At 35.9% G+C, this 144179-nt stretch overlaps 1 protein-coding gene and 1 pseudogene across 1 annotated transcript; one reads left to right on the forward strand and one right to left on the reverse strand.

The window, feature by feature from the left end:
- The first annotated feature begins 430 nt into the window (after nucleotides 1-430).
- On the forward strand, nucleotides 431-113218 carry LOC129252848 (neuroligin-4, X-linked). Its single transcript, XM_054890985.1, has 11 exons — nucleotides 431-515; nucleotides 25963-26193; nucleotides 38374-38571; nucleotides 38667-39053; nucleotides 39464-39500; nucleotides 63501-63713; nucleotides 80007-80145; nucleotides 106320-106471; nucleotides 106694-106809; nucleotides 111437-112208; nucleotides 112350-113218. The coding sequence occupies exons 1-11, from the start codon at nucleotides 431-433 to the stop codon at nucleotides 112714-112716; spliced, it is 2697 nt and encodes an 898-aa protein (XP_054746960.1). The 3' UTR covers nucleotides 112717-113218.
- A 2973-nt stretch (nucleotides 113219-116191) lies between these two features.
- LOC129252858 (uncharacterized) lies at nucleotides 116192-116634 on the reverse strand (annotated as a pseudogene).
- Between the last annotated feature and the right edge of the window lie 27545 nt (nucleotides 116635-144179).

The following is a 144179-nucleotide window of genomic DNA, read 5'->3' on the forward strand; positions in this document are numbered from 1 at the left end:
GTTTTGGCAGATCAAGCGTGGCTACTGTCAAACTAATATAAATAAACAATTTTTCTCAGTATTTATTCACATTTCATCATAGAAAGACTTACCTATGTCTCAACAACGTTTACAAATCGTAAAATTGTATTACGAAAATCGAATCTGTGAAAGTGTTCAACGCACGCTCAGGCCAACTTATAGTGTACATACATAACCGGCCTACGATTAGGCGGATTGGCTTAACGGTTACATCGATAAGCAAAATTGGCGTAGTTAAACTAAAGAGCAAGCCAAAACCCTTCAAGAACTGTCATTATATACACTGAAAACAACCCTTTTATGCGGCCTATGAACTGGAGAAATCATCAGCCCATATCTTCAAAGACAAGACTGATGCCAATGGAACAGTGAACGATGACCGCCGTGATACACGACTTTTTGATGCTAGATGCCGGAAATCGAAGCCCGTGATCTCCACAACATTTGGTTCCAACAAGACAGCACTGCTTATCATAGAGCCCGTCGTCGTTTCGGTGAGCAATTTATCTCTCATGTCGGACCAGTGGATTGACCACCAAGATCGTGTGATATCACAACTTTGGACTTGTATTAGTGGGAGCATATAAAGTCTAAATGTTTTGTAGATGAACTAGCTTCGATAGAGCCATTGGAAGCCAACATAACTGAAGTTATTCATGACATAGCGACGAAAATCCAGTCATTAAAAATTGGTGTTTACGGATGGTCAAATTTGGTGTTTACGGATAGTAAAATATTTGAAAGGGATTATCTCTAAAAAATAAATGTCATGAATGGTTTTACACATGAATAGTAAAGATTGCCCAATCAATTTGAAATTTCGTTGTTTCATTTCAATTTAAAATCCCATACCTGTCAATTGATCACCTCTTTTAACCAAAGTTCCTTGCCGTGTTTTAGTGACTTTACTTATGTGCGAACTCCAAAGGCTTCTTACTTTGTTTCACTACGCTTTATACTTTGGGTTCGCCCATCATATACAACCGTTCATTATTCGCTCAGTTCCATCACTAATCTGTATTCCGCTATACTCAGCGAGACTTTGGTTAATTGGTTGGTGCGTGACTACTATTCGGAAGACATTGATTCAAAACCCCGCGAAACACCAAAGCGAAAAGCTCCTCATAAAAAATATCATCCGTTCGGAGTCGGCTTGAAACTGTAGAGCCCTCCATTTGTAGAACAACATTTAGAAGCACGCCACAAATAGGAGGAGGACCTCGGTACACCGGAAAAGGGTGTACGCGCCATTATAATTATATTTATATAAATACATATATGGCTATGGCTACTTATCCCTATATGTTTTCCTAATTAAATAAATGCTTTTAAATACGTTTCTCGTAATTATTACAGGCAGATAAAGATTCCGAATACTTTATTCAGCCACTGTGCATGCATATGTAAATAAGTATACGGTAGGTTCACTGCTCTATAATTTGAGCTGCATATTGTTGTGCGGTGCTCAACGGAGCTTGTAGTATACCACACATACATACATACCCAACCACATATGTATGTGTGCATATGTGAATCGAAAATCGATATGAGATTTGGTTTTGTAAAGAAAAAGGTAACTATTACTGCCATAGAAAAATAGTAGTGCATTATTTAAAGAACTTTTTATTGTTCAGGTATTAAATGTGTAGGAACTTGTGCTTCTTAATTAGGACATTGTCGCCGATTTTTATGAAAATAGGATACATTTTGTGTTGGAGTAAAACAAGAAGGAACTGAAAAAATTTTGAAAACTTTTTTTATAATAACGGAAATATTTATTTTTTTTTTTTAATTTTTTAGAAAATACAAAATTTTACATTAACAATTTTTCAAACTCCTTGTTTTTTCATTTTTATCGAGAAATATGGAAAATGTCATATAGAAAAAGTACAAACATATTTTTTTTAGTTTTAAGATTTTTGTTTAACTTAAATCCTTCTTTTTATTTTAAGTTATTTTTTATTTGTGTTTAATTTTTTTTTTAGTTTTTTCAAAATATGCTCAAGTGGAAAGTGGAAAAAGTCCTTTTTTTAATTGTAAAATTTTCTGTTTTAATTTTTGCTTAACTTAGGACTTTTTTTAATTTTCTAGAAAAAAAAATTTAGCCAAAGAGTCAAACCACGTCAAGTGGGCCCCGAATTTTCCATCAAATTCCCGATTTTAAAATCAAATGCATTTTTGGATAGAGAATTCGTCACATAATAATTGCTGTGAATAGTTTTTTTTTATTTCGCTTTTTGTTTATGTTATTAACAATTGAATTTTTTTGCATGATATTCTTGTAAAATCAATATCTCAGAAACTACAATTGATATTATGATGAAATTTATTTCGGTTACCGAAAAATGTTTACTCTACCGATTTAACGTCCAAAGACTGTGTATTTGTTGAAACAATAATTTTTAACAATGATTTTTATGAAAAATCGCAATTATTTTTGCGTTCTTCACACTCTAAATGGACAATATTACAGTCAGATTAAGCGCACAATGCTCACCTTTAATAATCTGTAAAAAAAACTTTGTTCATCCAATCCGTTCTGAAGATATCGAATTTTTTGTCAGTCGAGACACTACGTACGAAAACGAACTTGCATGAACATGGCTTTGCAGAGTCGTACAGTCGCCGCAACTTTTAGTGTCAGTGTGCTGTGATTCCTAGTATGTTGTCTATGCTTTGAGGTTAGAAAAAAATTATTATGTATTGTTATGAAAATGGTTCGACCTGATGAGTGTTGCAGTACGTTGGGGGAAAAAGTCATAATTGCATACGTCATAATTTATTCCAAATAACCGCTCACTGGGATGTAAAATTCAAACAATATATTGGTAAATACGTTTGCAAATCATGTCGTATGAAGATACATAGAGATGGAAGTGTTACTGAAAGTGCAGCGTATATACGTCCAAGTCCACAGTGGGTATAATCTTCATATTTATATACATATATTGTGCATTGAATAGTTATTATTTAGGCAAATAAAGTCAATTAGTTCTCAAAATTAGTGACAGAAAATTTTGATTAATTTATTCTAGTCCTGACCAAGGAGCAGAAAACGATGAGTCTGAAGTTTCTTCTGATGCAGAAGAATGTTCGGATAGTGAAGCTAATTTGAAAACCAGAAATTCAGAATGACCTAAAATTGGAAAAGGTGAACAATATTTTACAGGAACTTGGTGAACCGCCAATAAAAAAAAGACGTTTTTCAAAATTAAGTGATATGAATGTCAAAGAGATAATAGCAGAAATCATCAACGAAAAAAAGGTGCGTTTAAATCGATAGATTTTGTTTTTTGTTTGCAAAAAGATCATGATGTACATGAAAAAAAAATTTCCAAACGCTTCAATGAGCAAACGCGGCAATTTCATCACTTCGAACCTGCAAGTAACAAAAAGATTCGAAGTAAAATCTTCTCCGAGGACACATCTTGTTTCGAGACTATTATTACTAATTAAATTTTGTATGTTTTCATGTAGATATGGATGTATGTAATAAAAATTCTAGTAATGAAACACCTCATTTTTGAATTCTTAATCCTTTTGTATGCCTTTTTTAAGTGCTACACGTTTTAGCGTATGATCCCATGGGACAATGCAAGGCCAACTGCGAAGCGCGTCGTGTCGCATCAAAACTTTACACAGACAAAAAATTCGATATCTTCAGAACGGATTGGATGAACAAAGTTTTTTTACAGATTATTAAAGGTGAGCATTGTGCGCTTAATTTGACTGTAATATTGTCCATTTAGAGCGTGAAGAACGCAAAAATAATTGCGATTTTTCATAAAAATTATTGTTAAAAATTATTGTTTCAATAAATACACAGTCTTTGGACGTTAAATCGGTAGAGTAAACATTTTTCGATAACCGAAATAAATTTCATTATAATACAGGGTAGGCCATTTAAAGCGGGCCCATCGGGCAACCCTATAACTTTTGACACGAACGTCAGATCGACTAATGACATAGCGCGTTGGAAGCGTCAGTCCAAGACAATTTTTACCATGGAGCAGTACACTCCAAAAGAACGCGCTGAAATAATTCAGCTTTACATCCAAAATAACTTCTCAATTGTGAAAACTCAACGTGCGTTTAAAAAAAAATAAAGTTAAAAGTGCGCCATCCAAAAGCACTTTACAGCGTTTATACGCAAAATTTATTAACCACGGTAGTCTCAGCAATACCAGCCACGCATCCAGACAACGTACACGACGTTCTGCTGAAAATATCGAGGCTGTACGAGCCAGTGTTGAGGAGGCTCCGCGAACATCGAGTTATCCCAATGTTTATGCCAATCATCGAAGAAAATGACATGGAAGGCTACTGGTTCCAACAGGACGGGGCTACATGCCACACTTCACGCGCTACAATCGATTTTTTGAAGCCATTGTTCCCTGGAAGGTTGATTTCGAAAAATGGTGATTTTCCGTGGCCACCGAGATCACCAGATTTGACGCCACCGGACTTTTATTTGTGGGGTTATCTGAAATCCAAGGTATACATCAACAAGCCAAGGACTCTAACTCAACTTAAAAACAATATCCGACGCGAAATCGCCGCCATACCGGCCGAAATATTGGCCAAAACGATGGAAAACGCCGAAAAAAGGACACATTTGGCCATCAAGGCCAGAGGCAAACATTTGAAGGATATCATTTTCAAAAACTAGCTGGAACAAATCTCCTTGAATCAAAATAAATGATTTTTCATATCAACACAAAAAAAAATGTTTTTTTCAATGTTTTTTTTCAGAAACAAATGGGCCCGCTTTAAATGGCCTACCCTGTATCAATTGTACTTTCTGAGATATTGATTTTACAAGAATATCATGCAAAAAAATTCAATTGTTAATAACATAAACAAAAAGCGAAATAAAAAAAAAACTATTCACAGCAATTATTATGTGACAAATTCTCTATCCAAAAATGCATTTGATTTTATCGGGAATTTGATGGAAAATTCGGGGCCCACTTGACGTGGTTTGACTCCAAAGCATTTTTAAAATTTTTTCTTGTCTCCTTGGTATTGAAAAAGATGGAAAAACTCCTAAAGAAAAAATTTGTTGGCTCACAATTAAAAAAATTAAATTTTGAGGCCCTGCATCTTGTCGACCACTCAATATTTCGCACAATTCCGGATTCTTTGTAGTAGACTATCTCCATCATCACCCTCATCAAAATCAAAGCACTGAAGCTTTTAGGTAGCTACGCTCAAAGTGTATGGGTATATGTATACAATATTTTATAATGAAGCTACTTTCGAACTTTTCGCATTACTTTGTAAGATAAATAAAATTAGTGAACTAATTTTACTTTTTCGACACTAAAGAAGAAAACTCTTCAATGAATACTATAATTCTCCCAAACCTTTATAAAACTTTTCAACAACTCAAATATACCATTAAAGGCCAGCAATTGGCATCGAAGCTGCCATTTAAATCGCAGAGTCATAGAAAATGAAATTGCAAAATGATAATAAATTCAAAGTACTGCGTATTATAAAACATATTTCATGCGCACGCACGTAACGCAATAAACAAACCACACAATGTTTCAAAAGGCGGGCCACCTCACCGCTAGTCTTACGTTACATAGAGACCGGGGAACACGCGTTCACAATAACTGTCTGCCTATGTACGAGTATTTTCAAGCACGAGTTCATAAGCTGAAATACCTCTGCGTCACTACATCGCGACAGAAAGTGTGCGGCAAGCATCTGCAGACATTTAAATGTCAATAAATCAGCGAAATTTGCTGTGACTGTTTACAGGCAGCCACAAAGCTCGTGAGTGCAATTTGAGCGCCCATTTGGCACAAGCAACTCCAAACTGCTAACCTATACGCCCTTCTTCATGCAAGCTTTGTTTTTTTTTACATCTGTGTGCGCAGGTATGCCTCTTTAAATGCTTCTCACTTATTCACGCTTTATAGACCACAGAAATGAGATTTTTATTGCTTTATGCGTATTACGAAGACCTGAATATCATGAAAGGAAAAGAATATGAAATATATGGGCAGATGTGCTAGTTGGAGCCAATTGTGTCTACCATGGCATGCACCACAAAAGCTTTACTTTCATTTGTAGATTGCCACATAAGTCATATACTGAATTGAGCGCTTTAAAATTTTAACGAGTTTTTGAGGTAGCTAAGAATCATTCAACGAATTCACCGATTATGGCTGGCTCATATACATGGAGTAATGGATGTATAGGAGTATATAATTTTATTTTATTTTTATCTTCATTAGAGCAATGCGATTCTCTTATTCAACTCACAAGGCTTTCTGTTTCATGATACTTTATTCTTTAAACTTATTGAAGAAGCATGCGCCAAATTAGGTAGGTTGTCACTTAATCAATACAGGGTTGGCCATATTAAACTGACCCATTGAGTAACCCTATAACTTTTTACTGTAATTTGAAATCTAAGGTTTACGTCAACAAGCCAAAGACACTAGGCGCACTTAAGGCCAATATCCGACGGGAAATAGCCGCCATATCGGCCGAGACGCTGGCCAAAACTATGGAAAACGCCGAAAAACGGGCACATTACGCTATACGAGCTAAGGGCGACCACTTGCGCGATATCATATTCAAAAAGTGATGTAAACGAATCTCCTTGAATTAAATTAAATGTTTTTCACAATGAAACACAAAAAAATGTTTCTTTTTCCATATTTTTTTAATAATCACATGAGTCAGTTTAATATGGCCAACCCTGTATTACTTGTTTCCGTGGAGAATCAATTAAGATGCGTGTTTTATAGGTCATCACGTAAATGCAAATAATGTGAAAAAATCGAGAGTTTGCTGAAGTTTTTAAACTTTGAAATAAAAAAAAATATTGGTCATCACATGGAAAGGCATTTTTGATCAGCAATTTGTTCCAAGTTAAGGGGACCCGGTGGTAAAGAGCGGGTCACCTATTTTCACGATTTTTTTTTTGCCATTAAAAAATAAAAAAACAACATATTTCAACTGTTTGTGTTATTAGTACATCTGATGAGCATAGAACAAAAAGTTTTTATTTTATTTTAAAAACAATATTTATTATTGTAAAAATGCCACTGAAGATATATATATATATATATATCCTTCTTTTTTTCTTTATTTTGGTATTTCACCGAGATTCGAACCTACGTTCTCTCTGAATTCCGAATGGTAGTCACCCACCAATCCATTGGGCTACGGCGGCTACTGAAGATGACCCTCTCGAAAAATTCGACCCGGACGGTGTAGGTGCTTTCGAGACTTCTACTCATCTGAAACACAAAACTCAAGAAGATTCTAAATCAGAACAAGTGCAGTTATGATCAGAACTAGAACAAGTCGAAAATACTAAAAAAATGACAGAAAAGAAAATTGAAAAAGAAAATTCGTAAAATCTGGTCTTTCTTCACAAGTTTTTTAGTGTAAAAAAAAGGAAATTATTTAAATAAAATTGTGATTCTAATTCCGATGAAATCCATACATATTGTGAATAACATATTCAAATTTTGAATGATTCAGTTGAATCTTTTATTCTTCCCCGCCGTGCCGAAAAAAGTTCTTTCGAGATAAATGAGTTTAAAGTTTTAGCAACATGAGCGCGCGGACTGCTAGTTAATGGGCTGTAGAAGCTATAATATTGGAAATTTTCGCATGAATTTTCACAGTATATTTTTAAGGTACTATACTTTTGAAATATCGAAAAAACAAAAATCAATTTTTTGAATTTTCTAGACCACCGGCTCCACTTAAGTGATCAATGGTAAGGGAAAATGGTGATTATTTTATTTTTTTTATTTGTTTTATTTATTCATGGGAACTCATCTTACGAAAATTAAGCCTTTTCTTTAATAACAAGGTTCCGGTAAAAATCTGAAATCGTTTTTAGGGTATATCAAAGTTCCACTTCGTGCACATATAGTAAAACAATATGTGGTCCTTATATTTTAGATATATGCCTTGAACAGTTCTATGAGAAAATAACGAGGAATATTTTAGTTGAACACTTTATCCCTCTAACAACTCATTGTACGGGCCTTTCTTTGCCATTTCCGGAAAAAAACCAAAAATACTCATAACAGAGTCATGTGACGGGTTAAAATGTAGTACATAAGTTTTGGCCATGAAATTCTGCTATAAATCTTTTAATACAACAAAGCTTAAAATTCAATTTAATTTAAAACTCAAAACTAAACTTAATTTTTTCAGTGCACACTAACGAAATTAAATTAGACTTCATTCATTTATTAAGTTGCCTTTTCGTTAACCACATTATTTGCCGAGCAAAGCGCTGCCCCTCTCAAATGGCTGATGAAGCGAAAAATGGTGAGCACACACTGATTTTCATACTACAGTCTTGCATATCATCAAGCTCCGCGACTAATTACAAACATTTCTCGAGTTATAAAATTTGTTGTACTGTATGAATTTGTATTCTATAACAAATATCTAGGACCATCGTGCCTACATAATGAAGACAATACCAAAATAAATTATTATGCAAGGCGTAGAGAGCGCATTAAGAATATATTTAAAAACTTATTCAGCATTTTTTCTGATTGAGCACTCTAATCTCGGAAATGCATGCACAAAGTGTGGCAGAACTGGCACTTATAAGTAGAGAAATTTCATGAGATGGTCAAAGGTTTCTTTTATCAAAAAAAATATTATTTACTAGATGCTGTTGGCGTCGAAATATTTCTAAAAATTATATTTATGGAACCATTCAATTCATATTCAACACAGATATTGGCAATGTGGAAATAAATAATTTTTAAATATTGATGCATTAGTTGGTGTACGGATCGAGATATTAAGATCGCATTTCTTGTTCGTTTTAGGTAAATTAAAATAAAGATAAAATATAAAATATTTGCCAAAAATGTATCCGCTAAGAAATCATCATCAAGTTCTAAGCTGGAACACAGGGGTAGGAAATGCTCGATTCAAAATATTTCCAAAAATAATTTAATATTAATATCACTGTTATAAGGGGATTTAGCACTGCGGCCTGAAAGATCTATTGTGTCACCTTCAGGAATTCGGAGTATTTCTCCGAGCCCAAAAAACTACACATTAGCTAAGTAAGATCAAATTCTCCTCCTAAAAACAAACTAAAACAGGCTTATTTCTTATGCCATACACGAATATCTTTGCTAAAAATTGGCTGCCTGCCTCCTCAAGTCGAAGTCGATTTCATTTAATTTCCAGCTTTCTGACCCCATAAATGTTTAATGTTTAAATATTTCTGCATTTATTATTTATGTAATTTACAAAGCATATAATTTACAAAAAATTTGATGAACTCATCAAGTGTTACGCTGATTGGAGGTGAACTAAATAGATGGCACACCCAAGGCCGCTCGAATATTTTGCGTCACTCATACGCCCCCGCGTCTCATAAATAATAAACACAATGTACGGGTAAAAAAATGAAAAGAATGACTATGAAATTTATGAACAGCTGCCGAAATGAATTATAATACGGAATGATTTGTAGCTTTTCAACTACATCTTAATGCATTTGAAGGTGTGCCTTTTCATTTAAAGCTGATACGAAGATTTTTTTGGTAAAATCATCGGGCAACGCAATGAAATTAATAGACTGCGAAAACAACCAAGTCCCAACGTGACTTTCGCAAAATTGTAAAAAAACCAAAAACACAAAAACATGGCTACATAATGCAGTGGTGTGGTCATAATGGCACGAAAGTAGCTGCGCATGCTGTTGAGTATATAAATCATTTGTTGCCTGCGGCAAATGAAATAATACCGCATTACTTAATTTTTCAACAGCTGAGCACAGCAAAGTAAAAATAATACTCCTACTTACATACTTAACTGTGTACATACATATGCTTCACACTAAGTACAAAAATTAGTATGTATTGCCGCAGTTTCTATTTCAACTTTGGCACTTGTTTCACGGAACTATCGAAGACTGCTGTTTCGGAAGAAAAATGACGAAAAGAAAGAAGTGAAAAAAATAAAATAGCAAATAAATTAAATGAAAATGGAATGAAAAATTGCGCTAGAAGATAAAAGAAATTTGAGTCATCGATGCTGGTGACCGCAGGCGACAACGTGCTGCTCTAAGCAATGCCACATTCTGCGAACGACCACTGTGTGGCATGCCACATTGCGCACGCCATAAAAAGTGCAATAAAAAATTGCACTTGCAAAAGTATATTTCAAACAACTTTCTTGCTCCACTTTCCGACATTTCATGCAAGCGCAATTTTTTCGCAGCATTTTTATTTTATTTATTTTCTTTTTTTTCGCTTAAGCAGCTTTCCTTCCTATCTTTTATAGTTCTACTCTGAGTAGCCACAGCGAAATAAAAAGCCACTAAAATATTGAATGCCAATATGTACTCAGCAACCGGCAAACCAACCAATCGTTCGACCTCTACCGAGCGACCTACACTCGAGCGAAATAAAAAATGTGCCCCAAAAAAGCAAAACAAAAAACTCGAAAGAAACTGAAATGAAAAGAAATCAAGTTGGTCATGAAAAGTAGAGTATTGTTAGCTGATAGCTAGTGCACTGATGTAGGTAGTCAAGAATAGAGTGGCACTGCACTTGAAGACAATGAGAAAAGTTTTGGCAACGCGCCGTTAAAAAGACATTAAGGCACAGCAAGCAAAGATATTCTCAAACAATAAAAGTAGAAGACTGCAGCTGCGCATGGCACGACATGGCATGCAATTGAAATGAAACTTAAAAATGCAAGAACAAAGTGAAAAAAAGCAACTAGCTATATAACTGTACATTGAATTGCATGCGACTAAGTAAAAGGGAACTCATTTTTGCGGGGCAATCAAATAAAAGAACGCATCAAATAAGATAATAGTTTTGAATAAAAGCCAAAAAACGAGCGCATTGTGCAAGAAATAAGCAAGTTTTAAGACGTAACGATTGTGGTGGACTCCATTAGAGAGTTTACAGTTAAAAAAAAAAAATTCACCATTGGAAGATGTGGCAAATGCTACCAGCGCTTATTATCAAACTACTAAAATGTGTGAAAAAGTGACGTATAAAAATCAATGAATTGACCATTGACAAGAGCTGGGCAATTTAGAATTTTTTGATTTGCGTGTACTAGAAACTTAAGTAGTGAACAGAAATCGATTTGCTTTTAAATTTGAAATTAAAAAAAAATTTACATAGGTACATGTTTTCCATCTAAAATTTTATGAAAAATTCAAAACATTATGAATCAGAAACCTCAAATAGTGAGTCCATAGTGGATCCATAGCAAAAACTTTTAGAATTTTACTAGAAAGGCGGTGATCTAGTACATTCCGGAATATGTATACTACTGTGGGCCAAAAGTAAGGTGAATTTGGTTGTAAAATGAAAAATCTTTATTTATTCTTGTAAATCAATTTCATCCCCTTCAAAATAATCCCCTCTCGATGAAATGCACTTATGCCAACGATTTTTCCAATCCCCGAAACATGCCAAATAGTCCATTTCCGGTATAGCCATCAGCACCTTCTTCGATTCAGCTTTTATCTCCTCAATCGACTCGAAACGCACTCCCCGGAGTGGTCTCTTGAGTTTTGGGAATAGACAGAAATCACACGGAGCAAAATCAGGTGAATGCGGTGGTTGGCGAAATGGTCACGAAGAACGAGTGCAGTGTGAGACGGTGCATTATCGTGATGCAAAAACCAAGATTTGTTGGCCCATAATTCTGGTCTTTTTAGAAGAATTGCTTCACGTAAATGGCGCATAACGCTCAAATAGTATTCCTTATTAACAGTTTGGCCAGGTGGAAGGAATTCATAGTGCACCACACCACGAAAATCGAAAAAACTGTCATCATGACCTTTATTTCTGAACGGCTTTGACGTGCTCTTTTCGTTCTGGCCTCGCCTTTAGCACGATATTCGCTTGATTGGTCGGTTGTTTCAGGATCGTAAGCATAAATCCAAGTCTCATCTCTCGTAATGATGAATTTGAGCTCGTCCTGATAGTCTGAAAGCATTATTTCACACACATCAACGCAACGACTTTTTTCCAAGAAATTGAGAGTTTTCGGTACCAAACGTGATTTGACTTTTCGTAGGCCCAAATGGTCTTTCAAAATGGTTTTTACAGATCCTTCTGATATTCCGATCATATCAGTAGGGTCTTTAACAGTCAGCCGACGATTTTTGAGCACTAACTCCTTCACTTTATTGACGTGTTGGTCATCTGTTGACGTCGATGGTCGTCCGGAGCGCTCCAAGTCATCAACACGTTCTCGACCCTCTTTGAAGTCTTTGTACCACTTATAAACATTTTTCTGCGACATGGTCGAATCACCAAATGCCTTCTGCAACATGCTAAACGTTTCCGCAGCCGAAATTTCTTTCCGCAAAAAAATTTGATGGCACTTCTCTGTTCAATCAAATCAGACATTGTAAAAATTGAAAAATCCACTCTTGGTCGTTTGGTAAACACAAGCGTTAATATATTACTAATAATGACATTCACATGAAAGTTGGCCCAGATGTTATTAACAGTGCTGCCAACTCATGAAAAAAATAACTAGAGCGAAATTTTAATCCCGCGAAGTGTGACAAATAAATTCACCTTACTTTTTGCCCACAGTAGTATGATATATTTTCCTCGCTACTATGAAATGGAATTTAAAGATGTGTATATTAGAAAAATGTGGTTTAATCCTTTAGTGCCATCTAAATTGGAATACGTTTTATCAATCAGAAATATGATCCACGCAAATTATTTACATCGAATTTAAAGCCTCCAGCAAGAGTTTATTCGCTCTCAAACCACTTAACTTCTTTGAATATTTGTCATGCTATTACGCTCAATGTATGCTTTCAGGGATAAAGTTACTTGAATCGATTGGGTCCATTCAATTGCTGTTGTTTGTTTGTGAGTGTCTGCTGGTTTGTGTGAGTGTCTGGATAAATTTCATTATTCCGCAATGTGCACTATGCACTAAATTTTATTCCAAGATGATTATTGCTAATTATCACTATTTTGACCCCATTGCAAGAGTATTTATTAAATTCATTGGAATATTTATTAGTCTAGATTTCAATTGAGCTCACCCGGCGACTCACTCTTGGACATGCATTCTCATAGTTAATCAAATTTTGTGAATTTAGTATTTAAGTTCTTATGTATTCATAGAATTAATAAACGAAGTAATAATAATAAAGCTCTAGCAATATTACTCTGTTACACAAATCTCCATAGTCGAAGCCGTAGTATTGAAGTGCGCCTTCACACATATTTCTTCATTGCTTTTAATTGCTTAGAAAATTGGGTTACATAGTTAAACGCCTTATATTTTGTTCACATTTCTTTGTGCTGAAACAACGAATGAAAAACAATGCTGACAATATCCCTTTCACTATTTATTCTATTTGATTTAAAAGCTGGACCTTTCTTAACAAGAAACCTTAGTAAAAACGGTATTGCGGATATTAAAGTTTTGGGTTCTATTTACTTTTAACTTGAACTGCATTTGAAAATCGAGTTACAACAAACACTTTTGTTACTAAATCATACAAAAGCGTAGGACTGGCTGTAATAGAAAACCGTGAAAAAGCTATTCTGCAGAAAGGTATGCAAACACTTTGACCGAAATGGAAAAAAAAATCCATACATATCTACACAGTTTTTCGTTTCCAAGCAAAATGCGATCGAATTACCTTCACCATTGATTAAGTGACTTACTTGTGCGCTGGCCTTTACTCACCACGAATAACTGGCATTTATTTATGTTACCCATTCGCAGTAAGCTTCCGCTAACCAACTGTAGTCCATTTGAAAAGTAAAGAGCATTTATTTGAACCTATTGTTTTGCACTGAACCAGCATTTGGCGCATCACCAATGGTTTATTTATTTTAGCACTAACGCGCACGTGTGTACATACAGAGGGATGTTAAACCCGGATTCGCGTAATCCCGAAATCCCGTTGTTCAGGGATACTCGAATCCTGATATTTTCTGGTCTGGAAATCTCGTGATTAATCTTGAGGTATTGAAAAATTATACTTAATTGATTATTTAATTATTACAACATTTTTTTTTTATTTTAAAATTTGTTTGCAATTAAAAGTTTTAAATTTCCAAAAAAACTTGGTTTGATTCATATACCTAATATACCCAAGTGCATTATAGCGTTACGTTAAATGCACAGAGAAATTAAGAGATAACAAATTTCTTTTAAGTATGATTTTATATTTGAAAATTATTAGAATAATTAAAAAGCCTCGAGCGACTAAGTCAGACGTTTTTTCTTTCTCACGAATTCTAGTAGCATTTATGTGAGCTAAAGTATGAATTTTATTAAATGCCATTCTTCTAAAACCACCGCCTGAATTTTTATGTAAAGCAGATTTTAATGAATGTACTTACTAATGTGAATGTGGGTCACTAATGTAAACGAAACAGAAATTTCTAAGAAAATTTTGAATAATTTATTTGCAATTTTCTTTAAACTGAAAACCTTACAATTTGTATGACGCAACGATAAAAGGCGTTGCAACATTTTCTAATGGTGGAGATAGTGTTGGTAGCTTATGATAACTTTTTGGCATTTCAGCCGATAATTGTTGAAGTCGAAAGATGTTTCGTATCAGCAAGCCTATGTAACGGATTCCACGTCAAAATCCGAAGAGTGCACTTTAAATGCTTGCTCTTTCTTTCGTTCTTACGTACCTGTATTGATTCTTACGTATACTTAAAAATTAGTTGTTTTTTAATGTGCTCAAATTCTAAACATTTTTTTGGGCAAAGGCTTTGATAGTTAACCCTACTTCATTGTGATCTAACTCAATGACGTCCGCCGTACTCAATGACGTCCGCCGCTACATTTCCACATAATATTCTCTCTAATATGAATCTCAGAAATTCCAAATTATTCGTTAACGAACCGGTAACGTAAATTTTTCATCTTTGTAACAAACACGCTGAGCTGATTAAATTCAATGACAGTCTTTTCATGTTGTTTAAAATTAAGTTGTTAAAAAGTATTTAATTAATCTATGTTCAAAAAATTCTGTTCTTATGTAGACTGAAATAAATAGATAAATATATATTAGCTTAGACAAAAAAAATCCATTATTTTTGCTTAAAATTTTAACGCAAATGGCTTGAAACTGTTTTATAGTTGATCTTTAGCTCCTATGCTATGACTACTAAACTTTGATCGATATTTTCGACATTACCGACATATTCTTTAACACAAAAACCAGTATCGGCACCATAAATATCATTCAGAATTTCGGTGCCTGGCTTGCATTTTCGCCTTTATTGAATGAATGTAAAATGTACCGAATTTTCTCATTTCTGACGTCCATGGTTAACGCCCTGTAGCTCACGACTGAATGGAACGAACAAAAACCAGCAAAAGAATTTTTTTAGTGTGAAATGTGACGAGCATAAACTGAAAACTGTTCTGTCGAAACCTTACGAGATATCGATCACTACAGCCATCTACTGAAAAAATAATTGATTTCTTTTTCCCCAAACTAATATATAGCTGCCATGCTCCTGATTATTTAGATTTTAGATAATATTTTTTTATGATCCGACATAAAAAAACTGAAATAGTATACTATTTTTTACTTGTTTTGAACATTTTATAAATATACAAAACAATGCTTAGAAACAGTCAAGATAATTTTTATATTCATCGACCTATATGAAAAATTTAAGCAAATTTCCAAGTATTGTTATCCCTGAAGTATTGCTAAAACTAAAGCCAATTAGCCGAAATGGAGTACGCCATTGAATTTAATAATATCCCAATTAAGTAAGATCAACTATCAAATCCATTGTCAGAGTTTTGAGTTTCCTTGGCGTTCTTAATTTTAAAAGTATTTACTTTGTAATTGCTTTGATTAACCCTGCTTTAATAACCCTATTGTTGCTAGAAAGATAACCAGATAACCATACGTCTTTGAGACGTATCATGAATTTTCTTTATGAGGCAGCATTTATTTATGTAAGGTAATTTTACCTTTATATAACCGCAAAAGAAAAACGCACGTTTAAACTGCTATGATTCTTACAATCATTGTTTGCTGTAATTCTTATAATCATGGGTTGCTATGATTCTTACAATTTAACTATGTTTCAGCTTTTTTGTACTTGCGTGTATTCTTTATAGATTTCTTTATTATTTAAAGGCACCTACTAGTAAACATTTTATTATTAAAAAACAAAAGGCCTTTCTTATAAAATAAACAAAAAATTCTAAAATTTCTCTAAAAGGATTTGTTTAAAAGCTAATAAAGAAATTTTTATTACTTTTCTTTTTTGTTTAAACATTAAAATTAAGATATATAATAGAGAATAAGAATATATAGATATATATATGTATATATATTGAGGGAGTTTTTGATAATGCCACATTTGGCTGAATATGTTCCTCTGCCGAACGACATGGAGATAATCCCACCATTGTAAAATGGATATATTCCATGCTCTCTGAGACGCTGTTAACCGCTGGTGAGAACACCGTCAGGGTCAAGCAAGGATGTCCCCAAGGGGGTGTTCTAACATCGGATAAATCCCTAAGAAGGCCATGCACGAAAGTACAGAAGATTCTGGACAAAATCGATGACTGGTGCATGAGACGAGGTCTTTCCGTTAATCCGAACAAAACAACCATAGTCTTGTTTACGAGAACCCGGAAATTGGATGGACTCAGTCTTCCAATACTGAAAGGTGTGACACTTGGTCTTTCCGATGAAGTTAAATATCTAGGAGTAATCGCGGATAAGAAGCTGACTTGGCAGACACACGTTCCACTGAAGGTGAATCGCGGATAAAGGATTTCAGCAAAGACGCAGAACCTTTGGTAAAACCTGGGGTCTGAAACCTGCTGTGGTTCTATGGATATGCACAGCACTTATCAGACTAATCATCACTTACGCCTCTGTTGTACAACAAGTACAACCTACTGCGGTGCTCTAAGCGCTATGCTTGATTTGCTCTCCTTGGATCTTAAGATACAACAGAAAGCAATAAAAGCAATGCGTAGACTCCATAAATAAGCTTTCTGGCACGAAGATGGAACTTCGGGACATAGAGAAATCTTAAAGATGCTATCTGAGCAATATCCACTGTTTTTGGCACTTGAAGACGACCTGATACCTATAGTTTCATTTGGAAGGAAGTTTAATGTCAAATTTCCATTGCGTGAGCAATGGAGCAATCCAGAATGCATGCAGAGAGGTTTGACGGATATTTTCTTTACTGATGGGTCCAGGAATGAAAAAGGATCTGGAGCCGGATGGTACTTAAACAATAGTAATAAGTATCACTAAGCTATGGGGTGAATCTCAACTGTTTTCTAAACGGAAATTTTTGCCATCCTGAAAGATAGGAGATGGAGCGGGAAACAGATTGGAGTTTTCAGTGAGGGTCAGGCTGTACTGAAGACCCTGGAAAGAGAGCAAAACATTCATAAAGCAGGAGTAGGTTATCAAAGCATCGTTAATTTTTAGAAACAAACATTCTGCCAGGATGGCTTGATAGTGCTCGCCAATCACCGTAACGGCAGCTCATTTTATATTGTATTTCGAAAAAAATAAGGATCGATAATCCCGCGAGTGGTCTATTAACTTCGCAAACAGATTTATTTATTTTTTTTTTTTTTTCAAACTAAGTTTCCGCAATTTGGAAGCTTTTTTCTGGCGTTAAATGATTCCTCACGACTTGGCAAACTTTACTGAAGTGAAATGTCAACACAGTTTGCCATTCTCAGTTATCAAACCATGGTTATCGTTATCGAAAATTCTCATGCAGCTAAAAAAACACATCCGATGCAAATTAAAAAATTTTCACTTTAAGATACAGTTTGTGTCAAAAGAAGAAAACCGGTCTTTTTCTTGTAACTTCACGATATACTTCGTTCTGCTTTTTGCTGCGTAATAGTGCCATTCAAGGGCCACGACGCAAGTGCTATCTCAGGTTAGTGTCGTTCGAAACTTTCCCGTAAACGCAACCAAACAAAATTGAGTGAGAAGTACGCGCAGTGTTTTGAGGCGGTATTTTTATGCACGAGTTCGAAAGGGTTGAAATTATCGTACACCGCGGCTGCAAAAGTAATTAAAAAATCAAAAAGTTGATTGTGACGTGGAATCTGTGGTATAAGGTGCACAACAACGCTTGAAGCGACTGACGACAAAAAAGCAGGATAAAGTGATCGTCCAACTTTTTAAGCGGGACCCTCCTTTGTGACTACGCTAAGCACGCACAATTCTTGCTAAAACGGGAATATATGTGAGTATCAACACCATCGAATGTCGACTGAAGGAGGCGAACATATTCTACCGTGCCACATCATCAAAACCACTGCTCTCAGAAAATACATTGAAAAACAACAAACCAAGAAAATGTCGTCACAGTGTTGGACTGGTCTTCCCAGTCCCCAGACGCCAACCCCATTGAAAATGTGTAGGGAACTATGAAAACGCATCTTGCCGGAGGGCCAGTCCATGATTTAAAGCAACTCGTGCGTCAAGTTCGCAAAATCTAGTCCTGTTTGTGGGGGAGCTGCGCAGAAAAGCTGGTTCAAAGCATGAAGAAGATGCCAGGCTATAGTCGACATCCATGGAGACTACATGACTTGATGACTAATTACCACTCGTAGTTTTGTACACACTTTCATGTAAAAAAATTTTAAATATATATATTTTACACTTCATGAATAGTCGCAATTCCTTTTTTCTGACACAGACTGTATATTTATATCAATAAACTTGCATGTGGTTTTCAGAACCAGTTTAATTTAAATTTTTGTTCGTAGTATGTTGAAACGATTTCCGTTACCTCACTTTTTTCAATAAGAAGTTTTCCAATAAGAGGTGTTATTCAACGGTTTCATTGCTTGTGTGTCACGTAGCGCCGTCTTGTTGAAAATAAACGTTGTCCAGATCAATACCATCCGATTCCGACCAAAAAAATCGTTAATCATCTCTTGATAGCGCAATCACACACAAGATAACACTTTATTTACTTCAAAAATATCCCGAAATCCCGGGATGAAAATTTTCAACTCATAATAACTAAGGATGTGCATATACACCAGCGGGTAAAGCAATACTAGTCAGCAATAAACTGTATGGCATCATCAATTTTACGCTCAGCGGTTTTTCCCATTTCAGCAAAATATTTTTTTCACGGAACCAATAAATTGTTGTATTGCCCATTGGTTTTAATTTTTGTTGCTGTTGTAGGTGCTTTGAGTATTGCTGGTGAGCATATCCCTGTGATTAATGTGTAACTAGTAATGACGCTAATTGTGCGGCACGTCAGTACGCGTACATACAGACATATGTACATGCTTAGAAGTATACATTAATTGGGTTATTTAATCACATTTAGTACCGTGCACATACTTTTATATTATAGACAGTTAGTATGTATAGGGTGGGCCAAAGAAGACCTACTAATGTTAAGCACAAATAACTTTTTTTATTTTTGTAGGTTATAATTGAATTGTTGGAAATTTATTATTTAACCCTACAGTACAACGCAATGTGTTAAAATGATCGAGTTTTTCTATTCTTGACAACGATCAATTGTTTTAACGTAGCGTAAATATTGGCGACATTTTAATTCCAGATCAGCTCCCACAGTCTTTATGATTAGGAGTTTGGTCAGTCGTTTTAAGGAACTAGGTTCAGTGTCCGATCGTCCTGGACGAGGTGCCCATCGAAATATTCGCACTGAAGACAACGTAAAAAATGTGCGGCAGAGTGATCCAGCTGCCTCAACTCGCCATCGTTCCAACCAATTGGGCATTTCCAGAACGACATTGCGCAGAATTTTATAGTTGGTTCTTAGATGTACCCATACAAGATTCAAATTGTGCAAGCACTGCTACCGCAAGACCACCAGCAACGACTACAATATACAAACTATGGACCTGCTGCGTGAAATTTTTGGCGAACGTCTGATTTCCAAAAATTCAGATTTCCCTTGGCCACCTCGTTCGCCAGATTTGACTGCGCCCGACTTCTTTTTGTGCGGACAAAGTGTATCTTAATAAACCAGAGACTATTAGAAAGTTGAAGCAAAATATGCGAGACGGAATACTGAGCCTTCAACCAGAAACATGATGTGGTGTAATGGAAAACGCGTTAAAAAGAGCCAATCTTAGTATCGAGAAAAATGGTGGACATTTGTCTGATTTAATATTTCATACATAAATTCTATAAAATATATTCAATGTATAAAAACAATTAAGCAAAATAAATCATTATTGCAAAATTAACTTGTGTTTAACATTAGTAGGTCTTATTTGGCCCACCCTGTACCTGTGTGAACACTGGCGCCAGTACACTGGTTTTCACTCACACACTCGTACTTCTGCTTAGTTACTCATACGACCCGTTGTACTTCAAATTTCAAGGGGCTACTCTGTGCATAACCCGATTGGAAAGCTATATGCGCGCCGACTATGGACTTTTACAATCTACTTTCATCATACCTTCTACATCACTTTCGAATCGAAAAGAGTGTTGCATTTACTTAGTTCCACTTTCGGTTATTTTCAATTGCAATTTGATGAGGCGCTTTGGAATTCACAGCAAAATAGCTCAAAAATGTATCCAATCGCATAGTTTTCCAAATAATGAAATAACCAGGGTGCAGCACTTAGCCTTCTAAGAAATGGAGTCATTTATGAAAAAATGTGTGTATTCATGATATAGTCACGAAAGCTGCACATATGCATGCGCCCATTGTATGAAGCATTAAGCACAATTTTATATGCGCTTATGCAATAGTTCCGTATAAAATCCGCATTTTTTCGCGGTTATACGCAATTTTTTTTTTAGCATTTTTTTAGTGTTTTTTCAGTTTTCTCAATTTAACCGCAGATATGTGCATATGCGCGTAAAAAGACAACTTACTTAGATTGGTTGTGAAATTTGCGACTATATAAAAAAGCTTTCAGCTTCATCTCATAAAAAAAATGTTACTAATAAAAATTTAGCGTTGGCAATAATAACGCATACATAAAACTTAGGAGCGACTTTAGTTCCTTGTATAAAGCTTTAATGTATCAAATTAGTCAATACAGATTTATTGTCTTGGCGCAACAAACTATCTCGAATTGCAGAGGCTACGCTGTGTAAAAAAGGCAATTGTATGTCCTAAGCACGCAAAGCGTTTTGAGTGGGCAAGGGTGCTAAGTGGGCTTCTATAAAATTGCTTTATTTGTATTGAGATACCAGAAATAATAGAATTTGCTAATTCATTTTCCCATTCAAATATTTTCAAAGATATATGGATGTGTATGCACAAAGTCGACCACTGCCTAGAATTGTTGCTGCTCTTCTGCGCATTTTTTTCCTATTTAAATACCAATAATACGTGAGCAAATACGTTTTTCGGACAATTTTGCTTTCAAGTTTAAATATAATTGAAGTATTAGTCACTTTGGTATAAACTTTTTCTTAAGAAATTCGCTCGACAATTTGCTCGTCGTAGCACAATGACTAGTGAGGGCATCAAATGAAACAAATTATCATGAATTATCAAGACATGAAGCACTAATTAAAGGTGATGTAAGATGTGTAATTTTTACCGCGTGTTACGGCTATCGTGAGCTACTTAATAAACCTGTTAGATTCTCTTCGAAACACCATTTTGTTTTTTAATTCAGAGCAAATTCTAAAGGAAAAGTACTCAAAAGCATAGAAATGAAAACTTTTGAAAGAAAAAGTGAACAGCCAACACAGTTTTCCCTGTGCCATAAAATACAAAAGAGGACAAAAGGTTTGTTCTGGCCCAAAAGACAAAATGAAAGGAAATATTGGGTAAAATCGTACGGACTTCATTGAAACCAGGCGAAAAAGTTCGGAAGATCGGAAGAGGATGTAGTAGACTTGTGATGCTCCTCCAATATCTATTGATTTTTTTTCATTACTGGACTGAGCCCGACATAGCCCAGCATTTGGTTGACGCTTCTATTCAAACAGACTAAACATTTTTTATTTAAAGAGAGTAGTTCTATTGAATTGAATTTTGATTTAGATCACAGATTGTCTTGTATTTCCCCTGAAAAAAGAATTGGCCCGCCGTAAGGAACGACTTGTGCAACTGGATAAATTCAAATTGAATGCCAGTCAATAATTTTCTGGGGGGCAGATTAAAAAGTTGGAAAATTGGAAGACGCAACAAAAATAATACATTGTTTTTAGGATGATATGGCGCAGGCAATATTTAAACTTTGTGCATAGATTAAGGTGTTTTGAAAATGTGAAAAATATTTTTTTTGTGCGAAGCTTGGGATTTTTAAAATATAGGATGTGAAAGCTTTTGTGAAAAGTAACGAAATTTGCAGAAATTGTTAAAATCCACTAATTAAGTTGAAAATACTAAATTAGGTTGAATTTTATTTCTACCTCATTTTGTCAAAATTGCTTGTCAAACTACGAGCAGTTGGATTTAGGGTAATTATCTATCTAAGACCTAAAAAAAATCATAGCAAAAAAAGTTTAGAAAATTAAAGCTTTACAAACACTAGTACCAAGAAGTATTCATAAAAAACTCGGTAGCTAAGAACAGAACATAAACATAATTACGAGTAAAAAAAAGCTGTCTTCTTTGTTAGGCCGGGGACTTATCTATCCATGTGTTACAGATGCCAGTCACATTAATTGTCAATATATTGAGTTGATCGTTTTTTTTTCTGTAGTGATCGATATCTTGAAAGTAAAGTATCGATCAAAGAATTTAAAATTTATGCTCGTTGTCCAGTTGACATTTCACACTAAAAAAATCTTTTGCTGTCTTTTGTTTGTTCCATTCAGTTGTGAGTTACAGGGAAATCAGCCACGAGAAAATTCGGCACATTTTATAAGTTTTTCTTTGATAAAGGCGAAAATGTAAGTCAGGCCGCTGGAGTTGTAAATGATGAGATTGTGTCGATTCCGTTCAGACATTTTCGATGTTAAAGTAAATCTGAATAAAATCACAGAAATAATCGAACTTAACCGGTGTGTTAATAGCCGTAGCATCGCCCAGAAGCTAAAGATCGACCATAAAGCACTTTTTCACCGTTTGGGCAAAAAGTATACTCAAAAATAATGGATTCCTTTAAGTTTTTTAAAGCTCTCACTTGGATTAGATCACACCCACCGGCCAAAGTTTTAATGCACTAGGAATTAAGAGTGTCTATTTGCTAAGCAATTAACGCAAATTTATATGTAATATCCCCTCTGTTTGTAATATTTTTGAGCAGAGTCCGGATCTAAAATCCAAACGAGAAGTATAAGCGTGCTTCTAAGACATGTCTTAATGGTTACCAAATACTAAACTGCTAAAGGTAGTGATTGTAATTGATGTTGCACTACCTGCTGAGTCTCTTTAATATAGTACCTTCTTAGAATACATTACCTGTTGGAACACACTTTATCCGCTCTTCTAAGTTACCGCTGTACTTAATGTCATCAGCGGTTCGCCATGCGCAAAATTGCAGCCGTTAGTATATGCAGGCCCGCACACAATTTCATACTCAAAAGGATCATCTCTACACACATCCATTCATGCATGGTACTTGCGCTGGCTGCGCAATTGCTGTCGTCATAATATAATAGACCGCTACACGAAGCGATGCTCTTCTTATCTTCGCTTATCACTCGTATATCGTTATAACTGCATGGTAGCAGAACTTGAAATGCCGAGGATTTTGTTTTCTCAATTGTATTAGATGGATGACTGGCCTAGTAGATATAAAATGGTCGAAATGTAATTAGAACGTGTAATCTTCAAGGCCAACGCACAGTGTGCATATCAAAGCAAATATGTTTATATATGTATGTAAGGGCACACTGAACTACACACATATGTAGGATACAGGTCACTAAGTACTTGCGCAGACCCATTAGGACTGCACCAGCAAAAAAATACAATTTAAATTTAGTGTTTTCTTCCAAGTATTTAGGATTGGTGGTAAAAGAAGGTGAATACGACCACTCTTCTTATTTAGTTCCTTCTTAGATAGCTGAAAAGACACACTAGTTCAAAATAATTTTTAGCGAAGTTTCAGTCACTTTTTTTTAATGACCTACTCCACGTCACTTGGTGAAAAATCGTAAATTCAAAATTTTATCATGCAACCATCTTAAGGGGGGAGCCTGGTTTATAAGGTCACAAAAATCAATTTTTTTTTTTCATTTTAAGCGATTCCTAATATATTTCAGAATATTCACACAAAGTTACAGAGCCTAGTTCTCAATATTTCCCTAGATACTGGTACAAAGCCAAAGGTAGGCGAGCGTTAGGTAGTAATTCAAATTAGAGTTAAAAGCGTGGGATGCATTTTGCTTCACTTTCATAACCCTCTGTACATAGATAGTTGCCAATAGAAAGATTGTAATATTTACTATATCAAGCATCCCACGCTTTTAACTCTAATTTGAATTACTCTATTTGTATCTTAATTTTTGTTATAATTCTGTTCTGACGTAGTTGACTATGACTGATCGTTCGATTTGCTATTACTTCATTATAGGTCCCTTTGTCATTAAAATTTATTTTCTACTTTTTAGTTCGTTTAGCAATAAAAGCGTGTTTTTTAGTTTTTTTAAACTATTTTTTTTATGATTTCTTTGAATTGGCGTAAATGAATGAAAAAAAACTAATGAACTTTTTGAAATGAATCATAGCTTGTTCCCTTCAGTATTAAATTCTCTTCTATTTGAACTAACGAAATAGATAAAAAAAAAATTTTCAAGATTTTTATACCAAGTTGAAGTGAATTTTTTTTTATAGAAAGGCATTTTTTTCTTTAAAACCTCCAAATTTGGAATTTATCTCAGTTTTCTTAGTTCATCTAGAATAAAAAATCATGATAATTAGAAATCCTTTGAATTTTTTGCTTTAGATAATAATTACGAGCTGTATCTTGTACGCCAGTTGGAAACTCCAGCGTTGCAGCGCTCTACTAAGTTCTATGTTAAACATTTTTTTCAACTTATTTTAACCAGTATACAATTTTTTTATACTTTTTAAATGTTCATTAAAAGATAGAAAAAACTTTGCAGTGCTAAATTAATTTTTTCCTTAAAAAAAATCGCAAAGAGATGCAATTTTTAGACCTCATAAACCAGACTCCCCCTTAAACTGCCTTGGTTGAAATTTTGTTAATGATTTTTATTAATTGACCTACCTGTTAACCAAAAACTGAAAAAAATTGGACTGTTGAACAAACATTTAACAAAAATTGGCCGAATAAAGAAGAAAGAAGATGTCGATAAAATCACAGAAGTTTTACGCAAAAAAAATGGATTTCTTTTTCTCTAAACTAATATATAATATGTGACAAATCCAAAGGAATAGTTAGGCTAAAATAATAAATAATTAAGTGCCATTCACAAAATTATGCTACGATTCACATTGACTTTTTTAAATTTTTTACTACCTTTTCAGAAAGGGAATAACCTTATGCCTATTTTTTGTTTACTTACAAATTACATTAATGGATTAACTGGCATCAGAAATCAGTTGTCAAACTTTGTACAACCTTTTATTATTGAATCATTGAATATTTACACAACAACTAAGATTTGTTTATAAGTTTATTTCCGCAAAGTGTGGACAATTTTCCTAATAAACCGTGTGCAAATTTTCTCTAAAAAAATCCAAACGTTTAAAGTTTTCGCTACGGCAAGCATCAGATTTCCTGTTTTTAATTGGCGCGATGACCGCTTACGCGAGTTTGGCAGACATCAAACGATTTAAGTAAAAAATATATTTCTCTTTTTCTAGTAATTGAAACAGGTTGAAAATATATATGAACGCATATTTTTAGCTAATGCGTACAAACTTTTCTTTCCTACATTAACTATTACAATTACAACCTTAACTCCATATGAGTATATAGTACAAATATTTGAATAACAAAACTGAAAACAAATTAAAATAAAATTAATTTTCAATTTCGTATTTTTTTATTTTTTTACAGTTGCATCTCGTGACTCCCCCGGTAGTGGCAGCAGCAGTAACAGCAACACCGGCGCCGGCAATAGCGCTGGCAGCAGCAGTGGGAGTGGTGGTCAAAGCAAATATCCGGTGATGGTATTTGTTCATGGGGAATCGTACGAATGGAATAGCGGTAATCCGTACGATGGTTCGGTGTTGGCAAGCTTCGGGCAAATACTTGTAGTTACAATAAACTATCGGCTGGGCATATTGGGTGCGTATGCGAACAAAAACCAATTTATTAACACATGCAAAAATATGCAATACTAACAGTTTCTGTATAGGCAGTTTTATGGATTTTGTAGTCATGAATAGAAGAAAATTTTGACTTTCGGAGCCACGGATGTTGATGATTTCAACACATTAACAATAAGTAGCATTATTTTGGAAAAATTATTTTTTATTAATTGGGAAAATTATTAAGTAAAAAGTGTAAAATATTTTCGCTTCAATAAGGCCGCTCAATATCAAAATGATAACAGATTACTAAAACTAATTGTTCGAATTTTTTCTCTATCCAAACATCTTCATTCTACCGATTCCTGCGAAAAACTAAAGCCGAATGCTTGGCATTTTTTTAACTAGAACATCCAATATTGTCAGCAAAAGCAAAAGTAATTTGTCAAAAACCAGCACGATTTTTGATCACTTCAGCTTGCTTTAATAGACCAAAATTCAATTGGCTATAAAACTGCGTACCCAAAATTCTTCTAAATATTCTAACAAAAATGTCTAAAATTTGTATGGAAATAAGTTGTTTTTTTTTTTTTGTAATTTTCATTAAGCTTGAAAAGTGGATTTATATAGTTTTGTTGGGAGAATGGATACTTATTGTATATTTTCATATTTATATTTTCATAAAAATGTATTGAATTATATAGTCAAAGTGGTCAGAGAGTTACTCTGTACTATAGTTATTTAATGTTCTGTATCTTGTAATATACCAGCATTGAATCCTTCAGCGAACAACGCTACATTAAGCTTTTATTTATACTTCTGTATCACTACAGAGGTTTCTAACCGAAGTAGCGCTAAGCGCAACTAAAGGTGAAGTTCGAAATTGTTCTGAAAATGTCCAACCTTCCTTTTGGTTGACTTTGTATACATCGGGGGTCGACTAGTCCCAAAGGGTAGCAATTCACGGAGGCATTACAGTTAAAAGTCTAGTTTCCCGAGCTGAGCAATCTTGAGATGCCTGCGGTGTGCCCTTCGGCGTGTGTGTCTGATCCACCTCAGCTCTCTGCAGTATTTTCATGCCTTTAATGCGAAGTTTTGCTGACAAGGAAAAGTTTAGTTTTTTCGTGTCTTATATTATTTGTATATTTTATTATTGACTCAAATTATTTTTATTGGGTTGGGGAATAAGTTCGTAGCGTTCTTATACTTTCTTTTATTTTACAACGACTTGTTTGCTATTTGGCAAAGGTTAAGTATTCATTCGATAGCACTCTTTCTGCTCTGCAAAACTATGTTATTGCATTTTTGAGTTATTCAACTTTTTATTATTTTCGAGGCTAAGAAAAGAAATACCCAGGAGGCTAAAATTGCATTTCTTTGCTTTTCATCGAGGGCAAAAAGCTGCCAAAGCAGACCGGGACATTCGCGACGTGTATAGAGAAGGTGTCGTAGGCGAGTGTATAGCATGGAAATGGTTTGCATGTTGAAAAATAACGGTCTATAACACGCACCGCCACCAAAAATCATCTGAATTCGATGAATAACGTCTCAAATCATTTTTGAAGAAAAACGGTCGCTAAACCAGTCGTGACTTGGCGGGTAAAATGAACTTCGATGTATATGAATCTATATCTAATTCTCAATCACTTTCATTCACTGGGATTTACCGAAAAATTCGGAGTCTGGGTGCCTCACGAGCTCAACGAAAAAACCAAGAAAGTTACCTTCAAATTGCTTCTCAGCATCTCGCCCGCCATCGAGCCACAGCGTCTTTTGTACCGAATAGTCACGGGAGTTGACAAATGGTGCCTATTCATCAATATGAGGCAAAGAAAAGAGTGGGTGGCTCCAGGAGATATGCCAAAGCCGAAGAGATCATCCAAAGAATATCATAATATGTGTTTGGTGTGACTGGGAGGGCATGGTGCACCGGAAAACGCTCAAAAAGAATGCCACGGTCAACAAGGAGCTCTGCATATTGTGCAACTACACCGCGTGAATAAGACTATTCGACTGAAGAGACCTAATCGACGTGGTCAAATCATACTTCCTCACGACAACGTTGAATGTTGCACAAATCGTCAAAGCCGCTCTCTAAAAGCTCAAATAGGAGGTCCTTTAGCATACAGGGTATTCTCCGGACCTTGCACCGAACGATTATCAATCTTTTCCGCTCCCTGTCAAACAATATGAAGGACGTTACCTTCGATAACAAAGAGGACCATAAAAACGGGGTTAATAACTTCTTTGACACCAGACCAAGCAATTTTCGGCGGAACGGCGTCAACAAATTGGTCGAGAGGTGGCAAGAGGCTGTAAACAGTAACGGCGAATATATAATTTACTAGCTTTAACCCGCGGCCCCGCTCGCGTAGGAGTAGTTTAGAGGGATTTAGGATATGTATAAGTTAAGGCATGATACCGAAGCCTACGAAAGCAACAGCATTTCGTTGCAAAACCTTGCACACCCTACCGCTCTTTCTATCACCCCAGTGCTGACATCTAAGCTCAGTCGATGCAGCCCAACACCAACAAGCATGATGATCACTACCTGCGCTCACCTTAGCAACAGCATGCCGGGACTCTCGCCTGGCTTCACAAAACAACCCGCTGCATAACAACAAACAGTGATCACTGCTTGCGCTTGGCTTGGCAACAGGATGTTAGGCAGGCAGACCAAAACACAACAGTTGTTGTCTGGCCCAACTAACCACCGACTGCATAGCAACACCACATGCGTGAGCCTAGCATGCAGAGCAACTGCATGACAACAGCTCGATCAATGCATTGCGCCTGCCCTAGCAGCGTCGCGTTGGGTAGGTTGCCCATAACACAACGGTGCTTGCCTGCTCTAGTAATCCAACGATTGCATAGCAACGTATGGTTGACATGCTTGGTAGGCAGGCCAGCGGTACCACTTGTCATGCGCATGCAACAACACAATTGTGTTGCTAGCGGTAGAGTCCAAGCGTCCTTTTTCGCGCAACAACACTTACAGGAGATCGCGAGGGTATAAAAGGCGGTATCATTGCCTGCCGAAGCCAGTCCAGTTCAGTTCAGTTCTTGATACGCGGTAGTTCTTGATACGCGGCAGTTCTTGTTACGCTGCAGAGTCAACTTAAGTAATAAAGTCAACTTAATAAATAAAGTTATGTATTTAATTAAAACAAAGTGTTGTTAAAGTTAAATAATAAAGTTAATAAATACTATTTAATTGAAACAAAATGTTGTTTTATTTTATAAGCAATATAACTTGCTTAACTTATATAAAAGAATTACAAACAAAAATTTCATAGAATTAGTGACGAATGAGAGCGGTGGCGCGGCCTGGGGGCTGCTGGAAGGGAGTTCCATCATAAAAATATGCTATTGGGTGAAAATATGAATGTATAAACATTTTTACGTCATTTGGTGTTGTCGTTTCGTAGTGATGCGCGGACAACGTACAGACATTCACCTTTATAGTATAGATTAACATATTGATAAATTATTTGTTTTTGTTTAAATAAAAGTATTCCATAAAAACGCTACGCACTTATTCCCCAACCTAATTCTTACTTTACACAAGTACAAATAAGACGTTAATTAAATAAATTATTTAGAAACAAGTTGAAACGGAACCTAAAACATAACATTCATAAATTTTCAATGCTCGCGCTACATTTGCACTTTTTCTCACATATTTCTAAATGTATATTTTAAGTACGCCTGCATTGGACTGCACTTAAAAATTTATGCAAATTTGTATATGTACACGTATATGTAATGCGCACTTTATTAAAAAGCACAATTAGCGCACAGATTGCAATGGCACAGTGGAGTGGTGCTAATGTAACTGCACAGTTATGCATAAATATACGCGCTCCAGCTTACTTGTACCGTGCAGTAAAAATTCAAACTACTTACTTCCAGTTCGTGAACTGATATAGGGTGGAAGAAGTTATACTAGTCCGAAAGTGACTAGTTTTGTACTAGTTGCAAAACGACCAGTTACAGGTTTATGCAAAATATTTCTCTATTAGAGTTTGTATGTGCAATTAATCGAAAGAAATACTATCATATAAAAGAGTGTCTAGACTCCTCAAACAAAAAAGGCAAAAGTATTTTGAATAGCTGCATTTAAATTTATATTTAATGAAATGTGTAAAAATTGTTTATAACCCAACCGACCACAACACTGCCTAGGTACAATTTCGCATATTTATAGGCTTACCATCAGCATTCTACCTATTTGTTTCTATTCGGTGAACCGTAACAATAACAGTACTCACATTTGTATGCTACTATTAAGTGTGATCGAATATTGACTCATTTGTGAGTTAGCTGGCAAATTAATTTTTAAAAAACTGCTGCAGTGTTGGCGGAAAATTTTTCCAGAATTCGGCAAGAAATTTTTTTTATATTATTATTATATAATTATAACAAAAAATTTAAAGTCGATAGCTTTCAGTAAGCGTTGCATATAAATATTATTATCCTTCTTCTTTGTCTTTTTTTGTAAGCTTCTGGCAATATAAATTACATTTGACTACTCGAGTAAAACTAAAATTCTTTAAAATCGCAAATCCAATATAATAAAATAAAAATAAAATATTATAAAAACGTAGATATCGAGCTCTTCTTCAATCGTTTCGGAAGTCTTCGCAGTGAACGTCTTGCCTTTGGTTTAGAATCTCTAACAATCCGTATATATGTATATGGTCCTTCCAAGCTCGTCTTCTAGTTCTTACAAGCTTAACAGTGTCAATAACTTTCGGCCTTTCTTCCCTTCCTTCTCCTTCAACCTGTATGGTATCAGAACTGACGAATTTTCAATATCTGTCCAATATTGCCCGTCGCATATTGCTTAATTTTTTGCGATGGATCGTAGAACTTGCATTTCTGTAGTGCGTAGCATATGCTTTGTTTTTGCATTTTCATCTCACACTTTTGCTCCATACGTCAGAAGGAGTCTTATTACAGATTTGTACATTGGAATTATACCTTCCGTTCTTAAGTACTTATTCTTCCATATTATGTCTCTAAGGCATTCTGATACCTTGCCTCCTTGAGCACGTCTCTCTAGCACTTTCTTAATAATGTTGCGGTCACTGGAGATTTCCAGCCGGAGGTATTTAAACTTCACCTCTTGTTCAGTAACAATGCTATCTATTTTCAGTTTGCATCTTATTGGATTTTTTGATATGACTAAGATGCCGTAGCCGAATGGTTTGGTGTGTGACTACCATTCGGAATTTATAGAGAGAACGTAGTTTCGAATCTCGGTGAAACTCCTAAATTAAGAAAACACATTTTTGTAATAGAGGTCGCCCCTCGGCAGTCAATGGCAAACCTCCGAGTGTATTTCTGCCATGAAAAGGCTCCTCATAAAAAACTATCTGCCATTCGGAGTCGGCTTAAAACTGTAGGTCCCTCCATTTGTGGAACAACATCAAGACGCACACCACTAATAAGGGTGTACGCGTCAATTATATATATATACATAGGTATATAAGCTGCTTGTCTTTTCAGTCGAAACTTCAATACTAAATATTTTTGCAGTGACTACAAGTTGGTGTACTATACTGGACACTATAGGTCATCTTCTGAGTTGGCTATTCGAACAGCGTCGTCCGCATAGCATAATATGGGGATACTTCAGTGTAGCCTCATTAATTTTATGCTCCATCACAACATTGAAAAGGACGGGGCTAAGTGAATCGCTCTGACGAATTGCAGACATGCATGGAAACACTGTTGCGATTTTGCTATTCTCGAAATGCGCTCAGAAGTAGTTGCTACAGCGCGCAACCAAATATATGTGGGGACTCGAAATCTTATGTAGACATGTCAAATATAGGATAATTATAACACGATTATAACTCAAAAAATTCAAGTCGAAGCAAGAAAAAATCGGATGCGAAAGGATTAAATAAAATCCAAAAAATGAAGACGAAAAAAGAATTTTATGTAGTTGCCATAATTCATACAAAAATGCTTATGAAACGCTTTTAAGCAAATTTTATTTATTTTTAAACTCATCCGAAACTGATGATTTTCAACCGAATCTCGACTAGAGTTCTTTGAGTCTATTATAAATTAGTTGACTAAGTAGTGTAATACTGATGCATTGAATGTGAACCACACCTAAACGTCAACGACACCGTTGAACTTCTTTCTTTGGGGTTATTTGAAAGAAAAGGTGTACGTCGATAAGCCAGCAACAACTCAAGAGCTAAAGGATGAGATAATTCGGCACATTAACGGCATAGAACCTCAATTATGCCTCAGCGTCATCGAAAATTTGGAGCATCGGATGAAGGTGTGCCGCCAAGGCTGCGGCGGCCATTTGGGCAATATTTTGTTCTATACGTAATTAAGCCATACCAGTATTATCATAATAAAGAAAAATGACAGTAATTAAAAAAAAAAATTGTATTTTATTTAAAATCAACACCGGCCCTTGAAACTTAACCACCCGTTAGTAACTCGTAGGGCAATATGAATTTTAAATAACAGAATTTTAATAATAGTTTCATGAAATGTGTATTTTGCATGCCAATAGAGCCAAGCTAAGGTAAAAAAAAATTAAAATAGAAAAGAGTTTCGTTTAATTTTTTTTTAATTCATAATAACAGCTTTGGGAACTTCAATTTAACAGTTTTCATTTATTTATTTTAACTAAGCCGAAACTGGTGATTTACGCCATAAACTAGACTCATTTTTTGTGTGTCTATTTTAAACTAGTTCACGAAGTAGTGTAATACTGATGCGTAGACTGGTAAGTTATTTATTGAGGAATGTGAATCTGAAAAACAGAATAATTATTTAATTTTTATAAAGTTTTTAATTTTCTTTTAAGGGGTTACTCGTGCTTGAACGAAGGATTTTGTTTTTTTTTTTTGTTTTTTCAATTACAACTATTTAAAAAAAGCAAAATGTCAAGCAAATTTGGCCGAAATTTTCATTTTTTTGCAAAAATGTCTGCCAAAATTCCAATTTTTACTTGTTTTTTCTTTCCTTCGTTCAAGCTCGAGTTTGTGGTCTTAACTAAAGCACTTATTTTTGTTTTTTCATTTTTGATGAGCCGGTCAGGAGTTATGCTGACAACGCGGACGCACCTTTTTTTCGAGGGGTCACCGAAGGAGTTTTAATTTTTTTTTTTTTGAAAATTTCAGAAATTATTCTTTAGATATGTATCTATAAGACAGAAAAAAGTTTGAATGAAATAAATAATTTTTTACATAGAAAAAAAAAATATTGAGAATAGGCCTTTTTTTACCAGACGAAACCCATGTAACCCCTTAGGAAACTGAGACTAAGAGAAGCAATAAATTAAAAGAGTTAATTTTTTGTACTTGTTTTAATTCATACTGAAGCCCTTTCGAGACTTTTATTTATTTTCCTTAACTAGTCGGAAACTGGTGATTTTCATCCCAAACTGGACTAGAGCTTTTGTGTCTAAAATAGTTCATTCACTCGTAAAATGCTGTTACAGTGGCTGACTAGATAGTTAAATATTATGACACTGGAGAATTAACTTACAGTTGACGTTTCGTGGGGCAACTTCGCATTGAAAATACCAGTTTTGGTGACATTTCTGCACTTCTGCTAAGAAAAATCTTTCTATAAAAACACCATTTTAGGTTCGCAGAGCAATTTAAAAAAATGAGACTAACTGATTCAAGCAAATCGACCAAACTAGCAGGTTAAACTGCAGGGTACATCCACTCATTAAATGAGAAAAAACCTTGACTATTATTTAGCTTCGTACGTAGCTCTACGTAATATTCATTTGTTTCCTAATTTGCATACGAAATACACTTCCCAGCAAAGCAATGCTATTGCTGCCTTTATCGTTGGCAAGTGCGTTTTTGTGTGTGTGTGTGTAAATTTGCTGGTTCTGGTGTTGAAGTTGGTTATGTTGCAATGCCACTATTGCGGCTGCCGTTAGTGTGTAGCTGCTGTTGAATTTATAAACGCAACTTTTGCTTTTATGAATTTTTCATGAGACACCCCACAATCAACCGACGAACCAACCAACCAACCAGTCAACCAACCAGCCAACCAAACTGCTCATTTGCACTGCTCAGCATAGCAATTCAAATTGTTTCCGCCCACTATGCGAACAAATGTGAATGTTGGCCATAAAAGTAAATGAAATTTTTCATTTAAAAATTTAAATGAATTTCGTTTTTAGAAGGTCGGAGCGGCGCGGTGCCGCCGTATTGCAAGGCAAACGCCTTGCATGCTAAAACGCACTATCAGTTAAGCGGCTGTGAGCGAGTTTGTCGCATCGAAAATTCAGACAGAATCCAAAGTAGTAACTACCAAATGCAACTACATGAACACGAGTCAACATATATCTACCAACCAACACAAACACGCACGCACTCATGTACACAACTACTGCGTTCAAACAAAGTGAGGGCGGAAAAAATCCTGTATATGTACATAAATTCATTCCTTTACACCTCTACGGTACAGATTTGCTAAAACAAAATTTGCACATTGCATGTGGCAAGTGGCAAGTGGTTGCGACAAAGCCAAATATGCACTTGTTTACCTGTTTTGCAGCATGCTTGCAGGTGCACTGATGACAAAAACAAAAAAATAAAAAAAAAACATCTACGCTAGCGTTTAAGTTCCTGGAGTCTGGCCCACACATTCCCACATGCATATGGATGCCCATAAGTTCGCTAAGCATTTGATAGAATCTGCAAGCCTCTGTCCAAACGCTAACGTGTTCCGCATATGTAAATGGTTTAAGCTTTAGCGCATTTAAGCGGCAGTCCAACACGGGATAAACATGAGTGAGCGCATCCGCACAGCATCAACACAATGTTGACCTAAATGCAAACACCTAAATACAGCTGTGTTCAAAATAATAGGAACGCGACAAATTATCAAGTTTCAACTTTTTATTTTGTATTTAATTTTATTTCATGGTTCTATAAAAGTATAGAGCATTGGGTAACAAAAACGACAGAGCCCAGCACTAGAAATGTAACCCATTAAAAGGACCATATTAGTAGTTAGGAAAATTACTTCCATTCAGTTCAAAGTAAACAATGTGTGAAAATAATACAAAATTAAGAATCAATTTACTTTTGCTCGATATGACCACCTTTAGCTTTAAGTATGGTCCTAAGATGGTCCATAAGCGAATCGCAAGCTGCCCGAATGTGTCTTGCAGGTACATATTTTGTCCCACGCGTGAACAATGGTTTTTTTCAACGACTCGAGACTGGTAAATCTTTTAGTTCGGATTTTGCTCTTCAAAGTAACCCAAAGGGAATAATCCATCGGATTCACGTCTGGTGAATTTCAGAGCCATTATGTTGACGTTATCAAGTTCGAAACGTTGTTTTTTAACCATTCTTGGTTCACTCAAGCTTTGTGATACTGTCCTGTTGAAACGTCCATGACCTGCCACTGAAATGTTTGACTGCCCACGGCTTCAAAGCAACCTCCAGAATACTCTTACGAATTGCTCAACTTGAAAAAATTTCTCGTCAGAAAATACAATGTTCGGAACACGAAAATTGACCGCTTTTGACCAAGCGAAGCAACTCCTTCGCTCTCTCCAGTCTGACTTTTTGCTGCTTTGGTGTGAGTCCATTCTCCTTTTGGATCTTGTAAGGTTTGACTTTGTAATCATTTTTCAGAATGCGGCGAATGCCATGGTCAGATATTTTCAGTTCTTTCGTCATTTGATTGTTTCTTCACTACTCAAATCGCTTCTTCACTTTTTGAACCATTTCACGTGACGTTGCAGTCTTTTGATGACCCCCTCCACGACGTTTCGCGATGCTACCAGTATCATTGTAACGTTTGAAATCTATTACTGATTTTCTTTTTTCGCGTTTACTCTCGGCCAATCGCTTCCGTGCGCTTGTAAACAATACTCTGGACTATAATTTAGCCAACTAACATACTGCTGATGTCCGTGCGAGCGGTCTGTAATAGGTTACACTTCGAGTGCCAGACCCTGTACTTTAGTAACGCAAAGAGCAAGTTCTCAAAAATTGCATGGAATTTTAAGAGCTTTTTTCTGCTGCGATATTGAGCATTTCATTTCATATAAAGTACTTCTGGATAAGTGCTTGAAATGGAAGAAAATTCTGAACAACGTATGAGATTGAGCATTTTCTCCATATAACGAATGCTCGAAGAAATCATCCAATACTTTCAGCAAAAAAATTTTAGGAATCAAGGCGATAAATGACCGTCCTGCAACTGACAAACTGGAAGTTTTCGAGAAAAGTTGTTTAAATTTTGATGACAATTTTTTAAATTTCTCAAATCTTTGAGAGTTTTATACAAATTTTGGGGGATTGAATTATGATAAAATGTCTTTAAACGCAAAATGAATAGAGTCTAAAAAAAGCAAAAATATTTAAAAGTTAGTTATTTTTCGCGCTCCTATTATTTTGACCACGTGTGTACATACATAAGTGCACACATATGTACTCTGAGTAAATTCTAAACATGCACTTTCCGCATGACAATTCAAATATTTTGTAGCCAGACAGCGTAAACTGTGAAAAAATATTTCACTTAAAGCAAAACTGTTATTCTAGTTTCGCATAAAACGGAGTTCATTTGGAAGGTTATTTGTGTAAGTTCTTTTGGAAATAGCGTGAGCTTATTCAAAATCTAAATTTAAAGAAAATATTGTTTTAGAATTATTTTTATTTCATATCCTATTCATATATGTTATGAAACTAAACAGAAGTGAGGTGAACAAAGTTCCAACATTGAAAAATCCATGGCCTCATGTTTCTTTTTAGTTTCTTTTCTCATGTAAAGGTCAAAAATGGTGATATTTTGAAATGATTGTATGGGAACCCCCCAGGGGAGTGGGGTGCATCAGCCGTCCAAAGTTAGTGGGGGTCGGTCATACATTTGGACTCTATTGGAGCACTCTAAATGGGTCAAAGTGGGATTTTTCGTTCGACCCAAATTGGGGGACATCAGAATTCGTTTTACGGGCATGGTTCCTTCGGCAAAGTTTCTTATTTTCATCCCTAGAATACGATTTTCACAGAGAAATGAGCGATTTTTAAATCGATCCGCCCTAATATGCATATAAAGGGTGTTTTTTTAGAGGTTAGGTTTTCAAGTTGGCACTACTTTTTTCGTAGATGGTCTTTTTGTCACTTGATTTATGCTCAGTTTGGTTTGCCATTTCATAATGAATAGACTTACACCTGAACAACGTTTGCAAATCGTGCAAATTTATTACGAAAATAATGGTTCGGTTCGCGCGACGCATCGAAGAAATTTTTTTTCAGCGATGAAGCTCACTTTTGGTTGAATGGGTATGTCAATAAGCAAAATTGTCGCATTTGGAGTGAACATAATCCACAAGCCATTGTTGAGACGCCGTTATATCCTCAAAAAGTCACTGTTTGGTGTGCTCTATGGGCAGAGGGAATCATTGGTCCATATTTCTTTAAAAATGAAGCCGGCCATAATGTTACAGGCAATGGAGAGCGCTATAGAGCCATAATTAATGACTTTTTCCTGCCTGAATTGGACGATGTTGATGTGGACGACCTTTGGTTCCAACAAGACGGCGCTACATGCCATACAGCCAACGCAACAATCGATTTATTGAAGGAAACTTTTGGTGAGCGCATTATCTCGCGCCGTGGACTATTTCTTGTGGGGCTATGTGAAGTCGCTTGTCTACGCAGATAAGCCCGAGACGATTGACGTCTTGGAAGAGAATATTCGGCGCCTTATTGCTGACATACGGCCCCAATTGCTGCAAAAAGTGGTCGAAAATTGGGCCTCTCGGCTGGAATTTATTCGAGCCAACCGCGGCGGCCACTTGCCCGAAATCATTTTTAAAACATAATGGCAAACCCTTATCTTTATAATAAAGCTAAATTCTTGGCCATAACATTAAATTATATACGTTTTATTTCATCTTGAAAACCTAACCTCTAAAAAAAACACTCTTTAATTGAAGCATGCATCCTATATGGCCGTCGTAGTGTTTGGTCTAGCTTCTCCTCCTATTTGTTGCGTGCGTCTGTTGTTCCACAAACTTGTAACTATCATTAGTAATAAATCTATTCATAACACTGATAGTGGCCACAAAAAGTCTACTAATAAACCCACCAAACTTTCGATTTTTCATCTTTGACAAATTATTCTAAGCATACTTTATTCTCACAAATCCCTGTCTTTAAGAAACTAATTTGGTTGAATATCTTTTTCACACAAGGCTTCCTAAACGCAAACACCGATCGCTACTCAAAACTGCCAGCCAACTATGGCCTAATGGATATTATTGCTGCGCTGCACTGGCTAAAGGAGAATATCGCTGCCTTCGGTGGTGATCCGCAAAGTATTACACTAGCCGGTCATGGCACGGGAGCAGCGTGTGTGCATTTTCTTATTTCATCGCTGGCCGTGCCGGAAGGTATGAAATACCAAACAAAAATATGGGATATTACAAAAATAAAAAAATAAAAACTACAAAAACCAACAGCAACTAATTACTTCCACTTCCTGCAGGCCTGCTCTTCAACCGCGCCATACTCATGTCCGGCTCCGGATTGGCGCCTTGGTCTCTAGTCAGCAATCCCGCCAAGTATGCAGCCATCGTTGCGCATCATGTGAATTGTGCGCCCGACTTGCCGCATGCACATCTCATGAAATGTCTGCGCGACAAGACGCTGGAGCAGCTGCTGGGTGTGCCCATACGTCAGCCAGATTTCGGTTTCGCCTTTGGGCCAAGCATTGATGGCGTAGTAATTGATGGTGGCGACTATGTGCCGCCAGCACCTGGCTCAGCAGCTGCACAAGCCCAAGCCTCTACAGCTGCGGTCGGTAGCCTGGGTGGCGGTGCAGGCATTGCAGCAGCGGGTGGCTGGGGTACACCAGGCCAATTGGAGAATATCGGTAAGTATGAACGGTGGTTGCAAAAGTACATTAAAAAAAAATGCAGTCAAAGTTTGCATGTACGAGTTGCGAAAATTTAATTTCTTTTTATGAAAATAATATTAAAGTGGAATTTTTATAATTAATTTGTGATTTATTTCATTTCCATATTCACTTTCAATTTACTACATGCACTTATTTAATTTACTATTTGGCAATGCTGCGTCTGGTTCGTCTCGTCGTGGCATTGAACGCACTCAACACTCACTGTTCATCGTCGGGATTACAACATATTATCGTCTTTGCTGCAACCGGCTTTGCTGATTGTTGTGGCTGCTTAACACGCGGATGCGCTTTTAATGCCATCTTCAACTCCACCGGTGGCGGCGACGTTGGTGGCCTCAACTTACTTGCGATCTCAATTAATTCAGTATTAATGAGGAAAACAGCCATTAACAAGTTGTCAAGGTATGTAACGCGCAATGGCTTCGTTTACAGTCATATGTAATACTACCAGTGATATAATCAGTGATATTAAATTCGAAAATATGTGCAAGTGTACTTTTATATGAATGCATGTCTCTTTGTAAGTGTGTGTGGTGTCTAAGAGTACTTATATGGTTCAGAAGATGGACTGTGTGCACGTGGGAGTAGGAGGCGGTGTATATGTAGATGTTTATAGGTATTCGAATTTACATTTGTGAGTGAGAATATGTTTACAGCGTTCATTTGTATGTCCCAGGGGCCTTTATTTGATTGAAAATCTGATCCAGCCCACGCCAGATACATAATTAATGATAGAAATATGTGGAAATGTTATACATGAAGAGTATACGTTTCGCTGAAGGAAGCTCTCATGCTATTAGTTAACGGTTAAATTGCTGTAGGCCGGAGTAGTGAGGAATAGTAATGCTTTAAGTTATAAAAGTGTAAAGGCCTATCGCCCTTCTTCTGCTAGTGAGGGGAACAACTTTTAAAGCATTTATTTTAGAACACGAATTTTCCATAAATTTCATCGCTGTATGTATGTACAAAGTCTTGCCATAAATTCTGTGACAAATTTTACAAGACATACAGCGAAAACATATTCTCAGAAAAAAGGTTAATTATTTTTCTTTTTGTTCGTACGCATTACACAGTGCGACATCAAAAATCAAACCGCACCGGACCTTTTTTTTCTGAAAATATACCTATTCAATAGCAAAACCCTCGCTCGGTTTTTAAAAGTTAGCTCGATTTTTTTTTTATTGCGTTTTGAAGTTTCCTATTTTCATGAGATTTTGGAGTTTTACCTGTACGCTAAATTTGACTTATAAATCGACCTTTGTTTGATTTAATCGATTTATTTTGTCATAGCTTGATGCAGAAATTTCGTACATGTACAAATAAACTTATTTTGAGAAGAACCTATTTCTCAATACGCAATTTTGAATACCAAAATTTCGAAAAATTGTATGTTTTTACCATTTTTTACTGTAATTATGAAAATAATTAAAATTTCTCACTATTTCTTCTAGCAAAAATGTTGCAAAATGTGCTAAAAAAGTCATTTATAAGATAAAAACATAAAACTGAACTTTAAGTTTGTTATTTTCTAAAAAAATAAATTTTTAACAAGATTTTTCTTCATAAAAATATTTTTTTTATACTCTGCTTTAAATTTTTTTTTAAATATCTAAAAACTCTGTAGGTAAAAATATTAAATAGATTAAGTAAAAAGAATATAGACTTGAATTCTTATAATTTTTTTTTTTTTATTAAAATAAAGAATTTTTACGTACTAAAACCTTAGAGATGAGCTCTTTTCGACAATGATTGAATTTCAACATCATCATTATCAGAGTAATCAGATTCATCAGTAAAGAATTCCATGTCTGTCTCTTCTTCTTCTACCTCATATTCTTTTTCCTCCTGGTTACTCCATTTTCCTTCATTTTCTTCTTAGAACAGGTAAAATCGTTGGGAACAAATTTTGGAATTTCTAAAACAAACATTTCCTGATAAGACAGACTACAATCTTCTTTATACTTTTTATTTTGGAATGTGTGCTAGCCACTTTTCTATGTACTTAACAGGCTAAAAGTCTTGTGAGACCAATCTTGCTTTTCACTACTCACGATCACATTTTGTTACATCCAATATTCATTGGAAAACCGTATCTGGAAAAAATACTAGCAAAAATAGAAAAATCTGAAAATGTGTATAACGGGTGGTTACGTATAAAATTATTTTCATAATTACAGTAAAAAATGGTAAAAATATACAATTTTTCGAAATTTTGGTATTCAAAATTGCGTATTGAGATATAGGTTCTTCTCAAAATAAGTTTATTTGTACATGTACGAAATTTCTGCATCAAGCTATGACAAAATAAATCGATTAAATCAAACAAAGGTCGATTTATAAGTCAAATTTAGCGTACAGGTAAAACTCCAAAATCTCATGAAAATAGAAAACTTCAAAACGCTATAAAAAAAAAAAATCGAGCTAATTTTTAAAAACACAGCGAGGGTTTTGCTATTGAATAGGTATATTTTCAGAAAAAAAAGGTCCGGTGTGGTTTGATTTTGATGACCCCAAAATTGTCGCACAGTGTTATCGAGTCATAAATTATAATCAGTTTCGTTGCAAATTTCGCTTTTTAATAATGGGATGGGGAGCTAAGGAAAATCGCATTACAGTGATTGCATTACAAAAATGTGGTAAAAATGCAAATGGGATTTACGAATTGCTGAAAAATCGTAATATTCGAGACCGCACGATGAATCGTTTTTCCCAAACGTCTGAAGTGCAAGACAGAACAAGAAATGGCCGTTCTCGCGTGGTTCCAACCAGTGCAGTAATAAAAGCCGTTCGAGAAAGAATTCGCAGAAATCCCCTCAGAAAGCAGAAAACAATGTTCAGAGAAGTGAATGTATCGATCCACAAAGCCTTCCGTCGCTCAACTGAACATCTTATGACAACTAGCGTGAAAAAAATTAGGCTCGATAGGTGCAAGCATCTTCTTCAGTAGCACGTAGCACGCACTCAACGCCATGAAAATATTCTTTTAAAAGATGAGAAAAGTGTCACTGTCGTAGAAGTTTTTAATAGAAAAGCAACAAAATCTATGCTGAAACTACTAAAGATGCAAAAAGTTGTGTTCCAATGATTCAGCGTGGTGACCATCCAACTTCCGTAATGGTTTGGTAGGGGGTGTCTCGTAAAGGCGTTACATCTTTTCATTTCTGCGAAAAAGAGGTTAAGACCGGGACAGAACTATGTTAGGTGGATGTCTCAGAAAGCGTGCTGAAGCAGTTGAGCAGTACTCTCTTCAAAGGAGAGCGTCGGATCTTCCAGTAAGATTCCCCTCCAGCCCATAAGCAAAAACCAATCAGCAGTGGCTAAAAAAAACATTTCTGGGTTCATAGCCGCAGAAGATTAGCCATCTGGAAGTGCTTATCTGAATCCATTGGACTACAGTTTGTGGTCACAATTGGAGAACATGGCCTGCCAAAGACTTCACAGAAATTTGGACAGTCTCAAAAAATCTTTGGTTCAAGCTGCAACGGCAATATCTATGGACACCTTGCGCAAAGCTGAATGGCCTAATTGGTTGAAGGCTAGTGTGAAAGCTAATAATGACTATTTAGAATGAAAACTAAACATTTTGTTTTAATATCTATATTTATTTTAAAATTCATAATAAACAGAAATAACTACATTAAAAAAGAGGTTGTCTGTAAAGTCGGTTTACTGAAGATAGTTTAACGTGACAACGTCATAAGAAAATACTGAAAGAATGGTTGTATTTTTCAAAAGAAAATTTTAATTTTATTTGTTTGATACATATTTTGTATATATATAGAGGAAGAGGTAAATGGAATCGCAATGTAATTGATCAAGTTACATTTACACAAACGTGAAAAATTACAAAACATTAATCAAATTCATGAAAGATATCTTCAATTTCGATTGTGCATCAGACGTTAATAAGTCAACAACACTAAGAGGTACCATCATCGATTTGCCTTTTTCAAGACACTTTACACTCGGGACACTCCCTTTCATTTCTTACTTTTTCTATCATCGTCCTATTCTCAACAGAGAAATGGTTCATTACCATGCACACAGGAAGAAGGCATATGCAAATACAAGTATGTGAATTTATATACATATGCGCATATACGTACATATATATGCTCACTCAAGTAGGACAGAGCCAGATGTCGAACGTTGCCGAACGAGGGAGCCGATTGTGCCTCTTTGTCGTTCGTTCCGCGCTCCCGCTTGCAATTCAAGCAAGGTAACGCCGCATGAGCAAGATAACGACGCATTTTTTGGTGCGTGCAGCCGGCTACATCGAATTATAAGACGTTATCACGTCAAAAAGTATTATAGTTTTATATCTATAACGGGCTTAACTTGTAACAGAACTTATGACAGGACTGAGTATGTGGATGATAAGCACATATGTACATATGTATGATGTATAATGAGTGGAACTCACATTTACATACTTTCAGGTAGTCACACGGTTTTGAAAGCCCTTCTATCAACTGTAGTCACCTCAAGAATGGTATGTGACTTGTCGAACCTTCATAATATGTTGAGGAACTTCAACCCAGTAGTATTAGGTTGGGTGACGGAAGATGAGGGATAGAACTGTATACAACTAGAAATATCACTTAAACAAAATTTGGCTCTCTGAGACCATCATGAATATTCAGAACACAGGTTTTGTAAATGTTCTGCTCTAGGCAGAAAACGCCTGCACCACCTGGGCGGTAGTGCCGTGCATCTATATAAATTATGGAACAATAAATCCTAGAATGCGCTTAAATTTTGAAAAAGCCTTCAAATATAACTCAGCAAGCTTTGTGCAATAGATATATCTTGGACGCAGTTCGCGGTAGCCCAATAATAATAATAATAATAATAATACGTACGTTTTTCTACAAAAGTAGGGAATATTTCCGATTGCCATTCACGTTGGAGATTCTTACCTTATTCCCGCTGGTTGTACTTTATGACGTACAGAAAAATGGGATGAGTTTTGAAAATTTTATTGAACAAACTACATAAATATTACCGACTTTTATTTAGTGAGCATTCAAAAGCTTAATGGTCTAGACTTTGTATTTTTCTTATAGCCACTGGATTTACATAATATTTTGACATTTATGCTGTGCCACTACAAAGCACAAATACGAAATTGGTCATCTTTAAGGGGACAAATACCTGTAAACGGCCATATTTTCCCTGATTTCCATTAAAATGATTTAAAATTAAGAAGTCAATATATTTTTTTCAAAGTTGACATCCAGTTTATTTATACATTAAAATAATATACATTTTTTTTTATTTTTAAACATTTAAAATGGCGGATGTACACTCAATTCATCTAGGAAGGTCGCAGCGGGACATCGGCGTCAGTGACCTGAATACGAAAAACCAAAAGTTTGTTTGTTTATTAATGTCATAATTTCTATATCAATTTAAAAAAAATGAAAAAAAATTCGCGGAATAAAATGCTTAAAAAAATGAATTTTGGGGCGAATTTTCCTACTATTTTTGCTTCGAAAAAATTATTATTTTAAAAAATTTTCGAAAAGTTGAAACACATAGAAAGTAATATCATAAAAAAAGATTGTGCAAAATTTCAGGGAGATCAGTCAATAACTTTTCGAGTTATCGTGTACGCCAATTCGAAAAATATAGTTTTGAGAAAAATGCGTCTTAAGTTAAAATACAACTTAAATGTAACTCTCCCAGCGCTCGAACGCACAGAATAGAGTCGTCACGGTTGGCGATCTATAATATAAGAAATACTTCAATTTACGTTCTAAATTTTTTTTGATATATTCTTCAAGGATTATATTAACATTTCATGAAAAATGAAAAAAAAAAATTCGAAATTTTGCAGGTACGAGTATCTGTGCCCTTAAGGTGGCGCGAGTTTGTAAAGTAGTGAAAAAAGTGTATCGCCACATTTTTATTTAAAAACGTGTGCCAGGGAATAATAGTAAATGTATTATAAGTGAGATTTTTTAGTAAATTGGAATATATGTTTTATTTAAAAAATTTTCTGTACTTTATAAAGTATCAAAATTAGTTTTCTTCTCCCAAATTTACAAATATTTGTAAAAAAAGAAAAGTGATTATCGTGGCAAAAATGATGTAAGAAGTTTCGAATAAACAGTTAAAACCCTATTGTGGGATAAAAGTAAAACTAATAATGTGGAAAATCCTAATTTGATCTTCTTTGCTCTAGAGCTAGACCTATCTAATTGACTCAGAAGAACTTAATGAGTACAATTTAGATGCTATGATTCATATAATAAAAACAGTGACTCTTGGAAAATGAGAAATTATCTTTTCAATGATGTCTTAAATACAAGAACATTCTAATAAATCAAATATTTGTATTAAAATATTATATTACATACATTAGCCTACAAAAGCCATATGAATTCAAATTTGAAATTTGGATAAAGTAACTAAACAAATTTTTATCACAATTCTAACTTTTTAGTAACAATTTTTAAGGGGGGCCTCTTATCAGTCGGCTTCAAAAAAAATCGATTTTTTTTTACTGCAATCGATAGATATATTATAGAAGAATATGCTCTCAAAATTGTATAACGGAATGCAAAGTGACTTCGGAGTTACAGGCCTGTATAAAGACCCTCGTGTGAGTATACTGTCTACCTTCTGAAAACTTTGAAACACGTTTTCTCAAAACCATGTTTTTGAAAATGGCGTGTAAGATTTAAAAAAACCGACGAAAGTTATCGTTTCAAAGTTAAAGATAATTAAAATGCGCAACTAATTAACTAACAAAATACAAAAAAAAATTCAGTTTCTAATGTTATTTAACACCTTTTTTGAAAAAAACGAAAAAAGCACTTTTTTTGAATAATTAATTGTGTGTTCATTTTTTCATATTTTTATACAAGAGTAGTCTATTATATGCGGGAAAGCCTCCTGAATAAGACAATATTTTCCTTTTGTGCCTCAGGTGAAAACTACGACCGCAATATTACACGCCGTTTTACTAGGGCGCAACGAGAAGCTGTGCGAGATTCCTTATATGTCCGCCATTTTGTCTTTTTATTTATGTTAAAAAATTGCTTATTGCTCTTCAATTATCCCTTAAATTAAATGCAAAAGATTATTTCTGTGTGTAGCTTTTTTCGTTTCGAAAAACAATTGAGAGAAAAACGCTTTTTTTCAAAAATTTCGATTTTTTTAAACAATTAATTGTCGGTTTTTTCTCAAAAATTTGAAAAATATTTCCTGAGACCGCCATATTGTTAATTTTGAAAGAAAAGCTTCGATCAGGCGCAATATTATCTATTAATAAAACTAATTTATCTCGTCCGATTGATTTTAGATGAATCTCCAAGGACTTGTGATGATCTCCGCAAGGGACTTCTGGAGAAAAGCGCTCCATTCAAACAGCGATAACTTTTACAATTATTATTTTTTTGTTGATATTTTGCTGAAGTCAAGTTGAAACATTAATCATTAATGCTATGTTTTTATTTTAGTAAAATAAAGCAATTGACTAGCAAAAAAATGATTGGAAATCGTCAGTTTTTCGGGCCTCTGACTACACCTAATCCCTTAATTTATTGTAATAAGGTATGAGTTTCAACTAGTTCAAAAATCGAGTTGATTTTTGACAATCCTTTTGCTAAGGGTAATGGATAATTTATTCGAGCGTTAATTATTTAGAAATAATGCACCAGATCGCCGGCAAAACAAAAAATGTCAATACCAAAAAGGTGGTGTACGCGCCAATTATATATAAATATATATTAGTTTCTAGTTTTTTAAATACTGTTTAAAAAATTTCCTAATTTTGATCAAAACTCAAATAAGTTTGTTTTAATTTGCAAAAAGTTTGTAACTTGGAGTTATATGGTTTTAATTAGAGAATGAACTTTTAATAAAACAGCAATTAAAATTATAAGAAACAAAAAAAATAACAAAACTTATTCTTAAGTCCAAGTGCTATAGTTATTTAAACCAGTATATACTTGTATGTACATATGTACCGTTAAGCGCGTAATATGTCACCTCTCATCTTTTCCTCCTTACACTGTTCTGGATTTATTTGCATAATCGCCTGCTTAGTGATAGGATTTGAAGTCTAATCAAATTAAACGCACCACCGCTTCCAATAAAGTGTGTGTATGTGTGTGCAAGTGTGATACTGTTTGCTCTTATCCACTACACACATACATCCATACCTGCATATGTGGTGCTCTAATATTTATGCACACGCGAACTTAAGTATGATCAGATGTACTAATTGGAAAATTACCAAGCAACCGGGTAAAGTGCAAGAAGTAAGGAATTAATTAAAAGTTTATTAAAAGCAGCTGTTTCGCTTACATGTCATGTACAAGTATGTATGTATATATGTATGTGTGTGTGGTGTTACCTAGGTGATGAAGTAGGTGACGAAAGAAAAATCTATTAAAAATTATAGTGAAAGATACATTTGCGCCCTTATAAGCAGATGATTTGGGTTTGTAATTGTGTGAAATTGTATTTAATGGCAAATGTGATAATATCTCACTAACGATGTATGTACGTACATATGTATGCGGGGAGCTAACAAGATGATGGCGGCTGCTGATTAGGGTGTGACGTTGGTGAGTACAAGTGTTTTACGTTTCCTTGGAGCTCATGTCGCCACTTCAAACTATTTAACACTAATTAATGGAAGATTTCGCTAATTATGCGCTAATATCAATGTAATTCCGACTATGCCACAGCTTATGCGCTCGCCTCAATGTGGATATTATACTTGAATATGCAAATGCATATGGGCAAATATTCAATAGGTAAATCACATATGCGTAATTACATACTTATATCCATACTTACATAAATACAAAGTTGCTTATAAATTCATGCGCCCGCATGGCTGAGGGTACTTTCTCATACATTGCCATGTAAAATATAGATATGTGGCTACATTGCTGCTTAATTGCTTGCATAATTCGAGGCCATATTAAATTTATGCAGGTGTGAAGCTGGAGCTTCTATGAAAGCCCTGGTAAGCGATAGTTTGGTAGATTATTTTACGCAATTGGGATAAATTTAAAAAACTTCGTACAAAGAGAAGAAAAAATATTTTCTTGAAGTTTAAATTGAAAAGCTTACTGTAACTATTCACTTATTTCTATACCAAGTGCCTGGTTTACAGTTTGCAAAAATTTTGCTCAGTGCTCCAAAACTTAATTTGAGCGCCAGCCAAGGGCTAGGTTCTCTTTTGATTGTTGGGAATACCGAAAGGCTGCCGTGATTTTTAAGCTGTATAGCCAAGCTCCACTTTATAAAATTTAAATTATTATTTTTTTTCTCTCTTTGTTTTAGACAAATGGAAAACTTTTAGATCGAACTTCAGAGTCCTATAAGAGCTACGATTTGGAGTGGGGCCCATCTTAGGGTGCATCGCAAGTGCGAATTCAACTTAATTTTTTTCCCGCAGTCTACATTTTTCACTTAAAAATTAATTAAATGAATTTAGTAAAAATTGGCAAAATTTTTTTAATAGTAGGTAGAGCTCTGATTATATCTCGACCGAAATGTTTTTCACCACAACACTGGCCATCATTTAGCAGTACAAACCTCTGTAGTATAAATAAGATTGGAAAGTTTCATTAAGCTTTTTCAGCGGCAAGCCAGCAAGCGCCATGAAACTACAAGATTTTTTTTAGGGATGAAAAAATTTGCACGGAGGAAAAAGCCTGTAAAAAGTAATAAATAAAGTGGCGTAGTCTATGCAAGAACTTTGCATGATGCGAAAAATGTTTTACCAAGAGTTCAGATTAATCATTTTCTTGGTGGGGAGTATCCCTTAAAGGCATGACTTCTTTGAATTTTTATTAAAAATATTTAAAAATTGGAGCACAGGTGTACCAGAAGATGGTGGTCTAAAAATTAAAAAAAATCAATTTTTTCGATATTTCGAAAGTATACTATCTTAACCCTCTGCGACTGACGTGACTTAATTTTCACAATTCCACTGACATGGTAGTATATCAAACACCTTTTCGACGACTTGCCTTTACCAAGTTACGGTTTGTAAAGGTGGTGAAACTATTTTAATTGTTTGTTTTTATTTATTAACATATTTATTGAATTTAAAATGGCAGTATATGTTAAACGGATTTTGTTATCATTTCACAAATTAAACCTTAAAACTTATATCTATAAAAAAAACAACGAAAAATATTCCATATATTATATTTTTTAGCAAATGTTTTACATTTAATTTTGCTTAAACTTAAACTCAACGATATATTAAGAAAAGAGATAAATTCCGTGGTTAAGTTAGAAATTATTTTATGTTCAACATTACTTAAAAATTCGTCCTCCAAAGGTTATGTGTTTAAGAAAAAACAATATTCCATTCATATTTCATTAAAAAACTTTTTTCATTCTATATTAAGCTTAAACTTATCAGTCTATTAAAAAGAGATCATATGAATCGTGTAATAAAAAGTTACAAATTTTGTTGGCACGTCTCACAAACTGGCTTAGAGCATTGGAGGCAAAGTGGCTTTAAGAAATTGCAGCAACAATATCTAGTTACTCTTTTTATTTTTGGCGGACAAATAGTGCAAAGTTTTCTTCCACTCGATGAGCTAGATCGAATGGTTGGTGGGAGAGGGGAAAGATCTTTACCGAGAACCCTGTTTATCGTCATTCTTAGTTCTCTTGGCAATCTTTCATTATAGACCCATATTATCTAACGCCAATTATCTTGCCAGATTGAGTAAAAAATGTTTCTTCTCATTTTATCATCACTCTCTCAACACATTTGATTCAAAACAAAGCTATTAATACCAATCATATCTATTAGTCTTTGGAAAACTGCCATAGGCCAACGACGAGTTTTACGGCTGCTTGAATATATCGAACATTTTTTGTCAACTTCGTCGACTCATCATAACTGGTTTTTTTGTGTCAGCAAATCAAAACTAAAAAAAGATATAATGATAATGAAACAATTTCACTGATACGTTGTTCAGGAGACACTACGAAAATATAACAAAAATACTGAGGTGATTGTTTCTCAGACACCTACGTCAATACTAATGTGGTTGACTTGTAGACACTTTTTCACTCACACCGACGCGTGTGCTCACTTCAACTGCCTTTTATATAGTCTACTAACGGACTCATGAGGATGTGCTACTGAGCTACTAAAATTTCGGGAGTATCTGCTTATAAAAGAAAGGAGCAAAATAGTGTTTTATAGTATTTGGTGTCTTTTGTATACACGTCAGTTGCAGAGGGTTAAGAATATACTTTGAAATTTTCATGAAATTCCCAATAGTATAGCTTCTACAGTCTGCGCGCTCTTGTACCTCAAACTTTTAACTCATTTATTTCAAAATAACATTTTTCGGCCTGGTGTTGTCAAAAAAAATCAAAAAAACACTATTCAATTGAATCGTCAGAAATGTTTAATATGTTGTTCACAACATCAGTAGCTATTGCCCGTACTATAATCATATTACTATTTCAATTCTTTCGTATTTCTGTGATTAAAAACCTGAAAAAACCTGATTTTTAGAGTGTGAAATTGAAAACCGCGCCATTTTGTCATTTTTTTTTATTCTAGTACGGGACATAGCTACAGTCATACTGATTCAAAATTTTTTTTGTTTTTGTGTTTTAGATAAATAGAAGCGACAAAATGGACAACACCGTCCAGGCCAAATTTTACGGAAGGTCTGCTTCAGCGCTATTTTCAAAATTATTAAAATAAAAATTTAAAAATGTTGGTTTTATTTACGTATGTAAAAGAAGTTAAATAAAAAGTCTAAAAAATTTAAATGTCATTTTTAATTTTTTTTATTGTGAAAGAAAAATTCCTGAAAATACCGTAATTTTCGAGCTCTAAACCTTCGGGGTCCCTTAATTGAGAACACTGGACCTTTCAGTATAACTGTTCACCGGCATATGTGGCAAACTAAAAACCTACCACCACTACCACTGCTACGGATCTGCAGATCTGCAGAACGAAATCAATCACTTTTCTCTTCAACAACCTTGGGAAATTTTGTAAACATATTTCCAAAGTTAGTATTGTTTAGCCCAAAACAGTGCATTTTTTGAAGCAGTTTAGGCCGAAACGAGGCACCCAGAGCGCAAGCTGCACACAAGTTTGAGCAGAAATGTCGTAAGGTGCACGCTGACGAGAATTTGGCCACAGAAGCCAAGAAAGTGCGACTCAGTCCTAGAACATCGTTTTGCCATCGACCCCAGCAACTCAAATTTCACGCAACAACCTGGTGCAAGTACTATATAGCGTTTTTCAATAGGTGCGCTTCAACTTTTTTCCGATAGGGAGGGCGAACGACGCAATATTTTTTATTTTACGCTTGTCATTTGTAAACTTCATTAGTATACATTTCATCATGGAACGCTACACACTTGAGCAACGATTGCAAATCGTGCAAATTTTTTATGAAAATAATCGTTCTGTTGCTGCTACTTTAAGAGCATTACGGCCATTTTACGGTCCATTTAACAAGCCATCACTTTTGGCTCAATGGCACACGTGATTCATGAGGCACCGTTGCATCCCGAAAAAATCACTGTTTGGTGCGGTTTACATGCCGGCGGCGTAATTGGCCCATATTTTTTCGTTGACGAGAACGATCGCCACGTTACTGTGAACGGAAATCGATACCGCGACATGATAAACGATTATTTTTGGCCGCAATTGAATGGTATAGACTTAGACGACATGTGGTTTCAACAGGACGGGGCCACAAGCCACACAGCACACGCTAAAATTGATTTGTTGAAGAGTAAGTTCGATGAGCGCATTATTTCCAGAAATGGACCGGTCGAATGGCCGCCGCGCTCGTGTGATTTGACGCCTCTAGACTATTTTCTTTGGGGTTATGTGAAGTCATTGGTCTACAGTAACAAGCCGGCGACGATTTGTGAGCTCAGAGCCAATATTGAACGCGAAATTGCTGGAATTTCGGCCGATTTATGCAAAAGAGTGGTCGAAAATTGGGTTCAACGATTGGACTTCGTAAAATGTGCACGCGGTGGTCATTCAAAAGAAATCGAATTTCATACTTAATACTTCAAACTCGATAATAATATAAAAAAAAATTAGTTAAAAAAGTCAAACCATTTGTGTTTTATTCAAAAAAGTTCAAAAGTTGAAGCGCTCTTACTGAAAAACGCTTTATTATATAAATGCATAAAAACGGCTATGAGACTGTGCCATAAATAATGGGATTATTTACTATTTCGAATTAATCAATAATGTAAAATATATACAATATATTTAAAATTTTTTTTTAATTTTTAAAAGAAACCACTTTATGGACCACAGTTTTCTTTCCGCTGAGAATCGGCCTTCGTCACCTCAGATTAAATCAGGGGCACAGCTCTTTTTGAATCATTAACAAATGCGGCTTTAACTTTCCAAATAACTTTTGCATAATAATTCTTCATATTAAATATGGAGTACTTCTTCAACTGAGATGTCAATGGCATCAACAATTTCACACTGAGTCACACTGAGATCTTCTCAAACAATATCATAAGCTTGATCAAGAGTTGCTAGTCTTGTTGGACTGTTTGAACGTCCACTACTGGGTTCATATGAGTTTTGCGAAAAATTTGAGGATGCAGTTTCACAGCCGAATATTCGTTTTAGGGAAAAATACACCCAGTATTATGCGAACATTTTTTTGTTTTAAATACATCGCCTTGCTTGAGCCGCTTTAAGCTTGCATTTTATTGTGTCAGAATTTATTGGAGTATGAAGCATACTTGAAATTTTTATCAAAATTATAATTAAACAGTCTAAAATATTAATGAATATTTTTAGGATTGTTAAAATTTTCACCCAGTTTAGAACTTCATTTATATGATTCTTGTGAGATAATGCACTTTTTTTACATAAAAATTTATTGCAATTAAATAAGAAACAAATAAATTGTCAAAACTTGTCAAGAGGTTCATGTGATATAGTTGTGAAACGCACTGTATGCATATATAAGGTGAGCAGAAGTCAAGGATGATAGATTACCAGGTTTGGCCACGGATATTCGATTTACCAAGTTCGGCCAAGCAACTTCAGCTGCATGGGGGCCTCACCAGCCGTTTCTGCACGATCATTTCACTAGTATTCACACACTCGTCCAATGAGTTGTTATTCTGATGGCAACCAATCAACATAAGAGAGTAACCCTCTTTTTTTTTCATACATCACCAACACAACAAACCGCTTCGTGATTTCAGTTACGTCAGCCAATCAGCTGATTCTTTCAAATTCGCTGAGAGCCAGTTAACAGTCAGATATTGGCCACACCTTCCGAATTCTTTTCACCATGAGGTTTGTCCTTCAGCTATGGTGAAAAATTAAATTGTGCGAGTAACTTCGGCTGCGCGTCATCGGAGACTCGGTAGCAGAATTTCACCCACTCGTTTCACACGTTTTCATATAATTGTCCAATCAGTAGTTGTTTAGACGGCAACGAAGCTATATGACCGGAGGTTGTGTTGATTTGTATGTGTCACTTTTTTCGTAAAGAAACCGCTGTCATGACCCCATTAACGTCAACCTATCAGCGGATTCGTTCAAATTCGCTGAGATCTACATCCCTAAAAATCTATTCACCATATGTAAAAGTGACTTGAGGGGATCTGAGCTGAGTTTTGACTTTTACGATTTGCAAAAAAAAAAAAAATTTCTATGTCCTTCTAACCTACATTATCCACATGCTTGATTCTAAGTCATATTTTTTAAATAAACCAGATTGGTCATCTAATTCCTTATTAACTGTACCCGGCGCGAGTTGCTACGCCAACAACTTAACTAAATTTAAGAAAAATAACTTTAAAGAAAAATCAGTACATAAATATTCAATTCATTCTTAACCGTTTTATTGATTTTATTTATTTCGAAAAAATCGGTTGAACAGGGCAGAAGTTCCTACTCTGCAGTACCACTTGGTGGCGAGTGGCAGAAATGAGCATATTGTACAAACCTTCTCCGTGGAAAAATACATATATACAATAATATTTTACAATAATCGGTCTAGCAGTTTTTGAGTTCATCGAGGACATACAGACAAACTTTCATTTTTATATGTAAAGACTAGTACTTAAGGCTTTGGTTGTGGTTTGTTAAAAGCAATTTTGAATCTTCTATCCAGCTTTCTTATTGCCTGATATATATTCGCCAAATGACATAATTTTTACTAAACAAGTTATTTAGATCTCTAATCCAGAAGACTTCTTTCTTTATAAGAATTTTGAACAGTAATGCCGATTGCAGCCTATTTTCTGAGTACATAAACAAAACTCTGTGCATATACTTAAAGAACAGTTTTAAAGTGAACAAATGATGCATTTGTAAAGTATTTTGTTAAGTGATTTCTGAAGCTACCATTCACTTAACAAAATACTTTTGCAGTATATCAACTTCTTCAAACCCCAAAACCCCACACCTGTGCTGTGATTGTATTGAACGACAAACTGCAAGGAGAAGTTGCCATTTAGCTTCAATAGAAGTTTCTTTATTTTCTTTAAAAGACAAGTCAAAGCATTAATGCCATTTTTTTTGTTGCAGCTGTTCCGTTTTCAAAATGTTTTTTTAAATTCATTTGAGATGTTATTTCCACTCCTAAGTAAATACAGGGTTTTCCAATAACAGGTGTTATTTCGAATAGCCCTCTATTTCGGTAAATATCACTAGAAGCTGTCATCTTTTGATATTTGACACGTAGAAACTACGCCATTAATAAACATGGAACGAAGCACGCTTAAACAACACATTGAAATTATTAAAACTCACTAAAAAAATGATGAAAATTTAGCACAGACGGTTCGTAAAACTCGAACATTTTTGCGTCATCGGGAAGCACCTTGTCGGACCGCAATACAGAAATTGGTGAAACAATTCGAGTTGTTGGGACAAGTTAATGATATGAAGAATAAAACGCGTGCACGTCGCTTAAGAACAGCCGAAAATATTGCTGTTGTAGCCGAAAGTGTTGAAGAAAATCCAGGTTTGTCCATTCCTCGTCGTTCTTTGGAATTAGGCATTCCAAAAACGTCATTACACCGTATTTTGCTTAAAGATTTGTGTCTTCAGGCTTATAAAGTCCAGTTAACACAAGAACTCAAGCCGGCCGATCATCAACAATGTCGTGTCTTTGCTGACTGGGTCGTTGAAATGCATGAAAATGATCCGGAATTTCATCGAAAAATCATCTTGAGTGTTGAGGCCCATTTCCACCTCGGTGGCTTCGTTAACAAGCAAAATTGTCGGATATGGGGCTCAGAAAATCCAAGAGTTATTGTTGAAAAGCCTCTCTATCCTCAATGTGTGACTGTTTGGTGCGGTTTATGGTCCGGCGGAGTCATTGGACCTTACTTTTTCCTAAATGAAGATGGAGCAACAGTTACGGTGAATGTATTGCGCCATCGAGAGATGATTAACGATTTTTTATGGCCAGAATTGGATATAATTGATATGGACAACGTTTGTTTTCAACGAGACGGCGCTTCGTGCCACACAAGCAACGAAACCATTGATATTTTATCAAAATAATACCCCTTATTGGAAAACCCTTTATATCGGGACACAATCTGTATTTTTTCCTTACTATAATACCACTTCTCCTCTTTACTAAGTTTCCCACCTTTTCTGAACACCATTATTTGTCACTTTGAGCGGTTTACTTCAAGGTTCCATAGGTTGCCGTAACTTTCAATGTTATTATTAAATAATCTCTTGTAGTTTGCCTAGGTGATCCGCTAACAAAATGATATCATCCGCATACATTAGAAGTCTAATATTTTTCCCTTCTATGCTTAAACCTCAATCTAGCTTTCATGTAAGTTGTTTGTGTAAAGAGCAAATTGTAGTGGCGACAATAAGCATCCCTGTTTGACGCCTGAGTTTGTTTTGAATGTATTTGAAATTTCTGAGCCATTCCATACAACCGACGAATAGTAAAGTTTTCGTAAAAAAAAATTTATAAAAAATTGTTTCGTTCACTATGTATTATTGATAAATAAATAAAGCTATTTCCATCGTGAAATATTTTTTTGTTTTTCAACGCTCTATGAATTCATGCAGTAAAGGATTAATTTGTAATGAACAAAAGCTGTTGCTTACTTCTGCAATAAATGCAAGTAGCCTCATGAATTTTAAGGAATAGAAACAATATTACATCCCGATAGAATTTAGATTTTTAAGCTTGCCTGAATGAGTGAAATGCTCTACCCATGAACTTCTGATTCATTGTGCTGTTTTGTTTTTGTTTTTTCATTTCTGCATATGCATTTTTATAGAAGTTCATTTGAATTTATGTCCATATATGCCTGCCGGCGATGGAAAATATTAGTTTTCTAAATCGAGGACATACTAGTTATGGAAGGGCATATAAAATGGCTAAAGAGTAAAGTTGCAAAACTAAATAGAAAAATGCCGAATGAAATAGTAAAAGTAGTGGCCAATGAAACAGAAACGTCATTGAGTGGCTAAGCCTAAAGGGCAATAAGGCAAGCCAAGGTTCTACGGCTTCAACCGAACGAGGAATCAAACAATCAACCGCTTCGTGACATTTGGACAATGGCCAGGGGAAATTTTATTTGCCTTCCTTTTTCTTTTATCTGAAACCAAAATGGAAATGTATAGAAAAAAGTTAACTAAATACAGCAAAAATTCAGAGAACGAACTTAAAGTGCATGACAACTTTTAAATAAGAGACCAAATAAATATTTGCACACTTTGTTCTTCGATTTTAATGCATTTTTTCACATTTAAAAGCATTTGTTTGAATCAATTTATTCACTACAATAAGAAATACAATAGAAAAAATGTCGAAATAAAATTATTGCTGCTTGAGCTTACATATCATACATACAGATATGCACAAATATATGCTTGTGCAAACTGCGAAACAGCAAGCGGAAGAGTGAAAATGCATTGCGCTCACAACTTTCTTTCTTTCAATCACATCTTTTGCTATTGAAAGCATGCACGTTATGAAGCTGCTCCTGCAACTGCAGCAGTTAAATGGCATTGCATCTGTAGATGCCTTGTGCTGAAGAAAACATTTTGCAAGGCGCAAAATTTCTTTGCATACCAAATAGCAAAAGTTTAGTGGATCCCGACTTTTTGGTGATAATATCGTAACAGTAATAATTTAATTTAATAAACAAAAAATAAAATTGTATGCAAGTTAAACCATCATTCCATATTAATTCCTTCTAACGATGTGGCTGCAACGGTGTGAAACTGACTGCAAGGAAATGAATATATGAGGAAAATATAATTTCAAGAATTTCATCTCATTTAATTTTAAGCATATTTTGAGTAGACCCCTTTTGCCCGAAACAGCAATAACTGACAATTGACAAAGTTGACAGACACAAAGTTGAAACTAATATTTAGTTGAATTTCCCAATTTTTGTATTACGGCCACCAATTGCGCACATCGCTGCGTCGGATTCTTCAGCCACATATCTTTAACAATTTCTTAAAGTAGTTGCTTGTTATTCGGTATAGCATTGGGTATAGCCCTTTTAAAGTTTCCTTTTTTCTATAAGATTAAAGTCGGGGAGCTCAGCTGTCCATTCCAATTTTATTTGTGCTTAGCCAATACTTGACCTTTCGATTCGTGTGTTTAGGATCGTTATCCTCCTTTCTAGCCCCCAATTTATTTACCTGTCTGTTTGCATTAAGCCAACATAATATTTTGCATTATTTCCACCTAAATATTGGTGCCCATTATGCCTTCGGTTTCGTGTTTGGGACCTGCGCCATAATATGAGAAACATCCCCATACCATTATTTTTCAGCCTCCATAATTAATGGTTTTTAGATTATTTTGGTGCTAATTTCCGGTGTCAGGTAGGTGTCTAAGATATTATCTTGAACTCGTCCCAACGTACAATACTATTTTAGACTCGTCAGTCCATAAAATATTACACTTCATGTCGTTTATCAAAACGTTTTACCTCAGGTTTTGGTGTTAGGATTGGCTTATTTCAGGAGCTGCTTATCCAAGTTCCTCTAGTCTTCTCTGTACAGTCTTAACACATTTAGGTTCACTTCCATTTTAATTCGAATGTCCGACTTCATGGGTTTCTCTTTGGAGCACCTTACAGCGATCATTTTGCAGAATTTTTCGTTTGCGTTCTCTTTTCCCAACTTTCGCATTTGAAATCATTTTTCCATCTACTCTCAACTTCAGAATCAGCCTTCGTTGTTCTGTGGATCAGTGTTTCGCTTGATCCACTATACTCAAAATATAAAAAATATGTGCATGACACCCACCAAAATTAAAAAAAAATATATATATTGTAAATAAAAATATGAAACCAAGTTATGAAATTTAAATACCTGGGGATAGAAATATCCAGTAACCGTGACATTATTAAGGAAGTCAGAGAGAGATGTATACAGGGCGCACGTATTGCAGGTTGCATTAGGGATGTTGTATGGTGGAACAAATATATGACCACTGAAAGCAAGACGCGTATATACACTGTAATACGACCAATCCTGACCTATGGAGCCGAAGCACGAGCTGAAAACGCAAAAACAAAAAAGATCCTGCGTACAGCTGAAATACAAGTTCTACGATCCGTCGTAGGAAAAACACGTCTTGACTGCATTAGAAACGAGGTCATTCGTGACGAAACTGGCTTTAAAGACGTAGTGAATAATCACGTTTTTAGAGCTAGTGAGGACAAAATTATCCATATGGAAAGCGCGGACCTGGAAGACCACCAAAGAGATGGCGCGAAAGCTGGATTTCGAGATCAGCGGAATGACATTTCGTCATTTTGAATTTTAATAATACTTTGTAATTTATAACTTTGTAAATGTGTGAAGAGAAAAAGGTGAAAACCTATAATTATAATAAAAGAATAAGAAGAAGAAAAAATGAAGCGTACCTCCGTGTTAATTTGTGTAAAATTTTATTAATATTCCTTGGATAATCTTAAAAAACTATGGGCACTGCTATTTCAATGTTGCACTCAAACACGTAACGATGCCAATAAAGAACCGTTACTTACGTAACTGCTAAATATATTCAGCTATTTCATATTAAAGTATTCACATAGCAATTTTTTTAAATATCTTCGGTTCACTCAATAACATTAAACAGCGACAAGAACTCATGAATCGTTTCGATCAGATCAAAAGTCGGTGTATGATTCTATGCAAAATATGGACTTATCTCTTAAAGGCTTGAGGGAAATGTTATAAGACGAAAGAGATAATAGTTCAGGCGAATCCCCTCTATTAACCATAACAACCCTTAAAAAAGTGCTACCATGAATTTTTCTTCTGTTTGAAAGGCTCAGTAACATCAAAATTTGATAACGGATATTATAAGCTGGCTTGAAATCAAAGCAAATATTCAGTAAAGCGCAAATTTTGTGAACTTTTTAAATATCCTCCAATCGATCAGAATGTACGATGAACCCAGGATCTCAAATAAAGCTCGAATACTCAATAATACAAGGTGAAGTCCAAAATAAACAATACTGAGCTAAAATCGAAATGACAGGAGCTTTGTTCTTATAACTTCGAGCTTACTTATTCAAAAAACAGTCACCTCTGGCCTCGATACACTGTTTTGTGCGATCTAAAAGCTTTTCGAAAGATGTTTCAGGATACACTCGCACTCAGACCTTTCGTAAGCCCAAAATAATAAATCAAAAGCCGATAAATCGATGTTTTGGAGATACTCAACTCCGGTTCCATGAATTTCAATGATGACTTCGGTTCATTTTTGATAAATTTACGAATAATTTCGGTGGAGTTTTCGGTGATTACTGATTTCGGGCGGCCCGTATGTTCATTGTCATTTTATCCTCACAACCATCTCTGAAACGTGTAAAGATCTCACTAACTCTGGCACGAAACAGATAATCATCGCCATGAACCGTTTTCATCAATTGAAATATTTCGGTAGATATTTTACCGATTTAAAACAAAATTTGATGTTAGCTCTTTATTCGAAACTAATTTTTGTACCGATTACACAAATACTACAATAGTTTCTCTCTCATAAGAAACTTGTACTCTAGAAGGCCTAGGTTTACCGTAGGGTCAGAAATGGAAAGTATAAATCTTTTCAACAAAATATAGGGCAAGAAAAGAGCTGACAAATACCAGGTTAAAGATAGAGTCTATGCGGAGCCAATCAAAGTGATTTTTGCTTTTAAAGCCAAAATTCGTAAAAAATTGAAAAAAGATAAACCTAACCGTATCTGCATAATACAATAATAATAATATTTCACAGCATATTCGATCAATGCCTTGAGCAACTGTACGTGTATATGTTTGTATAAAATGGGTTCTTTTGAAAGCGATGCGTGTGTGTATGTATGTACATAGATTTATGTATAAGTTTAACTATATGTACTCGTATGTCCTCTGCGAATGCAAAAAAAAATACAATTTTCCTGATTTCATTTGCTTTATAATTTCCTGATTTATTCAGATTTTTCATTCATTCAACGCCGCTTTCGTCTGTGAAAAAACTGAATAAAGGAGTGCAGCAGGGAGGGTTATTTTATGCGAAACTCAATTGCTATATACACCATTGCCACTTCCTTTTTTGCATACAATTTATGCATACATTCATATAAACAAAGAGTGTGGTACACATACAAGTATCGGGTCTTTCGTAAAGAGTGGAGTAAATATTTATATTTTATAGTTTATATACGAGTAAAACGCAGAATTATACAGAAATATTGGGCTGATATTGATGCGAAATATAGCACGCATATTCAATTTAAATATGAAATCCAATACTGATTATGTGATCATTGCTAGCACATTTGCAGTGATCGATTTCTTGAAATACATTTTTTCGCTCACATTGGGCTTGGAAGGCCGGCAGCTTCAGTTTATTGTTTTTATTGTTTATTATTATTATAATCATGCTATGGCACAAGCTATGATCTTTACGAAAAACAATCCACCCATCGGAGGTTTTTTTATTTGGAAAAAAATTGTTAATATCGTACGGAAAAAAGTATCAACAACGCGATTTTCGAGGTACTAAAAACTTGAGTTACTTGAAAAACCGCATCCCCAGAAGTTTTCTAATGGTTTGAAAAATTTTTTAAAATTAAAGAAAAATTACAAAAATTAAAAACAAAAAATTCAAAATTGAAAAATCGTTGAGAATTTTATACAAAGCTTGGAGTTATATATATATAATATATATATAAGTTTCTATATTTCTGGGAGGGCACCAAGGGAACAACAAGCTTCCTCCATGCGCTTTTGTTTGACCCCAGTCACTTGAGTTCGTTCCAACTTGTTTGTCCTTGCTATTTCTTTGGTTTCTCCAGGTTAGTGATGGTCTCCCTCTGCTTCGGCTACCTTGTGGGTTTCAATCAATCGCATTACGGGTGATGTCGGCCGGATCTCTTCTTAATATATGTACAAGCCACCTCCACTCTCTTTTGAGTATTTACATTCGCATCGTAGTTTGGTGCGTTATAGCCCATACGTTTTGGTTGGATATAGTGTTGGGCCAGAAGATGCCAAGTACTGTACGGAGGCAACGATTGACAAATACTTGTAAGCGTTGCAAGTCTATGGCTGAAAGATTCCAAGTTTCGTAGCCGTAAAATAGGGTGGACTTGACATTAGAGTTGAATATTTTAATTTTGTTGTTATCACAGGGGACTTCCAAGCATGTTTAAGAGAGCATAAAGTCTGTTTCGCTTTACTTATGCGAATGGTCATATCTTTCTTTGAACCTCCGGTTGAAGATATAGTGCAATTCAAGCAGCAAATGGTGCACAGACCGAGTTTAAACGCATTACCAAGGTTTTACCTATATTTATTTCGAGGCCAACTTTCGCTGATATTTCTTTTACTAGCGTTAGTCCGAAATATCAGTAAAACTGTGTGTCCTAAGGTATATGTCGTCGGCATAATCGAGACCTTCGTGACCGTCCATTCAGTCCCCATATTATGCCATTCGTTTCGTGCGTTGCTTTGCTCATAACAGAGCCCAGCACAATGCTAAACAGGTGTGGTGACAACACACAGTCCTGTCGAATGCCGGTCGCGATGTTTACTGGATCGCTCAGCTCTTTTTTATGCCGCACACGGCAACTTGGTTTGGTGTACAGTGCTTATATCAGCTTAATAAGCGTAGCTGAAGCCTCTTTTAAGGCCAATGTACTCCTGATTGCTTCGTGGTGGATCATATCGAATGCTTTTTGAAATTCGACGAAGAATTGATAGAGAGAAGTTCGTCACTCTACTGATTGCTCCACTGTAACACGAATACCACGACCTGGTGGACGCATGATCGGCCTCGTCGGAAACCCGCCTACTCAGCCCTGAGTTTTGATTGAAGAGCCGTCGATAAACGTATATTAATAATTTGTTCACCGTATTCAGCAATATAGTTCCGCCCCAGTTTTTGCACTCCGAAAGGTCGCCTTTTTTTGATAAGTTTGTTATAGCACCCTTTCATAACTCATTAGTAAGTTGGCCTATTGTCCAGAAGTCTTCGATTACTGGTATGATTATGCGTGCGCTGATTTGTGGTTTTTCAAGGTTTTTATTGTGTTTATAATTTCAAGCTCAATTTGACAGCTGTTTTTAAATGAACTAATTATGGTGTGCAATGAACAGTCTGAGGTTTCTTTGTTGTGGTTCACATATATATTATACATAATATATTTCTTTAAAGAATTAACAAAAAAATTTGTCATGAAAAGTACTGCGAATATTGCAAAAATGTAAGTATTGAGGTGAATTGAATATTGAAGTAATTATATGAGCAGATATGTATGTATACTAAGGTATAGTATACGCACGGTTTGAGCAACGCAGCTCACAATAATTATCAAATTTTTTAAGCTTAAAGCAACTCATTTCAATTTCCGGTGATATGACATTAACTGATGGTCTAGGTTACGAGCGAAAAAAACGCTCAGTGTCAAAATAGCATTTGATTCGAAAAGATGACTGTATTTGAATCACCCTATATTTATATATTTGCTTATTACCCGGCAATCCTTTCTTACGACGCTTTTTATATCCAACGACCATGAATGTCCCTTCACCTGAGTGAATGTATGTACATATATGCGTGTATGTTCGTTATTACTCATCTACCTATGGACTTGTATGTTTGCATGTATGTATGTTTGTATGTATATATGTATGTATGTATATACTACCCGTTATTCTGTGTCACCATTTTTCCTTTTACAGCTCTTCCTTTTATGTTCACTTAACACTTGAAAATGCATTTAAGGTGGATCTGAACTCATTTTTTATACAAACACATGTATGTTTGTATGAGTATGTTTATGTTTGTGATTGTATATTATTTTTCGAACTCATTCTTACCTCAATCAATTTTAATTCATTTTGTATGCTTTACTCTTCCATGTTTTTGCATTGCAAACACGCAGATATGACCTGTTGGCCGGTGTCACACGTGCCGAAGCATTTTTCTCCTTCAATTCCGGCGATGTACAGTATGGCATTGAGGCGGATCGTCGTTCGAAAATACTAAAAGCCTATGTACGAAATACATACACGTATCATCTCAACGAAATATTCGCGACGATTGTTAATGAGTACACGGATTGGGAGCGACCCGTACAGCATCCAATTAATATACGGTAAGCATTTTAAATAAATACAGAAAAACAGGCACAAAGACAATAATACGAAAATACGCTCATACGTACAATGACACGTAGACGAGCGCAGGTGAACAGATATGGCAGAGTTATTGTTGTGTAAGTTATAAAGCCGCGTTAAATTTCATTAATATTATGTAATATTTCATATACATATAACAAATAGGTGAGTATGTACACTTACAGACTGAGTAATAGAACCGCGTTATTTTTGCCTTTTTTGACTACTTCGCTTGATATTGAAATTTAAATTGGTCGAGCCAAGGAGCACCAAGAGATTTGGTGGCTCCTTAAACGCTCAGGCTAAAAAGCCCATTAAAGATCTGGAAAGAGCTACGTTGCTTTGTTTTTTATTTAATTTTCATACATTTTTATAAAAATATATCTATTCTAATAAGTAGAAGTTCCAGATTTTGTACAGGTTTCATAAAAATCCGCGAAGTTTTCAAACTTTTGAATAGGAATTAAAAAAAAGTAAGTACTCAGTTTTATAGCTCATTAAATTTTAATATAATAAAAAGCAAGTTTCAAGTGGCCAACATTTTCGTTGCTCTTTTAAGAATATTTTTCCCTGATGGGGTTGCGCATTTTCTATTTCTCATTTCGATATAACGAATGGACGAAATTTTTTACAAGTGTATATAAGCTAGATTAGATTATATTAGTTTAGATTTGCGGGGGTTGGAGAAGTAACAGCACTCAGTCAGAAAGACCATTGTGCTACACCCGAATAGATTACAGTGGAAGGAATAGAGAGGTAGGATGGAAACACTATGGATGGTAAGACTAAAAAATTAGTTTGAGGTTACTCTTCCGCGGCTGTTTTGGATGCTTTGATGAATCTTAAAAGATCCGGTATTTGACCTCAGAAGACAGTTGGATAGTAACAGGACTTCCATATTGTGTTTTCTAGAGAAAAGTACCAGGATACGTTTTATAGGATTAGCAGAAAGCCCATACAATTCGTCCCAATGCCCAATCTAGTTTAGAGCTAACTTCTCTTCCTCTTCTAGCGACCGTCCTGAGATTAGACGCACACATCATTCCCATGAGCTTAAATATGTCTAAATTCCAAATTCGGCCGCCGTAGCCGAATGGGTTGGTGCGTGACTACCATTCGGAATTCACAGAGAGAAAGTTGGTTCGAATCTCGGTGAAAGCAAAATTAATAAAAACATTTTTCTAATAGCGGTCGCCCCTCGGCAGGCAATGGCAAACCTCCGAGTGTATTTCTGCCATGAAAAAGCTCCTCATAAAAATGTTTTTTTTTTTCTTTTTTATGGAGGTGGCACAAGCCGAAGTGATGGACTTGCCTTCGAAAATGTAAGTGCTTGCCGAAAAGTGTAAGACTTGCCTTCGGCTCACTCACTAAAAACCCACCACACCTCTGTTTCCCTCCCGCGGGACAACCGTTAAATAGTACTTCACGGGAGGGAGAGTGGCCTATTGCCTCTTCATGAAGATCTGCGCTGTTGCTCAGCGCGACGTAGTTTGGAGATGACTATTTTTGCCATATTACATACAGCGAACCAATGTTCTTCTGACTCTGTCATAATATGCACTAGCCGTAATTGGCTTCCCGACCCTTTCGAACGCAAATCGCGGACAGACAAACAACACATGTTCAGCGTCTTTTGCAGTTGGTGCACAAGTACGCGTCGTCTTCGTGTTTAAACCAATATACATAAGTAGGATTTAAAACGCCCATGTATTGTCCGTATTTGGGTCATTATGGGAATCAAAACGGTACGACCAGCGCAAGTTTAGGGACGAACTATTTACATTTTTCCTACCATGAACGCAAGCTACGCCCTCTTGCTCCCTTGCGAATTGTCACCAGTCCTGATGTAGCTTTGTTTTTGTAAATTTTAGCATACTCTTTTGCCATTAAATTGATTGGGAGTAGTCCTGCTACAACCATACTGACGTCTTCTGATACCACTCTGTGGAACCGTCCATGATATGCCACCGAAATTTTTGTCTGCCCACGACTTCAAAGCAACGTCCAGGATACTTTTCCCATAATATTTCGCAGTTGCCTTGATGCCATACTCGATGAAAACGATTGAAGAGCGCCTATATGCGGTTACAGGGGCCAAAACCATTACCTGCGGCGGGTGCTGTCACCTGCTGGCCAATCGATTACTCAAATTCTCATATGAACGGTCGTTCAAATAAACCCCATCGTTTTGGGAATTTGCGAATTGCTAAATTTGAAAAATTTCCTCCTTAGAAAACAATGTTCGGAACACGCAAATTTACCGCTTTCGGCCAAGCGAAGCAACTTCTTTGCTTCCTCAAGTGTGACTTGGTGCGGCTTTGGTGTGAGATCTTGCGCCTTTTGGATCTGGAAAGGCTTGACTTTGAGATAATTTTTCAGTATGCGATGGATGCTACGGTCAGATATTTTCAGTTCTATCGCCATTTGATTGGCACTTCGTCGGGTTTTTCACTTTTTTAACCATTTCACGTGGCGTTGCATCCTTTTGATGACCACCTCCACGACGTTTCACGATGCTACCAGTATCATTTTAACGAGTAATGGTACGATAAAGAAAAATTTTATTTACTTAATGCTGCTCGAGCTCACGAACAATCGCTGGTTGTGATTATCCAACCAAATATAATGCAATTACACTATTGCGTTTGAAATCCATTACTCTTTTTCCATTTTCGCGTTTACTCTCGACAAAATGGTTCCGCGCGGAAGACAGCTGATGCCCATGCATGGCTAAAATGGTTATATCTGCTTAAGTATTCGGAATTTCGAAAAATCGTTTGGGAACGATATTTTTGAATATTTAATCTACATAAATGAGCGGGAGGGCCTTAATTATCTCCCCGAAGTCCGTGCACTGACTTTAGTAAAAACAAATTCTACAAATTCCGCATGCTTTTGACTAATACTGCATACCATAATTGCATTTAAGGACCAGATAAGTACTTACGCCAAATTTGGCAGCTGTAGCTATGCCATGAAGGCCGCTCTGCGCTGTCAAAATTCGAGCGCACCTATTAAAACCCTCTATAAATATGTACATAATTTTGTGAAAAGAAAGATGGTTTAAAGACTTTATAGCCATATATATAAAAAGAGCTGGAATTCTTGCTTGCATAAAACTGCGCTTTATATATGTAAAACGTAATTCGGAAAAATTCAGAAGGATGTATATCATTTATATGCTTTAATCTATTTTCTCGTATTTTTATGTACACATAACCATATTTTTTGAATATAAAATAGCAAAAAATTCCTACTAAGAGAAGCTTCACGGTTATTTTATTCGCTTGTGCATTTTTATTGAATCACTCAATCATAATTTGATGAGTTTTAAGCTACCTCCTTTGTGGGCCTTCAGGACTGAAAATGTGCAATATACTCGTAAATATTATACTATACATACAGTGGTGGCCAAGTCATATGCAGACAACTCATTTTGCAATTTCAATTTTCAGTCATCAAAGAAGACTCCAGCAGAAAGTGATATGTTGAAAATGTGTTTTAAAGGCGTAATCAAAGCAGAAGAACTTTTAATTAGAAGAAACGATATACCGTCAAAATCGGTATTAGGTGGATGGTTAAAGCTGATCAGTTAGATTTAATTTCCCAAAATTGATGGAAGGATCTAAAAATAGACAAAGTCAAAATCAGTATACCGTGAAATAAAATTCGAAGGAAACCATTTAGATAATTTAATTTTGCTTGTATTATCACTGAAAATATTTTGTAATTGGGCAAAATATATAAAATCATTAGATTTGGAGGTGTTTATTTAAGAATAATAACGCAGTTAATAAATTTTATAAAGCCCATAGACAAGTTAGGAATATAGCTCCGGAAAAGATCATTGGTGATTTGCCAGATAAAATCCAAAAAATAAAAACATTTTTACAAAATATAGTATGCAGTAATTAATAATTTCATTGAAGCAAAGGAACATGCAATCAACATTCTACAAAATTTAAATAAAAAAATATGTAGGTATCGCATTAGATTTAGCCACCACTGTATGTATACTCCCGAAAGCATTTCACGTTAAATGGAATATTTGCATCTATCATTTATTCGTTGGTTAAAGCATCAAACAGTTTCTTTAGACATTGAAAAACGTTGACTTCGCATTTTATTTTTACGTTCGGTAACAAAAATAAATCATTAGATGGGAAATCAAGGGCGTAAAGCAGAAAATCCACTCGAGTGCTCAAAAACTATCTTACATAAGTCGGTAGGTAAGAGCTCGCATTGTCTTGGTCAAGGTTCGTCTTCGTCGGTTAGTTGTCCTTGATTTTCCGAAAACTTTTGGCAAACAAATGTTTGTGTTTTTAAGTTTTTTAGTGGTACAATTGTGATACGACCAGATTTTCCGAAAAAACAGGTGACCATTGGCTTTGAGGTGCTACATCCGTGAACAACTTTTGTTAGCCCAGGATCATCTGGAAACACCCATACTACCAATTGCTGTTTTGCTTCCGCTCAAATGCGTAGATCCAAGCTATATTAGTTGTTAATATATTATATCATAGATGTGCTTTGAGCCACCGCAGCTAAATTTCTTCAACATTTTTCTTAAAATAATCCGCTTTTTTAGCAGTTATAGGTGTATTTTGGAGGTGTTGAATTTCGATGGCTGAAACAGAGCTTTAATGTCAAGAAATTTTTATTTTTATGCTTGATGTTGTTCCAAAAAATGGAAGAATCTGCCCAAGGGCAACCGCTCTTAGAAAAAACGTGTTCTACATTTAGTGTTTTATGCACGGAGATACGAACCTACGCACTTCCGAATGGGAGCCACGCACCAACCCATTCGACGGCCGAATAAAAAGTTAGTTCTAAAGACTAATACAGATGTTTTAGCAAAAAGATAAAATAATAATCTTCATGAATAAGAAGAAAATATAATGAAACATCACAAATCAATTATTTATAAGCTTAACTAAGAAGTTTAATCAGAGATTTTTTATAGGAAGCAAAGTCAACTTCAAAAGATTTGTAGACAGTATTGAATTTCATCAAAAGCTGTCATGATTGGTGAATTTCTTGCATACAGAGATGGAGGTAGATTCGCTTCAGAAAAGAGGGGCAATCCACAACCTCCTGAACGATACTCTAAAAATTTCAAATTGATAAGAAGGCATTTAGAATAGCATAAGAGTATGGTGTCATGGAAACAAAGGGAACGTAGGGAGTACCTACACCGATTCCAGCTGGCTGACAGCATTTTTTGTCCCAGTTTCTTGAATACAGTTGAGGGCGCAGAACACGTGACCTTTCACTGCAAACGTTTTAGTCAAGAACAAGCAGTGCTAGAGAAGGCATTCGAATATCCGCCGTCTCGCATAGTATTTGTCCTGGATATAGGCTCGGTCATCGCTAAAAGGGGGCGCCGTAAAAACGTTAGCAGCTACGGTTGTGATGAGGCTCGACCACATAACAGTGAGAGAGAAGGCCGAAAACTACAGCAGCAATTGAATCAGCTTGGCAGTAGAGATGAACTGTTTTAGGTAGACCGATCACATATACAGCTGCAAGGACTGGAAACTGGAAGTTGGACGTAAACGCGTCGCCACCTTGAAAAATTCTTGAATGTGGAATTGGAAAATGTTAGAGTGTTAATGAGAGCATGAGGCATGTGCATAACACTGCTGGTGTGATGGCACATTTGCTAATGCTTTTGACATTTTGCTTTCAACTTCTTTACACATAGAGAATAACCATTGAACACTTTTTGAATAAGTTCAACTCGAGTTATATGATAAGCATGATGAGGTCTCCAGATGAAAGATTCATAGTCCGTTTTAGAACGTTAATGTTTAATTTTTCAGAACGGCGAGATGTCGCTGTTGAAGGTTGTTTAGCAACATTTTGGAACACATCAGCAACATTGTCAACAGAACGTCCAGTTTTTGGTCTACCAGTTTATCTGCCATATTCTTCCCTAGACAGAACCAGTTTTTTGAAATTTTTCCACCCCCCCTTGAATTGTTAACCCATTTGGATGATTATTTCCAACAAAAAATTATGAATTTTTTGATATGCTGTCTTAAGGTCGACTATTTTCATTATAGGTTTCACTAATTTTAACGCGTTGTTCTATCGTGTAAAATTGCACATCTGTCTATTAGACAAATGTCAAAGATCACATAAAAAGAGGTATCGTCAAGTAATTGTTCATTACTAAGATCCAGCCGCTACTTGAAAAACTCTTTATTAGAGGCAGGTCTTAAAATTTGTTTTGCTCAGACAGTGGTCTGGTCCGGAAAATACGTATTAAAATTTAATTGAAACCCTTAAAAATTGTATTTAATTTAAAAACAGTAAAGCAACAACGCAAATAGTTTGAACTGAAAATTATTGGCTCTTTAATAATTTTCAATGATTTATGTGGAAAAAAAAATTTAACAAATTTGTTTCAATTATTTGCAACTCACGTTGCAAGGTTTTCCTTTTGTTATTGAAGTTTATAGACAATCTAACTTTCATTATTGATATCAGAAATTTATCCAATCACTTTATGCAAATAAAATAGTTCGCCAAAAAACTTGCATCAAAATTCAAATTGAAATACTCCTAACCAATTTGTCACTTTAAAGTCATTATTGAATGAAAAACATCAAATAACACTGGAATAAATTCGTTTAATTTAATGCAATTTTCCCAGCTCTGCTAAACGATTTTGATTTTGATTTGCTGTGCGATATGCAAAAATGTTTCACGTCGAGCAAACAAATAAGCAGAAATGTAATGGCATGCGTATAATAAATCCGTTTGATTAACGCATTAGATCAGTATAAAATAAATTTTTTGAAAACAGACTATTGTGCATGTCAAACAACAATTGAATTACGCATTGCACTTCAGTTTATTCAATAAAAATTTATTTACAAAATATCACACAAATATGCGCATATATGCATGCGATTGTATGTATGTATGTACGTGTGCATGCATAGCGAATTGCGGATATTATTTTTGTGGAGCTCATAAATTATATGTCCATAATTATAATGCGTAATGAGTGCATACATATGCAAATGTATGTGAGTATGTGATATGATGATTTTTGTGAAATCAAAGATTTATTTCGCTTATCCAATGCCATATATCAACTATTTTAAAAATAAAAATTTTACTAGTTTACTAAAACAAATAAATAAATAAAGATTATACTTGCAGACTTCACTCTTATAACTCATTTAAAAGGATTGAAATAATTTATGAATTCTGCTGTATTCAGGGCGAATGTACAGAGGTGAAGTGACTAATATTTCAGATTCATATAAAAAAAATAGAGGTTTTTACAAAAAGCATTTATATGGAAAAAGAAGGACTACTTTAAAAACACAAATAATGCAGACTGCAAAAAAAAATTTAGCACCTCAACAGTTTGGCAAGATTTGATTATTTATTTTTTTTTTTTATAAATCAAATAATTTTTTTTTATATAAATATTTTCAATTCTATTAGGTGCGCAATTTGATGAAAATACAACTTTATTCTGAAAAAATGGTTACAAGTGAATCATTGAAAATAATGCCCATAGCCGGCTATTACTTTTTCCCATCCTTCTGGTAGATCTCGTATACCGTCGCGGTAAACTTTTGAACCTATTCACGGATCAAGCCATTTTTTGATGTCTTCATATGAATGGAGCTACTGGTTAGCTAGAACATGTGCCATATGGCGGATGGGGTGGGATTTCCCATTTCAGTATTTCCAGGTAGGTTTGAACATGTTTGGCAACGTGAGGCCGAGCATTGTCAAGCTGTAGAATCACTTTTTCATGCCTCGCCGCGTATTGCAGCCGCTTATCGCACAGTGCTCAGCTCAATCCCATCAATACTCGATAGTCGATATCGATCGCTAGTGATAGTTTCGTTTGGTTTTAACAGTTCATAATAAATAACAATAACTTGGTCTCACCAAATACATAGCATAACCTTCGCAGTGTGAATATTCGGCCGAGGCGACGACATAGAAGCATGACCGGGCAGTCCCCATGACTTTGGATTGTTTTTCTTTGGATTGCTGTAATGAATCCATTTTTCATCACCCGTCACAATGCGCTGAAGAAAACCCTCACTTTTTTGCCGCTGAAGCAGTTGTTAACAGGTGAAAAAACGACGTTCCTCCTATCATGTGGTTTTAACTCATAAAGAACCCAAGTCCCCTGTTTCTGAATCATTCCCAAATCATGCAATCGCTTAGAAATGGATTGGCGGATAACTCCTAATACTGAAGCAAGCTCTTTTTGTGTTCGAGACAGATCCTCATTGAGCAATGCCTCCAATTCAGCGTCTTCGAAGGTTTCTGGCCTTCCTTCACGCGGACGGTCGTCAACATTAAAATCACCGTCTTTGAAGCGAGAGAACCAATCTCGGCACGTTGTTTCACTTAAAGCAGCATCTCTATAAACTTTTTGTAGCTCTCGATGCGCTTCAGCAGCCGTTTTTTTCGAATTAAAGAGGAAAATCAACACTTCCCGCAAATGACGATTATTCGGCACAAAATCAGACATTTTCACAAAACCAAAAGTATTTGATACCAAAACAGAATCACTAATGTGTCGAAACAGTTTGTTTACCATATGTCTAAGCTTGGTTTATGACATTTAAGTTATGTTAGAATCGACTAGCACACATTGCTGCACGGCAGCATCTATTGGCAAGCAGCGGGAACTTAGTTACGCACCCAATAAAAACAATATTAGGCCAAGTTTGAAATCTTTGTAGGTAAGGTTGGAGTGGAATGGTTTCCCAAAGAGAGGGCACACGTGGACGAAAATTAAAAATTTGCCATTTGTAATACGATTGTAAAGGAGATAAGAAGACCAAAATAATAAATATAGAAATTGGGTACGCATTCTTAAAGCCCAATAAATTAATTAATAATAAATAATATATTATTATATATAATATTATAAATAATTAATATAATTTTTTTATTATAACAAAAGGCAAGCTCGAAGTGGCTCAAAGTCCTCTTTGGCCTCCCTAAAATTTTGTTCATTTGTTATACAGTGTGTTTTTTTAGAGGTTAGGTTTTTAAGTTGGCACTACTTTTTTCGTAGATGGTCTTTTTGACAGCTGTCACTTGATTTATGCGCAGTTTGGTTTGCCATTTCATAATGAATAGACTTACACCTGAACAACGTTTGCAAATCGTGCAAATTTATTACGAAAATAATGGTTCGGTTCGCGCGACGCATCGCGCGCTGCGTCCAATATTCGGTCGACATAATCGTCCATCAGAGTCACCAATTCGATTAACCATGGATCGGTTTCGCACCACGTTTGCTCTAGTGGATAATACGCATCCTCAGAGACGTCGTACAGTGCACACCGAATACGCTATTGCTGCTTTGGAGCAGAGTATCGAAGAAGACCCGAATGAGTCCATCCGCCATCGTGCGCAGCAATTGGAGATGTGCCCATCCACTTTATGGAAGATTTTGCGGAAGGATCTTGGTTTGCGGGCTTACAAAATCCAACTCGTGCAAGAATTGAAGCCGAACGACCATCAAGCGCGTCGCACGTTCGGTGAATGGGCCCAAAACGAGATGGCCACCGATCCCGATTTTCACAAGAAAATTTTGTTCAGCGATGAAGCTCACTTTTGGTTGAATGAGTATGTCAATAAGCAAAATTGTTGCATTCAGAGTGAACATAATCCACAAGCCATTGCTGAGACGCCGTTACATCCTCAAAAAGTCACTGTTTGGTGTGCTCTATGGGCAGAGAGAATCATTGGTCCATATTTCTTTAAAAATGAAGCCGGCCATAATGTTACAGTCAATGGAGAGCGCTATAGAACCATGATTAATGACTTTTTCGTGCCTAAATTGGACGATGTTGATGTGGCCGACCTTTGGTTCCAACAAGACGGCGCATGCCATACATGCCATACAGCCAACGCAACAATCGATTTATTGAAGGAAACTTTTGGTGAGCGCATTATCTCGCGCCGTGGACCTATGGCGTGGCCTCCAAGATCGTGCGATATAATACCGCTGGACTATTTCTTGTGGGGCTATGTGAAGTCGCTTGTCTACGCAGATAAGCCCGAGACGATTGACGTCTTGGAAGAGAATATTCGGCGCGTTATTGCTGACATACGGCCCCAATTGCTGCAAAAAGTGGTCGAAAATTGGGCCTCTCGGCTGGAATTTATTCGAGCCAGCCGCGGCGGCCACTTGCCCGAAATCATTTTTAAAACATAATGGCAAACCCTTATCTTTATAATAAAGCTAAATTCTTGGCCATAACATTAAATTATATACGTTTTATTTCATCTTGAAAACCTAACCTCTATAAAGAACACCCTTTATGTACATATGTATAAAAATGCGCAACGCCATGAAAGAAAAAAATTATCACAAATCAACGAGATATTCTAGCATCTTCAAAAAAAAATTGTCAGAAATGCGATTTTTGGGCAACTTAAAACATAAACTTTATTATTTAAAATTTTTTTTTTTTCGTTTACTTTTTTGCCAGTTGCAATTCACGGCGCCGAGTTCCCTATCGATGGTTCTATGCCAAGTGTTGTCTGAAGCACCAGGTGGTATAAAACCTCGGGGACTCCAACTTATTGCTGGCCTTACGATATTACGATATGGTTCACGGGTTTGCGGAGTGTGTGACCAATCCAGCGTCACTTACGGCTAACGATCTCGATCTAAATCTTCGTTTCTTATTTTGCCCGTTCATCTTATATCGAGTATTTTTTACAAACATTAATAATAAATACAAGGTGAAGTCCAACATAAACAAGGCTGGCGTCATAAAAATGTTTTTGATGGCGCCATCTTTTTAGTGAGTTAGTGCGTTATATCCCTGGCTGACTTCCAAAAACTCCATCGAAATTGTTCCTAAATTTATCAAAAATGAACCGAAATCATGGTTGAATTTCATGGAATCGGATTTGAATATCATCAAATCATCGATTTATCGCATTTTAACTCATCATTTGGGCTTACGAAACGTCTGCGCGGTTCATTCAACAAATGAGTCAGAATTCAACATTCGAAAGACCTCATTAAAGAGGGAGAAAAGACGAGTGCTTCCTTTACAACTGGAAACATAGTGTTTCCAACACGAACCTGAAACTAAGCCTGAAAGTGCCGAATGGAAGGTGCCAGACGAGCCACCACCCAAAAAATTGGGTTTCGAAAAGTCAAAAACCAAGTCGATGCTCATTTATTTTTACGATTCCAAGGAATAGTCCACAAAGAGTTCAAACCTTCACTGCAGTTTTCTATCATTTCACTTTGAAGCGTTTGGTGCATCGCATTCGTCGAATTTGCCCTGAATACCGCGAAGGTGGCAACTGGCGCTTATTGCCTGGTATTGCAGCATCTCATCGATCCACTCTTGTGACTGATTTTTTTGACTAGAAATCGCATTTTATCCATTAATCACTCACCGTATTTGCCTGATATAGCTCCCTCTGACTTTTACCTATTCGGAAAATTGCATTCGGCTATAAAATGAAAACGATTTGCTTCCGTAAAGGCCATCCAAAAGACTTCTTCCGACATCCTGAAGGACATTCCGGTAAATGACCTGAAACACTCTTGCGAATAGCTTTTAGATCGCGCAAAACAGTATATCGGGGCCAGGGGAGAATATTTTGAATAAATAAACTCCAATTTATCAGAGCGAAAGTTCATGTCGCTTCTATTTTTTTTTAATTTTTTTTTTTTTAAAGGTTGATAATTTGATAATTTGTGATATGTTTAATTTTTCTGAATTTTGTATAAAATTTGTAACTATTATTTATAAGATTTTTATAACATTTACAATAACCGGTATTTTTAGAAAAAATTTACCAAAAAAATTTAGCACTAAAAATATTGCGTTTACCATATCGTGAAAAATTAAGGTGACTCAATTATGTGAGCACAAATCTATCTGCGTTATTTGCGTGAAGTCAGCAATTTTATAAAAATATTTATTTTATGTGAAATATTCTGCTGAAAACTCTTAATTTTCGTTGAAAATTTTAATAGGGGCATATCAAAAGCACAAATTCTGTTTTATAATAATTTTTTGCCCACATACTTACATCGAAATGTACATGAAAGCATATTCAATTAAATTTAATCGCTGACATGCATACTGCATATGTATGCATGTGGAAAAATATAATTATAAATTCACATAAAACGTATTAAATGTGAATGAATACATTGCGTAAAATCGATTTCGAAAAGTACAGTAAAGTACTTTTTTCCGGAGCGAAATTTGCATAATTTAATTTCACACGAATTTTCTACTATGCAAAGCTGAAAATCAAGTCAATTTATATGCAAATGTGTTTCTGTTTGGTTTATGTGTAACCTTGGATGTTTTTTTTCCTCCTAACTAAAGATTAGTTTCGGTCTTTGTTTTACCACTAGAAAAGCTGGGAAATGTACATACTTTAAAATACGAATAGGGCTCATTTGATCCAATTACTTGTTTATGGTTTTTGGTAACAAAAATGTGTTACTCATTTGAGCTTCAAAATGGAATTGAGCCTCTAGAACTATGTTATATTAGTTCTCGACTTTCAATAAGCATCAAAAAATGCTTCAAAGCCTTACAACATTTCTCTCTCTTTTCTGCAAAGTTTGGTTCAAATTAAGGATCTTGCCGTTATTTTTCGAGTAACTTTTCATTTAAAACATACAATTATTTATTTTTATTATGACATGCTCATAATTTACAGTAAAAAGATAACGGACTGTCTCCCAAGGCTCATATTGTGTACACTTGACAATTATCGTCGAACAACCGCGGTATTCACCGGATTTAGCCTCCTATGATTTTTCTTTTTCGCAAAACTTAAATTGTCACTCCGCGGACGCCGCTTTAAGCCAATAGAGGTCATTAAGGAGAATTGGCTGAAGGACCTGAAGAAGATCCCTTCAAACGCATTTAAAAAGTGCTTTGATGACTGGACTAATCGTTGATCTTGAACGGAGCCTATTTTGAAGGCAACGAAATAAATTTTAATGATTAAACAATTAATTTGCGCTTTATTGCACAAGTCCCGGTCCTTTTTTGACATAATGTACAAATATTGTATTCTTAGGTCAGCGACACCAGTCTGATGGCCTGCTATGGAAAATAAATACAGGGTCCGCCATATAACTTTACGGAATTAAAAATGCTATAAAAAAGAAACTACTCAATATTTTTCCAAACTGGTTTTTTATTTTGAAGTGCAATCCTTCCGGTTAATGATGGAACACAACTTCCAACCAATTGGACTTTGTACGGCGTCATACCAAAGTCTTTACGCAAAATTCGTCTCAATGATGACTCCGAAATGTCCAATTGTTGAGAACGACGGTGAACTGATGTTCCTGGTGATTCACGAACACTCTCGGCCACAGCAGCAATATTTTCGGGTGTACACACGGTTTTTGGTCGGTCACGCGTTGGTTTGTCAATAAGCAACCCAGTTTCTCTTACTTTTTTCGCAAAGTAACGCACATACGCTTCATTCGGTGTTTTTCTTCTTCCCAATGCCGTACGTAATTTTCGTACACATTCTGCAACATTACCATGATTTTCAAAGTAATGTCGCAATATTTCCCAGCGTTCTTTGAGCGTATACACAATCATTTTCATTCAGCGGAAGAATGAAACTAATTTTCTGTCAAATCAGATGACAGCTAAGTGTTACCATTCTTCAAATAATACCTAGTTAAAATCCGTAACGATAGATGGCGCGCCCTATACAACCAAACCAAGCTGAACAAGACACAAAGATCAGCGTATATCCTACCCACAGAAGCGCTGGTGCTACTGAAGCGCTTAATGTACATACTAACACTCCTATTATCATTAGACTTACACGTGAAAACAATCGCTAATCGTCATAAGAAGGTGGACAGCAAGGTCGTATGGTCACAGCAAGATCCTCCTATAGGGACCTTACTGACAAACCAAACTTTACAATCCCCGACGTTAACTTCAAAAAAGATTTTACTGTGGGAACTGGCCGCTATTCGGTGCCGCTCAAATTAAACAAACCAATTCGACTTCCTGACTATGCCAGCGTGTTCCAGGCAGAATTATTAGCAATCAGAGAAGCATGCAATTCATTAAAACATTACAAAGAAATTGGTGATATCTGTGTAGACAGTCAAGCAGCTGTCAAGACCTTAGATCCCAGCTCCATTTCATCCAAACTAGTCTTACAGTGTAAAGAGGAACTAGAATTGCTTAGACATTGGCTTGAAATTACTCTGATAGAGAACCCCGGTCATAGAAACATACTGGGTAATGAGATAGCGGATGAGCTGTCAAGAAAAGGTTAGACACGAGACTTAACAAAGGAGGTGGTAGTTTCCATTCGACACTATTGCTTCACAGTCTTATGCTTTAGCCGAAAGAAGGTGGAAGCAATTAACTACATGCATTACAACAAGAAAAAACATGGTAATTGCACAACTGAATAGGTTGATCTCGCCCAAACGTCTCAGGTATGGTATCTCCGCAACCATTACGGGTCACTAGAAGGTAGGGGATCACGCAGCCAGACTTAACCTTCCTTTCAATCTCATCTATAGAATCTGGCAGGAGGAGCGGATGAATGAAAGTCTTTTCACTACTTATGCGAATGTCCAGTTATAGAAATAACAGTAATTTGCTCTTACTTTTCTTACAGCAAATTGCAAAAATAACAGTTTTCTGTCATTTAAAGTTATTAACGCAAATAAATGTACTTTCTCCCCATTGTAGCTGATATTGTCAGTGTCGCACTACATTAACCTAATAATATCTTTCGGGCAACTTTATAGGAAATTTTTATCGGAAAAGTAGAGGAACGTGTACAGAATTACTTTACTCAGCACATTAAAAATATTACCTTGCACAATGGACCAATAGAGACGCTAGTCTGCTTTCTTCGATAAAGAAGTGATCTCCCACTCTTTTCTTTTAATAACAAAAGTAGTAATAAAAATTTGGTCACCGAATGGTTGGATACGTGACTACCATTCGGGAGTAGTAGGTTCGGATCTCCGTACATGAACATCAAATAATAGAAAAAGTTTTTTTTCTAATAGCGATCGGCATGCAATGGCAAACTTCCAAGTACATTTGTACCTTGAAAAAGAAACTCATAAAATAACCATTTGCTGTTCAGAGTCGGCTTAAAATCGTAGATCCCTTCATTTGTAGAGCAACATCAAAATGCACACCACAAATACGGGAGTAGCTCGGCCAAACACTTAACCGAAGTGTACGCGCTAATTATTTATTTTTTATTTGAATAATAATAATTACCTCACAGAAACCAACTTGACATCTTGATGAATAAAAATAGCACTCGTTATAAACGAGTTTTTTTATACTTTCAATATACAAATTTTTACTGATATATAAAATAAGCTTAATCAAAGAACAAAAAAGAAAAGAAAATAATGTGCTTAAGTGAAATCTCGCGAAAAGCTGGTTAATGCTTGGCAAGACCTGCTGGTAAGGTATTTTAAGTGCTGCTCAATAAAGCTGCAATTCCAATAAAAGAAATGCACTGCACCAACTCAAGTGCGAGTTGAGCACTTTTATTGCTTTTGCTGCTGCTATGGTACTGTAGAAAAGTGAAATTATTACGATGATGTAGCCGGCTTAATAGCAAATCTCACTTACTGCAAATTTTTATTCTATTTTATTTCGTGTTTTTTTTTTTTTCATTTCTATTATTTCAAGCTCGCATTTTTCCTATTACATGGCAGCATTTTTGCATTTTGGCCTTGGAGTTCAGTTGCGGTAATTGAAAAATTCAAATGCACTAGTTTTGCAGCATTGCTGGAAAATCATTTTGTGGTTTAAAGCTAAGCGCATTTCAAGCGCACTCAAATCCAGCAGCCGCATGATGTGGCAAGCAGCAGACATATCTGCGCGCGTTGTACTTCACTGCCCCGCTGGCGCTTAATGTAAATTGAAAATTTGCCACAGTTGCCCCACATTGCTTACATTATGACAAGCGTTCGTTTTTTTTTTTTTTTTTCTTATGCTCAAATACAACTCTGCATAGCATAATTTCATGCAAAACAGCTAGCATCTGTATTTCTAATTCACACACTAATACACTTGTAGGTTTATATTACATTTACACACACTATCACACTGGCACATCTTCATAATATTTGATAGTCATCATTACCACTATGAAACAACTGCATTTAACGTTAAGTCGTTGTGCGCTTAAGTATGTTTATCAGTGCTTGTGTTGGTTGTAAAAATTTTCATGCATTTCTTTTATTTACCTTTTTGCAGTGATGAAACCCTTGAGGCGCTTAGTGATGCTCAGGTCGTGGCACCGGCTGCTCAAACTGTCGACCTACACTCAGCGGATCATCGCAATTCATATTTGTACGTATTTGACTATCAGACAAGATATGGAGATTATCCGCAGGTAAGAATTATGTGAAATTGTTCTTTTGTTATTTTCTGCTTTATTACAAATTTATAAGTGCATATGCAAATTTGCTGCAAGGCTTTTATTATTGCGATATCATTTATAAGTAGTGCTGATGCGTTTGAGTAAAATGGTTTCTAACTTCTTAAGGACTTACGGGAAGTCAGAAAAAATGATAATTTTCAATAATTTTTCATTCCTAGTCAATTGCTTTATTTTACAAAAACAAAAACATGGCATTAATATATCATGTTTCGACTTGATTTTAGCAAAATTTCAAAAAAAATAAATAATTGTAAAGTTATCGCTGCTTGTGTGGAGCCCATTTCTCCAGAAGTCCCTTGTGGTGATCATCACAGGTCCTTGGAGACTCATCTCAAACCAATCGGACAAGAGAAATTAGTTTTACTAATAGATAATCTTGCGCCTGATCGAAGCTGTTTTTTTTTTCAAAATTATCAATTTGGTGGCCTCCCAAATATTTTTCAAATTTCATATAAACCAAATATACTTTTTCGGAAAGGGGATAAAAAATAAAAATGCACGTGTATCGGCGATTTTCATGTACACGTCACAATTTTTTTTTTTGTATTATATAACTTTAAACGAGCAATTCTTGTATGCATATCTGTATAGCCACACGATCTCAGGATTAGTTTAACGGATTTGAATGAAATTGGGCACACAGATAGTGTATCACATTTCTAGACTTTTCACCCAGGTGTTGCCACCTGTTCGGAATTAAAAAAAAAATTGCATGAGATATGCCGATGTGGGTATCAAAAGAAAGGTATTTCACTCCGCTTTACAATAGAGATATAAAACCCCGAATTTTTTTATTAATTTTATTATATTAAAATTAAAAATTGTTACATTAAAAATTTTAATACTTTTAAAGAAACTTAGGCCTTTTATTTTTGCGTTTGTAAGCATTTGTGTCAGTATCGCGACAAATAGACCAACAGTATTCGCCAACCATATGTGTAATGTCTTGTCCTTTAAAGCGCTTTTCAATAGCCGCAATGTCCTGATGGAACCTTTCGCCATGTTCATCGCTACAAGCCGCTGAACGTTCTTCTGGTGAGTACAGAACCGATTCTACATTAGCGTAGCGAATTTTGTTGTGGCGAAAGTATTGGTACCCTTTAGTCTGAGTAAAAGTTACGCAAAAGTAGCACAGTTCACTGCTGTGCTCCGTACATGGTAGCCAAATTGTTGGTACAGAGTACTTTATTGTTGACCTTCCATCAGTAAACTTGCATAAATTTCTATAGCAAAAGTCGCACATGACTTCCGGAGTATACCACAAGCAAGGAACATAAGCAGTCTTGAATATTTTCTGAAACGAATTAACCACTGTTTTCGTAATATTTTTAAAATTTTTACTTGGTGCGATTAAGCCACAAACGTAACAAAAGTTCTTTCGAGTCGGGCACTGCATTTTTCGTAAGATGAAATATACAGAAAGACGTTTTCGCGCAACAGAACTTAAAACAATTGTCAAAGTATACGTCTCCTAGTAGCGCAACTGCCAGATGATCGGAACTTCCGAAACTGGAACAAACACACAAACGGCACAGAGTGTGTTGTATGAAACAATAAATTAAAGGTTAATAAGTTGTTTAAAAATTTGGAGTCCCTTCAGGTTATGCCGAAAATTTAGAAAAAAAAATTCAAGAAAATCTGAGAATTGATAAAATTTTTTTTTTTTTAGTTTTGCATAATAAAAACATTTCCACGAGTCTGCCTGCAGAAATTCAGCGCGATTGGATCACGGAAAAAGGGTTAAAAATTGATCCAAAGCTTTTCACACAGGCGGATTACGAGTTCTATATTTTATACATAAAAAAAAATTCTGACGTGTACATGAAAATCGCCGATACACGTGTATTTTTATTTTTTCTGCCCTTTCCGAAAAAGTATATTTGGTTCATAGGACAGAAAAAAAGTTCCTTTTTGTAACGCAGTGTTATTGAATAACTCGAAAAGTTGAAACTTTCACACTATATTTTTAAGATTTTTAAGCTTTAACAATATGCAAAAATAAATATTTTTTTGAAAATTCTGACTACCCCTAACCCGTTAAAGTTCCAAAGGTATTTAAAAATTCTATAAATAATTGCCTTTCAATATTTCCAAATGGGTTTTGCTTAAAACGAAAGAGTAAACTTTTCCATTAATTGTCTAGTATGAGCGTCGTTTGAAAAGTCCGTGTAAAGTCAGAGATTTGGCACTACTGGCACGTATCGAGGTTATATTTTATTTAGTTAGTGGCAACCAAATTTCAGCCAGATTGATAATTTTCTTTGTGTTTTGAAATTGTTTAAATCGAGTAAGTCGAGTGATTTTCAAAATATGGAGAAAAACTTATTTCGTGTGTGGAATTTCACGCTTCAGCAGTTGTGATCGCAAAACTAATGGAAATAAGGACGCAACTCTTTTCACATCCCCCTATTCTCTAGACTTGCCTCCTTTGAACCTGTCGGTCTATTATTTGTTCCCCAATTCAAGGAAATGCCTAGCAGGAAAAAGATTTTATTTGAACGAGGAGGTGATTGTAGAAACGAATGGCTATTTTTCAGACTTGGGCAAATCCTACTATTCGGAAGAGATCAACAAACTATAGCAGCGTTAGACGAAGTGTATAAGCCCGAAAGGAAACTATGTCAAAAAATTAAAAAGGTTTACCCCAACTAACTAAGTAGTTGTTTTTTTTTTTTTGGGACAGACTTTTCAAACGATCCGCGTATATATGTAGGCATATATTTCTTTTATAATTGGCGCTTATATCCTCTGCTGGGTAATTGGTTGAGCTCTTCTTCCTATTTGTAGTGTTTGTCTTTAGTGTTTTTCCAGAAATGGAGCGACCTACGGCTTCCGAATGGCAAATGGGTTTTTTATGGGAAGCTATTTCATAGCAGAAATACCCTCCTTGGTTTGCGATTGCCTGACGAGGGCTGACCGCTATTAGAAAACAATTTTTCCTTCATTTTGAAACATCTGCCCGGCATCAAGTTGTATCTCCGTGCAGGCCAACTAATATCAACTAAACAGCTGATTGCAGTACCATCGACCAATTATTGGGCCTATGTAACATGTAAAGTCATCTTACAGAGACCAGAGTTCGTCTTATCCCATTATCATCATCATCATTTCGTTCAGCAGCTCTGCATTTGGCCCCCGGGTTTCTTCCAGTTGTCTTCCGTGAGTTTCTTCATGTCGTCTTCTAGTTCGTTCATCCATCTGGAACTTGGTCTACCGCTTGCATTCATTGAAAATGTTTTAAAATTAATTTATTTCTCGTTGAGATCTCGTGGAGTTTATTCTCATCGTATGGCCTAGGAATCTTAGTATTTGAGCTTTATCCCCCCTTTACAATTGGTCTTGCTCATGCTTCCATCTTGCCATAGGATATCTTTGACTGCACAGATTTGTCTCAGAATTTTCCTTTCATATATTTTGTGTTTTTTTTGGCTTTTTCACTTATTATTCACGACTCCGATCCGTAGCAAAGAACTGGTCGGACTTTAGATCTCTGCAGCGCAATTTCGCAACGTCTATTCACCGGCTTTGATTTAATGAGTAGACAAAACAAACCTCTGAGTGTATGAAAGAGCTCGTCATAAAAAACTATTTGCCGTTCCGTGTCGGTTTAAACTGGAGGTCCCTGCATTTTGTGGAACAACATCAAGAAGCTCGCCACAGATAGGAGAAGGAGCTTGGCCCAACCCTAACAGAAGTGTACGCGCCAATTATTTATATTCTTATTGTCATATTCCACTTTGCAATATACTAAAGCAAAACAAAAATGTATAGGATATTAGTGTTGACATCTCCGGTAATCCTATTATTGTTGTCATCTGCATGTTCATAGCAAAATGGGACAATGATGAGGGAGCTTTAAAAAAATATCAAATATTTCCAATATTCACGGGCTTCTCTAAGACTGCGCGAGAGGTTTTTCGAGCTCGAGATACAGCAATTTTAATTAACTTCGATTGAAACTGAGAAGTACTTACTTACATACAGGAGGTGTTTTATCCCCGCTCCTTTGGCTGTTAGTCATCGAAGAGCTTTTACAAACTCTCGATGATCTCGGATGCGAGGTTTAGAGCTTTGCTGACGATATAGTTATTATGGTTAGATGCAAGTTTGCATCTGCTACAGCCGATTGCATGCAACTAGCTCTCGACATTGCGCAAGACCGGTGTCAAGAGAAAGGTCTCTCAATAAATCCGAACAAAACATATGTGGTGCCCTTCACCTAAAGAAGGAAATTAAGTCTAGGGACCCTTAAGCTAGGGGACGCCGACTTAACTCTATCTGGGGACAATAAATATCTGGTAGTAATCCTTGATAAAACCTTAACCTGGAGAAATCACTTATCGTGAATCACAAATCAAGCTTTGAGAGCCATATATTTGAGCCATATATATATTCGTGGACTATGAACGGTGACTAATTTGCGGCTGTGTTAGCCGCTTTATGCTTCTGATGAAATTCATAAGATTTTTGATATCAAGGTCTGCTATGTCAGCAGATGCAGAAAAGAAGTGGGGACCAAAATGCTTAAATCTTAGATCCGCGAGAGCGGGTGCTGAGATTATTCCAGTTCAATACAGCTGACGCAAAACGGTCTCGAAGTAATTCCAAGTCTCACGGCACGTATATCCCGCGTGAGGATGCCTACAAACTTTGAGAGTTGATAATTTGTCATCCTCAGAATATTCCTCGAACGCCTTCGATTCACACGTGGCCCGAAGGATTTCGCGACCTTACTCGTTCGTGTACTTGTTTAGCGCACGCTGAGTTGGTGCAAAACCCATCCTTCCAGGAGTAAAGCGCAGGTTGTCAAGGGGATCCCGATCTTCTCCATTCGTGGGCACACTACCTTACATGCCTTTGTCTGGCCAGCTTGTTGGCATCGCAGTTTCCCGCAATGTCACTATGACCAGGACACTGGACCTCTTCCGCTCCACCTTGTAGCCAAATGGTCGGCAGTTAGTACAGCCCCTTAGGCTTTATCTTTAAGAAGGTAACCTTATAGGGCATGTAAAAATTCTGAGTTCAATCTTGAACTCTTCGTGCCTAACGGTCTGTGACGAGATGGAAAGAAAATTAGAACTCTCCAAGAATTTCAAGGTGGCCATCAGTGATCTCTCCCCATGAAGAAACAATGAAGTACCTTTAGGCAATTGCAATGGGGAAAAACGATTTCCATGGCGAATGTCCATACCTTAAAGCTATGTACCCGGGAATTTCTTCGTAGAGGCAATATCAAGATTCGCTCTGACAGTCAAGCTCAGTCAGCTCTAAAATCGTTAGATCTGGGAAGATTGGTCTGGTCTTGTTTCCAAATTCTCGAGACACATCAAAAAAGGTACATAAGAGCCTCAAAGGAAATGAAATTGTGGACACTTTAGCGAAAAAGGGTGTAAACACTCCCTTTATTGATCCTAAACCTTTCTGCGGGGTAAACAACAGCTTTAAAAATACTTTTTTACGTGAGCGGGAACAACGCGGTTTAATCGAGTACTGGAGAGCCCAAACGGGCATGCGGCAATCGAAAAGACCCATTGATCCGTACGAACGTATAAAGGTGGAGGCAACTCTTAACCTCAGCAGAAGAGGCATAAAAGTCTTTTCTGAACTACTAACAGGACATTGTAAACTCAATTATCATATTAAAAAATTGGTGTGGCAGAAAATTATTATTGTAGACTCTGCAAAAGGCATAAGAAACAACAAAACATGTTATATGCGACTGCCGACCAGTAGCACAACGCAGACTACATTACCTGGGAAGCTGAGTTATAGTTTGAGACGTCCTGGTAGAAATTAAGCCTACAGCAGTTTAAGGATTTATTAATAGCCCAAACGGCTTGAGTAGGCTACAATACTGCACAATACATCTTTTTAAGCGGCAGTGCATAAATAGCCATTTTATATTAAAAATGTATAATCCGTTCAAGATATTATTTAAGTATCGTACAAATTGCACTCGACGCATTATCAGACCTTAGCGGCAATCCTCGTGTATACGAGCAAAACAACAATTACTCACGATGAGAGAAATCCTATCTAAGTAGAAAATTGTGCAAAAGCAGTAAATTAGAATTTATCCGAACGCTATAAGTTCAGTAACTTGGCTTTTTTTGACGGCTATATTCATTCCTGCCTCTTGCCCCAAAGTTTTGATGCACTTTGCTCCACATTACATTTTTGTATTTAGGTATGAATTTCCAATAATACGTCTTGCTACCTTAGAATTTACACTTTCTTCACGTATCCAACCCCATCAGCGCTATGCGTAGTTGCTTTTTTGTGTTTTGTTTGTTAATAGGCATTTTGCTTGCCACAGAAATTCATAACTGCCGCATTGAAAAGATTTGTTTACATTCGACGGCTCGCAGGCAAACTACGTAACTTAGGGGTACACACGTATACATATACATGTATACACATACGGTTATTAAAATAGGTACGCCCTACGTTCATACGGATTATGCAAATTTGTTAAATAAATAATAACGAATATTCAATTTATGTGGTTTTCATTTCATAGATTAAATTAGATGCGCAACTAAGTTCCCGCTGTGTGTCAATAGATGCCGCCAGCAGTGTGTGCTAGTCGATTCTAACATATCCTAAATGTCATAAACCATGCTTAGACATATGGTAAACAAACTGCTTCGACACATTTGTGATTTTGTTTTGGTATCATATACTTTTGGTTTTGTGAAAATGTCCGATTTTATGCCGAATAATCGTCAGTTGCGGAAAGTGTTGATTTTCGTCTTTCATTCGAAAAAAATGGCGGCTCAAGCGCTTCGAGAGCTACAAAAAGTTTATAGAGATGCTGCTTTAAGTGAAACAACGTGTCGAGATTTGTTTCGTAGCTTCAAAGACGGTGATTTTAATGTTGACGACTGTCCGCGTGAAGGAAGGCCAAAAACCTTCGAACACGCTGAATTGGAGGCATTGTTCAATGAGTATCCGTGTCAAACGTAAGAAGAGATTGCTTAAGTATAAGGAATTACCCGCCAATCCTTTTCTAAGCGATTGCATACTTTGGAAATGATTCAGAAGCAGGGGACTTGGGATCCTTATGAGTTAAAATCAAGAGATGTTGAACGTCGTTTTTTCGCCTGTGAACAACTGCTTCAGCGGCAAAAAAGGAAGGGTTTTCTTCATCGCACCATGACGGGTGATGAAAAATGAATTCATTACAGCAATCCAAAGAAAATAAACTCATGAGGACTGTCCGGTCATGCATTCACGCTGCGAAGGTTATGCTATGGATTTGGTGGGACCAAGTTGGTGTTATTTATTATGAACTGTTAAAACCAAGCGAACTCAATTGATGCAATTGAGCCGAGCACTGCGCGAGAAGCGGCCGCAATACGCGGCGGGGCATAAAAATGGGATTCTACAGCATGACAACGCTCGGCCTCACGTAGCCAAACCCGTTAAAACCTACCTGGAATCACTGAAATGGGAAATTCTACCCTACCCGCCATATTCTCCAGATATTGCGCCGTCCGATTATTACCTGTTACGATCGTTGACACCTGGTCTAGCTGACCAGTAGTTCCATTCATATGAAGACATCAAAAAATGGCTTGATCCGTGGATAGCCTCAAAATATGAACAGTTTTACCGCGACGGTATACGAGATCAACCAGAAAGATGGGAAAAAGTAGTAGCCTGAGATGGGCAATACTTTCCGTGATTCACTTGTAACCATTTTTTCAGAATAAAGTTGTATTTTAATCAAAAAAGCAGCGACGAGATGGGTCAATGGCAGTTTTGAACCCAATAAACAAATGAAGTATGGTTCCGTTATTTTCTTGAGTTTTTTCAAGAATTTTTCTTAGAGTAAAAATTTGGTCTACAGTTGACCTTACTGATTTCAAACCAACCTGAAAACTTCCAACTACTTTATCAGCAAACGGACGCTGCCACTCGTACAATATGTCAGAGAATATTTCATAGCAAATATTAAGGACTAATTTCAGTCTATAATTTTATACTTGATTTTGTCTTCTTTTTTGTGGAGTGGGCAGGTTATTCCAACTTTGCATTGTTTTGGCAGACACTCGTCCTCAAGGATGTTTGGCATGTTTGCTACAAAATATCTGGAGGTAATTAATCTACCACTGGAGCTTTGTAATTCTTAAGGCGACTCTTTTAAATTCCTCAAAAATAACTCAGTGATTCTATTAAAATTGCTGTTAAAATTATCGAAGTTTAATCAATAGCCAGTGTGTCCACCATGATTGTCAATGATTTTTTGTATTGGATTTGGCATTTTTCTGTTAATTTAAAAATTCGAGCCAACAAACACAGAGAGATTGGCAATTTCTAAAACACTCAGCTACAAATTTCATTGTATTTAAAGCTCTGGAAAGGGCAAATAGTCAAGGAGGAAAGAAGAGAAGTAATAAGAGTCAAAAGATAGAATAGAATAAAGAAATAGAGGTAGTTAAACCTAGAATTTTCCAGATTGTTTGGTAAATCTGAAATTATCCTCCAATTCGAGTGAACGAATTTTACTCGTTCTCATAACATCTAAACCCAAAATTCGCAGCCTTGCTCTAACAAATGCAGAACACTTACAGAGAAAATGCCTAGTTATATCCTACTGTTCTAAGCAAGACAAGCTAATAGGGTCCTAAATTCATATGGTGGTCACATGTTGACCCCATGGATTGGGTCCCGTAATAATACCGACCATCAACCGATCGTTTTTTCTTCCAAGTTTTAGATGAAAGTCGAGTTTGCAGTTCTGCAGCATTCTAGCGTGAACCATAGCCCTTTATGTAAATTGCATATATAATCGGTGGTCCAGTTTTTGATTCCAGCGGAACTGATTCCGATTATTGGCTCTGGTCCCTGTGGGGGAACCGCTGATCCACAAGCTTATTCTGTCTTGCAACAGAATTGAGCCTATTCTTTGGCATAGAATTGTTAATCCTACGGTAGATTTCTGTGGACGAGAAATACAATAGTTCATTAATTTTTCACCCTGTTAATTATGAATTTTTTCTTCTCGACTCGCTACTTTAAATCTGCCAAAAGATTTTTAATGGGGTTTAGGTCGAGTGATAACTTTAACATTATTTTGTAAAAACCACTCACGGACTAACTTTTAGGTTTGTTTTTGGTAATTATATTGCATAAAAGTCACTGAGGTGGCATATTCTCTTCAGAAAATGATAGCATCACTTCTTGAAATATGTCCTTGTAAATAAATTTCTCAATTTTATGGGTTATGCGATGAATAAGTCATATTCCATAGCAAGAGAAGGCTCCCCAAATCATTATGTTGCCGCCACAATGCTTGACTGTTTTAGTGTTTCTTTTTTCTTCAGAAGTTCTGACTCTTGTCCTGTATAAGGTCTGTCATTTCTTCCAGCATCATTTTGAAATAAATTTATTTTGTTTCACCTCTCCAAAGTATGTTATATCAGTTTTTCATACCCTCTAGTCCACCATGACTTATGTTCTTGCGCAAAACTTTTCCTCTTCCTTTAATTTCCTTTTTTCAGCGGAGGACTTTTAAGAACTATTCTGTCGGGTATGCTCATGTAACGCTGATACTACATTGTTGATTTCAGTCGTCGCAACGGTGGTATGTAGGGCATGCTCCCTGGGACCGTGGTAATATTTTATCAAGGTGGAGCCACTTTTATGTCTACTAACACAAAGGTACCTGCGTCCAGATTGCCCTAACATAGGCGTGTGGAGGTCCTACGCTATCAACAGTATCCATTGTTTCCACGTCTTAAGGGGTTCTGCCGACATGTCGTGGTCTGATACCGTCGTGAGCACTTGGCTCAGACGTCTTTGATTTGTCGTCAGTTGGTAGGCAGTCCGCCTCCACTCGAAAGCTGCTGCTAATTTCTTCGCTGCATGTTATATTTCCACCCTGTGCTACATTCCAGCAAGTATTTGATGCTGTCATCTTGGTGATTAGATTTTCCAGGCACAGCTGTCCACCCAGAAATTCTTCAAGCGTTAGGCGCTCCTCCCTGAAACGATCGCAGTAGAAGAATAAGTGTACCGCACTTTCAACCATAGGCACTCGGTATTTGAGTGAGATAGTAGTCAACGTCTCCGTGTTTCCTGGTCACCCATTGGCTAATATTTGAAATAAACCTATAAGCTCAGCGTCCGTTAGTTGACGAATCCCATCTGATTTGCTATTGTTCTATCGAATGCAGTAGCTTTACAGCTACTTCTTCTAACAGTTAAACTCTACCTGCCATAGAGACGGCTCAATTTTTTTGCCTGAATGTCAGCTGGTAGTTCTGTATCGGCAAGCCCTCTAATTGCGCTTCGGTGAAGTACCTTTGCTATGTATTGTATGGTGGACGTTTTACCTCCGGCCCATATCGGGGCAGCAGAAAACACTACGAAGTCCACAACCGTAGATAAAAGCCGTCATCTGCTGCCTTGCGATCCGCCAGTATTAAGCGTGCCATTGATGACTTAAAAATGTCTATCTTGGCAAGAGCCACAACTTAGTTATTACAATAGTAGTGACAGTTGTTTTCCTTTTATCACCACGTTCGTCTGTGGATTTTTTTTCGGCTTAAGGGCATTTACAACAAAATTTTTGAACCGTTCAAGCGGCTCAGCAATAAATTTGTACGATTTTTTTTCGGTTTTGAGGATTGATAGTTAGCCTTCGCTCCTCAACTGTGCACTGCTGTGCACTACCCATCTTTTAAAGAGATTCATATTAAATATTAGTTTTAAATAAACTGTCCATTTCCCTACTTATTTTACATTAAATAAATCTTAACTCCACGCAAAATGACAATTTATGAAAATAACCGAATCTGCGCAACCAATAACGCAACTTAATATAACGGGTCTCTAAAATTCACAACTTAGCAGTGACACAATTTATTAAAAAAGCGAAACTTCAAAAAAAACTTTAAATTTTCCGAAGCGTCCCAAGGATATCAATGGATAAAGACTGCGTACCTATTTTAACGACCAACAGTGTATGTATGCATAGAAGTGCATGAAAGCTTATAGCTGTATTCATATCTACAAAGTTACTTATATGTAAACAGATGCAAACGATTTGAAGAGCATATTGGCCTATGTAGATATATATGTACACATACACATATATGATACTTGTATGTATGAGTACCGGGGTCTGTAAGCATATAGGCCAATGCAGTAAACATGCAAACAACTTATGTTGGCAATTATCCGCAATACTAGGCGCTTGGAAAAGGCTCAAGGCTAGACAAGTGAATTGCATGCACTATAAGCCGCCCTAGAGAGCCTAAGTCAAGTTAGCAGCAAAGTAAGGCAATGTAGGTTTTTGAAGCGTCCTATCAACTAAATGGTACAAAGTGATCCGATGCGTTGGCAAAGCGAGCTCATCATTGGCACTCACAGACAAGCAAATGCTGCAGGAAAAATGCATGCATACGTATAGCTATGAGTGAAGATGTGCGTGTGCAATGCAAATGTATGATATTTCAAATATTTAACCTTTCTTGGCAGTAGAGGTGCAATTTTGAATTTTATGTTCTCAAATTGAAATAACTTTGGGTCGAAAATTTTGTATGGCTTTGTGCGGGACACGCATTTAATTCTGATTTTAGAAACAGTTTTTTTTCTATATTAATAGCGGACGCCCCTCAGCTGGCAATGGCAAACCTCCGAGTGTATTCCTGTCATGAAAAAAGCTCCTCATAAAAACTATCTATCTTTCGGAGGCGGCATAAAACTTTAGGGCTTTCCATTTGTGGAAAAATATCAAGACACATACCACAAATAGGTGTAAGAGCTCTACCAAATATTTAGCAAAGCGTATATACGTCAATTACTTATTTATTTTTCATATTATTTATTCATTAACATCTAAAGAAATACAGAACAGCCATTTAAAATATTAATTCAAAGCTAAAATATCAAATTTAGAATATTTAAAATTATAAAGTGTAGTAAAAATTAATTTTTTAAAATTAATTATTTTAAATTTTAACAAAATTAATAATTATAAAATCAAAATAACAAATATTTACGAAGTTTTATTTTGATTTGTTAATAGAAAGTAACTTTTTTCTTGCAAGTTAAATACCTATTTGGTCCCAGAAAAGGCCAAATTCGAAAATGTTCAGAAATAATTAAAGTCAGACATCGTTTAAGGGGTTAGGTGGGTTTGAAAATTTCAAAAAATCGATTTTTTTTTTTGTCTTATTAAATAGTATAATATGTTTAAAATATTCTCCTAAAATTTCAAATTGATCCGAGTAAAATTCTACGAGATAGACCCTTCAGAAGTTCCGCCCATCAGGCCATGTCAGTGCAGCGTTTCGCAGGTATACGCGTTTATCTCAAAACTCGATTTTTTAAGTCGGTGGACACGATTTCTCGAAAAGTTATGAAGCGATTTTGTTCAAATTTTGCACACATCTTTGGAATAACATTATCAAGTTATTGAACGAAGGATTTTTTTTTATTTTTATTACAACTTTTTCGAGCTAACACATGACGAAAATTTGACCAAAAAATGTGTTTTTTTGTTCAAAGTCTGTCAAAAATTCAAATTAAATTTTATTTTTTTTTCCTTCGTCCAGTAACGAGATTTATCCATGTACTAACGAAATATTTTTGGTTTTTTGATTTTAAATGAGCCAATAATGAGTTATGCTGTCCACGGCAAGAGCATTTTTTTGTGAGACGTTAAGGGAGATGAGGTACCAACGGCTAAGTTTTCGGAATTTTTAAATAAAAATTTCACAAAATACTGTTTAAATATGTATCTTTGATATGCTGAATTGTTTAAATAAAATATATGATTGTATATATTAAAAAAAAAATAGTAAAAATACCCTTTTTTTGAACCTCTGTAACCCACCTAACCCCTTAACGAGTGGCAATGAGCATTAAACTGCATTCTTTCTAGAAGAACCGGACAGTAAACGAGATCAATAACCATTAATCAAAGATAAATGATATTGCCTGAATAGTACCTCTGTCACTTAGTGGCAAAACACTATTCAATCGACAGCGAGATTCGTAAGGTGGTTTCGGAATTGAGGGAATGTAGTGCGAAACGCACAAAAATTTTTGAACCCCATCTACTCGACTTATATGGACTCCACGATAAGGTATCCAAATAAAAGCAGCATAATCTAATATGGACCAAAAAAATGCAGAGTATAATATTTTAAGAGTGTATGGCTCAGTGAATTGGAAGCGGTATAATTTAAGAATGTGATAAGAGTGAGCTTAGAATCAAAGAAAACCCCTAAATTTTTAAATAGAAAATAGAAAATGTGATTTTATAAAATTTTCTAAATTAAGAAATTCAGCTTAGACAGTAGGACGGCTGAATCATTAGAATTTAGATCATCACCTTAGAGAAGAAAATTAGCAAAGAAAAAACATGAACAGATATCATTAATACACAAAGCAAATAATAAAGATACTAAGCTACTACCCTGAGGTACCCCAGAGGTGGCAAGAAGAAACCCCATCGATACCTACAGTGCTGCACCTCTTTATTAAATAGAATCGAATCCAAACAAGCAAAGTCGAAAGAAAACCGAGACATGTCAATTTAGTTACTAAAGTCGTGAGTTGTTATAGAAATCTCAATATATCGCATCAATTTGGTATCCGTTCTGGTAATCTGCAGAACACACCGAAAAGCAAAATCACGTAGATCTTGCAACTGCGAAACCATATTGTCTTCGACTAAGCTGACATTTCACGCTAATAATTTGTCTTTGACAACGCATTCAAAAAGTATAGATACAGCAGATAATTTGAAAATTTATCTTTAATTCGCAAAATCGCTCTTTTTGCCGCTTTTATAAATTGAAATGACTGAAGTCAGCTCTTATTCATCATTAAATATTCCTTCAGTTAAGGATTTATTAAAAAGAGGTTTTATTTAGGAGGTTGCACCATAGAACGACAATTTTTAAGCAATGTTACAGAAAGACCGTCAACATCATATTGAGAAGAGTTTTCAATGTTCAGCAATCCCTCAATGATATTATCATCTAAAAAAAAAACAAGTGAACCGATGTCAACTGTAGAACACAATTTCTTCGAGAAATTTTGGCAAATAACTGCCAAATGTTTTTCCTGAATATCTTCATCAGACACGAAGTTAGATGAAAAGAAATCGGCAAAAAAGTTTGCTGCATCACTGACAGAGGAAGCAGTAACGCCCTTGTAAAAAACAATATTTGCAATAAAAGAAGCCTTTTTAATTGACTTAATTATCGCCAAAAATTCTTCGGATTACACTGTACAACATAAATATTTGTCAAGGTTTTTAACGAACAAAAACAGACCAGAACAAAAAAAATATGCGTTCATCGGCGTTTTGAAAGTTTACGTCCGAATTTTATTTATATGAAACTATGTGATCCTCACTTTTTAGGTATATTTTACCATCAGCGGTTCTATAGACAAAGCAACGAGAAACATTTTTGTAGAACACCTTTACGTTCTTGCACCTCAATAACGATGTATGTGTCAATTGCACAAAGTACAAGCCATTTAAAGACGTTTCGATTCCTACTCACAATGAAAGTACCAGAGCCGAATAATAAAACTCATAAAGTATTTTGGTTTCCTTTAGAAGTTTTTTTTCCAAATATTTAATATTATTTTTAACTAGTTTTAATTTTTAATATAACTAATTTTAATTCTATATACCTGAGCGCTGAGAGAGCTGAGAAAAACGGTTAAAATACTTATCTGAGTAAAATGCTTAATCTCGACATTTAATGTGGAATTTCGGTAGAAATATTTTTGTAAAATAATTTAACCCTCGAGAAGGCGCGCCTTACACGAATTGGCGCACGTGAGCACTTTGCTCACACCACTTTCACATAAACATATTATGCTCCTAGGTTAGGTAGATTAGTAAGATAAAGTTTTTTTTTATAGGTTAATGGTTTATTTTTATTAAGATATATGCATTTTTGAGTTTTAAACTCTTAGAAACTATTTTTGATAACATAAAAAAGATAAAACGAAAATTCAATAAATTTTTTTTCACTAGCAACAAAAAAAAAATTTAAATTAGTAGCAATACATATTAATAAAAATTCAATATTGAGCCAGATCTTTGTTCAAGGAGCAATCGAAACAAGTTGAACATATAGTTCTTGCGTGCTCGGTGCAGAGTAATTTGTTGCACAAAAAACATCCTTTTTGGTTCGTCTATTTTTTCGCCTGGGAGACAATGCGCAAAATCCATTATTTTCAGAGGCTTCTAAATGTTCATTGTTTGGCACTATATGAGATATAATTTCTTTTAATGAGCTCGGAAGTGTTTTGATAGTCTGACGACGTACAATATTTGGCTTTATAAGCTCCAAAGCAATTTCTTTCAAAAATAACTTTCTCTGTGTCATGGTTTGGGAATTGCATTTATAAATAATCTGGGCGTTTATACCAGCAATATTAATAATTGTAAAAAATAGTTGCATGGGCCACCTGCGAGTAGTTCCGGATACCGAATACGTTTCCTTCATCTGGTCCACAGTATCTACTCCTCCCTTTGTGTGGTTATAAAATGTTATAATTTCGGGTTTGATTTTGTCACCCGTTTCATCATCTATTCCGTCGTCGGTATGAAAAGAAGATAACACAAGTACAATTTTCTTATCTTTATTTTTTGGAATATGCGAGACAATAGTTTTGTTTTCACCAAAACCAAATAGGTTATGAGTTATTGGTCTTCCTCTTGTCGAAATGAATTGACGAGGAATTTCCCTCTTATTTTTTCTTAGTGTAGCAACAGCTGTCGTCCTGTAGTTTTTGTAAAGATCATCAACCAGGGGTATGGACATAAAGTAATTGTAAAGTAAAGTTTTTATATTGGAGCAGCAATTCTTTTGACGATACTAGCAGGTGAATTATTTAACTGATAAAGTCCAGGTGGCTGTTTTCTGCAGTATATTTCCATTTTATAATTGTAAAACGTCCTTGAATCAACCAATGCGTTGATTTTTAATCCGTACTTAGCTGGCTTATTAGGCATATAAATTCGGAACTTACACCTTCCTCGAAAAGATTCCAGCATTTCGTCAATGGTGCAGTATTCTCCAGGAATAAAATGTTCGGAACAATAGCCATTAAATTCTTCAAATATTTCTCTGAACGCTGCAAGATTATCTAATTGTGATCTGGCTAAACGAGACAAAGTTTCATCGAAACGAATCACACGGACTATGGATAAAAAAAAGCTTGATCGACATTGTTGCTCTGAAAATATCTGGAGCAGTTCTATCATCTAGCCAAAGCTCCTTTAAATTCGAATGGTTCAATTTTTTTAATCCAGCCATATACAAAATTCCAATAAATGCTTTCATCTCCGCCAAATCTGTTTCCTTGCAATCCCTGTCTCTTTGGTACAAATCAGTCACTTTTTGAATGTACATATTTGTGTATGTTACAAATTCTTCAAGTAAAGTATCTTTCAAAAATAGTGCGAGGCATTGTGAAGGGGTTATAGGGTCTTTCGCTGTGCCCTTAACTCCTGGAAGATGTGTAACTATGTTACAGCGTCTAGTACGTATATTGCGAGTGGATACATCCGTAGCCCATTTTGTACACATATCTTTTCCCAAATAAAATTGTCGCCTTCCTCGCGGCATTTCGACGTTTTTATCTTGATCAAAACCTGCGTCGGTATCAGAAGATTGTTCTGTGTCACTTTGGTGATCAGTGTGTTCACTTTTACAATCACAATCGTCCTCGTCATCCAAAATTTCGTCCAACCAAGATGCAATTTGTGAGGTGTCATTTGCCAGACGACGACGTTTGCTATTAGTTTCCATTATTTTGTTAAAACATTTACCTAATAATTATAAAGAGAAATTATACGCGTTTATTGCAAAAAGAAATATATTAAAATACTTACGTAGTTAGGCGCGCAATGAGCAAAATGCCGCACATATAAAGTAAACCAATATCTTTGATCTCTATTCGCACACTACACACTTCGAATGCTTCTTATTGCAAAGACATATCATTTACTTAGAGGTACTGAACGCCGTTATTCTAGGACTAACGGTAAACATCTAAAATTTGGCAATTTTAAAATTGCGTGAGCAAATTGCTCATAGCGCGCCTTCTGAAGGGTTAATCCTATATCCCCCTTTGAGACCACTATATGAAAGAAATTTTAAAAATCATGCATTTGTAAGCACGCTAGAGTTTACAACTGTTTCAGAAAACTATTTGCCGTAAAGTTTGATAATCGGTCTTCTCAGCAAAAATTTTCATAAGCAGGATGCGTTATGTTGCGAACGCACAAAGCTGCTGCCTGAGTCGGTAATTAAATTTTTTGTTGGGTTCATTTTGTGTTTTGCACAACCGGCAAATTTTGTCAAGAATTGCACTCTCTACTAGAATCAGTTCAATAAAAAGTGACTCATAATATAAATAAGCTCATTTCATTTTCGAAAGACGCTCAAGTACATAGTTAAAAACTTTAATAGGATGTAAAAAACAGTTTGTTTGAATAAGAAAAGCTTTGGGAGTTGTGATATATGGTCAAGGTATTTGCCCTAATGTCATTTCTCCTATTCCAATATGAAAAAAATGCATATAGGTATAGTGGAATAACGATGACTCGCAAGGTTAATATGTAAAAAATCGCGATAATTCATATAGTTTATCCTTTCTTTCCTGTTTACTTGTACGCGGCGGACGCTTAGTGTTTGAATGAAATTAAGTCGTAGTTGACGAAATAGTAGGACGCCGCAAATCGATTTTAAGCATTACTTTTGCTTTTGGGGTTTAGAACTGCTTTATTACTCGTCATTTTAGTTGATAGTGTTCTATAGCTCGCAATTTCACTAATCCGTGATAACGCGTAATATTTTTGTGGTCCTTACATTATGAGTTATCGCAATTTCACTGTGGCTTCCTTTGTAGCGCCATCTAGCAATTCTTTAAATAAAAAGTAGATATCAAAAATACGTTCCTAATGGAAGTTGGTATTAAAAAAATAGTATTCATAAAAATTTAGTTAATATGAATTTTACATTGACTTAACATTCCTTCTTTTAAAAACTAGTGGCCTCAAAATAGTTTTTATAGCTATGCTCTATTGACCTATATAGAATCTGAAGATGCTAGTAACAATATCGAAAAAAATTGGCTGACCTTAATATACTTTACATATTTAAGGTATGTTTTCCTAGATCTACTGAGAATTCTCATTGAGAAAGTATGACTGTAGGTTATATTTATTTCACAAACAATATACCTATGCAGGCACTTCTTCAACCCAGACGAAGGTTAAGAACTACAAAATGCATATTCAAATTTAGTCATTTTCTTTATCTCTTCATTTCTTTTTTGTTTTATTTTTTTTATATTGTACTAAAAAAGTATGACAAAAATTTTTTTTTCACCAAATATTTGCAAATGGCGTCGTTCTTTATTTTTTCACATTTCGCACTTGGGAACAAGACAGCCACATTCGGTCCAAATAAAGATTTCCATCACTCAAAATCACTTCTTTTATTTATTAAAAAAGTCTTTCACAAAGTAAATTATATATAAATATATAATTGGCGCGTACACCCTTTTTGGCTGTTTGGCCAAGCTCCTCCTCTTATTTTTGCCGTGCGTCTTGATGTTGTTCCACAAATGGTGGGACCTACAGTTTTAAGCCGTTTCCGGATGGCAGATATTTTTTATGAGGAGTTTTTTCATGGCAGATATACACTCAGAGGTTTGCCATTGCCTGCCGAAGGGCGACTGCTATTAGGAAAAACTTTTTTCTTCATTTTGGTTTTTCACCAATATTCGAACCTCTTCTCTCTGTGAATTCCGAATGGTAGTCACGCACCAACCCATTCGGTTGCGGCGGCCGCCACAAAGTAAATTACTGGTGATTAATTTTGCGCCACGGCAAAAATTATAGAAATGGCAAAAATAAATTGAATGGGCAACAATTTCAAAACAAAAATGCCTTGATGCGAATCATTAAAATAGCTTGGCATCAAATTTCATGAGGCTCCTGCGAATCCATTCCTCAACGTAATTTATAAATAAGCTTTAAAACATAAATATAAAAAAAAGTATGTATTTATTATTATTTTTTCTTAGTTGGATGTGATATTAGTAAGGTTAGTTTTACTGCTGCGAAATATTTTGATGCAAGTTTATTTTCGAGCAAAGTACTGTCTTAACTTGAATTATCAGAAAACCTTCGCTTACTACATAGATCAAATAAGGTTGCTTTAGTAACCATTTTTTCCCCTAAAAATTATTACCTCTAGTCAAGTGAACCGGACTGTACATACATATGTAAGTATATACACATTTTTGCAGCACAGAAACATCACTTGAAGCCAGCTGTCAATATACCAGTGCTGGAAACGTAATTGGGCAAATAATTCCACTCACTCAGTCTGTCGTTGGGGCAATCAGAGCACTCAGTCTGCCAGTCCATTCATCTTTTACCCAATCAATCACTGAAAACGTCAATCTGCACTTACGTCGACTAGTTAATTTTAATTGTACACTGATTGATTTGGAGAATTACTTATTTGGTATTATTTAAATGTATTATTTGTTGAATGTCAAAGCTCACATTTTTGTACTGACGATGATATATTAATTGCCAATAAATGAAAGTGAAGTTACATGAAGCTTAGATTAAAGGAAATACAGAATCACTGAGTGAATATAAAAACCATAATAAATTATTAAAACAATCAAAACGCACCCTACAAGGTTATATTTAGTAGCAATCCTTGTAGGGTGTGAAAATAGCTCACAGACCCGCCAAGGCCAAATGTAGAGAATTTTGGCACAAAAAAGTGATAATACCAGTCACAAAAGAAAAACAAATATTTCCATTACTTTTCTTTACCAGGAATTTAACCCACCGTTGGACACCTTTTTTAAATCCTTCGGCTGGGCACCCAGGTCTGGCCTTTTTTTCGTCCTGTTCGATGTTCCTTTTTAAAAGTTTAAATCCAATAAATCGATAGAAAATTGGAAGATCAAGTCGTTAGCTCTAATCGCAATATTTTAAGTTCACGTCCAAAGTCGACAAATCCAGCCTGGCCAGACCCGAGTGACCAACGGAGGGTTAAAAATTGGGTATGAAAAGATTTTGGTACATTTGAAGAGGTGCTGCGATTCTAAGTGAAAGAAATAAAGGGAGTTACAAGGTGGGGCTAAAAAATATAGAAACTCATCTGCCTCTTAAGGAGGACTACCAATTTTTTAGTGGGAAATCTCTTCTTTCAAGTGCTTTCTGGCTTTTCTGTAAATAAATATACAGTCAGCGTCAAAATAAAGTGTATACCACATATTAACCCATCTTCGGCCGCTACAAGAATTCGACATATTCCATTTCCTTTTTAGTCAGTGCTTATAGGACCATAATCAAGAAAAATTAAAAAAAAAAAAAACATTCTGACCATCGGTGTTTTAGATATGGACTGGTCGAAAAATCGACCGCTGGCCAAAAACCGTCAAATATATTAAAAAAAATACAACATTTATGAAAAAAATTTAGCACACGAAGTCAATTTATTTCATTTTATTTCAAATACAAATATTTTTTTGTTGTTTTATTGATAGAAAAGTCAGCTAGCAAATTTTTATGATAATCATCAAAACATTTAGTATGTAAATTAATATTGCATTTTGCATTGCAAGTAAAAATAGTATGTTTCTTGCAAAATTTACACCGCCGAAATTTGTTTTCAATGCTTCTCATGACGGTGTGTACCCTTTCATTGATCCGAGGAAGGTTCGATGGACCTTCATCTCCATGTTCGTTTTCATACTCGTCCTCGTCCTTGTCGTAATTCAATAATTCTGTTGTGACTTTGGAACGAAAAGCAATTTGTGACAGTGGTTTTATCTTTTCAATTTTTGCCATCATACAATGAAGTTTCCATGCATTGACCATTGCGTTACCAAGAGCATTTGTCCATATTGGCAACCACCATTTTGTTCCTCTCATACATATTCTATAATTTGCCACCGCATTATCATGGAGATCCACACCACCCATACCATGATTATACTCTTGAATAACTTTTGGCTGCGGGATAGTGATAGTTTATTTTTTCTTCCGACAATATCTTTTAGTGCTAATAATTGGATTGACTGTGGAGTTATTAGTTATAACATTGACTACAGCATTATAATTCCACCGAACAGTAAATATTTCTTGCTGATGATCAAGTAGTTGGTCAAATGTTCCTCGTATTTCTTTTTTTAAATTTCTCAAAGGAGAATCGCCCATTCTGTTTTCGCGTATATTACGAGTAGCAAAAAATCGACGTTCGTTCAGAAGGCACTTTAGATGGTATGAAGAGAAAAAATTATCAAAGAAAATGATGTGGCACTCAGGGTCAGATACGTTGGCAAGCAAGTCTAAGACTGTTTGTGCGCCTAGACCAATAGTTTTATCGTGAGGGGTTGCTGCTCCCCCGTACAATGAACTAGAAAATAAGTACCCACTTTCAGAGCATAAGCACCATGTTTTAAACCCAAACCGGATTGGCTTTCCCTTGATAAACATTTTGCAGGAGTGGCTTCCAAAGTATGGAATCATCTGTTCGTCTATAGAGAGATTATGGCTAAAGAGTCAAAACTGCATAAACTTTTTGTTAAGAGCGTCAGTAATAGGACGAACCTTCGCAAAACGGTCTGCTGCGTTTAAATTCGTGCTGTCAGCGAGATGGAAAAACTGCTTAATTTTTTTAAACCGATATATATGAAAACACAAAATGTGCTTTTATACGACCGAGACTACGAAAAAGAATATGCGAAGCGCAGATAGAAAGCATATTCAAGCGAAAAACTCTAAAACTAAAAATCTTAGCGGAATGCCAACATTCCACCGCTGCATCCCTTTTAGGATAGTTCCGCCCTAGTTCGATATTAGACGAAGGAGAAATAGTTCGATTTGGAGGTATTTTCTAATAGTCCCGTACCATCCAATATAGGACAGGTTCGATTTTGGAGGTAAGGTACTAGTACTGAACTAGAATTTTTGTTCACTAGTAGTGATTTTCCCTGAAGGGGTAGTACCTTTCCTATACCACAAAGATACTCACTTCCATCTCTTTCAATAAGAAAAAAATATTGCTAGATTTTGTTCTATTCTACATGACAGTTCCTGGCCAGCGGTCGATTTCTCGACGTCCATGAAACAGTAAAAATTATTGCAATATCGATATGTTACTTTTTTGATTCTCTTAATTTCATCTTTTTTTCACAATAAATTAGTAACAATTATTTGTTTTTTTGTTTTTCATTATTTTTTCATCTGCACAAAAAACACGTAAAAATAGTGATAATTTCATTCTTTTACAAAAATCTGCCCTGAACCTTTTTTTCTTAAAAAATTATGCTCTGGAAATTAACTAAATTCCAAATTTAAAACTTGTGAAAACTGATCAATAAATTTACATTTAGTTTCTGAGATATTGGAGTCCGAAGTTGGTGGTCGAAAAATCGACCAGCTGCCGAAAATGGGTTAATCAGTTTTGACGACTTATTTATTTATTTTGCAATTTCAGTTATTTTTTTATAAAAATATAGTTTATGCAATAACAAAAAGGGAAAAAGCAAAGTTTCTTACTCTGTATAAAATTTGTAAAAAGTCGGTAAATTTTCATTAAAATTTCAAACTTTTTACTCAGAGATTTAGAAAAATTACGGGTAACCAGTTTTATAGAAAGTGTAGGTTTCAAGCAGATCAAAAGTTACACTGATTTTAAGAATTTTTTTCCGACGCGGTCTTGTACATTTTCTCCATTTAACGCTTACTCCACATTGTTTTATATGGGAAAAAACACCATCAGCAAAAATCAACGCAATTTTTGAACCACTTGAAACTTACACCTCTGTGGGAGCAGAGGAAGAGGAACGTCTCCTCTGCGTTGGAGAGATCAAGTGGAAAGACCAAGTGGTTTCACTTGGTGTGCCCAACTGGCGCCGGTTTGCACGAGAAAGAAATGACTAGCGCGCTTTATTAAACTCGGCCAAAATCGCGTAAGCGGTTATCGCACCAATTAAGAAGAAGAAGAAACTTACATCTTATTATACCAATGATTTATAAAACTGCATACATGAAATTTCTCTATAAATTATGGCTACTATTTTTTACAAATTTCACGCAAAGTACAAGGAGCTGGAAATAAATCCAAAGACCTGAAAACTCAGGGTCAATGCCCGGTTTCCATCACAACCGAGAGTTGAAACTTTGCTAACTTTAGGAGTTTTTCGAGTGATTGTAATGCTTTGAGAGTTCGCTTTGGTCGCTTTTGTAGTCATTGAAGTAGTCTTTAATAATATCAATACAAGCGTCGTAACGGGTGCCCTAGAGGATTTAGAAGTCGAATCTAATATTGCTACTCTGATCGAGACTATACTTGTCAGAAAAAAGGTAAATTCAAGATAAGACAACAGAATAATAAGCAGGCAGGTCTACAGAAGTACTCCCCAATGAGGAGCCTCTCCTCTCTCCTCTGGATTTCGGTAGTGAACGGCTTTCTACTGACCCTAAAGAAAAGGGCTTGCCACCGCACAGCTTACGCTGACGCTCAAGGAGATTCTGCGCTCTAACATGGCCACGCTTGGCAAGTGGTCAGAGAATATTTGACTCGGAACAAACCCCGATAGAACTGAATTAATTCTGTTTACAAGGAAACATAGTCTACCCACAGTGTCCCCGTTAATCTTCAAGGGTGCGGAGACTCCTTTGATAGATAATGTTAAATACTTATAACTCATATTAGTCAGGAAATTTACGTGGAAACCTAATATTGCGAATAAGGTTTCAAACGTCCAACTTTGCAGTGCATACATGCAACAAAGCGGCCGGAATCAAATGGGGATGTAAAGCTCGTGTGTGACACGAAGTGTTAGTGTCACACACCGGCTTGACACTTCGATAGTTGGAACTATTTTAATATACGGAATACTAGTGGCGTGATTATCAACTCAAAAGGCAAGTTATACAAAACTTTAAGGACCACCCCTAAAAAGCTAATCAACTTGCCTGCTCTAAGTCTGGTAGGAAAGCAAGGGCCGCCGCTTCAGCGCTTAGACTTAATAGAATGGCGCTATAGAAGCGGCTCTAAGTAGTTACAACCAAGAAATCGACTATTCTTTCCCTAATCTAGCAGACAGAAGTCTTAGCTATAAAGAAGGTAAATGTATGCCTTAACACAAATGCCGTAAAAAAAACTACGATAAATAACTTCTCGAATAGCCAGGGGGGAACCAAATCAATGAAAGCAGTTATACTAAGATAAAAGGTTGTTTAAGAATGCCTGGTAGATCTAAGTGATACTAGCACCATCTTCAAGGCCAGCTTTATATGGATTCCGGGACGAGTTATTGAAGGAAATTGTAAGGCCGATGAGATAGCCAGAAAGGGGACCACTGCAAATTCTCTTCTTCTTCTGGCACGATAACCGCTAACGCGATTTTGGCCGAGTTTAACAAAGCGCGCCAGTTATTTCTTTCTCGTGCAAACCGGCGCCAGTTGGACACACCAAGTGAAGCCAAGTCCTTCTTCACCTGATCTTTCCAACGCAGAGTAGGCCTTCCTCTTCCTCTGCTACCACCAGCTGGTTCCGCATCGAATACTTTCAGAGCCGTAGCGTTTGTATCCATTCGGACGACATGACACGTAGCCGCTGGATCTTTATTCGCTGCGCTATGTCTATGTCGTCGTAAAGCTTATACAGCTTATCGTTCCATCGTCTGCGTTATTCGCCGCTGCCAACGTGCAAAGGTCCAAAAATCTTACGCAGAATCTTTCTCTAAAACACTCCAAGCGTCGTTTCATCAGATGTTGTCATCGTCAAAGCTTCTGCGCCATACGTTAGGACGGGCATGAAATTAAGGACAAAAATAATATCTTCCAGGAGGTCAACCGGTCATGGAGAGATGAAAATACTTGTGTTACAACGAGGCTAATTTGGCCTTAAATAGATACGAAAAGGTCGGAAGAGCGGCTCAACCTCTCAAGAAAAAGCATCTCAAAGGTCGTAGCTTATGTCACCGCTCATTGGCAGTTAGGTAGGCACTCTTCTAGACTAGGAGTAATTTCTCATGAATACAGCAGAAGTTGTACAGACGAGAGAGAGGAAGAAGGATTGGAACACTTCCTCTGTAATTGTCCAACCTTAGCTAGGAGTAGAGCAAATTTGTTATGGAAATAACATTTTTACTCTCCGGTGTGGGGTTAAAACCTATGCCACGCTCGATAAAAGAGTCTAACTGATTCTATGAAAAATAAACAGTAAGGTTCCCGTATTACACAGTGGTACCACAATGGGCCTGTATGGTCTAAGTGAGTTGGCTCTTTTAATCCGACTCTCACAAAAACCTAAGCTAATCTGTAATGCTTGCATGGTCAAACTAACCTTGCGACCTTAGAAGTATGGGTTCTTGCCTCGCGTGCGCAGAGTTGGCACGTAACAAGCCTTTAAAGTTTCACGTTATTCAAATTTTATACTTTTTAAGCTATATCGGATTTTAACAACAATTGCTATTATCGTCAGATAGAGGATCCAAATGAAGGTATATAAATTCATTGTGATATTCAAAAGAACACAATACAATTTCATAGATATCTGGTCGGCTGTTTCAGAGAGGAAGTACACACAAACACACCCTGTTTTATAGCGTTTTCCAATGAGAGTGGGTCAGAATAGAAGAAAACCAGATGTGTGTGAGGTGTTGATAGATTTTATTTTTTATTTCAAAGGCACTTGATAAGCACTTCGTGTGGAAAATTTAAACAGATAAGCTGGAATACATTCAAATCGTTCAAAATAAAGTCTATAAATTAGAATCGTGTGACTTGGGATGGTGATTTTGGCTGCGGTGAATGAATAAAAAGCAATAGATTTCATTGAGGTTGCCAAAACAATATGTCCGCTAAAAGTCCACTTTCAAAAAGATTCTTATGTATATTTATTTTCGTGAAAACATATGCAATTACGTACTTTTAAATACATCTAAGACATCTCAAAAGCATAATAAATATATACTTACCTACATATATAGGTACATTCCGTAGCTAAACATCTAGGCAGAACCATATATAATGCACCCTTTAAGTATTTTTATTTTTTTGACTGCAAACTCTATCTAAATTTTTTCAGCGCCAAGGCTGTATACATGGCGAGGATCTACCTTACATCTTCGGTGCTCCACTGGTTGGTGGCTTTAGTCATTTTACACGCAATTATACAAAAACGGAGATTAATCTTTCGGAAATCGTCATGCTTTACTGGTCCAATTTCGTGCGTACTGGGTAAGTAATGAAATGAGAACAGTAAATTGTTGCATGCCAAAAAGGTTATACCTACTTGTATGTGGTAAAGCATTAGTGTACTCAAAAATATTGATAAGATAAATACAAATACTAGAGAGATACTTATTTTTTATATTATTAAGCTTTTTTGTGTTTCACAGAATTTAATCTAATATATCTAATTGTGCTTGTACTCGCTACGTCGCTCTTATTTTTTTCCAGTAATCCGAATGAGCAGATGGAAGGCGATCACCCTAATAGTCGACAAGAGCGCAGCCGCTACAAAACGATCGAGTGGACAGCTTATGAAAGTGTGCACAAAAAATATCTCAATTTTGGTGAGTTTCAAAAAAAAATAAACTATATTTTAAAGACCTCTCAAAGTGTTCAATATTCAAGTAATTACATTTTGTCATGTATCCATCATCCATACTACAATAATACTGTAAGAGCTTCGTGTCTGTATGTGAAAGTAATGTCAAAAAGATAATTGCGGTAGAAGAGGGAGTAACACAAAATATCAAAATACCATTTTAAATAGACTTTGTCTATCGGTTTGTCTATTTAAACGAGGTAATCATAAGGGTTGAACCACATTTGATTGGACTTTCAACAATAGTTGAATGAAATTGCTGAACAGGTTACACGCTACTCTTTGTCCTTCAGCCTTTTAGACTCTCTAGGCATCAAAAGAGAAATTAGAATTTCGACTCAGATGATGGGTCTTATACGTCGAATGACAATGTGGTCATGGTACTTTTTTCGAAGCTTAGTATCTACACGAATTCATGGCATGTATTTGTAATGGATGGCACTTCAAAAGACAATATCGAGACTTATTTATTCAGAAATTATATTGTTGGCATAATTATTTGTCAGAATGAAACAAATGCAATATAAAAATTTCTGGATTTAAATACTAAACGTGTGCTCGCTTCAAATTCTGTTAGTCAACTTAAGTGCCAATTTTTAGCTCTGCCATTTGCTGTTTGTTTCGTAGTATTACCAGCAGTACCATAGTTGACACATTTCTGCCTAGAACATACTTCAAAGCTTACTTATGGGCACGGAATCTTTTGTTCTAGAATCAGAGATCTATCTGCGTATAAAACGCGCGCATTTAAGTTTTATAGGGCGTATTCGGTAGTCTAGCGTAAGTGTACTAGCCTGCCAGCCCAGAGGTTTTCTATTCTAATCCAACGCAAAGCACGGTCCTCGTTCTTTTCGAAAATGTACCTACTTCCCTGTTTCTAAAAAAACAAATAAAAAAACCAAATCTCATTCCTCGCACCCAAAAACATATCCTTTCCATCCCTACTCCCGCACAATAGTTAACAAAAACAAACAGTTACACATTGCATCAGTGGCGCCAACAAGAGGAAGCTGGTAATCGCGATAATAGCGCAGGCACACGAAATTTAGCGAAATCCTCAACCATCTGTGTGATCCTTCTGCCAGAAATATATGAAACACAGATGGCGGTTCAAGTAGTAAAAAGGCGTTGTTCTTAAGCAACGACAGGTGGGCATTTCCACCACTTAGGACTGGTAGCGGCTAGCTAATCGCTGTTAGAAATCAAATAGATTAACGAAAGCAACGCAAGACTGAGTCTTGTTTAGGCCGTATGCTCCCGAGAGGAGTGAGCAAGGAAGAAAAAACAAAGACTCACCGGTACTTGGCTTACTCTAGAGAGACAAGTCACTTCTCCTTAGGTAAACGGAAGTTTCATAACCACACGAAAAAAAGTTGAAAAAAAGTGTCTCTGTATTTAAGGTTTATAATGAGAGCATTTCGGTATCATTCTAAATTTTTGTATCCTTCCGCAAACTGCCGAAATCCTTTTCAAAAACAATATGTCATTACTCTAGTTTTGAAACGTTTTTTATCTAAAGAGCTAATGCTCTTTTGAACTCCGAACTCGATCAGTTAGGTAGAATTGTATGCCCCAAGATACTCTTTTTGTGTCATCAAACTTAAATTCTGAAAATTAAATTTGAAACTGCTTTGCTAAATTCATGAACACAAAATTTATAACACTTCAAACGTTTACCAGCTCATAATGAACAATTCAACAATGTTCGGTAGATGGCGCTCGGATCGAAATATTTCGAAAGGGGTTATTTCTGACTAGTTTAAGGGGATGTCCTTAATATATGTCACCGACACACAGTTCAAACTTTTGCTGCTTCATCTCGTTACTTGTGATGTTAGTGATTTTTTAACTTGATTTATGTTCTTATTATTATCCATATTGTTAAAAACTAACAATTGTAACACCTATGTGCATGACAGGCAACACTAAAAAAGAGTACGCAAAGTTAAAGCCACAAAACTTGCTCTGTATGAATACGGTCTAATGAAACTTGCAAGCATTTGGCAGCATTGAAAACACTGAGTTATACCAGTTTTATGTGGTATAACCACACACGCTAGCGGCGAATCTTGCTCGATAACTTTGTTCTTGCTTTCGCTTGCAAATTTTTTGACAATTAATCGAGCTTAAAGGCGAAATGGCGAATATGAGAGACCTTATATTATGTTAGCGTGAAAGTAGAATAGAAGGAAAAATTCGAGTCTAAGGAAAAATTACTGTTGAAATAGTTTCAGCGGGAGTCGAGGCTTCTAAGAGAAATTGTAAATACCACTCAACAGAAACACTCCCAAGAAAAAGTGACAAAGTCGGGGCGCTACGCTGTTGCAGATTAATAATATGTGATAAGTTCAATATAGCTAACCCAAAAGAGGAAGAGTTGTAGTATAGATCCTTGGAGATATTTGACAAAATAACCTACCATCAAAATGGGTGGCATTCCAAAACCTTTTTGTGAATTGCGGATGACACAAGAGCATATTCGAAGAGTTCAAGCTTAAGCTTGGAGATAATTCTATAAGTGTTTTTATTTAGAAGGCAATTGTTACAAAATTGCTTGTTTACGGGAACGACTTTAAAATTTTGCGCAATTGAACTTCAAATAAAGAGAAAAATAAAAAGCCATGATAAACGAAAGGTTTCCAATTTCTAAGCAAAAATGTATGCCGCCAAGCCTAAGGGAAGGTATAATTGATTTTCTTTCAAAAAAGGGAATAACTTTGACTCTCCAAAAAAGAATCTCTGCCTTTCTGTTTATCCCTATTTATTCGACTAGTCCTCGAAGGAATGGACATTTTTGAAAAAGTTTTTTAAACTCAAACCTTCTGGTTCCCTGCGCTATACAGCTGTTCGACTATTAGAAGTTAGATGGAAAAAGGTAAAATCTATAGGAAATAATTTTCCTCTTCCTTTAGTAACGAATACCCGTTAAAATAAAGTGTGGAAAAGGTTTCGATCCTTTCTGGCGAATGGATATCTTAACTGGCTAAGTTTGAATAAAATTAGTTGATATCCAAGATCTTTTATTTTTCGATGTATAACATTATGAAGCCTTAAGATGGTTAGAGATAAACAGAATATCATCAACAGATATTCTAGCATTCTATCAGACAGCGAAGCTGCCCTACGGGCCCTGGATGCATTCGAAATAACATAAAGAAGTGTCTTACATTGTCGCCAATCTTTTAGTGAGATGGCCGAACAAGATCGTATCATCTTATGCTGGGTTCTAGGCCACAGATATATATCAGGCAACTATAGGGCTGACCAACTTACAAGGGAAAGTACCTGCATGCTTAATATAAGTAATTTTATGGGAATACCTCTCAGAACTTGTAAGCTTCTTATTAAGGACGTACTAATCTGTTCTGCAAATCAAAGATTGAATAACGTTAGCACCTGTGAAATTGCTAGGCAAACATGGCCAAAACTAAATCTAAGTCTGTCCAAGAATATTATATAATTTAGTAGACTTCAAATCAGGACCTTAGTAGGGGCCCTCACAGGACATTGTCTCACAGGAAATCATGCAAGGAGATTAGGCGTATACACGCATGATTTCTGTCATAGCAGCTCGAATGAAGAGGAGTTGGAAACAATTTAGTACCTTTTTTGCACATTGCCGGCACTAGACAGAAACAGGAACCGATACTTAAGATCCTACTTCTTGACGAATATAGATATTCTATACACTTTACGTATCAACAGCGCTTTGTCAAAAGCTCAGGATTGTTCAATATGGAATGGGAAATGTAGTCCAGCCCCTGCGGCTCACAACGGACCCATTTCGTGGTCTAAGCGGCGTCGCTAACCGCGAATTTTTTACATCTGATTTCATATTAATAATTCTTTTACTAAAATATAGTTTGTTCTCTTTCAAAAATCATGTAAATGTAAGTTTGTGCAAATTTTAAAAATAATTCAACAAATCTCAAATTTTATAGCTCTTTAAATTTTTATATAATAAAGTGCCAGATTGCCGTGCACGAATGAGTTGATAAAAAAAAATGTCTAATAGCATTTTTCCTTACTTAAAAGTTGATAATTTTGCCCTTTTTTGTTCCATTTAAGATTTTGAGCCGGTTCTATTTATAATGAAGTTGGCTTACACTTTCACGGTTGTTTTTAGTTAATTTCAAGTTAGGGTCAAGAAAGCGCTACGCTTGCAGTAATGTCTAAAGAAAATTTGTAATAAATATAAGTAATTTTCTAAGTTAAAAAAATATAAAAAGCCAAAATATTTGAGTTTTCTTGATTCTCAAAATTTACTAAAGAAAACCTTACATGTACGTATATATATATATAATCTTTGAAAGCATAAACCGTTCTTTTAATAAACCCGAGTTTTAACAATAAGTAAAGATTTTGTGGGCGTATGGAACATTTTGCGTAAGGTTTAGTGTTGGACTTTATTGCATCTGCAACAATGAATACAATGTCACCTTAAAAGTACTTGACATATTTTTTTTAAATTATAGAACAGCATCATTTTCTCTTTTTTCCAAATATTCCTCGTTCTCTTATAAGAAACAAAAACAAATTCAATGAACTTACACAGTTTTTAATCAACCTAATTCATTTCCTTTCACTTGCAGACACAAAACCGAAACTCAAGAATCACTATCGCGCTCACCGCTTATCCTTCTGGTTAAATCTCATCCCCGACCTGCACAAGCCAGGTGGCGATAACGTGCCCGCCGCCCATCATCAGCTACTCGACGATTCGGATGATGAAGTGGACAATAATATTGCCAGTGACGGAACCATTAAACCACTTAATCCACCCTATTCACCGCATGCAGGCAGCGCAGCGCTTGGTAATTTTACATTATTTACTAATCAAGTATTCTCGCTGCTCAATCTCTCGTCGCCCTCTTCAGCACGCAACGCCTCGCGTTATGGCGGAAAAATATACCCCGGCGATGAGGGTAGCGAAGCGCATGCCGCCGGCAGTGGAGCGCCACCTGACACGCAGGATGGCTTTGCCGCATACTCAACAGCATTGAGTGTCACAATAGCCATTGGCTGTTCACTGCTGATATTGAATGTACTCATATTCGCTGGTGTTTACTATCAACGCGACAAGACGCGACTCAGTGAACCGCGCGCGCAAACAAAACTCAAACGGCAGGAAAATGGGCAAATGCCAAATAATATTTGCGGTGATCTAGAGACGTTAACGATACACACGAAAAGTGATCCGGCGACGATACTCTCGCATCATCATGCACTACAACATCAACACCAGCTGCCGCCACCTGAATTTGCGGATATACCGCATCGCGCACCGCCACCACCGAAACATTTAAAGTCGATGCAAGAGGCGAGTGGCAGCTTGAATGTGGGTGGGGCGCTTAATGTGGCGGGCAGTGCAGTGGGTGGGGGAGGGATTATAGGAGCTGGCATGAGTGGTGGAAATGGTACGGGGAGCGGAAGTATGGGTGGTACAAGTGGCCAAGGAGGTAGCGGGACTGGTGGCAGTGGCAATGGTGGCGGTGCTGGTAATATGATGGGTCTCATGCCGCCTCCACATGCGCTTCAAGTGATGGGCAATCAATGTGGCACACTAACAAAAAAGAGTTGTATGAAACAAACGCAGCAACAACAACAACAGCAGCAGCATCAACAGCAACAGCAACAACTAGTCGTAACGCACCAACAGCATTTGCAGAATCATCATAATCAGAGTATGACGACGGCGTTAATGGGTGGTGGTAGTGGTGGTGGTGGTCCACCGCCCCCGTCAGTATCCAACGCACAGGCACATCAACATGCCCATGCCCAACAACAGCACCATCAACAGCAACAGCAACAACAACAAGTACAGCTGCAACAAACACAGCAACATCCGCTAATGGATGAATTGCGAGTGTGACATTAATTGACAGTGCGTTTCAAATGTGATCTCTAGCGGTGATGAAATGATTGTGATTGTGATGTGAAGTGAAGTGGAAACGGATTACACACAAATGGCACATGCTTGTCTGATATTCGACTACGTATGTAAGTGTGAATGTGTGTGTGACTGTTGCATGAATGTGTTTAATTGAATGTGAATAGTTTCCATTGTTTCGGCGCAAGCGACACGACGGCCTTGGTTTTTCATGGATGTTACGTATACGCCATGCAGAACCCGGCGCTTTATACAAATAAACTACTAAACTGTGCGTAGTCATTTCATTTTGTGAATGTGCGAAAGCAATGTGTGTTTGCACCAAACCACAGCGAGATTACATTACGTAGACGCATTATTGTTAATTATATAGGTACTCAAAGGAAGTAGATACTAAATTTGGAAAAACAAAAATTGAGTAATTATGTAGAAGGCAAAATAGATACGAGTATAAATAATATTTAATGGAAGAGTGCATAGCAACCAAAAACCATAAAAAGTATAATTAAATAAACTTACTGAAACAAAATTTCTAACTATAGCAGTATTTAGAACAAAATTAAATTTTAAACTAAAGCAATTATTTGTAATACAAAATTATTTTCAACAAAAAAGTTTATAAAAAAAATTGTGACGATGATTTGTTGAAGACTAAAATATAGAACATTATATACTAAGAATTGTAAAATATTACGACAACTGTTTTCAAATATATATATATATATACATATATATATATATATATATAAATAACTATGTAGGCCAGGTATTTCACGAGGAACTTCTTACGCTGTTTAAAAAAATCAATCTAATGAACTATAAAAATATTACGGAAGAAACTAGTGAGGAACGAAAGAATAATCTTAAGTTTCTTTTTACAAAAAAACATGGTAGAATCTATTGGTTTGATTGAAACTCTAATTTTGAAACCCAATTGAAAATATAGAGGGTTGCCGGGAATATAGCTACTTAAGGGGAGAGCCTGGTTTATAAGGTCAAAAAAATCAATTTTTTTTTCGTTTTAAGCGATTCCTAATATATTTCAGAATATTCACACAAAGTTACAGAGCCTAATTCTCAATATTTCCGTAGATACAAAGCCAAAGGCAGGCGAGCGTTAGGTAGTTACGCTGTGACCGGACAGCTATAGTACAAACTTTATCTTCTTTTCTCGACTTTTCCTTTTTATGATTTCTTTGAATTGGCGTAAATGAATGAAAAAAAATAATGAACCTTTTGAAATGAATCATAACTTGTTCCCTTCAGTATTAAATTCTCTTCTATTTGAACTAACAAAATAGATAAAAAAAAATGTTTCAAGATTTTTATACCAAGCTGAAGTGAATTTTTTTTTTATAGAAAGACATTTTTTTCTTTAAAACCTCCAAAAAGTTGAAATTTTGGAATTTCTCTCAGTTTTCTTAGTTCTTCTAGAATAAAAAATCATGATTATTAGAAATCCATTTGAATTTGTTGCTTTAGATAATAATTACGAGCTGTATCTTGTACGCCAGTTGGAAACTCCAGCGTTGCAGCGCTCTACTAATTTCTATGTCAAACATTTTTTTTCAACTTATTTTAACCAGTACAACAATTTTTTATACTTTTTAAATGTTCATTAAAAAATAGAAAAAACTTTGCAGTGCTAAATTAATTTTTGCCTTAAAAAAAAAAATTGCAAAGGGATGCAATTTTTAGACCTCATAAACCAGGCTCCCCCCTTAACACATTGTGTGTGGGGCACGTACTAGTACGTTTGCTGACGATTGATTCTAGAACGTGAGACTCATACTAGCACGGGTTCCTGTAACGACATAATATTACAAATTTCAATATTAAATACATAAAATTTGAGGCTGAAAAATTATGTAGTTTTCGATGCCTTGACATTTAACTGCGATTGCACAATTCCGCCGCAAAATGTACCTATCCACAATGTGTTAAAGGCATTATTGTACTTTTGCGCGGTTTTGGTTCTTTGGTTCTTTTTTTTATTACATTTTGTTTTTTTTTTTGTTTTTTTTTGGTTCTTTGGTTCTTTGGTTCTGTTTTTAATTAAATTTCACAAAATTACTTTTAAAGCGCAGAAAAGTGGTTGCTTTTTTGCTGCCAGTTACAATCTACCCGACAGCTTGAAGTATTTAAAGTGGTGAGTAAATTTAACACTAATTTATATCTTTGAGACTATGGATCATGTCCCCAACAATTATAATATTATTCATCGAGAATTTCTGATTAAATCCCCCATGATGTTCAAAACTTAATCATTTACGAGATTTTCAATAATAATTTTTCTTCAAAAAATTTTTTTTTACTAGCAACTTTTTTTAGATATCAATATTAGTTCAAGGCCCAGACTAAATTTTTTGTATACTCAGTTTTTCACTTCCTTATCAATTTAATTTTGTAAAAGACTTTAAGGTTTCAAAGAACTAAATTTTCAAAAAAACTAGCATTACCCAGTGAGCTTCGCACCACCATACATAAAATGGTTTTTTTATATCGCAAGAAATTTTTCATATTAAGTTTTCTTTATAGAACTCGTAAAATGTTTAAACAGTTGAATTAGTTGATTTTTTTCATTCAACATACTTTCTAAATATGTCACAATAGCCTTTTCTGTACTTTTTTAAAATTTGATAGTGGTGGTCACCTATATACAGGTAAGGTGAAAGAACCGATAAAAACTTGTAATTAAACTTTGATTCTTTAATTTCCATTTCAATTTTTTACGCTAAATAAATTATGCTAAAATAAAGTTAAACATGTTTTTCCAGTTCCTCCTGGAGCATTCAATTTTTTATTATATTTTCGTCCAAAATGACTTGCAATTCGATATTGCAATGCATCATAACAGCGATGGAGTTCTGAAATACGTTGTAATTGCTCATTTCTACAATACAAAACAAAATCTGGTGGCCGAAACTGTTCACCAACTACAACAATGGCTACTTCATCAATCGTTGGTACATTGAATCGTCTGGCGTGCTTCCCAATTGGTGTTTTATCGGCTTTTAATATGATTTTGTGGCCATCGGTGGGCATCAGATCGAGTGCCACTTTGAACAATTTCACCAATTCATTGTGTTGATGGAACATTGTTTGCAATTCATTCACGATTGATCTTCTCGTATTCGTCGAAATTGCACAGCGCTGATCTAATTCACGATTCTCATCACCAATAAAATATATTTGCAAAATCTGATGGTCACCATCTGGGAATGGTAGCAAAGACCCAGCTCTATGGTATATTTCACCTTGAATCTGTAAAGTTTGAGAAATATATGTAGATAACTGATCTGAATTTTTAAAAACATCGAACACAGGGACGGCACTTAAATTAAATATGATATTGTTTATTCCAAACGAAGTAATAACCTTAAACGTCGGCATAAATCCATCTCTTATAATATTTATAGCTCCAAAAGATGTCATTTGAAAGCATGAATTGTATTTTTTAATGTTTAAGAGAAAATTCTTCGACGTTTGTGAATTGCCAAAAACCAATGAATGCAAAGGTTCTGGCGCAAGTTGTAGCACCGGCAATTTGACTTTCCCACCAGCACAGCACATACCAGGCGTTTCGTTTCTGAATTTAATTGCTTTGCAATGTATACATTCTATATTCATTTGGCCAATGTAGGCATGCCTGCTGTAATCAATGGTGGCATCGTAATTGAAAGCCGCGCGTTCCATTTGACGTATATCATAAACGGACGTACGCCCACGACGGTTTCTTGGTGCTTCACTATTAACCGACTGATTTCTCCGTCTGTGTCGTTGTGTTTCCACTTCATTTCGTCGAGTACGATCTTTTTCACTATGTGATCTTCGATTTAACGCTGTAGCATTTGATTGACGTGAACGTCAGCCAATGTTTGCTCGTCTTGCACGTGGCATTCTTTTAGTACAGTATATTACTAATTGAATGTAAAAGCAAAACATTGAAAATTATCAAGTCATTTTGGACGAAAATATATAAAAATAAATTTAATTCAAAGTTCAATGTGTGTACGTGGTTAAAACAAACTCATGGTTAACACTCACCAAAAGTATGTCTGTTCGCAATGAGAGCACGATATAAAAGAACTCAAAGCACATAAGAGAACTGTCAACTGAATTCCAACGACAGCAAATTAATATTAACATAATACACTTACAACGACAACAGTACAACAGAAACGCTTATAAACGGCTGTGTATTTGTTGTTGTTTTTCCCATACAGGCATTTCGTATGAGAGGAAACCATTACTCACATAAAATGTCATTACTCAGGAACGACTGCACCGATTTCAATCAAACTTCACACAAACTACCTCCACAAAGATAAAAAAGAACTCTAAAATTTGTGTGTCAATCGGTTCGGCCGTTCTTGAGTTATAAGATTACCAAGGAAATGTAACTTCTTTTTATATATATAGATATTCTAAATATTTATACTCATCCGATTACATCAATATGGAAACCAAATGAGAGAGAATATATTTAACTATTAAAAAGCATTTTTGTTCACTTTCCACCAGTACAATTATAGCTCTTTGTGGCATCTACGCTTCATTTGAGAGAAGGAATGTTGAGCTACTTTTTTTTACGTTTTTATAAAACAGAAAGAAAAATGAAATTAAAAATTAAGCGAAAATCTGTTTCTAATAACTGGATATATTTTCTCTCGTTTGATATCCATGCTAATATCCTAGACTGAGTACAAATATTTAAATTAATTTGCTTTGAAGCTTTGATGTCCTTTAAAAAATTTAATTAATGAGAGAATAAAGTACGCTAAGTACGCAGTGTTACTATGTAAAATCTAAAATTTCATGTCAATATGAAGTTCTGCTTGGGTAACTTTTACTCGCACACGGTTTTAAATCTTTATTAACCTCTTCAGGGATGAATTTTTTAAAGTGAAAAAACGTTAATTTTATTTTTCATTTTATTGCAAGTTATTTAGCTAACAATTCAGTAAAATAAGAAAAAAATAGAAAATAGTCATTTTTAGAAGAAAAAAAATAATGTCCACATATGTGGCCATTTAGCGTATACGCTACGCGTAGAGTTCATCTATAAATGGAAAGTTTTCAAAAAACCTAAACGTACACATATGTGCCGATGTCTTTGAAGAGGTTAATGACTTTAGAAAATAAATTAAAATATTGTCGAAAAAATTTAAGGGTTCAGTTAAATAATAAAAAAGCAATGAATTTTATGTTCAAAATCTGTGACAGTTTATTAAGAAAATTCTCGTTTTAAAATTCCAGTCATTTGAGACCTATTTTTTAATTTTTTTTTTAATTTTGAGTTTTTTATTATCTTATTTTATGGCGCCAGCCATAGTCGAATGGGTTGGTGCGGGACTACCATTCGGAATTCACAGAGAGAAAGTCGGTTTGGATCTCGGTGAAAACACCTAAATTAAGAAAAACATTTTTCTAATAGCGGTCACCCCTCGGCAGGCAATGGCAAACCTCCGAGTGTATTTCTGCCGTGAAAAAGCTCCTCATAAAAATATCTGCCGTTCGGAGTCTGCTTAAAGCTGTAGGTCCCTCCATTTGTGGAACAACATCAAGACGCACACCACAAATACGAGGAGGAGCTCGGCCAAACCCCCCAAAAGGGTGTACGCCCCAATTATATATATTATATACTCGTATATATTATTTTATTTTTTATAATTTTTTTTTTTTTTTGTTATTATTTATGATTTTATTTTTTATTATCTGTTTATATTACAATATATAATTTTTTTTTATAAATAAAAATTTGTTCCTGTTGTTTGATGCTTAACCAATTTTAATTATTTAATTTTTTTTAATATAATATAATAAAATAATTTTTCATAAATTTTTTTTTTTATTATTTACTATTTTTTTTTTTTTATAAATTTTTTTTTTATTTTTTTATAACATTTTTTTTTCGCTGTTTATTCATTGTTAAACAATTTTATTTATTTAATTTTTTCAATAAATCCTGTAAAAACATACAAAACATATATTTACTGATTTCTTCCTCAACAATACTATAGTACATTGTAACAGTTTTGCTTCATTGTAAAAGTTATTCTTCCAAAGACTGAATTAAGTATAGTATAATAACTGATGTTTATATGTGTGTGTAATTACTGTACCTAGTGGGTACATATGTAGGTTTGTATGTACATATATATATAGTGGAAATTTTATTGTACATAGCGAGAAGTAGAATTGAAATTAAAAAAAGGATTCTTTTATTAGAAGTTTGTACAAAAATGCTAGCACCAGACTTTTAAAAATTTCTTTCAAAAGCGAAATTCTGATACTGAAATTTAAAATAATACTTTGCACTTTGCCAATTTCTCATTTCAGTAGGTGCGTGAAAAATGACTATGCCCACGTACGTAAAACAGTAGATTGAAAAAGTTTTTCAAATTGTTTGCAAAACCACTTGAGTACTCATTAAAATATCAAAATATTTTCAACTTAACATGCAAACTTTAATTTCTACTTAAAAAAATGTATAGTTGATGATTAAAAAACAAGTCAAGAACCATGCGAACACCCGAAAAGTTCAAAACTATGCGCAATGAACAACAACCACATGCACTACTAACTTATTTGAAAATATATTTGATTGAAAACTTTACATTTTCAATTCAAGCATTTTTTTTTGTTTTTTTTTTTTGCATGCAGCTGAAACTCACTTACACTTTCATGTACATACACAGGTGTACATAAATACTTTGAATAGAAAGAATTCAAATTGAAAACTGAAACAATAGCTTAAAGTTTTAGTAATAAATAGTTAATATGTTGTGGAAAATGTTGCAAAGTGTGCGTGAGCGGAGTAAACTAAACTATAAACTCTAGTAAGTAAGCTTAAGCTTTAAGTTAGTAAGTGTTAGTGTAATGATGTGTAAACTCCAAAAACTTTGCAAACCGCTAAATAAACTAATTATTTTAAATTGTGCAATATGAAAGGAAAATGACTTATATTCAAATAAATATATATGTATGTATATTAGGGTGCTCCTTATTTATGGACTTTAATAACATTGTTGGGCATCCCGCCATTGATTCTCTATCCTTAAAAATCAAGTCGTTCTATTTTAACTTATTTTCTGGCACATTTTAGAGGTCGCCAACATACCACAAACTTTTATCCAAAGACATTGAATGGACGCTGTTACTATAAGTTCGACATGCGGTGGCTTTTTCATTTGGAGAAAAGCAAATATGCACACTTATGGCAAACTATTAACCAAACGAGTAAGAAAATAATTTAAATAAAATTATAATTTTTGTAGTTATCTGTACGTATTAAATTTGATATAATACCACCTTGAGCAAAAAGTTTCCAGAATATATTCAGAAAATTTAAAATACAAGTTTATTCCGCAAAAGAGATTTTATCGCCATCAACTCTATTTCGGTATATCCATCAGAGCCGTGTTCGATTATTGCATAACTTGCTTTCGGCTGATAAAACGCCATAGCGATTTTTGGGCTCGATCAAACAGAAAAAAATCTCAAGGAGTCATATTAGGTGAATTCGATGGGTGTTGAAAGGTATTCCTTTCGTTCATGGTAAAAAATTCACGGATAATGATGGCACTGCGCTACTATGCGACGGTGCGTTATCATGGCCCAAAGTCCACGAATTATTTTGCCACAAATACTTTCTTTTTTGGCGAATTGCTTCATCCCTTGTCTTTATTAACTGTCTGACCTACTGGCATAACTTTGTGGAATTTTTGGTCTTGGTTCATTCGGAGATCTCCACTCATCAGCCTGATGTCTAGATTACGTGTAATATTCATAAGCTTACGTCTCGTCTCTAGTAATGATGGGTTGGATTCTGCCTTGGAAATCATCTCTTTTGAGATATCAACACTTCTGCATGAAATTAAGGTCCACATGGCGCAAACCAAAATCACAAATCAATAACCGCAATGTCCTGAACGGATCCGTAGCAATATTCAATCCCTCTGTCAGCTCTCTGATGGTTAATTTGGAGTTATTGATCAACTTTTCTTTCACTTTTGTGACATTTTCATCGATTTTCGATATCGGCGATCTACCACTGCGGTCGTCATCCTCAATGGACTCGCGATCTCTTTTGATGCCACTTGCAAACGGCTGTTCTGTTTAGAGTATTATTATCGAAACAGTTTTCGCACATTTCTAAGGCTTTCGCGCATTGAATTTTTTAACTCAAAACTTAATGATAACTCAATGTAGCAAGTGCAACTCCATTCATGAATCTGTAAAAAAGTGGAAACCCATGTAATCTTAACTTTTACAAATGTCAAGCACTGGCGATAAAATTGTGCTAGGAATGTTAATCACAACTAGGGCATGCTAGAGCTTGACCTAGAGCGTACTTTACGGGGTTATAGGTAACTTTTTGATCAAGGTGGTAAGAGACAAATACTAACTTCGTTCTATTTGAGTAAAGTTGATTTTCTTAAAGTTGTAGTCTATATTTTGAAAAGTCGATTTTTGAATTTCTTTATATGGCTTTCGACACTTACGAGTTGCTGCTACTTAAATAAAAAAATAAAATAAAAAACAATTAAAATCTTGTCTTTTATTTGCTGAAAAGTGTGTTGAGTAATTATGAGAAAGTTGCGCAAGCTTCCGTTCAAATTTTTTATACCAAATCGAAATGCACTACGAAAAAAATGCTCATTAAATTCTTTATAGAAGCTTAAGACCATAAACTACATTTGAAGTGAATTTACTAAGAATATTTTCAATAATATTTTTACACTTTCGCCCGAAATTTCAAATCTTTAAACCTCCGTAAAAATAGAAATTCAACACCTTCTGGAGTAGTAATATCTTCGGCAAAGTCGTCGGTCTGTTTCGTATCTATTAGCATTTGTTCGTGTTGAATAGCCAGTGTTGGATAGTGCAATTGATGAGTAGGAAAATCTGTACTTCAGTTTGTTGGTGAAGGAATACAGAAATAAATATCGTGATGCAAAATAAATCCGCACTTGCATCCTATTTAGAAATAATTTAAACATTAACAAACATTTTTCTTTGCAATTGAAATATTCATTTTGAATGCTTAAGTTGTATAACAGTAAATATAAGTCTATGCTGCAGATACATTGATTTTTAATAAAAGCTCAAATATTGGTAGTGATCATTAAATATTATTTAACAATTTCTCATATTTATGTATACCAATTTTTTTTAAAATATTGTTATTAAATTTTTTTCTTTGTGTAAAGAATCGAATGAAAAGGAGCTTAGCCTAAATTTCACATAAAAAGTGTTGGCTCGTGTAAGGATCTCACTAATATATATATCTATATATGTATATAAGCACAACAAGTAAAACCAACTGATACTTAGCTCTGAAAGCTAAAGATATAAGGCAATGTTTTGTGTAAAAACTATGAATTAAATAAAAATAAAAATATATAAAAAAAGTAAATGCGCTATAAAAAAAATTCTCTAATAAGGAACATAGGTTACTTATAAAGAAAAATATAATCATCAGAAATCACCAAAAATGTAATAGCAAAAGAAAAAATTTATAAGCCACAAGTTACTTGGTAAGTACTTTGTCTATAGCAATGATGATGATGAAAATATTACTATGTTAGTGCTGCAGTTAAACTAAAAAAGGTACTTGCGAATTATTTGTAAAAATAAAATAACAAAAACGAAAACCAAAAAACAAAAACAAAAAAACATTACTAGGCAAAGTGTAAAGTGGATATAAAAGGGTGAAGTCTGCAAAAAGTCGAAGTAGTTACATATAAAATTTTGGCAATATAAAAATGTTAAAAAACGTAAAATGATGAGAGAACTAAATACATTTAAAATGAGTAAAGTTAAGAAAAAACTAATAACTAGTAATAAAAAATGAGAAAATTTAAAAAAAAAACCTTGTTTTTATTATTACTGTCAAAAAACATAGATGCAAATAGAGGTAAGTAATATAGGCGCAGATTGCTGAAATCTATCTGCACTTTTAATGCAAATACCCTATGATTAGAAGGTATCGAGATTGTTTAAATATACAAAACAAAGTTAAATTTCAAGCGAATTTATTTTATCTCCTTCAAAATATGAAACGTCTGAAGCAACACACATGTGTCAACGTTTAATCCAGTCCTCCATGCACCCCTGATAGGCCGACGAAGGGATGGCCTTCAGCTCCTTCGTCGCATTCTCTTAGATCTCCTCTATCGACTGAAGTGGTAACTTCAACTTCGGAAACAAAAAGAAGTTACACGGGGCCATATCAGGTGAATACGGTGCTTGCACGATGGTATTTACTTGGTGTTTCATCAAATAATCCAGCTTAATTTCGGCTCAGTGCGATGGCGCGTTATCATCATGCAAAATCCAAAAATTGTTTGCCCAAATTTCCGGCTGACTGCGACGTACAGCATCTCTGAAACGCTTCAAACCGGACAAATAATATTCTTTATTGACTCTCTGGCCCGATGGAAGGTACTGATGGTACACTATGCCTTGGGCTCGTTTAAATTAAACATTCCCGGTACTTTCTGAACAAAGGGTACACTGTGGCGCAAAATTAATCATTCAGTATATTTTTAAGTAACTTTTTTATTAAATAGAAGCAGCAGATTTTGATGGAAACAATTTTTGATGCACGACGTCTTTTGCAAAATTTATAAATCTTCCCATGGGGCGATTAATATGTATATTTACCAGCAGATATACAACCAAAGAGCTTACACAAAGGAGCACTTCATGCAAAAGTTGATCACAAATAGTAAAACTTGAGCTAGAATCTTGAATCATGGTACTGACTTTGGTGATACAAGTATCATCAGAGAATTTTCGTTAATCTATTTGGATTCTAGGTAGGTGATTAGCCCGCCGCTACCAGTCCTAAGTAGTGGGAATGCCCACCTGTCGTTGCTTAGGAACAACGTCTTCTTACAGCTTGGAGTGCCGTCTGTGGGTCAAATTTTTCTTGCAGAAGGATCACACAGATGGTTGAGGACTTCACTAAATTTCGTGTGTCTTCACTATTACCGCGGTTACCCGTTTCCTCTTGCTGGCGCCACTGATGCAATGTGTAACTGTGTCTTTTTTCTTTATTTTGTGCTGGTTTTTGTCAGCCACAATGCAAGTAATGCGCTGACTTCTGTGCGGAAGGAAGGATTGGAAGGATAAGGTTGTTGGGGTTAAGGAGTTAATTTTTTTTTTTCATCAGAGATACCGGATCAAAAAATAATCTGTTCAAGAACATACTATTGGACTCCAAAATGTGATTTTAACCATAGGTTTGAAGTCAAATTCTCGGACCACGATGAATGGAATCTGGCCCTTGAGTCGATCCCAAAAGACTTGAATGGTGCACAGACGGGTCGAAAACAGATGCTGGAGACGATAAGCAAATCTGTAGTCCAAACGCGAAAATCTCCGAACCAATAGGCAGATTGCCTGGCGTTTTTCTCCCGAAATTTAGCAGTTTCAATCTGCGCGAGAATAAATCGTATGGAAAGCAAGAAGAGGGCATGAATAGCTACGTACTACGACAGTGAATCGACAATATAAATACTAGCTTCACATTCTGTTAAATCGAAATCAGTGTACGTATGTCTTAAGAAGCTATATAAACTTAGTGCAACAAATAAAATTGTACTTTGCTGTGTTCCGGGTCACTCTAGAATCAAAGGTAATAAAAATGCTGATGCACTCGCTAGAGCGGGTCCAAATCCATACTGTGGTATCAACTGGACAGAAGATAAAATCAAGATAAATAGTCGTTAGAATACTCAATTCTTTACTCATTGGGAAGTCACACCAGAACTCTGTCAAGCCAAAAACCTTATAAGATCTTTTACCTACAATAGGAACTGTATAACCTGCGTAAAGTAGACCAAAGGAAAATAGTTGGTTTTGTGAGAGGTAATTATTACTTAAATCACCGTCTCTCAAAAACTCACATTGGGAATGAAACAGAGTGTAGACCTCTTCTGGAGAATGATGAAACCACAGAGCATATATTGTGCTATTGCATTCCCTTGGCAGGGGCAAGACTGGACATCTTTCATCGAGATGCGAATGAGATCAAGAATGATCCTGGAAGGCAGAAAAATTACTGAAAGAATTATGCTTTCAACCAACTCCCAACCTGTGGCAGAGAAATTCTTTTTCTTCTTGATTGGCGCTATAACCATTCACGCATTTTTGGACGAGTTTAACAAAGCCATTTCTTTCTCCTGCTAACCGGCGTCAGTTGGACACACCTAGTAAAGTCAAGTATTTTTTCACCTGATATTTCGAACGCAGCGGAATGTTAACGTTGTCGTAATGCTCATACAGATCATTGTTCCATTAAATACAATATTTGCCATCACCAATGTACGAAGATAAAAAAGGTCAATAGTATGCGAGTGCGCCGACTGTTTGTTTGATGGCAGGAGGTAGTTCATTTTGTCTTCATTCACTTTGCTTCGTTATCCAGTTTGTGAAATGCAGAACTAACAGCGCGGTTGTTATCATCGGCATACGCTAACAATTGTACGGTCTTATAAAAGATTGTGCCTAAATGATTAAGTTATGCGGATCTCACGATCTTTTACAGCATCAGATTAAAGAAGTAACACGACAACGAGTCACGTTATCTGAAACCTCGTTTAGTATCAAACCGCTCACGGAGTTTCTTTCCAATTTTAACGGTGCTGTTGGTACTGAGCAACGTAATTTTACAAAGCCGTATTAGTTTCGCATGGATACCAAATTCAGACATCGCGGCATACAGGTAACTCCTTTTCGTACTGTCGAATGCAGGTTTAAATTCGACAAAAAAATGGTGTGTGTCGATTCTCCTTTCATGGATATTTCCCAAGACTTGGCGCATCACTAAGTCTATGTATTATAAACTAAAATAGATGCAGCATTTCGTAGCTGGTTCTTCCCTTTCTTAGTACCTAAACCTTGGCGATTGGCACTTGCCTTTTACGTACATCTGTAAGGGGCCGGTCTGTACAATCGGTTTGCTTACTTATACCATCATCTAGGCTACCCATATTGGAGCCTTGAGATGTCAAACTAATATAGGCACTTGACAGGGCAGGTTGGTCACTAAACATCCCACCCCACAATCAAGGATAGGACGAGTTCATCGGACTTGTTTGCTGTCGAATGTATTTTTACGTTACAACGCACTGATATCTTCCCATCTCTGTGAGTAATTATACTACTGTGAGTAACTGTACTACTACTTACTGTGTTACTGGGGTCCATGGCGAAGTGGGCCTTCTTTCCCACTTGCAATCAAATTTAAGGAGAGGTAACTTCAACTTGAACCGATTTCAAGACTATACGAAATTAAATAAGCCCAATTTTAGAATTCTTAGAGAAAATCTAATAAAAAACAGCCAAACTTATGCTGTCATAGTGTCCAGCACTGATGCATAAGCGGCACAGACACCAAGGCAAATATTTTGTATCGGGCGAGTAAACAATTTTACATTTTAAATTTGTTGAGTTTCCTGCTCACCACAAAATCTTTTGAATCATTTTTTCCTGCTATCTTCTGATATAATTTTTCAGCGCCAGTTAATATTCAGCAAAGAATCGCAGGTGTCAATTCGATGTAAAATTATAGTATATATTTTACTCTTTTTCTTTTACATTCGATACTGTCTTGGATTCATATAGAGAAAATATTTTTCCCTTCACCTTAGTTGTTCTCAATATAAATCACTACCCAACACAATGGAAATGTGCTGTCGTTGTTATGGTGCCAAAACCAAATAAACCCGAAAACTTTCTTAAGTCTTACCGCCCCATTAGTTTGCTTGTAACGTTCTCGAAAATATTCGAACGAATATTTTTGAAGAGAATGTTACCAGTATTTGGGGACCACAACATCATTCCCGAACATCAGTTTGGGTTCAGGGCAAGACATGGCACACCAGAACAATGCCACAGGGTTGTAAATGAAATTAGGGATGCACTAGAAAGGAAGCAATACTGTTCTGCAGCTTTTTTAGATGTTCAACAGGCATTCGACAGAGTATGGCATGTGGGACTTCTATACAAAATTAAAAAACTCCTGCCAGCACATTTCTATTTGATCCTTAAATCCTATCTGAGTGATAGGCACTTTTATGTTAGACACCGAGATGCGTCTTCAGAAATATACAATATTAGCGCTGGTAGGCCCCAGGGTAGTGTGTTGGGCCCCGTCCTATTCACAATATTTACTTCCGACATGCCAATAACAGAAGAAGTGGAAGTGGCTACTTACGCTGACGATACAGCCTTCATAGCTTCTAGCGATTCACCTGCAACAGCATCCTCTTTGCTGCAAAACCAATTAAATATATTAGAAATTTGGCTTGATAAATGGAAGATCAAAGTTAACTCCGACAAGTCTACCCATGTCACCTTTACCTTAAGAAAAGATAACTGCCCTAGAATATTTTTAAATAATGCTGTAATACCAATGAATACTAAGGTGACATATTTAGGAATGCATTTAGATCGACGCCTTACTTGGAAATCCCATATTAAGGCCAAACAAGAGCAGCTTAAAAATAAAACCAAGCGAATGCACTGGCTGCTTGGTCGTAAATCTCAGCTTAGTTTTGAAAACAAAATAAGACTATATAAAGCTATTTTAAAGCCTGTATGGACCTATGGTATACAGCTTTGGGGAACTGCTAGCAAATCGAATATAGAAATCCTGCAACGCTACCAATCAAAAACTTTGCGTGCACTTGTTAACGCCCCTTGGTTCGTCACAAATGAAGCAATACATAAGGACTTAGATATCCCATTTGTAAAGAGTGAAATTCCAAACTTTTCTAACAGATATCTTGCACGGCTGTCAAACCATGTAAATACGAATGCTATATGCTTATTAGACTCAAATAATGAAACAATACGACTGAAGCGTAATCATATCTTAGACTTGCCATTTCTCTAATTTTTCTGAATTAAATTATTTAATCAACACTAAATAAAAAACAAAATACATAAGTTCCGATATGAAGATAAGCAACTCATTAGTACAATTGAAATTTAATACACTTAAGATCAAATATTAGAACAAATATCGTAATTTTATAAGTAGTTTTGCATTTATGCAAATACTACCGCTGCTATTAGATAATAAGACCTAATTTGCTGAATATCATTATTTTAAGATAGATTGCAAATAAAATACTTACAAAAAAAAAAAAAAAAAAAAAAAAAAAAACAAACCTTAGTTGTAGTAGCGGTGACAAATATATCGACTTTTAGTTTTTTCAGCCTTCATTTTGGAATGCTCAAGCACATAACTTAATTCGCCGAACACAAAACTGTCAAAAATAATTGGGCACCTTCAAACTACCATATATTATGAGCCCATGATGTACCAGTATAAGCGTTGTAAGATATGGCTCACTAAAACCACCTAGCGAAAATGAATAGAACTTTCACTATATCTTACCGTTCTAATCTAATTCAGGTCTGACTTTCTGCAACCCAGAATCACCTACAGATCTCGCGTACTATAAAAATCAAACAATTTTTTAGACAAAATAAACACGAAAAATTATTTTCTTCAGCCCTTACACTGTCCGAAAAGAGTTCCTGAAAATTCAATTTAAATTTAATCGTTTTTTTTGTAATTTTTCATGTACACAGCGTATTTTAAAAACGATAAAGTTAAATACAAAAAAACAGATCTATGAGCAACCTCCTTTTCCAGATTTGGTATGAAAAGTATAAACTTTAATTAACTTTTGGTTTCATTGGATTTGTATCACTTTGTTATCAATTGGTTAAAAAATAATTTCTTTGATAAAAGCGAGAATGCAAACCAGACCGCTTAAACTGTGAATGGTGTTTATGGTGACGATACTGTACAGGGTTTGATTGAAAAGTAATGAGCCTTATTTTTTTAAGCAGTTTTATTAAACCTGTTGGCTTATACAACTAATATTCTTCAAAATAGGACCTTTGAGCGTCAATACACCGCTGGTAGCGGTCCTTCCACTGCAGGAAACATTTTTTAAACTCATCCGCCGGAATCGCGTTCAATTCGGCTGGCACAGTTTTTTGGATCGCCTCGATGGAGTCGAAATGCCTCCCCTTCAGCTTTCTTTCTAGCGCGGGAACAAGAAAAAGTCCGGAGAGGACAGGTCTGGGCTGTAGGGAGGGTGGGAATACTTTACGACTCTTTTCCACACGCAATTGCTTTCGTTCGTCAGTCAAAACCTTTGCAACCAATTTGGCACACATTTTGCGCATTTCAAGTTTTCACGTCACGACTTCCCGTACATTGTAATAAGTTAAATTTAACTCTTCACTGATCTCACGTAGACTAGCATGACGGTCAATGTTCAAAAATTCACGAACCCGGTTCACATCTTCGTCTGTTTGCGTCGTCGAAGGCCTTCCAGATCGCTGTTCGTCTTCGACGTCCTCCGGCCTTCTTTGAACGACTTGCGCCACTGTTTTACCTGGGCACTGGACAGATATTGGTCCCCGTAAGCCTCCTTGAGTAGTCCAAGGGTTTCAGTACTCGTTATATTTAGCTTTACGCAAAATTTGATCGAATAACGTTGCTCCAACGATCGCTACATTTTCGCCACTGCAAAATCCTAACACACTTTTAAAACAGCTTTCACGCGCGGAGCGATGTTGACTGCACCGCTTTGCCAGCTAACTGGGACCGGTTTCTAGTGGAAGGGGAAGGTCCAACGATCATTTTCCCTCAATCCGACTCGGTTGATTGCTTGGCAGACGCTCCGCGCGAGAAGGCTCATTACATCAAACTATGTAACAGCTAATTACGTGCAATTTTGATTGCATCGACTCTTTTCGGGCATTTTTGATGTTGAAGAAAATGCCGATAATGTCAGAAATGTCAATAAAATCACACAAAAATAGAAGTTGGCCAGCATCTTAGTAGTCGTAGCATTGCCCAGTAGCTAAGGATCAATCATAAAATAGTTTGAAACCATTTGCGCAAAGTTAATGGACTTATTTTTGCCAACCCAATATTTAATTGGCGCTTACACGTTTTTTGTGTGTTTAGCTGGGCTCCTCCTCGTATTAGTGGCGTTTGTCTTGCTCTTGGTGTGATGTTTTTCCTCACATAAAGGGACCTACGTTTTTACGCCGCTTCCAAATGATAGAGAATTTTTTATGAGGAGGTTTTTTTCGTGGCAGAAATGCACTCGGTGGTTTGCCATTGTCGGCTGAGGAGCGGCCGCTATTAGAAAAAACTTCTCTATATTGGTGTTTCGTGAACAGGGTTTCGAACCTGTGCACTTCCGAGTTGTATTCACGCACCAAACCATCCTAGGAATCCACAAAGTAAAGCGTTGTCCTGCCTATTTAGTATAAAATTATTTTGCTAAGACCTTCTTATTCCCAAAGCAAGTGATAATATTACTCAACATAATGCTGTACAAGTTTGGCGATGTCATCAAATGCAAATTCAACAGTTGGGATTTATACTCATTTTCATACTATTAAAACGGCTTTCGAATTAATAGAGATATGGGCAATAAATCGAAACAAATAGTATTATAAACGAATAATGAGTTACAATTCAATCTCTATTTATCTTAGTAAACTTCAAAATTGTAGCAGATTTTGTTGTTTGTTGTTTGAAAAATAATCACAAAATCAAGTAGTTTACTCGTATGGCCCGAAATCCTCATTCGCCAAAGTCAATCATAAATTTAATACAACTTATCCACTTATTCTTTAGCTGGCTTCAATCATACAGTGTAAGTTAATTTTGCTCATACCCAAATTTTTGTATGTTAGTTTATTCATCTGATAATCTGATGGGCTTTCTGACCAAAATATGCCAAATTAGTTGTTAAGTAAACGGCGCGCTCACTTCCAAGCTCAATCATTGTCAATTCAATAGAACTCAAATGAAGTTTCAGTATTTTGCGGCGTATTTAGATAAGCACAGAATTGCATACATATTTAAACATCTTTGAAATAATTGGCATATTTCAATTCATACATCAAAGTGATATTAATTTTGCGATATGGTCGAGTTGCCTGCTGTTTGAAGTCCACGTAATGAGTTATTTAGATATTAATTGCGCTTTCGGCTGAGAAATTAATTTAAGTTTTGCTTAATTTCAACGAAAGATAATTGCATATGAAATATTGTTGACGATATTTAGCGCTGGAGGACTTTCAGACTTAATCAAATCGTAGACGAAATCGAACAAATTGGCGCCTATTTCTTTTTGATATTAAATATTTTAACTGGAGCAAAATTCCGTAGCCGTGACTCGTTACAGCACTTCTTTACAATTTAAGCAACTAATAACGTTTAAACTCTCATGCGTGCTGGTGAGAATATAACTCGCTCTTTACTTTAAACAAGATACTAAAAAATGGAAAACTATCAAGAGAAGTAGTTCTATTAGCAAAAGCCAGGCATAACGTGTGAAGGTTAGGTAAACTATGACGACGACACAATTCTCACTCCAGCCGATTAACATCACAATCTAAGCTGGCTTATCATAAAGGATTATATTCTTAATTATCTAACAAGTATAAGAAATATTAATTGCTAAAATGTTTCAAAGCATGTATTTCATATTAACCCTCTAGTGCATAGAAAAGATTTTTTATAATAAAATTATGTTTTGTACTAATTAGAGGCCATAAAACATAAATATAATATTATTTTTATTTGTACGACCCGAATTCGCTTTGTGGCCCTGGAAATTAGCACCCCGCCTCTGGACGGTCTTATGCAGGTAGCTTAAAAAAAATTACTAAAAATACAATACCACTTAAACAAGTAAACAGAAAACGTTTATTTATAAAAATTAAAGTAACATATAAAATAGTATACAAATTGTTAAGTTTGGTTCAAAGTCTAAGAAGAACGAATATATGTACATATACATTTACTTAGAAATAACTTCCCACCATATCTTCAAAAATGTCCTTTATTCAGCATGAAATTCCTAAAAACATGATTTTTTGACAGACATGCAAAGTGGTATGTTGCATTTTTCGCAATAAACTTGAGTCTCCGATTTACATGGCTTGTTACGACACTGAAGTTTACTACTTTTATCGCAGAAATTTGGCCAATGATTGAGACAATCATACCTTATATTGGGTGGTGGTAGGTACAGTAACATGCTTCCATTTGGTACTTCTTCGGCTTGTTTTTCTGCAGTAGTGGGGCGACGAAATTTTTTCGTTTCCGATATGAGCAGGAGAGTTTCAGCGATTTCTTCCCGAAATCGTGGAAGGTCGACACGCTGACGTTTTTCACGATTGATACGATGGTATAAAACGAAAGCATTCACTATTGCCAAGTCGATAACATGGTGAAATATACGAGATGGCCATTTACGAGTCTTCATGCGAATTTTGTAGTGACCAATTAGACTGTCCATCAAGTCCACTCCGCCCATGTGCCGGTTGTATTCTTTGACAATGTTTGGACAGCTCACATATTCATACTATTTTCTATTGCGGTTATAGCGACGGGACAATGTGTTTCGGTCGCTCGGATTATTCGAGTTAAATGGCTGCACACCTGCATACGTTGACGCTAAACGAACTGGTTTGCTGTCCTTCCAAACAACTGTAGAAATATCTACTCCAAATGCGGTGGCAACGAAATCCTCCAAATAGCCACGAGGAGCTGTTCATCGGCAGATAGTTTACAGTTTTTCACACGGTTGGCTCGAAAAGTTCCAAGCGAATAAATTCCGCGGGAAAGAGAAAGATCAGATACAGAAATGTTGTTTGCTGTTTCTTGTAGAAAGGAATCATTTTGATTGGGGACCACAAAATCTGGGTCATTCACGTCGTTGTCACTATCGAAATCATCGCCTTCAATTTCCTCATCACTGTTTTCGCAAAAGTCCATAAAGTCGTTGAACTCCTCATCTGACACCTTCGACAAGTCGTATTTGCGTTTGCGTCCCCACCGCGACATTTTTCTAGTGATAAAAAATATAAATCAGCATAATATGTGAACTTGAAGTTCAAAATAACTGAACATTTTTTTTGAACGCACTGCATACGGCCTCCTGTAGACGGTTGCAGCGTGAAGCACACAGTGGCACAATGTACATAAAAAAAAACTTGGAGAGCACTTTATCTCACTCTACACTTCTCAATCTACTTACCAAATATTTTTTTAACTCAATATTCCAATAGGGCACTTCTTAGGAAGTCTCACAAAAACACCTTCTCAAAAAAATACTTTTTTCGGTTATTTGATCACTTCTTTTAATTCCACTTGCAAAATTTTTGTAATATGAGCACATGCAGCTTTTACGATCAAGGGTAAACTGAAGAATATGAATCGTGTAAGCTGCATGACAAACAAAAAACCACTTTGTGTTTTTAGTTTATTTTTTTTTTTACTTTTAAGTGTTGCCTGCCTGTAGGCGGTTATATGCACTAGAGGGTTAACTTACTTCATATTTGCGTATTCGACAGGTTAGGTTAGGTTATGGGGGTAGACGGGAACCTCATTTACTTTCATCGTGGAACGATTTTGTGGCTCTTATGAAGCGCTGGATTGGTCGCATCCCCACGCCTGACAGCTCTCTAGCGCTAGTGTCGCTGCTCCCCCACAGGATGTTGTGAGCACTTGCGTTGCAGGAGACAACCAGATGTTTGTTCTTCCGAGCTGCCTCTTGCCCTCATACGGCGAGGCGTCCTTATCGTAGACCATATACGTGGAGGATACCCAAAAGGCAATTTTCACAAGCTCAATGCCACCATGTCGCCGATCAGTTCAAAGAACTTCACTCCGAATCCGCAGATTGCCCCACATCCCTGGCTCACGTTCATCCGCAGCCAAGCAGGCGAAAAGGTGCGCGGATGCAATTTTAGAGTGGTGGATATTAATTTCGATCAGCTTCATGTGAATCTGTTCATCTTTTCCATCTCCACTATCATAATATTGACGTCCTCCTCCGAGATCGCTGCACCCTCAGTGTCAGCGAGGAGATCCCCTTTGTTGAAGAGAATACCGGCCTGACACCGGTCAGCCTCTCAGAGTCGGTTGAGTATTGGCTGCAGGCCAACCCTTTTTCAGTATCGCTACGCAAGCCGGCTTTGTCACTCTCCTCACCTGAATCCAGGGCTGCTCGTCGCTGCGGTTGTTGTTCTTCTGCGCCAGTGGAGCGAGCGATTCTCTATTGAGGATGAGCATGACCTGTATTCTACCATCTACTGGCTCTTCCACCTCCTTCCGGATCAAAATACAATTATTACTAGAAATTTATCTGCAGTTTTCTTTCAACATACACCCATTAGGTATACAATATAGCATTCTCGATAGGTAATCGGGATTTTCTGGGGCGCTCTATGTGTCCGTGAGCTTTTGAGTTTCAGATTTTGCTGATACTTAAAAATTTTATTGAATTTTAGGTGTATTAGAAGTTTGCCAAACGATTCTGCAAAATTTAATTTTTTTCCAAGTCACTGCTAATCAAATTTACTAATCAAAGGTTTGCTTGTGAATCATTGTTATTTCAGCAGATTTTATCTCGAAACCTGTAAATCCTAGAAAAAAAATTGTGTTGATAAGAAATGCAGGAAATACGAGGAAGAGCTCAACGAAACATCCAAAGAGGGTGTAAGCGCCAATTATAAAAAAAATACCAAATCCCACCGTAATAAATCAAAAAGGGAAGAAAACGCCTCACCAGTGTACAAGAAGACGGAAAACTTATACGCGAGTCTCTCAAGAATCATAAATCACTTCTACCCTTGCACCTGCCCTGCCGGAAGAAATTGGAAAATTCATTAGTGCTCAAACAATTAGAAAAAGGCTTCCGGAAGCAGGTTTCGAAGGATGCAATGCACAAAAGAAGTCGTGACTTTGAGAAAAAATTGGAAAAGGCATTTGGAATGGAATCTCTGATACCAACCTTTTACGGAGAATGATTGGTCGAATGTTCCCTGTTCTGATGAATCGAGTCTTCTTGGCTTAGCTTACATCATTTTAAGACATCGACAACCATAGCTTCTTATTCTAGTCCAATTTCGAGGATATAACAAATCTTAGAAAACGATTTTTTCCTTTCCTACAAGAATACTTGATGTGACGTTCGTGAGGCGATGGGTTATCGAGTGTTAAGCATGGGAGTGCACTGTCTGAGATGCCTACCTATTCCATGTGTTTTGCCCATAGAAAGTGGCCCGTCATCAGTCCAACCAGCCCCCTACAGTCCCCTCTGCTTAGTGATAGAGGCTTTGATGGGTGCAGAAGGGAGTGGCAGAACGGGCTAAGATAGTTGGCCTCAGAGCTCATTCTGGCTAAAGAGTAAGAGATCTCGTTACTCGTGATACCTACGAGTTTCGGGGCCCATGCTAGCATCAGGCTATTATGTCTACCGACATAGATCAGCCTAGAAGTAGTTGCGGGGCTGCCTAAGGCTCATTTTCTGAGTTTGACCACAGTTGAGCCTCTGGCAGCACCATACTGTATCTCTTGGCAAGCACGACTCTAGATAGCCTGGAGTCAAGGGTGCATGGCGAGGATCGTTGGATCGCAGTCTATGTCTACTCTGTTGTCCAATAACGGGCAAGGGCCGTACCAATTTCCATTGAGTTTCCGCCTGCAGATGGCCATCAAGGCCTCTCCTTGGATGAAAACATCAAGTGGGGGTAGACTAATCAGAGCATGTAATGGCAGGCCTAAAGTAGTCGGAAAAGCTCCGATGCAACAGATGTCCACAGTGCGTTCGAGTCTCGATAAGATCCTCTTACTCACACGAGAGGGAGTCTACTCATCCAGACCACTGATGCATAGATGATAATAGGTCTTTTTATAGCCGTGTATATCCCTGGGACCTGGCTAGGAGAAAGACTCCACGTTTTTCCAAAAACACCCTTGCACTGCCAGAAGGCTGTCAGTGCTTTGGATTTTTTTGTTTCAACCTGTGATTTCCAGATGAGTTTACTATCGAGGATTACTCTAAGATATTTAATTTCCTTGGAAAGCAGGATTGTGACTTCCTCCTTGTGGTGAAGAGGACAACTCGAATTTTGGTTGGATTTGCCGATAGCCCATTCGCACAGCACCAAGTGTCAATCAAACCCAGAGTTTTCTGCACTTTCCTGCAGATGTTCATAAGCATAACAGGTGACGTCGTCCGCATATGCTTGTGCGTAGACTCCCGAGTAGTTTACATTTTACAAGTAATATACAGATTCTATGATCAAATTGAAAACGAATTTTGGGTCTCGATATCATGAGAACCAGTAAAATTCGTTTTCTCAAACTGGAAGATATATTCAGATTTGTCAAAGTGCTTGGCAAATGCTCACAAGCCTAACTATCTCTGTCCCTGTCTTTATTATATTCTGTCTCTTTCTCTCTCTCTCAATAAAAATATGCCACCTTATTTAATAAAACATCTGGCCTACCCATATTTTTGAGCACCCAGTATAATTAACCAACAAAATGAGTCCAATTCAAAGACGTTAATTTGCGCACATTTTTGTAAGTATATTGAGATATAATATAATATATTAACTGACTAGAGTACCCCCTATGAAATATGTGAATATTAAATTTTGCCACAATCCACTTTTCAGTTATCTTTCATTCGGTAATTATTTGGTTAACCAACTTATTGAAATTGGTAAGCATTTCAATCCATTAAATTTGTGTATTTGATTAAAACCTGTCATTTATTACAGTTGCTCATTGTCTAACAAGGAATTAGTAGATGCCATTTCTTAGTAGCAAATAAGACAGAGAGTGTCATTAGGAGTAGAACTTATTGATTTGATAGTACAGAAATATGGCCAGCTTCAGTTTGTATTATGCAAATAATTTGTACAGTGTGCGTGAAAATACTTTAAAGTGTTGCTAATAAAATACCTAACTAAGATAGATTAATGAATGAAATATATTTTCTTGAAGTGGGTCCAAATATAGGTTGGATGTTAAATGAGTTGGCACCCTATTTCTATTAATTTTTCCGACCTCAACTGCTGAGACGGGAGCTGGTGGGTTATCGCTATGGAAAAGGAAAATCACTCACCTTCCTCGATTCAAGCGAATGACTGATCTACTAACTAAATACATTCTCGATACGCACCAGTGCCATCTCTCTTACTTTTCAAGGAGTTTTCAAACGACCCATATTTTATCAAATAGTTAGACTATCAACGCCTTATGCGGCTTTTTCAGGGTAGTCCTCTTCCTGCCGTTCTCTGGCTCGTCATTAACTTTTCTGAATACTCCAAATCGCTTAATCTACTTAGTGACAAGCGATATATCATTTTTGTATTTCATTCTGTATCTCACAATAGGCTGGGATTTCATATCAGGGGCTTCTGATGTTCTACTATAATACTTCAAAGTGGTTTTTAAAAACATCTTTCATACTTACTATTATTATTTGGTCTCACGCCGGCTGGAGGCACAAAATGTCGATACAAATCAATTCATCCAGTGAGCAAGTCATCAAGCTTCATCCCCAAGTTCCTTTCAGCCCGCCTCTTCGGCGAGACCCTTGCGAATTTCAGTCCACGGGCATTCTGCTGGTATCAGTGGCATGTTTACGGATTGTATGAGCTATCTATTTCCACATTCTTTCGCGTACTTCAATCTCAACCGACCTTAGTTCGCTTCGAATATGGAGCTCGTCATTACAAATCCAGTTATAGGGTGACCATATGCGTAATATAGCTCTTACGCGGCGCTTTTTAAAACGTTCCAGCTTTATTGTTGTTGAAACTGTTACGAACCAGGTTTCCCAGCCATACATCAGTACAGAGCTCACGTTCGAATTGAAAATATTTAGTTTTGTACCGGCGATTAGCTGCTTAGAGTATCACATGCTTTAAAGCATAGTGAAGGATGATCTGTCTTTTGTTATTCTGTACTCAATGTCAGTATTAGCGCCGCCGTCAGTGGAGATTTGCACTAGCTTGCGCTGCATGTGGCCGCATTGTGAAAGTAAAGGCAATGCCAGTAACATAATTGAGAGCATCTAGATGTTCCATCCTGATAGGGCTTCAGAGAATGTCCCTACCATGGTAAGCGACAAGGGAATTGCTGAGCACATCATCGATTACGATTAAAAACCATAGTGGCACAGCCTTGCCAGAATGCAGCCTTGCCTCACTCCCGCAACTGGTTCAATGGGGCCGGGTAATGCACCATTATAAAACTACATTGAAAATCAGTATGTTGAGATGGTATTATGTTTACCAATTATTCAGAAACTCCTTTACGGTTGAGTGCGCTTGATGTACTTGTGCTATAATGCTGCAACCGGTCAGAAACCTTCTAAAAGTTTATTTCACATTTAATTGTTGATATAGTAGTGTGCTCTTCTGTAAAGCGCAAACAACAAACATTACTGTACTTGTAAACAAAAAGAAACCAAAAGAGATCTAACATCAATCGTATGATTACTTTTTGAAACACACTGTATATGGAAATAAAATTACAGCTTTGAAATACTTTTGAGTTGAATGACATATCCCTCAAAATGCTTCTAATTATCCTAACTAACAAATAATACGATAACATCCAGCTGCTTGATTAATAGCTAGTGATATATTTGCTCACAAAATAGTGTTGATTTTCATATTCCTACATTTATCTTTAATTATTACATTTAGTCAAGTTTAATGCTGGCTACAGCTAATGGCGTTGGCTTTAAAATTGTGCAAATTACGAAACTTGTTACCCCAAGTTGTAGAATTTCAATCCCACGCCATTAACGCCTCAAATGGATAATGATTTCTAGAAACTAATTACAAAACTCATAATTAGTTGAGATTTAAAATCTATGGAATTTTTAATAGCTCGAATAGCAATAACCACCTTTTCCACGTTGCACTATAATCAGTAAGTTGCCTGCCTTTACGCAGCTGCATGAGTAAAATAATATTTTCTTTTAACTTCATTTTAATCGTATTCAACAAAACTTTGCTTAAATGAATGTTGCACTTAAGACTTAGTTTTGATTTTCCTTCATTCCTTCTGATTCGTGCACATTCAAATTAAATAAGTAATCTTTGCTCGTCATGGTTTGGTCGTGTCATGGCGTATAAGTAACTTCCTGCTTACAGTTGAACTATCGAAATTTGAAGCATCAATAAGTGCAAACGTAGCTGAGAAACTTTTAACTAAAAGTATATGTATAGATATTCGTTTTTTTTTTTTGGTGTGTAAAAAAGTTCTGAAATTTTTGTTTATTGTAATATTGCAGTTAATTAGTAAATTTGTAAAACATTTGTGTTTCGCTTTCGTCGTTTCCTCATATATACCAAGTACGAGTGGCTTATAAGTTCAATGGCTGTGATAGTTAATAAATTAAGATCATGGATTTAATTATTGCAGCTTCTATTTTGAGGTAAATGCACTTTCCATATCGGAGATATAACCTTTTAAGGCCAATGAAAAAATATTTTGCTTTTCTTAAAAATTATTTCGGTTGTCTTCATTTTATTGTCTACCGAAAATCCCCGACCTCGTAGGTCATTCTTTAAATTAGAAAAGAATTAACAAAAATCAATAGAAACTAATTCCAGCCTATAGAGTGAATGGTAAAATTTTATTACCTGCAACCGACTTCATTTTATTGTTTACCAAAAATCTTCGACCCCGCAGCTCTTGCTTTAAATTAAAAAAAAGCGAAAAAAATCCGTAGAAGCTTGGTCCAACCTGTAGGGTGTGGATATATGCTGTTAAGATTCTAAGGCATCTATCCCAACCTGTCCGGTATGAGCAGCCCTTTGTGTTGTATAAGCAGTACGTGCCGCAGCCAATGCTTTAGCGTTTATTAGAGTCCCTTTAGCTCAAGTAGTCAATCAATTAAATTTGCGTGAACTCCCAGAAAATATGATAGTTGGGGGAATTTGAAACACATTCCTTCAGTGTTTCCCAATTTGAGTTTCTTTGGTAGATGACCTTCTTCTAACTTATTCAATTCAACGAGTTTAGCTTGAACTCCGAATCATACCAACAAATCCCAGCTTCATCGCATCATAATCACAAAATTTCTTCAAATCCAAATCTAACTCTGCAATCGTCGCTGCTCCACGAGAGTTTTAACAGTTCGCAATACCCAACGTGCAATATTTTTTTCTCTGCAAATTTTTTTCAATTCCTCTTTGTTAATCTATAGTTCATCTGTAAAAGCCTGGAGTCTACTCAGCTTCCGTATACTCGTGTAAGATATTCCGAATGTGGAGTTTAAGATGAGTGATTAAACAAACCCAACCATCTAGTGATGCATCTAAAATCCAACTAGCACTTTCACACAACTTCTTTTTGCCACATTCAATACGACTATATCCAGTCTGTGCGGTTAAAGAACTTTATTGGCCTGTTAAAATCTAAGTCAGAAAGTTGCTCGAGACTCTCGAACAGTGGGTTGCCCGGGGCTGACATTCTATTCTTCCATAGGGCGGCGCATTCACAGAGTAAATGGAAAAATAATTTTCTTATTCTCGAGTTATTTACAATTGTGACGACTGCGTGGGCTGTAAGGCATACCCATTTTGGCTGCTTATACTCCGACAGACTAAAAGCCAGTTATGACTGCCTTTAGTCTCTACTCGTACCGTCCTTTCATGTTTATGAACGTCGACGTTTGTTTGAGGTTGTAGCTGGGCCATAACGTTCTGCTAATTTTGTACTTCGTCTGGTCTTTCCATCTACAATCCGCGTATTTTAGGTAAATTGTATTCTTAATTTCACCCAACCGTGAGAATACCGATTCAGCAAAATCGTTATTGATGATAGATCAACCTCTTCCCAGTTCATCTGCTTTTTTGTTACCTTCAATGTTCCAATGTGCCAAGACCCAGATCAAGGTAGTAAAGATATTTATTCTTTTTCCCACCAGTTTAAAGGTTGTTGTAACTGAATTCAGTGCGTAAATTGCAGCTGGGCTATCCGAAAGAATAGCGGTATTACCCTTAAAAGAGAAATCTGCAATTACAATCCTCCCCAATTGCCAGTACTTTCGCCTGAAACACACTGCAGACACTAGTTGAATAGGGACTACAGATTTATCAGTTCTAAGTCTATGAGAATATACTTGTATGCCTGCTCCAACACTTTTAGAGCTGGGGAGAGAAAGTAGCTGAATTATCTTCGTTGCATGGATTCCTTATCAATGGTCAATTATCAAGCTTCCTACTAATGGTACGTAAAGCGATTTTAAATTCAGAGTATCTTTATCAGAGTCAAAGGGTCCTTTAGTTTTTAATAGATAAAGGAAGTAGTGGAATATGCCCTTGATTATCATATGAAGTAAGATATTTTGTTCTTTTCTTTGACTGAGATACGAGACTTTAAAACGCACTTAAAATGCCATTACCAGATATTTTCAAAAATGTCCTTGAGAATGCAGTTGCTGTATATAAGCTGATACTCATTGTGAGCAAAGCTTATTTCTTGGCGGCAGTTTGAAAATAATATGAATATACTTATATACTCGGGTGGTCCTTTTTTTATGGTAAAACATTTTTTTCACTATTTGCAACTGCCATTATAAAAATCATTAAAAATTAATTTTACTACAATAGTTTTTGCAATTTGCTTAGTATAGTTTTAGGGATTGCTTTCACTCTTCAACTCTCCAATTCCCAAGCCAAGCTGAGTGGAACGAAGGTCTTTGTGTTTTGAGTTAAATTTTTTATACAGAGTGGTGCAAACTAAATCATCCAATTTTTTTTACTAAATAAAGCAAATGATTTCAAGTGGTGAATATCTCTATTTTGACCTTTACGTACTCCGTTGGTTGTCTGTCTGTATACTTCAGATGTCTGCTTCACAGGTGTCAAAAAGGATAATTATAAATGTATATAAATTCTAAATCTTCCGGTAGCGTGATTAATTTTTACGTCACCTTGTATGTACATTTGATAAAAGTACAAAAGTAAATAAATAAGTTATTAAAAAAAAATTACAAATATTTATTAAGTTTTTTTTTTTCTAAAACAAAAAAAATTTACAAATATTTTTTAATTTTTTTTTTTTGTTTTTCTATAAAATAGAATATGAAAATTCAATCAAATATTATGGATAATATTGTGGAAAAAATTAACACACAAAGATTTAGTACGTATTTAAAATTTTGTGTTCAAAAATTACACTGCAAGTACAAGGTGGCGCATTCTGGTCGCCAAAAATCGGCATTTATTTCAGATAATTTAAAAAGTCCACAAATACAGCTTTGGGAGATCGTAAATGGAGATTACGTTGGCTACCGTCAGCATTTTTTCGGGTGAGTTTTGTATAAAATTCTCTGAATGCTCTAAAAAAATTTATGGTGGGACAAAAAAGAACATTATTTCTCCTTCTTCTTAGCATCACAGTCCTTGGTGAACCATTGCTTCATTCACAACCTTTCGCCACCTGTCTCTATCTAAAGATACCTCTCTCTACCGCCGCACATTTAACTTTTCAAGGTCAACTTCCACGTCTTTAAGCCATCTCTTTCTGGGGTATCCTCTTCTTCGGTCTCCAACAGCTGGTAATTCAACTGCCTTTCGAGTTGTTCTCTGCTTGGCCCACGTGCCCAAGCTATCTTATCCTCTGATATTTTATAAATCTTATCACAGTTTCCTTTTTTTTCTAATAATTCCAGCTCATGTTTATATCTAATTCGATAGGTACCGTCTTGCAGTCTTACAGGCCCATACCTTTTTTCGCAATATCTTTCTTTCAAGCGTCCATACCTCGCAATCGTATCAGGCGGATCAAGGTTTTGCATATACTTAACTTTTGGTCACGAGATAAAAATTAGGCTTAAGCAGCTTCTAATTAGAAAGGTAAGATTTATTTGCTGCTAGCATTAATTAGTCGCATGGAAATAAAAAGATACTATGATTTGATTTGTACTCGTTGGTTGTTTTCAGCAAATTTTTCTAAAAATGTCTTCATCGTGTGAGTTTGAATTTCTACATACAGATATAAAAATGTTCTACCGCATTTAACCACTCTTGTCACATCGTACATCTGCCACTTGATTAAGTCCCATTTTTTTGTATAGTAGATTTCTTTTAAGAGCCGCCAGAAATTGTTTCTGCTATTAATTTACTTATGCTTTCAGAAAAGTGATCGCTAAACAAGACTCTTCTCTGGATGGTAGTGCTAAATTAAAGCCGTTTTTACCTCGACAAGTGATACTCGTAATCTTTGATACACTCAATTAAGGCCGCAGGGAATAATATAATCCACATGTGTCTTTTTTTTGTCTATTTTTTTTTTGTCATCAAAGTATTTTTCATCTATTTTGAACAACGCAATCATTCCAGCGCCATTTTCGTAGAACGATTTATCTGTCGCTTTAAAATAGGTTTCAGTTTCAGCGATAACCTCTTCATTTGAGCGAAATTTCTTACCAGCGAGCATTTATTTTAGGTCTACGAACAGCCAGTAGTCGCTGGGAACCAAATCTGGCGAATACCGTAAATTGTGGAGCAATTCGAAGTTCAATTCATCTAGTCTTGCCATTGTTTTGACTGTCGTTTGACTGTGTTATTTTGACGAAACAAAAAATTTTTTTCTTTGCCATGTGTGAACGTTTCTTTGCAATTTCGGACTTCAAACTCTCCAGTTATGCCATATAATATTCTTTATTGATGGTATTTTCTTCTCAAGTCGATGAATCGCACATCCCAAACTACCGAGGACGTAACCTTTCCAGCCGATTGTTGTGCTTTCGGGCGCTTTGGACAAGGTTCACCAGTTGCTGTCCACTCAGATGACGATCGTTTTGATTCCGGAGTGCAGTGATGAAGCCATGTTTCATCCATTGTCACATATCGATGCAAAAACACCTGTTTAGATACATACATACATAATTGGCGCGTACACCCTTTTAGAGTGTGTAGCCGATCTCCTCCTCCTATTTGTGGTGTGCGTCTTGATGTTGTTGCACAAATGGAGGGACCTACTTTAAGCCGACTCCGAACAGTAGATATTTTTATAAGGGGCTTTTTCATGGCAGAAATATACTCGGAGGTTTGCCATTGCCTGCCGAGGGGCGACCGCTATTAGAAAAATGTTTTTCTTAATTTTGGTGTTTCACCGAGATTCGAACCGACGTTCTCTCTGTGAATTGCGAATGGTAGTCACGCACCAATCCATTCGGCTACGGCGGCCGCCTGTTTATTACGCTTAAATATGGACAAACACTGCTCAGAATTATCAAGACGTTCTTGTTTTAGTTAACGGTGAGCAAACGCGGCACCCACTTTGAAAAGAAATTTTCCATAGTTAAGTATTCGTGCGATATAAAGCCAACACTTTCTTTTGATATCTTTACAATCACGCAATTTCATTTTTCTATCATTCAGAACGATTTTGTGGAGTTTTTTGATGTTTTCTGGTGTTACCGCCTCATCTGGACTGTGTTGTGCATCATCGGTGTCTCTCCAACCACTTTTGAATTCAACAAACCATCGTTTTATTGTTGTTTCTGATAGGGCGGACTCCTCATCACACTTGTCAAGTCATTGCTTTACTT

This window comes from Anastrepha obliqua, chromosome 1 (genome assembly GCF_027943255.1).
Source record: "Anastrepha obliqua isolate idAnaObli1 chromosome 1, idAnaObli1_1.0, whole genome shotgun sequence".
Taxonomy (NCBI): domain Eukaryota; kingdom Metazoa; phylum Arthropoda; class Insecta; order Diptera; family Tephritidae; genus Anastrepha; species Anastrepha obliqua.

What these genes read in the sequence shown, in the direction of transcription:
- LOC129252848 (XM_054890985.1), top strand. Translation starts at nt 431, where the DNA reads ATGCCGGAAATCGAAGCCCGTGATCTCCACAACATTTGGTTCCAACAA. An exon ending in CTATCGGCTGGGCATATTGG is followed by an intron (nt 26,194 to 38,373) that starts GTGCGTATGCGA and finishes TTTTCACACAAG; the next exon opens with GCTTCCTAAACGCAAACACC. An exon ending in ATCGCTGGCCGTGCCGGAAG is followed by an intron (nt 38,572 to 38,666) that starts GTATGAAATACC and finishes CACTTCCTGCAG; the next exon opens with GCCTGCTCTTCAACCGCGCC.